This window comes from Eptesicus fuscus, chromosome 14, assembly GCF_027574615.1.
Source record: "Eptesicus fuscus isolate TK198812 chromosome 14, DD_ASM_mEF_20220401, whole genome shotgun sequence".
Taxonomy (NCBI): domain Eukaryota; kingdom Metazoa; phylum Chordata; class Mammalia; order Chiroptera; family Vespertilionidae; genus Eptesicus; species Eptesicus fuscus.
In genome coordinates, this window is record NC_072486.1 from 73,504,722 (window position 1) to 73,648,900 (window position 144,179).

Genomic DNA, 144,179 nt, shown 5'->3' on the forward strand with positions numbered 1-144,179 from the left:
GTTCTAAGGCATAAATTCAAAGGATTGTATTATTGTTTAACTCTCTTGCAGGTGTTAAAGTCTGCATATGAGAATCGTTTGTCACAACCTCACAACACAAGGAATATAGTTAATAATATTGTAATAAGTATGTATGGTGCCAAATGGGTATCAGACTTATCAAGGGGGTCACCTCATAATATAAATGTCTAATCCCCAAGATGTATCAGAAACTGATATAATGTAGATCCCAGTATGATTTTGCCCCAGATCCTTTACATTTTTTTTTTGTATATGCATCTTGCTGGAACAAAAAATGGATTATTTTATCTATACATAATGTGTGGGGAATATAATCAATATCAAGTGTCTATTTCTTTCAATGGAGAGCTACTAAAGCACTAATTATATGCTGTGAGTTAACTTTGTAGTAGGGTACAATGGTGATTAAACTGAAAAAGTTTCTGCCCTCTTATGATATGAAATGAGATATTTTTCACATAAAATATTAAAGCCCAACTATTTTTCTTCTTTTTGATATGTGTGTTGGATTAAGGATCCAACCAACTTCGTATCATCATATGGTGCCAATTTTTAGGCGATACTGCAACAACCCTGGGATATGTTGGATATAGGGTGCTAGTTTGCTGAGGTTTCCCCCACGCATTTCATTACATAATTGGTAAGATCTAATTTGGTGTCCCTTTCAGTGAAGTAAACAGTGCTGCCCAGTGGAAGTAAATTTGGAAAAGTGAAACCTCTTCACAGCTGCTGGCCTCTCCCAGAGGAGTATTTTGCATCTCACATAGGTTGCAAGTGGAACCACAGATTATGCCTCTGAGCCTGAGAGCAGGCAGCTGTCAGATGCCTGAAGTTAGTAGGTGTACACAGTGAAAATGCTCAAGGAGAGAATGGTGTTCAGTGTCTAACTGTTTACCAGAAATTAGTGGTTCACTTTATCACCTAATCTTTAACCCTTAAAAATGCTTCCTAAATAGTTGTTGCTCAAAAACAAATAAACAAACAAAACTGAGAACACACAGCCAGTTAAGAAATTAAAATATATTTTGCTGATATAGTAGCCAGAAGACAATAAGCTTACATCCTGATAAGATTTTATTACAAAACTAGAGGCTCAGTGCACAAAATTCATGCATGGGAGGGATTCCCTCAGTCCAGCCTGCACCTTCTCCAACCTGGGACTCCTCGGAGGTTGTCTGACTGCGGGTTTAGGCCCTGCGGGATTGGGCCTAAAGTGGCAGTTGGACATCCCTCTCACAACCTCTCACCAGCCTGCCTGCCTGATCACCCCTAACCACCTCTGCCTGCCTGCTTGATGCCCCTAACTGCTCTCCCCTGCTGGCCTGATCACCCCTAACTCCTCTTCCTGCCAGCCTGATTGCCCCTAACTGCTCTGCCTCAGCCCCTGCCAGAGTGGCTTTGTCTGGAAGACGTCTGGTCTATTTAGTCTAATTAGCATATTACCCTTTTATTAGTGTAGGTAAGTGAAAGTGTGTTAGTCACATCTATTCTTGGTGACTATGAAAGGAAAAAATATTCCAAGTATTTTCAATTTTATGTTCAGAGCATGTAATCAGTATCTTATTTTGAATATAAAGAGGTATTCCAATAGTATTAAGTAAGAGCAAAGCTTACTCTCAGTAAATAGATTTTTGCGAATACCTTAAAATATCAGTTAGAAGGGTGTAACACATTGTTAACCTGTGTGGTAGGCCATACGAATGCTCTGGCCATGATGAAGAATGTGTGTAGGAAAATTTTAGAATATTTAATGAATTCCACTACTGTCTTCTTTGGGATAAGTCACTTCTTTGTTTAATGTTCACAGGCCCAAGTTCACAACTCCTGTATAAAAGTTTACATGGTTCACATTGGATGACAGATTCTAATTCTGCTATACATTTTAGAGACTGTAGATTACCTTTTTGTTTTTTTGAGAAAAGCACTAAGCATTATATGTCAACTGAGTGTCCCCACAATGGGGTTCTAGTGGCTTTTCTGTAGTTCACATTTACAGGAGGGCCCCTTATAGCACCCAGCATTGCTATTCCCTCCCAAACAATCCATTTCATTAGTCAAAAACTCAATAGTAATTGGTTTATTAAATAATCTCCAAGTAGATTGAATATGTGTAAAAAGTTGGACTAGGATTTGTCAGTGTATGAGAGAAACCCTTGGTGACCTCCCATCACATTTCATAGCAGCATCTGAAATGGTGACACTCCATTAAATACTACTAAGATGTGGGTTTTCACGTGGGGTTCCTTTCCTGGTTACTATTTGCAGGTAAGACTTACTTTTAATACTTTTCTTTGAGAACAAGAAATGGTTCATTTTTAACATATTTTGATAAATGTAAACAGATATCTCAAATTTGATCATTGCTAGCTTAGCAAGTTTTGTTAAACAAGAGCTCCTTATTTTTACTTAAACCCTTATGTGCTCTAACTCAGTTTTAACAATTTATGTTTCAGCCCACCATTTTCTCATAAGAATTTGATGAGGGATTTTTTAAATGACTTTTTTTTTTCATTTATAAGTTTATTCCTCTTTGTATAACCTTCACTCACACCACATGTAGTTTTTCAAAAGTTTTCATTCTCTGTTTGTGGAGTATGAGAATTCTATTATTAATGAATTATTGGTGGATATTTTTCCTGAATTGTCTTGAGAGAATAATGTTCTCATACTCAGAAAAAGTCCTTTAGAATACGTTATTCTTATAAAAATCATTACATCCACATATGTTCATAAGATACTCTATGAAATTTAGTAGTCCCATCACATGTAAGCTTCAGATATTGTTGCTTTAATGCATTCCCTCACTACTTTGATAAAAGCTTTAAGATGTTGCTGCTAGTTCTTTGATCATTTCCTCTGATGTTACAGTACCTTTCTTTTTTTCCTCTAAAAATCTGTTTTGCATAAACATGAGAAGTCAAGCAGTTTGAGTTAATGAATAAAAAAATTCAAGTTTTAGTAACAAAAATACCTATATATGTGATCAATTCTCTCACATATTATAGTCCTCTCTCTTAATGTATAGAAAGTTTATTTATTTTAGATTTCTGCAAAATATGAATCATTAGCTTTAAAAGAAGGCAAAACGTGCTATTCAAGTTTATAACTTTGAGGTTTATACAGCTTTTTCTCCATTAAATTAATGAGATTTATTAATGTAATGGGGAGGGAGAAGAGTTATATTGACCTAGATATTGATTTATTCTTATTCATTTTCTCCATCATTACTGCCTGACTTCTGAATAAGTCTTACATTTTCTTGAATTCAGCAATGGGTATTTTTATACACTGAGTGGCCAGATTATTATGACCACCTGATGTTTGTAGGCAAATTAGCTGTACACTGCATCGTATGGGATATGGAAGCTGAAGGCCTGTTTGAACACCTTTGCTGTCTGTAGTTACCAAGATAAAACGTCTCCAATTCACACAGGAACACAAGGATTGGACAGTCGAGCATTGGAAAAAAAGTCATGTGGTCCGATGAATCATGTTTCCAGTTGCATCATGCAGATGGCAGAGTGAGAATTTTGCGGAAACATGCATGAGTACAACCCTTCAAGCTGGTGGGAGCAGTGTTATGGTTTGGGGCATTTTTCCTGGCATGATTTGGGCCCTTTAATTTGTGTGGAACAATGTCTGAATAGCACAACATACCTAAGTATCTTTGCTGATCAAGTTCATAATATCATATTGATGGCGTATGCCAATGGAGATGGCTTCTTCCGACAAGACAATGCTCCATGCCACGGTGCTCGTATTGTGCAGGAGTGGTTTCAAGAACATGAGGGAGACTTTACCTTGCTTAGGTGGCCCCCACAATCACCAGATCTCAATCCAATCAAGCATTTGTGGGACGAAGTTAAAAAAGCCATCAGGCAGCTGGTTCCACAACCATCAAATCTCACAGAACTGGACAGTGCTATTCATCAGGCATGGTGTCAGATTCCTCACATCACCTTTCAACATCTCGTGGAGTCAATGCCAAGAAGAATCACTGCAGTATTTAAGGCAAAAGGTGGTCCAACGAAGTACTGATGGGGTGGTCATAATAATCTGGCCACTCAGTGTATATCATTTCTAGCTTCCAACTCATCTTGTGTCAATTACATTTAATAAAAAGTCATTGTGGATTACCTATGATGTCCATACGTATGTTTAACATTCCTCTAGGGGTGAACTATTAGCAAATTTTTAGCAAATTAATAATGAACTTAAGTTCTGCTTTCAACTAGACCATATTGTTAATAATACAATATCATGTATATGAAATTAGCTGAAAGTAGACCTTAAGTGTCCTCACCCCCAAAAAAACTTAACTATGTGAGGTGATGTAAGTGTTAATTATCTTTATTGGGGTAATCATTTCACAATATACATGTCTATTGAATCATAATACACATGCCCTAAATTACTTGAATCTAGAGCTGATATGTGAATAGAGTTGTGTTTGTATTTGATCATAGCTGGATTTCTCTAGCATTTAATTGGATATATTTTCAATTTTTTCTTTTTTTGTCTTTGTCCTTTTTCATTAATTGATAGCACAACAAAATAAGCCATTATTGTATGGGACATGTAATACATACAAGTATTATATTGAACTAGAGGCCCGGTGCATGAAAATTCATGCAGTGGAGTGGGGGTCCCTCAGCCCAGCCTGCCCCCTCTCACAGTTTGGGAGCCCTCAGGGGCAGGAGGTGACCTGGCGATCAGGGGAGGGCGACACCCCATCACACCTCTGCTGCTGCCACTGCCAGCAGCTCAAGCCTCGGCCGGCCCTGGTTACCTGAGCCTTGAGTGGCCCTGGGAGGCTGGGCAGCTGCCATCCTAGGCTTGCCTGCACCTCAGGCATTGGCTGGGCAGCTGACATCTGAGGCTTGCCTGGGCCTCGGGCTGGTCCTGGTTACCTGAGCCTTGGGTGGGGCTGAGGGGACTGGACGCTGCCATCTTGTGGCTATGGGTGCCACCATCTTGTGGCTATGAGCGCCGCCATCTTTGTGAGGGTGTGGTGGTCAATTTGCATATTCCCTCTTTATTAGATGGGATAATAAGGAACTTACACCTACTATAATTAGTATGTTAGTCTAGATACACCAAGTTAATACCTTCTGGGAAATATTTCAGTTAACGGATTAAACAGACCATGACAAGAGACAGATATTCTGGGGAATTTAATATTAATATTTCCTTGAAGGAAACCTCTATCTACTAGGAACCTATTACATTTTAAATGTCCTAAGCCATGGCAATGTATATAATTTATATTGCTATTTGAACTCTACCAAAATAAAACTGTATAATCCATTGTTAATTCTCTACCATTTGGCATACAAATAACAATTCTCACAAATGCAAAGGTCATTCATGGAGTATGGTAAATCTTGTTTAAATAAGATCAGCTTAGTCCTAATGGCAAAGGTGCAGGTTGGAAGGAGGTTTGAAAAGAGCAGGAAAGTTATCACTGGCCATGACATTAGTGGCTAGACATTGTAAATGTCTAGACATTGCAACTGCATGTTTATGCTTTCCAGATTCAATGTTGCTGACCCAGGCACTCATAGCTGACCATCACAACTCTGTGTAATTATAAGAATGAATCACATTGGCTACTTTCTAAGATACTATTAAAAAAAGACTATTGGTGCCAAAGCATTAATTTTCTTGAGATTTGTTGACTCCTTTATTGAAATCCTATAAGCCTTCTGTATTCCTTTGTTTAATTCCCACACCATAAAGCACTTACTGACCAAAGTGAATTTAGACACCACCGCATTTCCTGTCAACAAGAGTATGAGTTATCCTTAAAAGAACACTTATAGCTTGCTTTATTCTACTCTTACATGAGAAACAAGAAAATCTTACCCCCTCTCTTCTCCTTCTTCTACTTCTTACCTTACTTTGTCAGAATGTAATTTTAGCAGTTAAAAATAATAAACATTATAAATTAAAATAAGAAGTGTGCATTGAGGATCCTTTTGTATACATGGGCACTATTTAAACTTCTAAAAGAGTAAAAAAAAACCCTAAAAAGGAAAATATTTGTACATATTTCTTTATTCTGTATCTCTGATCTTATTACTCATTCCTGTTTTCTTCCTGAAAAAAATCATTGTATTGTTTTAATTCTTACAGTTTTCTCAGGAAAACTTTGTTTGCTTGTAACAAAATTTGAATTTGTAAAATTTCACTCTCATATTTTTATGCTCCTCTGAAAAATGCTCCCTTTGCAGATAAATTCTGGTAGGTATGTTCAGTAAAGTACAAAAATCATAATACTGATAATCATGTATACTCTTAAATAGAGCTTTTCTTCTAATTTAGCTTTTCTTCTCCCCAAATCATGATAATCAAAATTATCACCTTTGACTATCTGTTTATTTTTTCCCTCTCCTATTCCTGTGCCCATGCACCATTCTTATTTGTATTTGTAATGAAATAGTTGAATAAAGCTCATAGCTTCTTATTGGATGGACTGATTTGTTTCTTAGGTGACATTATAGAAGAACTGATCTTTCTAAAGAGTGATTTCCTTGAAAAGGTTGATTATTAAAAACTATTAGGAGAGTGTTATAGTCATTGGTCTTAATAATAAATATCCGAGTTCTCTCTTCTTTCAATACATGGTAGAATTGCAGGTTAATTTCCTTTGAAGAAGGCATGGCCATTGACAGCTTTGGCGAATGAATGATGAATGGAACTTATGAGTATCACTTCCTGAAAAAGCTTTACGAACCTGTATGCCATTCTCCTTATCCTGTTTCCCTGCCTCAGTGGTGTGGAGATGGAGCCTCCAGATCCTGGGTCCCCCACTAATCAATACTGGACATGTAGAGTATGAAATAACATTTTGTTTTTAATTCCTTGGGGCTTTTGGGAGTTGTTTGTTACAACAGCATATCCTATCCTCCCCTGTCTGACAGAGAGCAATTGTACAATTTTGGCAGACTATAGACGTCTTGTCATTTTTCTAATCTCCAGGGAGCTGAAGTGTCAGTCATGGGAGATGCCATCTCATTTGGAGTATCCTAACATTGCAAAGGAAGAAGCTTTATACTTTTATATATGTTATGGATAATACATCATCTCGTTTGAGTATAGCAGTGCTCAGATTAAATGGCAGTCTCCATTGAATGTTTTTGATTTATCTAATTTATATATAATAATCCCTTCCCAATTTTAGCTATATTTTTTCTTCTTTACCTTAAAGATTCATTACCTTCAAAATGAAAATGCTTTTGGGAGGGAGAATATTTTATGTCTCATCAATCATTTATACCTTAGTGAATAAAGTGTATAATGAATTAATTATAGAGTTTTCTAAAAATAGTTTTAGATAGTGGTAAAGTGGGAGATGATACGGCATCATGGCACCTGCCTGACAAAAGGGAACAGGACATAGATATTGCATACTAAAGACATATTTCACCTACTCTATAAATTTCAAAAGGGCTGGCTCTTTGTTTAATACCCCAGTGTATGCCAAGATTAAATATAAGCTCTAGTGAAATCTTAAAGCCCTTGGCATCATGGAATAATTAAATTATATTAATGTCTTTAAGGTTTCTAGAGACTCCTTGTTCTTCAAAACTGAGTTGGGGACAAACTTAGGAAAATCACTTGATTCTCTGGATTGAATTTACCCGTTTCTTTTGGAACAATGATAAGTGTTGACATAGATGGATTAATGAGTTGATATTTCTTAAGTTCATTGAGGTAGATACTGAGCATTTTGGAAGTAAAAAAGCACGAATATTGTGGTTATATATATATACTAGGGGTCTGGTGCACGAAATTCGTGCACTGGGGGTGGTGGGTCCCTCAGCCCAACCTGCCCCCTCTCACATACTTGGAGCCCTCAGGGGATGTCCTACTGATGGCTTAGGCCCGCTCCCCATGGGAAGTGGGCCTAAGCCATAGTCTGGCCTCCCTTTGTGGGAGGCAACCGGGCTGGTCAGGGGAAGGCACCAGCCCCATCACCCTGCTGCTGTAGCTATTTCTAGTCACCACAGCCACCAAGGTGTTTTCATCAACACGACTCCAGTCCCTTCATCAAGAAAAAATGACAACTTTCTTTAGGCATTTTCAAGATGTGTCTTTCATAGGATATGCATTTCTTTCTTTCTTTCTTTCTTTCTTTCTTTCTTTCTTTCTTTCTTTCTTTCTTTCTTTCTTTCTTTCTTTTTTTTATCCTCACCTAAGGATATGTTTCCATTGACTTTTAGAGAATGTGGAAGAGAAAGGGAAAGACAGAGAGAAACATCAAAGTGAGAGGAACACTTTGATTGGTTGCCTCCTGCATGAGCCCTGATCTGGGCCCTGGCCAGGAGGAGCCTGCAACCTCGGTACATGCCCTTGATCAGAATCAACCCAGACCCTGCTGTGGGCAGGCCAAGGCTCTATCCACTGAGTCAAACCGGCTAGGGTAGGATATGACATTTCTTAGCCCTCCAGCAGCGGACCTTCATTTTTTTCTCCAGAAGTGTGGTGGAAAAACCTTAGATCACCTTTTTGGATTCTTATTACCCAAGTTACTAAGAATATTACCAGTGGCATACAGGAAGCTTAGCCAATGGGCAGTCAGAAAAGATGTTTCCTCTATAGCTCACACCAATCACCGGCTGTGCCCTGCCCAGGGCTAAAGCCTTTGGCCAAAGCTTTAGGCCTGGGAAGGGGACCTCCAGCTCCCTGTGATTGTAGACACCACCCATTGGGCAGGGGACTCCAGCTCCCTGCAATCCACCACAGGAGCAGAACCCCTCTCAGGATCGGACCCCCAGTTGCCTGTGATGCATCGCAGGCTCCCCACTGGTGCCCAAGGCCTGAAAAGCCTCTGGCAGAGGCTTTCCCGGCCTTGGGCCCGGCTGCACCCAAGCCTCCTGGTGACGTATGGCAGGAGCCGACCCCTGGTTGCCTGCGATCAGTTGCAGGCTCCCCGCTGGTGCCCAAGGCTGGAAAAGCCTCCGGCGGAGGCTTTTCCGGCCTTGGGCTCAGCCGGACCCCAGCAGGCCTGCCACGGATCGCAGGAGCTGACCCCCGGTTGCCTGTGATCCATGGTTTCCTGGTGGGTGTGGCTGGTGGGCGTGGCTGGTGGGTGTAGCGAAGGTATGGTCAATTTGCATATTACTCTATTATTAGGTAGGATAGTGATGTGCACATTTTGCACATCACTATACGCATGATGCTTGGTGTGCTTCTTGTTAAGGACATAACTTCAATAGAATAAAATTTAAGTGCAGTTTTAAAATATATTTTTAAAATTTGCAAATACTATACTTACTAGTGTGATAGTAAAATAGTAAAAATATAGATGTTTAAAAATATTAGTATTTTAGTGAAATGAACTATAAGTTAGATGTATGTAGTTCTTTCTTAAAAAAGTTATTTTAATTGATTTTTTAGAGAGAGGGGAAGGGAGAGGGAGAAAGAGAAACATCAACATGAGAGCAAAACATCACTTGCTGCCTCCTGAACGCCCCCACTACAGGGGGGTTCAGCCTGCAATGTGTCATTACTCAGAATCAAACCAGCAAACTGTCAGTGCACAAGAAGATGCCCAAAGAACTAACTGATCCACACCAGTCAGAGCTAGATGTGTAGAGTTCTTAAATGATACTGGAATTCAAGATCAGATTTGACATATAGTGTTTTTCTTAAACTACTATTTAGACAGACTCTGGAGTTAGGGAAAAACAGGGAACATTCATTTTCTAACTTCTGCACTTCCCCAAACTGGTAATGAAATCAGACTTTTGAATAATCAATATCAATTATTTGCCAAGTGACTTCTCTCTGAAAGTATAATTCATACTCATGAGTGACATAAATTATATGCTCACATCGGATTTTATTTGATTATTTCCTAGGGTAATATTGATCTTGGACTTCCTGTCCAAACTTCCTGGAAGAGATATATATTTTCCTTTGGTTTACTTGATTCCTTTTTTAAAAGATAAGCTGGGGCCCTAGCCAGTTTGGTTCAGTGGATAGAGCGTCAGACTGGGGACTGATGGGTTCTGGGTTCGATTCTGATTAAGGGCACATGCCTGGGTTGTGGGCTTGATCCTCAGTGTGGAATGTGCAGGAGACAGCCAATCAATGATTCTCTCTCACCATTGATGTTTCCATTTCTCTCTCCCTCTCTGAAATCAATAAAAATATTTAAAAATTAAAAAAAAAATAAAAGATCAGCTAGGTTTTTGTCAGTGTTACAGGGGTGGGGAATGCCCAGCCTGAGGGCCATATAAGGCCTGAAAAATCATTTGGTCTGCCCCTGCCAAGGCATTAGGGATGAGTTAATTAAATATTTGACCAAAGATAGCAGGCTATTTTTAAGTTGATAATTTTGTATGACCCTCGAATGATACTATAAATATCTAAATGGCCTTTAGCAGAAAAAAGTTTCCTCACTCCTGGTAACATATTGGAAGTTTTTCATAAACTAATGATTGTCTTTAACTTGACTACTTGTTGGTAAGATTAAAGGCATACTTACGGGTATATAGATTCTCAACATCCCAGATATATATATAAAATCAACTGCCATTCAAAGGATTTTTTAAAATAACCCTTTAAAAAATTATTTTTATTGTCACAATTATTCCAGATGTCCCTGATTTTCCTCCTGTTTGCCCCCCTCTACCTGGCTCACCACTCATTGATTACAATGGTGTTGTAGTATAGTTTGATAACTGGTATTTTGATTCCTTCAAGTTTGTTCTTCTTTCTCAAGATTGCTATGGCTATTTGGCATCTTTATTGGTTCCATATACATTTTTTGGAATATATGTTCTAGATCTGAGAAATATGCCATTGTTATTTTAATAGGGATTGTGTTGAATCTATAGATTGCTTTGGGTAGCCTGGACATTTTAATGATGTTAATTCTTCTAATCCATGAACACAGTATATTCTTCCACTTGTTTGTATCTTCTATCTCTTTATTAAATATCCTATAGTTTTCCAAGTACAGGTCTTTTACCTCCTTGGTTAAGTTTATTCCTAGGTATCTTCTTCTTATTATTATTTTGCAATGGTAAATGGGAGTGGGGTTTTTTTTTTTTTGGTTTTTTTTTGTTTTTTTTTTTAGTTTCTCTTTCTGAGAGTTCATTATTGGTGTATAAAAATGCCATCAATTTCTGAATGTTAACTTGTATCCTGCTACTTTGCCAAATTCATTTATTAAATCTAGTAGTTTTTTTTTGTGAAGTCTTTAAGGTTTTCTATGTACAATATCATGTCATATGTGAATAATGAGAATTTTATTTCCTCATTTCCATTTTGGATGCCTTTCATTTTTTCTTCTTGTCTGATTGCTGTGGCTAGGACTTCTAGTACAATATTGAATAAGAATGGTGAAAGCAGACAACCCTGTTTTGTTCCTGTTCTTAAGGGAAATGCTTTTAGTTTTTGCCCATTGAGTATGATGTTGACTATAGGTTTGTCATATATGCCCTTAATTATGTTGAGTTATGTTCCCTGTATTCTCACTTTGTTGAGAGTGTTTTTCAAAAGTAGGTGCTGGATTTTGTAGAAGGTGTTGCTTGTTCTGCAACAACTGATATGATCATGTGATTTTTATCCTTTTTTAATGAGATGTATCACATTTATTGATTTGTGACTAGTGTACCAGCCTTGCATTCCCAGAATCAATTCCACTTGGCCATGGTGTGTGATAGTTTTAATGTATTGCTGTATTCAATTTGGTAATATTATGTTGAGGACTTTAGCATCTATGTTCATTAGGGATATTGACCTGTAATTTTCCTTGTTTGTGGTATCTTTATCTGGTTTTGGAATTAGGGTAATGCTGGCCTCATAAAAAGAGCTTAGAATTTTTTGGAAATATTTGAGGAGGATAGATGTTATTTCTTTGAATGTTAGCCAAAACTCTCCAGTGAAGCCATAAGGACTAGGAATTTTGTTTGCTGGGAGTTTTTTTGATTACTGCTTCAATTTATTAGTTGTTATCAGCCTATTCAGGTTTCCTGATTCCTCCTAACTGAGTTTTAGAAGACTGTGTGTTTCCAAGCATTTGTCCATTTTACCCAGGTTGTCCAGTTTGTTGACATATAGTTATTTATTGTATTTTCTTCACACCCTTTGTAATTCTGTGGTGCCAGTTGTTATATCGCTCCTCTGGTCTATCTCTTCCTTAAACTCCTCAAGGAGTCTTTTAAATATATTTAGATGTTCCTATATTGGCTGCATATAGGTTTACCAAGGTTATATCCTCTTCTTGGAATGATCCATTTAGTATTATGTAGTGACCTTTTTTGTCTCTTTTATGGCCTTTTTTTAAAGTCCATTTTGTCTGATATAAGTATTGCTATCTCACTTTTTTTTTCATTTCAATTTGCTTGGAAAAAATTTTTACATATCTTCATTGTCATCCTGTGTGTCTTTTGTTATTTATTTGGATTCTCTCTCTTTGTTTCTTGGTGAGTCTGGCTAGTGGTTCATCAATCTTGTTTTCATTGATCTTTTGTGTTTGTGTGCATGTGTTTTTTTTTCTCTATGTCATTTATTTTTGCTCTTATCTTTATTATTTCCTTCCTTCTAAATCATCTGGGATTTTCTGTTGTTTTCTTTCTAATTCTTTAGTTGTAGGTTAGATGGTTTATTTTAGCTTCTTTTGCAGTGTCCCATAGATTTGGGGTTGTTGTGTGTTCATTTTCATTTGTTTCCAGGATGTTTTTATATTTCTTCCTTGATCTCATTGGTAACCAATTCATTGTTTGTTAAACACTACTTAGCTTCCATGTGTTTGAATGTTTGTTTTTTATTTTAGTTGATTTCTCATTTCATGCCCTTGTGATCTGAGAAAATGCTTGATATAATTTCAATCATTTTGAACTTATAAAATTTGTTTTTTTGTCCTAACATGTGGTCTATGTTTGAGAATGTTTCATGTGCACTTCAGAAGTATGTATATTTGGAAGCTTTGGAATGAAATGTTTTGTAAATATTAATTAAATCCATCTGATCTAGTGTGTTGTTTAAAATCACTTTTTAAAATTTTATATATATATATATAATGATTTCAGAGAGGAAGAGAGGGAAAGAGAGGGAGCTAAACATCAATGATGAAAGAAACTCATTGATTGGCCACCTCCTGCATGTCCCACACTGGGGATCAAGCTACAATCCGGACATATGCCTTGACCAGGTATTGAACCTTGATCTCCTGGTTCATAGGTCGACACTCAACCACTGAGCCACGCCAGTCAGGCTAAGGTTACTTTTTCCTTGTTGAGTTTTTGTCTGGAACGATATATTTAGTGATGTCAGTGGGGTGTTAAAGTCCTTAACTATGACTGTATCACTGTCTATCTCTTCCTTAAACTCCCTCAGGAGTCTTTTAAATATATTTAGGTGTTCCTATATTGGCTGCATATAGGTTTACCAAGGTTATAACTTCTTCTTGGAATGATCCATTTAGTATTATGTAGTGACCTTTGTTTGTCTCTTTTATGGCCTTTGTTTTAAAGTCTATTTTGTCTGATATCCTCTTTTTCATTTCCATTTGCTTGGAAAATTTTTTTTACATATCTTCACTTTCATCCTGTGTGTCTTTTGTTCTGAGGTGGGTCTCTTGTAGACAGCTTACATGTGGGTCATATTTTCTTATCCATTCAGCTACCCTATGTCATTTCATTGGAATATTTAATCCATTTACATTTAAGGTCATTATTGATAGGCACTTATTTATTGCCATTTTAATTCTTTTTTAAAATTTATCTTTATTGTTGGAAGTATTTCCAATATCCTCACACCCTCTCCCCCCTGTCCTCCATCATTTATACCCTCCGCTCTGCTCCAACCCGTTCCCCAGGCCTTCTGTACACTACTGTCTGTCCATGGGCTATGTATATATGCATATAAGTTCATTGGTTAATCTCTTCCCACCCCATCCTCCTTCCCTCTGAAATACATCAGTGTGTTGCATGCTTCAATGTCTCTGGATCTTTTTGTTTGTCAGTTTATTTTATTCATTAGAAATCACACCTAAGTGAGCTCATGTGATACTTCTTTTCCTGACTTATTTCACTTAGCAGCTTAGCATAATACTCTCCAGGTCCCTCCATGCTGTCTTAAAGGATGAGATCTTTCTTTTTTTACAGTTGCATAGTATTCCATTGTGCAAATATATCCCTGTTTTTAAATCCATTCACCTACTGATGGGCACATGGCTGTTTCCAGATCTTAGCTATTGTAAATAATCCTGCTATGAAGATAGGAGTGCATATGTTATTTCTGATTGGTGTTTTTAGCTTCTTAGGTTATATTCTTAGAAGTGGGTTCACTGGGTCAAATAGCAGTTTCATTTTTAATTTTTTGAGGAAACTCCACATGCCATTTTCATTCTCTAAGCCTATGTTCCTCTTTCTCTATTTTTTTCTTACAACAGTCGCTTAAGCATATCTTGCAATACTTGTTTAGTGGTAATAAACTTATTTAGTCTCTTTTGTCTGGGAAGTTCCTTATTTCACCTTCAATTTTGAATGATAACCTTGATGGATAGAATAGTCTTGGTTTCAGATATTTGCTTTTCATTACTTTGAATACTTCATGCCATTCCCATCTTATCTGCAGTGTTTCTGTTAAGAAATCTGCTGACAGCCTTATGGAAGCACTCTTGTATTAACTGCCTGTATCTCTCTTGTATTAACTGCCTGGTTCTCTCTTTGTCTTTAATGTTTGCCATTTAATTATGATGTGTCTCTTTGTGTTCAACTTGATTAGGACTCTCTGTGCTTCCTGAACTTGTGCGACTTTTTTCCTTCATCAAGTTAGGGAAATTTTCTTTCACTATTTCCTCAAACAGGTTCTTTATCTCTTACTCAACTTATTTTTCCTGGGGTACCCAAATGTGGATGTTGTTCTGTTTTTTGTTGTCCCATAGTTCCCTTAAACTCTTCTCATACTTTTTAAGAGTATTTTTTTTCTTTTTGCTGCTCTAATTTAGTGTTTTTATTTTCTACCATATCTCCCAAATTTCTGATACAATCTGCTTCATCAAGCCTGCTTTTAATTCCTTCTAGTGTACTCTTGATGTCAGATATATTAGTATTAATTTCTCACTAGTTCTTATTCATGGTTTCTATGTCATTTTTCATGATGTAGTTCCCACTATGTTTATTGTAGTTATCACTAAGTTCCTTGAGCATCCTTATTACCATTACTCTGAACTCTATGTCTGATAAGTTGCTTACCTCCATTCCATTTAGGTCTTTTTCTGAAGATTCCTTCTTTTCTTTCACTTGGAGTTTTGTTTTTTTCTTTGTCTCCCAATTTTAGTGTCTCTTTGTGTTTGTCTCCATGTATTAGATATACCTATTATGTCTCCTATTCTTTGTGGGGTGGCCTTTTTGAGTAATGTCTTGTGGGACCCAGTGATGTGGTTTCATTAAACTCCTGTGCTGGATGCTCTGGGAGGGACCCTTTGTGGGTCATTTGGGTTTTCCTCTTGTAATTGGGTCTGGATTGTTGTTTTCCCATTCTTGGGTGGGATCTTTTCTCAGGCTGGCTAACTATGAGTCTCAATACTGACCACATTGTCGGTATTGTACAGGTCCTGACAGGACAAAACAAACCAGAAAACAAGTGGAAACATAGAAAAGAACCAGACAACAATAGCAAAATAACCACAAAATAAAAGAGAATTGGGAAAGGGAAAAGAGAACAAGAATAATAAGTGAAAAAGAAATAAAAATTAATAATAATCATATACTAAAAATAAAAAGAATACTAGAAGAGAAAAGGGGTAGAAAAATTATTAAAAGAAAGAAGGGAGAGAAACAAATAAGAATAAAGAGTATTAAAAGGAAAACCATTAAAAAAGAATAGAAGAGCCCTAACCGGTTTGGCTTAGTGGGTAGAACATTGGCCTGTGGACTGAAGGGTCCCAGGTTCGATTCTGGTCAAGGGCATGTACCTTGGTTGGGGGCACATCCCCAGTAGTGGGTATGCAGGAGGTAGCTGATCGAAGTTTCTCTCTCATCAATGTTTCTAACTCTCTATCCCTCTCCCTTCCTCTCTGTAAAAAAATCAACTATATATATATATATATATATATATATATATATATATATATATGAATAGAAAAAAGAGAAAAAAATTATGAAAAGGTAAAAAGAAAAGAAGAAAGATAAAGTAAAAGAAAGAAAAGAAAAAATAAGTAGAATAAAAAAAAGAAAGAGGCAAATAAGAAATATGAAACAAGAAAGAAAAGAGAAAAATAACAATAATAATAATAGCAAAGCAAAAAAAAAAAAATAATAATGAAACAACAGAAAACCAACCAAGTGAAGTTTGTCTGGACAGATTTCAGTGCCTGCTTGGATTTCCCATTGTATCCTGCTCTTGTGTTGTCTGAGGCTGTTTGGTGTGCTGGTTTCAGAACTCCCTGGAGATACATTTTTGCTAGCCAATGTCAGAAGTTGCCCACATTTGGCTCTTAGCACCCTGTTCAAAGCTGCAAGTGACCCACGGCTTGTGGCTGCTTCCGCTGGGCTTGGCTGCCTATGAGAGGGGCCAAGCTGAGCTCCTAGGCTGGTTTTTTAGCATCAGGGAGAAATGGCTGCTAAAATTTCAGGGGGGATGGCTCAGACAGGTATCCTGGCTGCCACCCTCTCTGTGGCTCTCCTAACTCCTTCCACCTCCGTCTCTCCTCTGGCATCTTCAGTAGGCACTGCTCTCCCTCTACAGAAACCTACCGTGAGTGTCTAGAAAGGAAAATCCTATGTGCCAGCCCTTTAAAAAAGTGGATTTATCTCCAAGAGCTCAGTTTCCTGGCTGATAGAAGCCCGGTGGCTGGTTGCTGTGTGGGTGGCTGATCCCAGTTCTGGGTATCCGGACTTGGGAGCCCTTCCTGGAGTCCAGGCCTCTCTCCTCTCTGGGGGAATCCTCCCCACCTTTGGCCCTCCGCTCCTGGGAGCAGCGACAGCGCCTTTTGCTTACCCACCCTTCCTACTAGTCTCCAGGTGGTTTCTGCCTTCCCTTGTTTAAAAGTCTCCTCCTCAGCTTGTCTTCATCTAGTATTTCAGGGTGAATATGCCCCAATTTAGTTTTAATTCCAGTTAGATTTTGGGAGGAAGTGGGAGAAAGGTCCACCTACTCAGCTGCCATCTTCTAATCCTCAACGGTAACCATTTATCTTTGGGACTTCTATGAAAGCAATCCTAATAACAATAAATGTATTCCTTTTCCTTTTTGAAGGGCTAATATTCCATCTTCTCATCTGTTTTCTACCTACTTGCAGAATTACTTTTAAAGTTAATTTCCAGTGTGTTAGCTGCCACTTGGCAAACAGCCATTTTTTCCTATATGAACTGTTAACATTTTTTACTTAAACATTATTTAACATAGACAGCATCTATTATTGATTACCTTATTGCTCCCAAATATGTTTGACTTTAAAAAAGAAACAATCCCTACTTTCTAGTCGTTGTTTATTTCAATATCTTATTTTCCCCCAAAATCAGATGTAAGAAAATAATCCTTTTATTCCTTACATTATTATTTTTTGGTTATTTTATATATTACCCATTAGATTACTATTTTTTCTGTCTTTAATTTAAACCATAGGTAATTTATCTTCCCAAATTCTATTAGATTTTAATCTCTTTCAGGGTAATGAGATAACTGTTTGTCTTTGTCTTCTAGTGCCTGATACATGGTAGAAATTCAATAGAAGTTTATTAATAAATGAATGAATGAGTGAATGAATAAATAAATATGGTATCAGTTTTGATGGAGAGGTTAATATGAAGAATATTAAGCCTTATTATTTAATATATACTGTCTACTGTGTGACAGGCTCAATTCTAAGTACTTGGAGCAGATGCCAGTCATGCTCTGTACTTCCATTTCCCCTTACCATTTCAGTGAATGCGAGCCTGTCTTCCAACAGCCTGCAAGAGAAGTTTTGTCAGAGGGTTACCCTCAGCATGGCAGAATCCACTCGGCTCATGTGTAACGTGGGCAGGATGGGTGATTTTTTTAAAGAACACAAAGGCAAGAGAAATTTGAACATAACCTTTTACATGAAACTTCAGTAATTAACATGAAAGTTTTGCTTCACATATATTGTTTTTAAACATAAGTCAAATAAGCAGTTGGTATAATTGTTACCAAGTGAAGGCAGATTTTCACAGCACAAATTATAGTTTGGGAACAAAGTTGTATCTTTTGATTTTTTTAAGTTCATGCAGATAACTACCATATAGAATGAGACCTCTTTAGAAGATTCATTTGTGAAGGCAGTGAGTAAATAGTGTTCATGTCCCTTAAAAAATACTGCATTATGAAAAATAATATAAGTCAGACATCTTATAAGCTAAATTATATACCTTACATCTATATGAGAAGATAAAATATTCTTGGATAAGATAAATATTTTCCTGGAGTCCCATTGAAAGGAAAATTATATGTAAGGAAAACGTGATTATATGAAATATAGGAAATTTGATGGCCTTGAGTAATATCTCAAAATCTAGTAATATTCTAAAGAAAACTGCAATTCTTTTTTAAAAAAATATATTTTTATTGATTTCAGAGAGAAAGGGAGAGGAAGAAAGAGATAGAAACATCAATGATGAAAGAGAATCATCGATTAGCTGCCTCCTGCATGCCCCCCACTGGGGATCGAGCCCGAAACCCGGGCATGTGCCCTTGACTAGAATCGAACCTGGGACCTTTCAGTCCACAGGCTCTCTCCACTGAGCCAAACCAGCTAGGGCAAGAAAACTGTAATTCTTAAAATTGAAAATAGGTGTGGGTCAGTTTGTTAAAAAAATGTTAAATGTGAGGCTTCACAATAAATGTGGAATCTTAAGTCCATTTTTATAACAATCACATAATGCTTGTGTATATTCTGGACAGAAATGTTACTTATGGGGCAATAATGGAATAAACAAGAGCTTTTACTGTGGCCGCAGCACTGCGCTGGGGTAGTTTTGTTGGAGTGCTGTTTCTCAATTTGGTAGCATACTCTAGATAAAGAAAGGAACTTCCCATACTTGAAACTGCTGTGTCATTTCTTCTTCCTTAACTGAAATCCCAACCAAGGTTCAGGAAATGCCCTAATGAGCCACTTCTCTTTTCTCTTTCCTCTACTAACTGGATTTCAACCACTCCGAATTATTCATGATCAGATCTTTTACGATGATTGTCTCTTTGGCATGGTGCTTATGTTATGGGAAGAGGGGTCATACTTTGGTGCTGTTTGTAGAAGTGATAACAGTGATAGCATCCAATCATTACTGGTAGGTAACGAAACTGGCAAGTTAATCTTCTGTACTTTAAACCAACGCTGAAAAGGAGTCTAATCAATATCTATTTTACTTTGATATGTGTGGCTTGTTTATAATTGTGGTTTCGTTTAGCATGATCACTAGGCATCAGGATATTAGAGTAGTCAACTGTGGTTTGCTGTAATTTGGGTAAAATATATCTGAAACTCAATGTCGTATGTTAACCAAGATGGAGAAATCACTGTTTTAGTTCATGATAACCAAAGCAATTTCTCCTTCCAGTTTGATAATCTCAGTTAGTTACTAAGTTGGAACAAAGTTGGAACATAATTTAACATTTTATGGCATCTTATATATTATTTTATATGTAAAGGCTAATTTCTGTTTATATTATAACAATATGTGTTTCATTGGCTTTTAAGTGTAGGAAAATATTACTGCTCATAGCAGAAATAACACCAGATAGTACTTTAGCATATGTTATTTTCCTGGAGTTAAATGTTCTTTTGGGTTTATAATGAACATTTGGATCCAGAAAGTTTGTGTAGGAGATGTCAAGAATTCCAAAGCAATAATTGTTTACAGTAATAGTTTTAATTATAATAATGAAAGTTGGAGTAGAGACTTGAAAGTTATATATATGAATATATACACATACCTATCTGTGCATGTATTTTATATATATTTGTTTATATGAATAATAATTTCATACTTTTAATATTGTCTTAGAATGTTTTTTGGAAATAGACATTTTGAGAAAAATAAACCTGAGGTAATCTTTAATTAATTTCAGGTAACATAATAGTAAGTTACTTACTAGAAACTTTATTTAAACTTTAAGAGACTAAAATAAACTTCACAATTCTTCCCTGCTCAGAGACTGTATCAACAAAGCAAAGTGAAACAGAATATGGAGTTCATTATCAAGATTATTCAGTCAATCCTGCTCCACTTCTATTTTAGATGAATCTGAACATAGTTTTATACTTTTGAATAGCTTTTGAATTAGTACTGAATCTTTTATTATTTTTGTGGAAGCTATCCTAACGAAGTCAAACTTTGTGATATCAATTTTCAGAATTACAAAATATTTTTTTATCTATAAAGCAAATGAAATATATATAAGTTTCATGTTTTCTATTTCTTTGGTTTTAGTTATTATTATAATCATTGTTAATTTTTAGTTCCATTTCAAAGAAGTATGTATGAGTAAATTTTGTTGAACTGAAACTTGGATCTGATGTCAAAAATGAAATAAACTGAAAAATGTTTCTTAAAAGCCAGCTTAATTTTAATGATTGTGGCACAAGGGTTTGTTCTAACTTCTAGAAAAACAAAATAATTATGAGGGCTTTAAATATGATGCACATTTCTCATATAAGTAAAATTTTTTGAAATTATGGTAATTAACACAGTGGACATAGAAAATAAATTTGAAAACAGTGGTTTGAAGAGTTAGACAAAGGAAATAAGGCAAGAAAAAACTGAAAAAAATTCTTATCCAGTAATTCCAAACAAACTAGTGAAATATGTTTCAAAGGGAATAATGACGGCTATTGATAAAATAATGAATATATGATACATGTGGAAATGCAATCATTCAATTCTTTATAAGTCAACTTACAAATAAAATTATATGAAATCAGCTAGACATGCCAGATTCTTTATGGAGATAAGCTTAATTAATTTTATAGTAAGAAGAAAAATAGATTGAGCAATGGAGTGATAACAGATCCAAAAAGTTAATATTTACAAATAGCAGATGGCAAATTTTTTTTACTATTTGACAAAACAAAACAAATGTATAATGCAAAATATAGTTTCTGTGCAGGTTTTAATTGATTATATTTATTAAGATTAGAAAGAAGAATCTGTGAGGCATAGAATGGATGTATGAGCAAACCTGGAAGAATCACACCTGTCCTAAAAAACATAACCTATGAGAGAAGACGTTAACAGTAGTCTTGTGGAAAAAATGAATAATAAGAAACTAATGTACAGAAGTATTTCTTATTTTATAGAGTTGTGAATTACCAGCCAGTTACAGAATCTGTGGGCTGGGGTGGAGGTGTTTGGCAATATATCAACATCTGGCAAATATTACTTTGCCTATGAGACTAGAGGATGACAGATAATTTAGTGATTCTGTTAAATTTTATTTTTGGAGCATAGAAAGCCTAGGTAACTGCATCAACAAAAATAGAATAGTATGAGAATGTACTATAGGTAGTTTACATTTAACATTAGGAAAATTGGAGGAATCATTATTATTATTTTATTTTAGGTATTTTTTAATTTATATTTTTATTTTATTTTTAATTTTTATTTTTTCCATTTTTAAGGTATTACATGTGTACATATCTTCCCATTGCCCCCCCACCACCACCACACTCCCATACATATCCTCACCCCACAGTGTCTTGAGTCCATTGGTTATACTTATATGCATGCATACAAATCCTTCGGTTGATCTCTTATCTCCCCCACCTCTCCCTAACCTTCCCCCTATAATTTGACAGTCTGTTTGATGCTTTACTGCCTCTGTATCTAACTTTTTGTTCATCTGTTTATAATGTTCTTTATTATCCACAAATGAGTGAGATCATGTGGTATTTTTCTTTCATTGACTGGCTTATTTCACTTAGCATAACGTTCTCCAGTTCCATCCAGGTTGTTGCAAATGGTAAGAATTCCTTCTTTTTTAATGGCAGCATAGTATTCCATTGTGTAGATGTACCATAGTTTTCTGATCCAGTCATCTGCTGATGGGCACCTAGGCTGTTTCCAAATCTTAGCTATTGTAAATTGTGCTGCTATGAACATAGGGGTACATATATCCTTTCTGATTGGTATTTCTAGTTTCTTAGGATATATTCCTAGGAGTGGGATTACTGGGTCAAATGGGACTTCCATTTTTAATTTTTTGAGGAAACTCCATACTGTTCTCCACAGAGGCTGTACCAGTCTGCATTCCCACCAGCAGTGCACGAGGCTTCCCTTTTCTCTGCATCCTCGCCAACACTTGCCATTTGTTGATTTGTTGATGATAGCCATTCTGACAGGTGTGAGATGGTACCACATTGTAATTTTGATTTGCATCTCTCGGATAATTAGTGACTTTGAGCATGTTTTCATATGTCTCTTGGCCTTCCTTCTGTCTTTTTTTGAAAAGATTCTATTTAGGTCTGTTGCCCATTTTTTTATTGGATCATTTATCTTCCTTTTATTAAGTTGTATAAGCTGCCTATAGATGTTGGAGATTAAACCTTTATCAGTGATAACATTTGCAAATATGTTCTCCCATACAGTGGGCTTCCTTGTTGTTTTGTTGATGGTTTCTTTTGCTGTGAAAAAGCTTTTTATTTTGATGTAGTCCCATGTGTTTATTTTCTCTTTAGCTTCCATTGCTCTAGGAGCAGTATCAGTGAAGAAGTTCTTTCAGCATATGTCTGAGATTTTGCTGCCTGTGGATTCCTCTAGTATTTTTACGGTTTCCCGTCTTATGTTTAAGTCCTGTATCCATTTTGAGTTTATTTTTGTGTATGGTTTAAGTTGGTTGTCTAGTTTCATTTTTTTGCATGTATCTGTCCAATTTTCCCAACACCATTTATTGAAGAGACTGTCGTGACTCCATTGTATGTTCATGCCTCCTTTGTCAAATATTAATTGAGATAGTGGTTTGGGTCGATATCTGGATTCTCTATTCTATTCCATTGGTCTATATGTCTGTTCTTGTGCCAGTACCAGGCTGTTTTGAGAACAGTGGCTTTGTAATACAGCTTGAAATCTGGTATTGAGATCCCACCTATTTTGTTCTTCTTTCTCAGGATTGCTGTGGCTATTCGGGGTCGTTTTTTATTCCAGATGAATTTTTGGAGAGTTCTTTCTAGGTCTGTGAAATACGCTGTTGGTATTTTAATGGGGAGTGCATTGAATCTATAGATTGCTTTGGGTAGTATGGACATTTTAATGATGTTGATTCTACCAATCCATGAACATGGTATGTTCTTCCATCTGTTTATGCCTTCCTCTATCTCTTTTTTCAGTGTCCTGTAGTTTTCTGCGTATAGGTCTTTTACCTCCTTAGTTAAGTTTATTCCTAGGTATCTTAATTTTTTTGGTGCGATGGTAAATGTGATTGCTTTTTTAGTCTCTCTTTCTGTAAGTTCACTATTGGTGTATAGAAATGCCATAGATTTCTTGGCATTAATTTTGTATCCTGCTACATTGCCGAATTCATTTATTAAGTCTATTAGTTTTTTGATGGAGTCTTTTGGTTTTTTTATGTACAATATCATGTCATCTGCAAATAAGGACAGCTTTACTTCTTCTTTTCCAATTTGGATGCCTCTTATTTCTTATTCTTGTCTAATTGCAATGGCTAATACTTCCAGTACTATGTTGAACAGGAGTGGTGAGAGTGGGCATCCCTGTCTTGCTCCTGTTCTTAGGGGAAATGGTTTTAGTTTTTGCCTATTGAGTATGATGTTAGCTGTGGTTTTATCATATATAGCTTTTATTATATTGAGGTATGATCCTTCTATTTCCACCTTGTTGAGAGTTTTTATCAAGAAAGGGCGTTGGATTTTGTCAAATGCTTTTTCTGCATCAATTGATATGACTATGTGATTTTTATCTCTCAATTTGTTTATTTGATGTATCACGTTTATTGATTTGTGGATATTATACCATCCTTGCATCCCTGAGATAAATCCTACTTGGTCATGGTGTATGATCTTTCTGATGTGCTGCTGGATCCGATTTGCTAGAATTTTGTTGAGGATTTTGGCATCTATGTTCATGAGGGATATTGGCCTGTAATTCTCTTTCATTGTGTTGTCTTTATCTGGTTTTGGTATTAGGGTGATGCTGGCTTCATAGAAGGAGCTTGGAAGTGTTCTTTCCTCTTGAATTTTTTGGAATAGTCTGAGGAGGATAGGTTTTAGTTCTTCCTTGAATGTTTGGTAAAACTCCCCTGTGAAGCCGTCTGGCTCCTGGGCTTTTGTTTGCTGGAGGCTTTTTGATGACTGCTTCAATTTCTTCCATAGTTATTGGCCTATTGAGATGTTTAGATTCTTCCTGATTGAGTTTTGGGAGGTTATATTTTTCTAGGAATATGTCCATTTCCTCCAGGTTGTCCAGTTTGTTGGAATAGAGTTGTTTGTAGTATTTTTTAATAATCCTTTGTATTTCGGCGGGGTCTGTTGTTATTTCACCTCTTTCATTTCTGATTTTGTTTATTTGGGTCCTCTCTCTTTGCTTCTTGGTGAGCCTGGCTAGAGGTTCATCAATCTTGTTTATCCTTTCAAAGAACCAGCTCTTGGTTTTGTTGATCTTTTGTATTGTTTCTTTGGTCTCTATGTCGTTTATCTCTGCTCTGAAGTTTATTATTTCCTTCCTTCTGCTTACACAGGGCTTTTTTTGTTGCTTTCTTTCTAACTCTTTGAGTTGTAGGGTTAGGTAATTTATTACCATTGTTTCTTGTTTTTTTGCAGTAGGCTTGTAAAGCTATGAACTTCCCTCTCAAGACTGCTTTCGCTGTGTCCCATAGATTTTGGATTGTTGTATTTTCATTGTCATTTGTTGCCATGATGTTTTTTATTTCTTCCTTTATCTCTCTGGTGACCCAGTAATTGTTTAATAGCATGCTGTTTAGTCTCCATGTGTTTGATTTTTTTGGATTGTTTTTATTATAGTTGATTTCCAGTTTTATGCCACTGTGATCTGAAAAGATGCTTGATATGATTTCTATCTTCTTGAATTTGAAGAGACTTTGCCTATGTCCCAACAACATATGGTCTATCTTTGAAAATGACCCATGTGCACTTGAGAAGAGTGTATATTCTGTGGTATTTGGGTGAAATGTTCTCAAGATGTCAATTAATCCCATCTGGTCTAGTTAGTCATTTAGGATTGATGTTTCTTTGCTGATTTTTTGTTTAGAGGATTTGTTCAATGGTGATAGTGGGGTATTAAAGTCTCCTACTATGATTGTATTGCTGTCAATCTCTCCCTTGATATCTTCCAGGAGTATTTTTATGTATTTGGGTGCTCCTGTATTGGGTGTGTATATGTTTTCCAGAGTTATTTCTTCTTGTTGGATTGCTCCCTTTAGTATTATGAAGTGGCCTTCATTATCTCTTGTTACGTCCTTCACTTTGAGATCTAATTTGTCACATATAAGTATTGCTACCCCAGCTTTTTTTTCATTTCCATTCTCCTGGAAAACCTTTTTCCATCCCTTCACTCTCAGTCTGTATGCATCTTTTTTTCTGAGGTGGGTTTCCTGTAGACAACAGATATATGGGTTTTGTTTTCTTATCCAATCTGTTACCCTATGTCTTTTGATTGGGGCATTTAATCCATTTACATTTATAGTTATTAGTGATAGGTACTTATTTGTCGCCATTTTTATTCTTTACCCCTGTGTTCCTTATTTGCTTCCTATTTCTTTTTTTTACAGCAGACCCTTTAGCATTTCTTGCATTGTTGGTTTGGTGGTAATAAATTCCCTTAGTCCTTTTTTGTCTGTGAAGCGCCTGATTTCACCTTCAATTTTGATTGATAGCCTTGCTGGGTACAGTATTCTTGGATTTAGATCCTTCCTTTGCATGACTTTGTATATTTCATTCCATTCTCTTCTGGCCTGATGAGTTTCTGTTGAGAAATCAGTTGCTAGTCTGATGGGGGTTCCTTTGTAGGTAACTTTCTGTCTCTCTCTGGCCGCTTTTAAGATTCTTACTTTTTCGTTGGTGTTTGCCAATTTAATTATAATGTGCCTTGACATCGATCTTTTGGGGTTCATTTTGCTTGGGATTCTGTGAGTTTCTTGGATTTGTGTGGGTTTTTTCTATCCTATATCAGGGAAGTTTTCTGTCATTATTTCTTCAAAAAGATTTTCTATTCCTTGCTCAGGTTCCTCTCCTTCTGGAAGCCCTATTATATGGATGTTGTTTTGTTCAATGTTGTCCTGAAGTTCCCTTAGGCTCTCCTCCTGCTTTTTAATATTTTTTTTTCTAGAAGCTGTTCTACTTTGGTATTTTTCCCCACCTTGTCTTCTAGCTCACTGATGCAGTCTTCTGCTTCTTCTAATCTACTCTCGATGCTTTCTATTGAGTTCTTTACAGCAGCGATGTCATTTTTCATTTCTTCTTGGTTCTTCTTCATTTCCTCTTGGTTCTTACTCATATTGTCGAATTTGTCTTCCATTCTTTTCAGCCACCTTATGACCATTTCTCTGAATTCTTTCTCTGACAGGTTGCTTGCCTCTATTTTGTTTACTTCCTTTTCTGGTGATGCCTGCTTTTCTTTCATATGCAGGCTGTTTCTTTGTCTCCCCATGGTCTCTCTTCTCCAGGTGTCTGGTTATGTAGTTCTCTCTCTCCTGCGTTGATTAAAAGGCACAAAATACAATACAACCAGGTACAAGGCAAAGGCACTGAACAGGAAGGTATTCACGATATTAATAACCCCAAATAAAGGTGACCACCAGAGAAAGGCAAATTAGGAGATAGGAGAGAAAGAAAAAGAGAGAAAAAAGAAAAAGAAAAAAGAAAGAGTGCCAAAATGAAATTGGGAAAAGGAAAAAAAAAGTAAGAGAGAAAAGAAAGAGAATAAGAAAGAAAAGGGGAACAAACTTTATATATGGGGAGAAAACTCTAATAGAACAGCTGCAAATCCCAACAAATGCCAGCAACAAGTACCTGGATATTAATACAAACTACAAACAACAACTAATATCAAGCAAGACAAGGGAAAACAGAATAAAAAAACAAACAAAATCAAAGCAAACAAGAAAACAAAACAAAACAAAAAAAGAATAAGCAAAACAATCTAAAAAAAAGCATAAAAATCGATATAATCAACATTCAAGCAAACAACAACAAAAGGACAGAGAGAAAAACAATTGTTTGGATAGTGAAGACAAAGAAGAGAGAGGTGTGTATGGACTTGGAGCAGGGGATTGGAAATTAGATATACAAGTAGGGTGAAATTTTAACAGGAGGTATAGAAAAAGAATAGGGAAAATCTAAAGCAGGAAAAGGGTAAGAGAAACAGAACAACAAAAGGGGAAAAGTTAGGAAAAGAGTGATGGAATAAAGGTAAAGTTGAGATAGAGTAAAAGATGCAAATGGAAAGATGAAAATAGAATGTAGAACACTAATCCCAAAGTAAAATAAAGAGAAAATAAAATGACACTTTTTAAAAAATATATATTTTATTGATTTTTTACAGAGAGGAAGAGAGAGGGATAGAGAGCCAGAAACATCGATGAGAGAGAAACATCGATCAGCTGCCTCTTGCACACCCCCTACTGGGGATGTGCCCGCAACCAAGGTACATGCCTTGACCGGAATGGAACCCGGGACCCTTGAGTCCGCAGGCCGATGCTCTATCCACTGAGCCAAACCGGTTTCGGCTAAAATGACATTTTTTTTTTTTTAAAAAAGGTAAAATAGTAGTAGTAATAATACTGATTGAAAATAAAAATGTAATAATTAAAAAGGTAAAATCAAGTGAGGGAAAAAATAAAAAAAAAGTTTCTTAAGTAAAAGATGAAAAAAATCAAAATAAAAAAATAAAAAAATAAAATAAAATGTGCAGTAGTGAAGATCATTCACTTCCTCTATTGTTCTGTTTGGCACGCCTGTTTCCCAGTCAGGACAGTATTGCAGTTCCCTGCATTCCACTGCTCCTCAGTGTTGTAAGCCAGTCCTGATTTTTAAGCAGGCATTGTGTCTTAATTTCTTGTATTCCTTTATTTGTGATTACACAAGAGTCAATTTGTGATTCAGCCCCTGGGTGGCAGTGTTTCTGTATTGACCTCCAGGTCTGTAGGGCCTCTCTAGCCTGCGCTTAGATCCTGCTTTCCCTGTGGCACTCAATACCAGTTTGTGGGAGTGGGCTGCCCCAGAGCTGGTTCTCCGATGGTCACTCCCCGCTCTGATCCCCAGGTTCTAGAAAAACAACTTTCCCCTGCAGTCTCCTAGGGTGTCCCCAACTGGGTGATCCTATGTATTAGTCTTAGTAATCAGAAACAAGGATTTGAAGAGGAAAAAACGCAAGTGTGCGAACTCCGGGGCTGCGCACAGGATGCAGTCCCTTTATCCCCCTTGGGTCTAAGCAGCGGGCACACTTTTAAAATTTTTAGGCTGTCCTTTTGTGTCAGTTCAAAATGGGTTGCTTTTTAGAGATCCCTTCTGTTAGCAGCTCTGAGAACCCCCTTCCACATTCATGGATCACGCCAGCCCCAACAGCCATGGATTTTTCTAGGCGCAGACTTCGCCCGGTCTTCCAGCTCCCGCAATATGCGTGTTTCTCTGTCCTGCTGGGACCAGAGACTTCACCTTATCCCAGGCGAAATCTGACCTTTCTGTGGTGGAGTGTAGAGCTCCTCTGAATCCACATGTTTGTGCCAATTGGGGACCGGTGTTAGGGGTTCGCAGCTGTTCGGTAGGTGCCACAGTTGTAGATTTTCAGGCTTCTGATAACATCCACTTTCCACTTCAAGATGGCGTGGTCTCCACGTCCGAGCTGGTGGCTCTGGGAGGGAACCCAGCAGCAGTGGGGGCTGCCCATTCAGGGGAGCCCCGTCCAGCAGTCCCCCACCTTCTCCTGGAGAATAGCTGTCCCTTAACTTGCCAACAAACACTCCCCATGCGACCCTCAGCTGTTCTTTCTATCTGCTCCGGGACAAGGCTCGGGACACATCTGTCTATTCCGCCACCATTTTTTTCTCCTCCAGAATCAGTATTATTGAAAAGTGAAATAGTAAGATAGGTTGTGGAATTTCCTCAGGTAAACTGTTTTAACCTTTTGCACTCAGATGTCGAGTGTGACTCGACAAGGTTAGCATCGGTAGCAGCTCGTATGTCGAATTGCATTGAATGTATCAATAATTTGAAATATAAAAAAAATCCAAATAAATAAGTTTGTATGAAAAGAAACTCCAGTTTTTTATTCTACTGCCGCACTTTGTAAAATCTAGGGTATTTAAAAAATTAAATCCCGAGTAGAATAAAGGAATCGAGAAAAAAGCAAGCGAGTGCAAAGGGTTAAGAATAGATTGGTCAAGGAGAGAAAGCCCTTCTTTCTGATTTTGTAATTGCTCTCAGGATACAGAGAGAGGTTGGGGCTAATGATTGTCACTTTTCTTTTTTCTCTCTTCAGTTTTGAAAGAATAGGTGAGAATTCAAAATAGAATTTAAAATTCTTATACAACAATTTCAAATAAAAGAAGCAGAGTTATTTAGTAAGGATTCCCATGCCTCCTTCATATTCATACCATGTGAGAATATTTCAAATCATCCCTTGCCTTTCCTGAAACACTCCTCATCAGCCTGCATACTAGAACAGAGTGTGATTCACTCTCTAGCTTCTTCCACTGGCCAGAGAATCCTTTCATTCTTCCCTTCGTTCCTTTCTTTATTTCTTATTGTGTGAACATGTTTCCAAATACAGAAGTTCATATGCATATGAATAAATTAAGTTCTGAAAAATATTCAACTTCCTTAGATATATTTCCATCCAGATAAAAATTTGAGCCAGAACTTTCTATTTGTTTAATCATATATATTTTGATGTATCCTTTTCTCCCTTTTGCCAAAACTCATTCTCTCAAACATCTTTTCCCACTCCCCCCAAATTTAGATCAGTACCGGCTACATTGAAAATCTGGCAGGTAATGATCTCATCAAGTATCTTCAGGGAATTTTTCAGCAGCTAAGATGTTTACACTCTTTGCTTCTTTTGATCCTGTTCAAATTCAAATGGATTTGAACCACTGAACAATCTGAGGTCTGTAACAGTTTTGTAAGCAGCAATTTTTTTAACATCAGACTTTAAATTCTGGTAAACTTAGGTTTCTTAATTAATTGTAGTCTAAGAGGCATCTAATCCTTTAGTTATACTCTCGAATGTTCCTCTCCAGTCAATCACTTTTTCTTTTCTGTAGCTTATTATTATCCTTCACATGTGCAAGGCACTTTTCACATAATGGATACTTTTATCATTCCATCAGTACTATACCTACTATTATATGTTCTTCCCATAATCATATCAACCTTCTCTACTTTTTCTCTGCTCTCAAATTTTAAAACATCTATAGTTTGTATTGCAAATAAAAAACATTTTTATTAGCTTTCTGAATGCTTATTGTGGACATGTAAGTGTAGAAACAAGTCAGGGGCGGAGTCTGCCCAAATGAAATGACTGCTATCATCCTCAGGAGAATGTAGAAAATGTGTGATTTTGTCTTGATCAATCACTTAGTTACGTTCTAACCAAACAACTGCATTTCACCAATTAATCATAATGGAAAGTGCCATAAAAAGTATATATGAATTTGCTATTAGTCTGGGGTTTTGCAACCATCAAAAATATGATGGTTGAAGTAGATACTGAAAAATAACCAGCTATTTTCTAGGCAAGAAAAGGGTAAGAGAAAGACATCAAACCAAAAACTAGCATGGAGTTGTAAAAAGCATGGCACATTCAGTGGTCTTTGATTAGAGCTTGGGATCTTCACAAGGGGAGTAGCTTGATCTGACTGTGTTTGAGTGGGATATCTCTGTCCATTTGGAACACATACTAGAGTCCTTAGTTTTAGATTTTGTTTATAGAGTGTATCTGCTGTAAGAGAGCAAGGACAAACATGTGTCTTTGCAAAGTGGTTGTACCCCTGGCAAAAACAGAAGACAAGTATTTGGCTAAAAATATGATAGAACCTATTTCATAAGAAAATAAAAGGTGATGGACTATGTCATTTTTCACTCTAGAAATAAGTACTTAAACTGAACATGAATGACTCCCAAAGCAGTGGAATAAGCAAATATTTGCAAGTGATTTAGTCATTTCTTTGTGGTTGCTTGGCTTAGTCCTGCTAGAACACACTGTGAAATAGGAAGTCAGTTCAGCATTTTTAGCTTGCTAATTTGCCATGTGATTTTGAGTAAGTCTCTCTTTCTCTCATGTTTTTTTTTTTTGTGTGTGTGTGTGTTAGTTGAATATTTTCAGTTAAATTAATATCTAGCATCTAGTGTGGTGGGCGAAGGACTGGGATCTGGACTGACTGTGAAGAAAGAGTCTAGTAGTGTTAAAGTTTAGGTCTGCTGTGCCTGAAGAGCGGTTCTGAATTTATTCCTGGGATACCAAACTTATATTGAATATGGGAGCTCTAAGATTGGCAATACAGATCAGAGCCTAAAGGTAGGAACTCTCTCCTTCTTCCTATGGGATCCAGGATCTCACATTTCAGATAGATTTTCAGAGCATGAAGGATAACCATAAACTACTACTTAATATATCTGGCCTTTCTTCCCTTAATACCTTCTCCTGAAAACAACCTCAAAGGATTTTACCTTAGGACAGAGCTCTCAGAGCAAAATATAGAATGAATTTGGGAAGTAACCTTTAATTTTTTTTCTTTATAGGTCCCCTTTGCTTTTCCATATTTTCTAAAAATTTATTGCCACTTAATTTGTTTCAACATGACACACTGGTTATACTGAGTAGTATCTAAATTCACTTATACTCAGTCCTTTTGGACACACTCAGTGAAATGCATGACAAAACTTGATGTCATTTTCTAAATCCAAAACAAACAGCAACAACAAAATAGCAAGCAAAGATATTTCAAAATACACTAGTAGGAGATAATTTACAAAATAAATGTATACACTAAAATAATAAGTCCTCTACTGGGGATAAATGGGAGTCAGTAAATGCTAACTTGCTTGAGTAGCAGTCATCTTAGAAGAGTTTTAATCAGTATCAATATCAGCTATATTACCGGAAATCTTTTCTCTTTTCTCCACCAGTTGATAATATTGAACATTGATTGGGCTCTAGTCAGGTACTAAAAGGCTTTACATGTATCACTTCTTTTGAGCCTGACAATACCCTTGAGGCAAAAGCTGTTATCTTTATTGTTCAGAGAGGTGAGGTTTCAGAAGAATAGTTAACTTTCCCAGTGAGGAAGTGATGGAGCAGAGACTTGGATCCAGGTCTGTGTGGTGCTTAAACACAGGTAAATTATACAATCATTTTTCCTCCCACTTTTAAATTTAAACTTTATCTTTGTTGTTCTTTTTCATTCATTTTGAACAAGAGCCTATCTTTATACCACCGAAGGAAAACAGTTCAAGAGAGAAGGGTTAGGGAAAATCAGAAAGCGCTGCGATGCTAAAAATGGTTCCTAGGCTTATGTATGGATAATGAGGTCTTTGACTGTGTTACATTTGCAAAAATAGCAGTTGCAGAGGTAACAAGGGACCAGAATAGATGGCTCCAATTCATAAAAGAAAGGGGCAAAGTGAAGACACTCATTAATGTTGAAGCAGTAGAAGGATAACTAGTGACAAATATCAAGTAGATTTGCCTCAGTTTGGTCAGAGAAAGGTCATTGATTATTTTTGGTTAAACTGGTTCACAGAGGCCAGGTCTCCACTAAAAAAGGGAATTAATTGCTTCCATTTCCCACTAATTGCCTCAACATTTCCCTTTGCTTTGTCATTGGAGATTTGGTCAGACAGGCAAAAAGTCAAAAGTCAGAGTTTGATGGAATCTACATAAAAAGGGAATCTGAGGAGACCAAATTATGGCATTTGGTGTAATAATGATAATGATAGTTAGCATTTTTTCCTGGGAGTGCTGTAGATTTTTAGAGACCTTTTCAATCTTTAATCAGACCGTAGGGCACATTTAAGAGAGTTCACTGTTTTTATTTCCATCTAGAGGATAAGGCATCACAGAGAGATGAACTAACCTAGGGCAAGTCTCCTGAGATGTTAATCCTATAAATTGGAGTATACTCTCCTATGTTGAGTTTTAGCTGGAAGCTTGGGCTCTTCCCCGTTATCATTCATTCAAGCCCCTTCAGAGTTTTTAGGCTTTATATACATTATTGTCAGATTACAACCTCTATCAATGACAGAAAAATCAGCCAAGAAATAGTGTGAAAGGTTTTGATGTTACCACAGTTGCTTAGTTTGAAGGCTATTAATTGATGCTACAGCCATCTTCAATTAACAAGACATTTGCCCGGCTTGTGTGGTTCAGTGGTTGAGTGTCAGTCTAGGAACAGAGAGGTCACGGTTCAATTCAGGGTCAGGGCACATGCCAGGGTTGTGGGTTCGATCCACAGTGGGGGACATGCAGGAGGCAGCAGATACCTGGTGTTTCTCTTGTGTTGATGTTTCTATCTCTCTATCCCTCTCTTTCCCCCTTCTCTTCTCAAATCAATAAAAACAGTTAAAAAATTAACAAGACATTCTACTTTGTGTTTGCTGAATTAACCAGTCTTTGAAATCCTGTCCAGCTCCACCAACACCCTTTGAGATTTGTGAGTTTTATATTTCAGACATTTTGCTTTATTTCTTTGGAACTCAAAGTGGCAATATAGATAGTGGAAAGAGCATGGGCTCTGAATATGATAGATCCGTGTTCAATCATTTTGGCTTCTCTGATTTATTTGTAACACCTTCAAAGATCCGATAGACAAGTTCTCTTTAGGAAGTCACAAGTCTGTACTATCAACTACTCTTCTTTCCTTGAAGAACCAGAAATATATTATTAATGTATTACATTATAGGCTCTTAGAAACATGGTAAATTAGAATGAACATGGGTTTTAAAGTAGGACGATAATGTTTCAAAACAAGCTCTGTCATAACCAGTTGTTTAATCCCAGATCGTTCATATAATGTGATTGAAACTCAGCATCTTCATAGAAACCTGCTATACCTTGTTGGGCTACTAGTATATGGTTATTAAATGTGACAGTGAAAGTAGAACACCTAGCTCAATATCTGCATAGATGGGGACCTAGAAACTAGCCACATGCTTCTTAGTGTTATTATAAATAATAGAGATATTAAATGAGGACACTATTAATTGAAGCAAGACCAAACAAACATAAGATGCTGGTCTAAAAGAAGTTTAGTTCTTTATTAAAATACTTTATTTGAACAAGATGCTCTCACAGTTATGGTGAACTTGAGCTGGACTGTCTTATCTGTGGTCAGATGCCTCCTACAGCAAGTCCCCCTTACCCTACCTTATTAAAAGTGCTGTGCTCACATGAAGTCATTTAGTAATCAGTCCTAGGAATTGAGTGGTATTATTGCACTCATTGTACAGGTAAGGGTATTTACATCCTGAGAGGGAAATATTTGACCCATAGGCACATAGTAGATTGTCAGTGAGAAGCACAAGTTTAAAGCCATGTGGGCTAATTCCCAAACTTGCAGTTTCAATTGGTGCTCTAACAATGTCTTTTGAAACATCAAATTGCAATTCAAGATTGTCATTTGTGCAAGCTGAGACATTAAATCGCCCTCACCCTCATTTTTAAATCAAGTAAGGGGATTCTTAAAGCTTATATTTCTTCTGACAAAACAGGCTATTCACACTAAGAATAGAAAAGCATTATCAACAGTGACATCTATGTCACTAAACTCTACTTTAGGTTCTTTCTAAGAGCTTTAATTTAACCTTAAAAAGTATAACTAGCCGATTCGCTTGTCAGGACACATGTCTCAGTCCTCTAACTGAGAAATGCTAGGAACTGGGCATATGGGTCCTTCCTGCTCCCATGGTGCTTTTCTCTAGCCTGCCCCTCCCCGTCGCCTCCCTCTGTATCTCTCAGGCAGGTCCAGGGAACCTTTTCTGCCCAGTGTTGAAGCTGAGGACCAACTCTGAAGAGAGCCCTAATTATCAAATGATTTGCTCACAACTTTTTGGACTTGTTTCTTTTAAACAATGCCATTTAATAAAACTCCTTTCAAATATATAAACAGAGCATACCTACTAAAACAGGAAGAGCTAAGATTGGTTTGACTGTTTTGATTAACTCGACTGCTCAAGTCAGTCAAAAAGTTATCACCAGTTAAGCAAACCATTTTGACAGATTCTTGGCCCACTGTGACTGCTTGTGTGACTGGCTTGCCTGTCAGGTGTAAGTGGTCAGATTGACTGGAGACAACCTATCTGGAAAATTTATCTTCGGCGGACGTGGGTGTCTGTACACCAGAATCTACTTTAAATAACTTTATTTGAAATCTGTACCTATTTTTCTGGGACCAGTGAGAGAAGTTTGAAAGTGACACATTGCAGCATTTGTCTTTCTAGAGTGAGATGTCTTTCCACTTGCTAGGGCTGGCAATATATTTATAGGCCAAAAAATAATCACACATTTCCCTATGCACAGATAGAGTTCAATTACATTGAAACTCTACCCTAACTTGGGCAAACACTAATAAGGCATCATATTCTCTTCCTCTTCTGAAGGTTTGATGATAGACATATGACAGCAAATGACTTCTCAGAGATCAGGTTACCAATCCAGTCATGAATGACTTGTAAGAAAAAGTTGACCTTGCCACTAATCATAGTTTTTCTTAGAAGAAAAATTTGAGAGAAGGAAAACACCACAACAAAAACAGCAAACAAAACCTTTGAGAGGCAAGAGAATCTGATTGCCATTATTATTTGTGCTGCTTTTAAAAATCAAGCCCGTGTATATATGCATGCTTAATGTTCCCCTAGGAAATTTACTTTGAAATAAGCTTCCACGTTTGGGCAAGACAAAAACACCACTATAAAGATGAGGAGAATGATGTATTTATACATTTATGGGGAGAATATAATAGGCTTGTTATCTGCTGTAAGCTCATTGTTATTAAGGTCTGGCCTAAGTGGTTGAGTATCCTAGTTCATTTACATTGATAATTTGAAATATCCTGCTATTGTTTGAAAGACTTTCATGTGCTGCTTTCCAACACTCCTAAAATTTTAACTTTTTCCATGAAAATGTCTTGCACATATGTAGGACTTAGATGCTACTTTGTGTACTTTTATTAAATAAGTTCAATGGTAAGATTAGATGGAAGTTGGGGCCAGAGTATCGGTAATGAATAGCAGGATGGCACTGTTCTCAAAATAGCTTGCTTAATAGTCATAGTTTCTTTTGTGTTAGAATCACTTGATGCATCATTCTTTTTTTTAAAAAAAAATTATTAATAGTGGGAAAGAAAGCTTACTTTAGCCTTGCTTTCAAACTTTTTGCTTTTTAGTTTCTTTATGATTGTTTTAAGCAATAAGCCCTTTGACCTGAGTAAAAGTAAGCAGCAAATTACATGTCATAGTTTGAAGAATGCTAAAGAGAGTTCATCAGGGTATATACATTTAAAATTTCATATGTTCACTACATTTTAGAATCATTATTAGTAATGTTTCAATGATCATCTTGATGCTTCAGATGTTTTACACCTCAAGGATCATTTCCTTTGGCTATGGAAATGTACAAATTTACCTCTCTGGCAACAACTCATGCCTGTTGAATTGTCCCCTGTTCAGCACTGGGTATTATCATAAGGGATCAAATATGAGATCATAAAAGGGATCAATGCATGAGAAAATGCTGTGTACATTATAAAATGTTGTATAAATACATTTTACTATAAGTCTTATTCAGTTTATTGATTATTGCCTTTGGGTTCCATGCCAATTGTTTGTCTTCCTTATAATTTTGTGGCTGCATATTTAAAAATTCAGTTTCAATGACAGAGAAGACACACAAACTGTGACATGGATGGTGAAAATAATGAAAATGGTGGAAGTGTTTAAAAATCAAACAATGTATGCCATGCATCACTGTCTTTAAGTCTTATGAAAACATCATATTTCCAGTTAAGAAAATTGCTACCATTTTTGTCATTGTAAAATATTCTACAAGCAGTAAGGAAGGGGATTAAAACCATGTTTGGCTCTAACTGGTTTGGCTCAGTGGATAGAGCGTCGGCCTGCAGACTCGACTCAAGGGTCCCAGGTTCGATTCCAGTCAAGGGCATGTACCTCGGTTGCAGGCACATACCCAGTAGGGAGTGTGCAGGAGGCAGCTGATGGATGTTTCTCTCTCATCGATGTTTCTAACTCTCTATCCCTTTCCCTTCCTCTCTGTAAAAAGTCAATAAAATATATTTAAAAAAAAACATGTTTGAAGCTGCAATTTTGGAGATAATTTGCTATTGAGAAGCAGGGGAAGCCTGGTTAATAGACAAGTACATGTTACCAATAAACCTTTTATGGCAGAATTTTTGCCACCACCAAGAAAGTGGCCAGTATTAACAAGCATAGATATTTATGAGGATTTTGAATGGTTTCCTAAGGAAGAAGGTATGTGAGCAATTGAAAGGAAGAATAAAAATGTTATAAAAGTCAATGGGGATAGGTTGTGAAGCACCTTGTTTCCCAGGGACAGGAGCCTTCCGAGGATCCAATGTTCTGGGACCACAGCTCTCAGTCTTCCAGTTCTCTTGCTCTCTCACTATTTATACTTTCCCTTTGGTATGACTGAGTCTTTTAATCCATTGACTATTCAATTTTCTCACCTTTTGGTCTTTGTACCAGTTCACATCCAGCCTTTGCCCCACTCATTCCAGTAAGGTCTCACAAGTAGAGTCACTTCTTGCCCCATTGTTTTCTGTCATACTTGATAATCCTTTTCAGCGCAGCCTCTTAACTCAGCCTCCAGACTGCTGTCAAAAAAAACTAATGCCAGTGTTCTTGATCCAGCATCTAGAAGGGTTCAGGAATCTGGAGAAGTGCTGTGTGTAAATTATTAAAGAGTCCAAAGATGAAACAATTTTGGAAGGCATTTGGGGGGCCAGAGAAGACTTAGCTAAAGGAACTACGTTCTCCTTGTCTCAGGACCCCTTGCTTTTTATTAACACAAATTGTACTAAGCCAAGGTAGATAGATATACACTTCAAAGGCCAGGGTTTGGTACACAGAATCCATTGTCAGATTGGTGAATTGCCTACAGCTGTTCAGGTGTTTGGCCAGTAGGAGGCAATAACATATAGATTAAGATGCCCTTAGCTGACTGGCAGCAAGCAATCATTTTATGTATCCTTTTCAGATTTGGGGAAATGCCCTCAGCCATTTCCAGATGATTCAGCCCTGCTGACATGCTGGAATTGACTTCTGGCAAAAACAGTCCAGGACAACATGCAGATTGAGGACTTTACAACTTTGTGATCTTCCGTTTTAGTGGGACCTTCCTCTTATCTTCTATTCCATTTAGTAGGTTTTATACTCTTTCTCTCATCCAACTTTATATCTCATCACCTCTGTCCACACCCTCAGCAGATGAATTTGCCTATAAATTTACTGAGAAAATCTAATTTAGAAAGAAAATATTTTCAACTCCCTTCTCAGAAATCTAAAAATATCTTTATTAAAACACATTTTTTCTTTCTTTTCCTGTTTCATAGAAAGAAGATGCTTTTATCAAAACTAGATCCTCTGCTTTAGATCCCACTCAACACCTGTTTTTCAGTTACCTACTTAATCAGTCATTCTTTCTTGCTTGTATCTACTACCTCTCCTTAATTAAATGTTACCCTGTACATGTAAACATGAAGTCTCTACACACAAACACACACACAATAACAACAACAACAACAACAAAACTACTCCCATTTATTAACCCAAGAGCTATCTAAAATAACTAAAGTCCCCCAAGACTTCTCATTTTATGGTCAAGTATTCCAAAATTTTAAAAGCTGATTAAGAGTATAAACTCTGGAATTAGACTTCCTAGGTTCAAATCTTGGCACTACTAGCTGTGTGTCCTTTGACATATTACTTACCTTCTTTTTGCTTCAGTGTTTTCATCATTGAAATTAGAATGAGAATAGTTCTTCCTCCATAGGATTGTTGAGACATTAAAATGCTTAGAATAGTTCTTGGCATAAAGTAAGCATCCAATGTGTTGTAATCATCATTGTTTCTGGTTTTGTTCTCATTCACTCATTTGTTTATTTCAAAAATATTTATTTAGAACCTACCATATACTAGGTGCTGTGAACAATACAGGATGTCTAATTATAAGAGAAAGAGATGAATTCTTTGTCCTAAACAAGCTTAGAATGTAGTCTGTAACATAGGTAAGAAATTATGACATATGAATAATTAGAAAAATGTGAGCACCACAAAGGATTTAGAAATGGAAAATATTAGGGAATGATCCATTTAAACAAAGTAGTCAGGAGACATTATAATCAAGTCTTGAGAGATTAGAAGTTAGTCTTTCAAAGAACCTCTCTCTCTCTCTCTCTCTCTCTCTCTTTCTCTCTCTCTTTCTCTCTCTTTCTGTGTGTGTGTGTGTGTGTGTGTGTGTGTGTGTGTGTGTGTCTTCCTCTCCCTCTAATGTCTATAAAGCTGAACCTACAAAGAAAGAAAATTGAGGCTTTATGTTCTGTTAGTCAGTAAATTGTGTTTTCAGCTGTGGGAATAGATGATACCATCCGCAGTGAAAAGAAGAGGAGAAGGTGCCTAGTGAGGAGTCTTGTGGCACCTCCAACTCGCTTCTCAAGTCTCTTTATTCCAGGGTCCATCCTCACAGGCCATCTGAACAGAAATGCAGATTTGGGAGTCAGGCATGTAGGAGGTGTTTGAAATCATGAGAACAGATGCTTCCTCTGAGAGAGTGTGGAGAGAGAAGAAAACGCACAGTGCGGAGCCCTGAGGTCTCCTTATTTACAATTCCCAATGCCCCTCTGTCCCTGCATGCTGACTTCCATTCTCACCGAGCCTCTGAGATCCTTCTCCCTAGGAACACGGGTGACCCAATTATTTCCCAGTCTGTCAGCAATAGCTCCTGCTCTTTCTCTTCCCCCCATCCCTGTAGCATTGGACTTTTTAACCACTTCTTTCTTACTTATTTTGTCTTTGTCATGTCACCCTGTACTAATTTAAAAAAATTTTTTTTGAGATTCCTTTAGTCTTTCCTGTGTATTGCATGCTGGTGTTCCTCTTTACTTGCTATTTTATCTTTGTAATTTTAATCCTTCATCCTGTGTAGCTTTATCTAAAACCCTGATTCAACGACTTCTTCAAAGCTGGCAACCAAATCTGTATTTCTAAATCTACACATTTAACTGTTTACCAGATCTCCCTCTTGGGAGACACTCAGATTTGGTTGCCAGCTTTGAAGCACTGGCATAAGATGCACTTTCATACTTAAGCATCTTATGTGACTCTTTCTTCCTCTTCACTATATGTATAAATGAATCAAAAGTCATATATATATATATATATATATATATATATATATATATATATATACATATCTATATATATATATATATATATATATATATATATATATATATATATAATTCCTCTATATTAGGGGTAATACTTGACCTATCTTTTTAATATTAAATATTATTGACTTAACTTGGACCCTTTATTCTTCTCTCCTGAAATGTTACTGAAAACTCCTGAATATACTTTTTGTGCCCAGTCTGGTTTTTCCATAATTCAGTCTCCATATTGTTACCTGAGAGATATTTCTGAAATACTAGTTGATCATGTTACCATCCTGCTAAAGGCATTTTATGGTACATAAGGGCTATAAGCTTAGAGTGATATTTATTCTTCTTTATGAGCTGACTTCTGTCTAGTTTTCCATTTTCATCTGTCACCTACACTTTTTTGAGATTATACTAAAAGAAAGAAAGAATGAATGAATGGAAGAAAGAAAGAAAGAAAGAAAGAAAGAAAGAAAGAAAGGAAGGAAGGAAGGAAGGAAGGAAGGGAGAGGGTCAAAGAGAAAGAAAAGAACAAAGGAAAGTAGAAAGGAAGGAAGAACATTTTCCTTTATAACTTCTTTTCCTGGAATATTTTAATAGCATTGAGAAGTTAAAGGTGTTAAATTTAGAGAACTGACCTCTATTAGGATTTTCTTCCAACTATTTTAGGGAAATCTCATACTTGCCACCATTTCCATGCAGGGTGTTTCTTAAAAGCCATCAACAAAATTCCTAGTGCTACAAGAATGAGAAAATAGAATTTGGAATTAAATTAAAAAGGAGTACATACATATTAGTTCTTTATTGCTGCTGCAATAAAATTCCATAACCTTAGACTTAAAATGGCACACGTTACCTTATTTAGAGGGCAGATCTCTGCAATCGTTTTCACAGAGCTAAAGTCAAAGTAGCACCAGGGCTTAGTTTCTTTCTGGAGGCTCTGGGAGAGAACCTGTTTCCTTGCCTTTTCCAGCTTCTAGAGGCTGCCCACGTTCCTTAGCTCCCCGTTTATCACTGTGGCATCTGTGTCCAGAGCCACATTTCCTCCTGTTCAATTCTGACCCTCTTGTCTCCCTCTAATAAGGGCCCTCCCTTGAGATTACATCCAGATAATACAAAATAATCTCTCCATCCAAAACTCCTCAATTTAATCACACCCACAGAGTCCCTTTTATAATGTAAGCTTACATAGCCACAGGTTGGAGTATTAATATGCAGACATCTTTATTGTTGAGGAAGTCATTATTTTAACTACCACAGAATAATCGTAAATAATTGATAAAAGTTTAACAGACTAAAATATTTTATAATACATTTTTGTTTTCTCCTTTTAGTTTTCAATAAAAAAGTCATCTTATTTTAATTGGATTGTCTGCTAAAATTATATGGAAAATAGAATCCTGGATTTTCTCCTCGGAAGTAACAGTAAAATACTTTCCACATATTCCAAAGCTACACTATTACCTACCATGTTGATTTTTTTTATTTCTCAAAAGTAATTGACACAAGAGAAAGCTCTTACTAATAATATTTTGTTATTCCAATTCTTGCCACCTTTTTATAGGCATTTGTTCATTTCTTAAATGTATCCCTGAGAGCACGAAGTTAAAAAATACTAAATATAATAGACATGATATTTATATAGAACAAGCCAAGCTGAAAATAATACTTTCTCCCTTCACCTCCTTCCCCATCCCTCCTTTCTCTTTTGTGAAAAGGAGTTAGAGATTCTTAGGAAAGAAACACAAAGGCAACAGCAGTGGTATAAGGAAACTAAAATTTCCCCTGGGGAAAAGGGCTAGGACTCTTCAGAACAGTGCACATTTAATACATACATCTAGAGACTAAAGTGGAACAAAGCACCTTAAAAAAAGGCTAACCTAGAGTTAATATTTTCTGATAGTAGATTTTGATTGTAGCGTTGTCCCATACTATATGGAGATCTCAGATCTTGCAGCATCTGATGGTTACCAAACAGATGAAATAAAACACAAAATAAAACCAAAAAAATCATAAGTGAATCAAGTAAAACTATATTAAGAGTGGGGAGGCAATGCCAAAGGTTTTCCCACCAGAGAGTAGAGGTTGTTGGTTCACATTTGTATTTGAATATACAACACTTTTTTTTTTTAATAGTGGGGGATGGAGTTAAGTTTTATTTTTCTTGTGAGCTATAATAAATAACTTGAAGTTGAACCTATTTGTAATCAAAAGTCAAGAAGTTGAGTTCACTTTTTGCCCGGATAATTGTGAGGAACTCAGATAATCTGAACTTCAGTTCTTCATTCATAAAATGAAGATAAAAGTCTTTACTCAAATCATTGGAATGTTTGATTCAACCTGTGATTGTGGCTACTATTATTTTGCATTATGAGCTTTCAAATAGTCCACGAGGTCCTGAAATCAGTCTTCTTGATGAATTCATGTTTCACGGAAATGTACTTTCTATAATGACAAAAAATTAAAACAGAAGTATGTTTTTTATTATAAAAGAACATTGTTCTTCAGTGACAAGGGTAAGGTAAAACTACAACAATGATATAACTGAAGGCCTTTCCTACAAGAATGCACAATGTACAATCACTTGAAGAATTTGATTAATGGAGATAATGTAATAACAGCTACATTTAGAACATAGAGAGGCAAAAACCATCATATTTACTAGTTAAGTAAAACAAAGACAATATAAATTTTACATTTTCCTCTTTAGAAATGAAAGTAATATCTACAAAAATTGATTGATAGACATGTACTTATGTAACAAAGCCATTTTCTTCAGTTTGTCAATCAAAATGAATAATTTCAACGTCTCATTTTCTGCTAGATCATTTTAATATTTAACTACCTAAAATACCCCCAATCATATTCTTTAGAAAATGGTTAGACTGGAATTCTGCAGTTCTAATAATGACATTTTATTATGATAAAAATGACTTCATTAATTGATGATCATATATCAACTCATAAAGTAGATAAAATATTTTAAAAGTTTTCAAGTCTAAGATAGTATAAAGCCATTTGAAGTATTTAGAAAATTTTTGAGAAATAAACATTTATAATCCTTTTATTTTTACAAAATTATATATGGATTTCATTATAAACTTAACCACATTAATTGCCCACTTTCTTTCTTTTATAAGGTCTGTATATGTTGATAATCTATTGATATTTTGACAAATCTAACACTTAAGATATAATTAAATATAATGTATTAGTAACAGAATGATACAAGAGATGGCAAGAATTATAGGGAGGTTTGATTTTTATCCCACTTGTCCTTATGAATGGCTTTAGTTCTATTTTAGAACATGTGAGTTTAAAAAAAATGCAGTTGATGACTTTCCAAGATATTTGATTTATGACCTTTTAAAAAATTCTGTCTTGTTTCTCCTTTATTCTCTGCATCCTTGAAAGAACATTCACAACTTCATAATGAAAATAATATCAAAATGTTACTATACCAAGGATGAAAAATATAATACATTCAAGCATTTCATGAGAGCTATGTTTTAAGTTGAAAGTAACTGTAAAGTATAAAGCATCATTTAAATACAATTGTTGATTTCTGAAGCAAAATGTATTTTGATTTATAAAAGTAGTCATTGATATTAATGCTTCAGCATTATTTCAGTCAGCTAAACATCTTCATGAAAAGAAATTTAAGAAATTTTACTGAATCTAGCTTAAGTAATTAACTTGTGCTTTCCATACTTATAGGAAACAATTGAGTTGTGTAAGAAACTTCTAAAAAAAACATATAAACAATAATATTATCTTATTTAAATGTAGCCAGTAGCACCAAATACAAATATGACTAATAATACAAAATATAATGTTATACCTGGATAATTTATTCTTAAATAATGGAACAATACATTTTTAATTCATAGAATTGGTTTATTGAATTGGAAAGGACATATCTTTTTCTTTTTTTTTTTTAATCCTCACCCGAGGATAGGTTTTCATTGATTTTCAGAGAGAGTGAAAGAGAGAGGGAAAAACAGAGAGAAATATCGATGTGAGAGAAACATATCGATTGGTTGCCTCCTGTACATGCCCTGACCAGGGCCTGAGCCAGAGAGAAACCTGCAACCAAGGTACATGCCCTTGACTGGATCAAACCCAGGACCCTTCAGTCCGCAGGCTGATGCTCTATTCACTGAGCAAAACCGGCTAGGGCTGGAAAGGACATATCTCCATCTCATTAGTTCTTTATATAGTATCAAGAGATTTTATTTGAAAAATATTATGTATTAAAAATTCAAATTGAATTTGAAAATTGAATTTGAATACATAATATTTTTGGAAAATAACAAGCAATTATGTATTGCACTATTTTAAAATCTAATTGTGATGACCCACTTGAGTTTTTTATTTATGATATTATAAGGTTAAATGAGAAAAATATATGCAAAGCATATAGCATAGTCCTTTCTACATACAGTAAACCTTCAATTTTTTGAACCTTGATTTAACAGACTTTGAATTTAACGGACAAAATTTCTGGCCCATATGTCATATGTGAAAATTAACACCCTGTTAATTTTAATATGCAAGATTTGTTTATAATGAAATTAACTAGTTACTTTTTGTTATTTATTCACTGCTATTTTTAGCAAATTTTAGTAAATAGTCCCTATGTTGGAAAAAAACATTGTAGTAATTCCCCTGACATAAATATTAATATCAACAACGATAGTCTACATACTCTGTATATTTAAATCCAAAAGTGACCACTGGTAAACAACGTTTAGCAAATGAGTAGTACATGATCACACCACATAACCTGTGGTAACTGGTTCTGTTGTCCAGAGGTGTGACTTTCTGCAGCAGTTTTTTCTTTAATTTATCTCTATTGTTGAAAGTATTACAGACGTCCCCTACCCCCTCCCCCCATTGGTCCCCTCCACCTGGCACCCGTCCCCCCTAGGCCTACCATGTTATTCTCTGTGTCCTTGGGTTATGCATATATGCATATACATTCTTTGGTTCATCTCTTCCCACCTCCCTCCCCCTTCCCTCTGAGATTCCTCTGCAGCAGTTTTAACCCACCCTCCGATGTTCCCACCTGTACTAAGCCATGCTCCAGTCCTGCGCATTTATTTACTGGAGGTGACTGGTAAATGCACACAATTACTGGGCTTTTCAGTATAAGTTTAGAATTACAGTAATGCATATAGAAAACTGTTCTGTGAAATTAAACTTTTCATACATACTTAATTTTTTTTAGACAGTGCAATGTATTATTTAGTAGACTATTCTTTTTTTTTTAAATTTACCTTTATTGCTGAAAGTATTACAGATGTCCCCCTTTTTCACCCCATTGACTCCTTCTAGTATTCACTTGAAAATGTAACACACACAAACATCAAATAAGCATTTTGCAAAATGTGTGAAACTAATCAATGGAACCTAGCGCAGTGGTCGGCAAACCGTGGCTCATGAGCTGCGGTTTGCCGCTCTGTTGACTAATGAGTTTGCCAACCACTGACCTAGGGGAAAATAGAGTTTAGAATCACAAGAGATTTTCCTAAATGTAATTAGAACTTGGGAGTCTCCCCTGTTTTGTTCCAGGCCTCTCCTCTTATAATTTTGTATATCCTCTAATGATCATCTCATCAGTTATCACCTAAGTATAGATGCTACATGAATTGTATACACAGCCCACACCTTACTTCTGATTTTCAGACCCAGCTGCCCCCTTCACATACCTTCTTGACCACCTTCAAAACATCACAAACTCAATGTATTCAAAATCAAACTTAAGATTCTCTCCCCAAGACCCAGTCTCCTCTCTCTCTGGGCAAAACTATCCATTCAGCTACTTAAGCCAGAAAACTCAGGTGTCATTTCTTAATCAATTTCTAACATCCATGGAATCCAGCTACTTGTTTCCACAGTACCACTTTACCCTGATCACATGGACCTAGGACAAGCAGCTCTTTCCTGGACTTTATCATTTTATACCTCTAAAATTCACCCAACCAAACTACTGTTTCCTTCCTTATGATAAAGAAAAATAAGATACTTTTCTGTACTTAAAGAATTTTATAGATTTGTCCTACTGGCTTACCCACTTCACAGCACATCATAATCTCTCTGATCTAGTCCATTATTTCCTCTCAGTGCATTGTTCTTATCTTGCTTCCTCCCACCAGGGCTTTTGCACATGCTGCTCCACTTCCCTGGAATGCTTTTTCTATACTCTCCCTCTAGTTGCTTCCTGTCATTTTCCAGATTCAGCCCTATCATTCCTTCCTCAGGACACGTACCCCTAACTTCTGTCTAATCTTTTTCTACATGCTCATACTTCCTATCATGTATAGCACTTGAACATTTACAGTCATTTGAGTGATTGATTAAAAATCTGTCTCTTTCACCTCTCCATGAGCTATGTGAGGAGAGAGACTTTGCTCACCATGCTTGACTTTACTCACCATAATTACCAACCCAAGTGGCTAGCATATATAGACATGCATATATTTGTTAAGCAAATGAATTAGTAAAATTAGTAGCAGAAACTGATTTTTTTCAGAGATAACTATCATTTGAATGATTTGTCCCCATTTTTATCTAGGTCTTTCTGCTTGATTTTGTGAGAACTTTTGATGTCATCAGGTTTATTACATTGTGTTATAATTATACTAGAGGCCCGGTACATGAAAATTCATGTACTGGAGGGGGTGGTCCCTCAGCCTGGCCTGTCCCCTTTCTCAGTCCGGGAACCCTCAGGGGTGGAAGCCAACCCGGCGATCAGGGGAAGGTGATGCCCATCACACCTCTGCTGCTGCCACTGCGGGCCGTGCAAGCCTTGGCCAGCCCTGGTTACCTGAGCCTCTGGAAGCCCTGGGCGGCTAGGCAGCCGCCATCCAAGGCTTGCCTGCACTTCGGGCTGGCCCTGGGGGGCTAGGGGGCTGAGGGGACTGGGGGACTCTGGAGGCAGGACACCTGCTGCCCCAGCGGAGCTGAGGGGACTGGGTATCGCCATTTTGTGGCTGTGGGCGCCACCATCTTTGAGGTCAGGGAAGTCAATTAGCATATTCCCTCCTTATTAGCTGTGGGCGCCGCCATCTTTGTGATAGTGTGAGGGTCAATTAGCATATTCCCTCTTTATTAGATAGGATGTTTAATTATCCACATCTCCTAATAGACCATGAACTCTTTGAAGACTGGATTATGTCAAATTCGTTCATAATTTTATTCCAAAAGTTTAAACAGTAACATAAAACCTAATGTATGGTAGGCACTCAAAAATATTGATAGAATTAATGAATGCTAAATCTGTGAACACAATGTCAAATATATTTTAAAGCATTGTGGCTTAATATTTTTGCATGTTTCATATTAACTTATTCTAGCTATTGATGATGTTGCCAGTTGACATTAGTGTGTGCATGGCTCTTGTATTATTTTGAAGCCAACATGAGCTGATCAGTCTCAATGTGATTCTTGATTGATGTCTATGGTTCAAAAACTCCAAATATACATACTCTTCCAAAACAGATTAGACTAAATAAACCACGGCTATTGCTGCCTTATCTAATTCTTTTAAAGGTATAAAATGGTAATTTTACTGAGATACTAACATAAACAAAACAAATCAATACAGTAGATAGAATTGGATTAATTGTAAGAGATTTACAAGGGAAGCTTAGACTTTATAGTGCAAATATGAGTGCTTGTGAAGTGCAAGCATTTTAACTGCTAGAACACTATTGAATTAGGAAAACTCTGATTAATAACATTCATGCCTCCTAAAGCCTTTTAAGTGTGTATCACCCCTCAGAGACACACTATTGGAATTATCCACATTCAAAGGATTGGGACTGAAGGAATATATTACAATCATATTTTATGTTAGTATCTTTCAAATAGCTTTGGATTATATAATACTCCACTGAAATATGCTGACATTTATTCAGAAGCTAAGTAAAACTTTTGATGAACTGAGCCTTACTTTGTTCAGTTGTTATATCTCAATCAGACAAGCTCGACTATATAATTTTAGTTTTAGTCAAGATGAGATTTATGGGTATATAAATATCCAAAGACTACTGTGAAGAAAGCGAGGGTTGAAGAAATGAGTTATTAATCTTTACTACAGAACCTTAACAAATGTCATATAGCTTTTATAAGTAGATACCTAGGAGGTAGTAGATTCATAAGCCCCCCGAAATAGATTTCCTCTTATAAACCTCTGATACTTGGAACATAATTAATAGTTACCTATTACTCACTTGTGAACTCAAAGCTTTAGCTTCATTTATTAAATTCAAGCTTTAGTACAAAATTAACAAAATTAAATACTGTCATAGTGAATGGGAATGTCTACCTTGCTTTTTGATGTGTGTGTGTGTGTGTGTGTGTTTATTCACTATCACCTGGTAATATATTTACAAGAAATGTATTTCTGACTGAATATATTTCTTTCTGTCCTTGCAGATAGTTATACATGCTTACTAGGTAGGTGCCCATGTTTGCTTGATTAATTTGTTTGACTAGTCATATTAATGGTGATAAAGAGTCTTGTTACTGAGCTAATTTCTTATATGATGTTTGCCATTACTTTTTAGTATTGAGTTTCAAAAGACTAGTACCCAGAAGGTGTTTCATCTCTTCCCAGACTCTGTGACCTCCGTTTAGATAAGTGGTCTCCAGGTGGATGGTGACACATGGGTCACAGACCTGCTTCTGGAGAGGAATGACTTTCCCAGAGGACTGGCTCTAACAAAGAGCAAACTCTCATTAATTGTTTGCTGAGTGACTATTGAAAGAATTAGCTGAGGGAGGGCTTTTACCATACCTTATGCTTTCTTTATCAAAAGATAACATTTAAAAATTATATTTATTGTTAAAAGTATTACACATGTCTCCCCATTTCCCCCCATTGGCCCCCTCCATCCCGCACCCACCCCTCCCAAGCCTTCACCACACTATTGTCTGTGTCCATGGGCTATGCACAAATGCATATAAGTTCCCCAGTTAATCTCTCCCCACCCACCTCCTACCCCTGCCTTCCCTCTGAGATTCATCAGTCTGTTCCATGCTTCTATGTTTCTGGATCTATTTTGTTCATCAGTTTATTCTGTTCATTAGATTTTTCGTATGAGTGAGATTATGTGATACTTTTATTTCTCTATTTGGCTTACTTTGCTTATTTTAAAAGGTAGCATTTTTAAAGAAGCTGAAATATATACTTGCATGAATATAAATACATAGCAATATTTAAGGAGCTATAATACAACTAATAAACATGACATGTACACCTTATACACAGGGTTTGTGAAGTCCTCTAAAGGTTTTTTGTTTTGTTTTTTTAGTATGACTATTTATTTCTAAAATTTCCTTGTACAATATACTCTCCCGATTTCTATCCACTGGATGGATTCTGAAACCCATATAAGAATTAGGCCAAAAGACAATAGTGTAGAACATTGAAAAACAAATTGGGGAGATGAATTCATGTATCTAAGAGCATAAGGTGAAAACCACTGTGTGAAGATGAGAATGACTCCACATGGGGACTTTGAGAGTCTTTCCAGTTAGCACTGCGTGGCTGGCTCACATTCCTTCTCAGCTCTCCCACCCAGTAGGACATTTCAAATTCAAATGCAAATTGGGCCACCTAAGATTTTCTTCATATTAATTAATTTATAACTAAATATTCGCTAATTTATAGAGTTGAAAACTTCCAAGATTGATCTTAACTTTGAAGAAAAAAAAGACATCAGGTATTTGATACTCTGAATCATCTTCTGTTGTTTAAACTGCTAATGTCAGAGAATGAGATCCGACTTTTCTCTATGGTATTAGGCCGTTTCTGCAAGAATTTCCTTCAAATCTCTCCAAATAGCAAAATTCCTGTATCTAGTGTAGTTCAAAAAACAAGACTAGAAAAAGGGAGAAAATAAAGATCATAGATACAAACATTTTGTTTTTGTGATTGTGATTTCCCCAATGATTAGGTTTTCTACAACCGTGACAATGCATTTTTTTTCTTCCTGACCAACTCCTTTCCTTTAGCTCATTGCACTTGCAGGGGTTTGTGTGATTTAATCGTTTTTTAGATTTATTTTTATTGTTGACACTATTACAACAGATGTCCCCCATTTTCCTTTCCTTTGACCTTCTCTTCCCAGCCTGCCCCCCCCCTCCCTCTCGTCATCACCACACTATTGTCTGTGTCTATGGGTTTATATATGTTCTTTGGCTGATCTCTTCACCATTTCCATCCAGTCCCGGACTCCTGCCTCCCCTCTGACAGCTGTTAGTCTGTTTCCATGTATCCATGCCTCTGTTTCTATATTGTTCATCATTTTATTTTGTTCGTTAAATTCCATATATAAGTGAGATCATATGGTATTTGTCTTTCCCTGACTGTCTTCTTTCACTTAGCAAAATAATCTCCAGGTCCATCCAGGATATTGCAAAAGGTAAGAGTTCCTTCTTTTTTATGGCTGAATAGCATTCCATTGTGTAAATGTGCCACAGTCTTTTTATCTATTCATCTACGGATGGGCTTTGGGGCTGTTTCCTGATCTTAAATATTGTAAATAACGCTGCTATGAACACTGGGATGCATATATTCATTCTGAGTGGTGTTTTGGATTCTTAAGATAAATACCTAAAAGTGGGATCACTGGGTCAAAAGGCAGTTCCATTTTTAATTTGTTGAGGAAACTCTGTACTGTTTTCCACAGTGGCTGCACCAATCCTCATTTCCACCAACAGTGCACTAGGGTTCCCTTTTTGCCACATCTTTGCTAGCACTTGTTGTTTGTCGATTTATTGATGATAGCTATTCTGGAAGGTATGAAATGATATATCATTATGGTTTTAATTTGCATTTCTCTGATGATTAGTGACATTGAACATTTTTTCATATGTCTATTGGCCATCTGTATGTCCTCTTTGGAGAAATATCTATGCATGTCCTTTGCCCATTTTTTAAAATCCTCACTTGAGGAGATGTTTCCATCGATTTCAGAGAGAGAGGAAGGGAGAAAGAGATAGAGAGATAGAGAGAGACAGTGACACACAGAGAGAATCATAGAGTTGAGAGAGAAACAACAATCAGTTGCCTCACGTATGCCCCCCAACCAGGGATCAAATCTGCAACCTAAGCATGTGCTCTGACAAGGAATCAAACCCACAACATTTTGGTGCATGGGACGATGCCCCAACCGACTGAGCCACCCAGCCATGACACCTTTGCCCATTTTTAAAAATTGGATTGTTTGTCTTTCTGGTGTTGAGTTGTATAAGTTCTTTATATATACAGAGTGTCTCAAAAAATGTATACACATTTTAACAGCTGATAGCTCAAATTTGAAAATGAAAAGTATTTTAACAAACACTGCCTTTATAATTATTCAAAGTATGTATATACATTTTTTGGGGAAACCTTATAGTTTAGGAGTTAACTCCCTATCAGATATATCATTGAAAATACGTTCTCCCATAGAGTGGCTTCCCTTTTCATTTTGTAGATGGTTTCTTTGGCTGTGCAGAAGCTTTTTAGTTTGGCGTAGTCCCAGTTTTTAAATTGTTTTGTTTTGTTTCTCTTTCCCTAGGAGATATATCAACAAAAACATTGCTATGAGAGATGTCTGAGATTTTCCTGCCTATGTTTTCTTCTAGGATTTTATGGTTCTGTGACGTACATATAAATCTTTTGTACATTTTGAGTTTATTCTTGTGCATGGTGTAAGTTGGTGGTCTACTTTCATTTTTTTTGCATGTACCTGTTCAGTTTTCCAAACACCTTTATTGAAGAGACTGTCTTTCCTCCATTGTGTCCTCTTGTCTCATTTGTCAACGTTAATTGACCAGGAAGGCTGAGTTTATTTCTGGGTTCTCTGTTTTGTTCCATTGATCTATACTTAATTTTAAAAAAATACTTCAGATTACTCATTAGGCACATTGTTTGGGTTCTCTTATTAGTGGGTCTAAGCATTTTTATAGCTCATTAATACATATATTTCTTTTTAAATAAATTTATTGGGGTAACATTGGTTAATAAGATTATATACATTTCAGGTGTATGGTATTGTAATACATCATCTGTATATTGCATTGTGAGCTGAGAAATGTAATCCCCTTCCATCACCATATATTGACCCCTTTTACTGTCTTCAACCTCCCCCACCCCCTTCACCTCTGGTAACCACAATACCTATATTTGTGATTTTTTAAAAAAAGACCTACATCTCTCTATTAGAATATGGGAATTTGACTACATTTGAAACAGATTTCTTTAAAAAAATTTTAAGGCAAGTTTTATATTTTTATAACTTCAAATAATGGAACTTAAAAAAGCCACATACCACACAATTCTATCTGAAGCCTAGTTTGAGACAATTGATGGGGTAATGATCTAACCAGGTGATCCTTTGGGTTTGTGTATCCAAATATGGAGTCTGCAGGATAATTGGCTTTGAAAACACTACTCTGCCTTTGTAAGTGCTATCAAAGTTTCAGTCAGATCAGTACCAAATTATATATTTTGGCTTTTTACTTAAGGTGTTTTATATTATTCTGTGGGCCTTTGATCAAAAATAAATATAGTGGATGTTATAGTGCATGGCCTAGATTTCCCCCTGCATGACTGTTTTGCCTCTGATTAAATCACATGGAACTGACATTTTGTAGAAAACAGTGGTCAAATATCTGCAATATCACAAGTTGTACCTAATATATATATATATATATATGTATATATATATATATATACATATATATATACATATATATATATATATATATATATTACATGTCTATAATTATAAATATATATATACTTTGTGTCCTTTTTTCTTGGCTGCCAGGATGCTCATGAGTAAATTTTATATTCAATTACAATATTAATCTTCAGCCTACATTTTCTGGTGCAACTACCTCTCACCACATTCACAACTCCTTTTTGTTCACAATCTTTCAGCAAACAGGGAGACTATAAATAAAAAAATATTTTAAGTGAAATAAAACAGATTTCTATACATAGAGGAAACCTTGGACTTAAACTGACCATTATTATATTTAGTTTCCAGTAGCAGAGTGATAATATTGAGACATAATGCATAGTTCTGGAGGTATGATTTACTTATTGCTTTCAATAGCAAAATTCCCCTATATCTAGATGGTCTTAATCTCTTTCACAGGTTAATGAATCAAATCACAATATATAGCTGCTTCAGCTTGCTAGGTTAAGACTGTTATTCTGATAATGGTTTATCTGTTTCTGTTGTGGATTCCCAGAGCTCTCTAATGTCAGTAAAGTTAATCATTCAATCTACTTTGTTGATCCATTCATTCAATAATTCATTGGATACATGCAGTTTACATATTTTAAAAAGCCTACTGTGTGGCCCTAGCTGGTTTGGCTCAGTGGATAGAGAGTCAGCCTGTGGACTGAGTGGTCCCAGGTTTGATTATGGTCAAGGGCACATGCTTGGGTTGTGGGCTCAGTCCCCAGTAGGGGGTGTGCAGAAAGCAGCTGATCAATGATTTCTCTCATCATTGATGTTTCTATCTCTTTCTCTCCCTTCCTCTCTAAAATCAATAAAAATATAAAAAAGAAAAAAAAGCCTATTGTGTGCCATTATCTGGGTTATGTGTAGGAAATGTGACAATATAGCAGCCAGCAAGGTAAACAGAGTGCTAGCGCTGGAGATCATATGTTTTTCTTTCCTGTCTAGACTGCAAGGTCTTTGAAGGCAGACACTGCAACTATCTCCTTTCTGCCTTCAGTGTACCATTCCGTACACACATTCTGGGCACTGAAAACATATTTCTTAAAATTAAAAAAAAAATTTTTATTGATTTGAAAGAGAGAGAGAGATTTTTTGTTTCACTTATTTATATATTCATTGGTTGATTCTTGTATGTGCCCTGTCTGGAGAATGAACCTGCAAACTTAGTGTATTGGGATAACACTCCAACCAACTGAGCTACTGGGCTAGGGCAGAAAACATATCTATATATATAAAAAGCCAGCGACCGGAATGCCATAATGATCAGAACAACCGGTTGCTATGACATCCACTGTGCCCAGTGAACCAGCCCGATCAGGGGGGGCGTTGGCCAGCCAACCTCCTGTGGCCCCTCCCCCCAGAAGGCCCTGCCCTGATTGGACTCTCCCACCCCAATCCAGGGTGGGGCGGCTGGCCAACCCCCCATGGCCCTTCCTCTAAGCAGGCCCCACCCCTGATGGGCCCCTACCACCCCAATGAACTGCAGCCCTTCCCTCCTGGCCAGCCCCACCCCTGATCCCCCCTCCACCCCAATAAGGGACAGGGCTGGCCAGCCAACTGCCTATGGCCCCTCCCCCTGGCCAGCCACACCCCCGATGGTCCCCCACCACCCCGATTGGCCGGCGGCCCCTCCCCCCAGCCAGCTCCACTCCCGATCAGCCCCCCACACACCAATAGGGGATGAGGCTGGCTGGCCAACCTCCCATGGCCCCTCCCCCAGCTGCTGACCCCCGATCAGCCCCCCCACCCTATTCTGGAGTGGGGCCAGCCAGCCCACCACCCCCAGCCCCTCCCCACATTGGCCCTACCCCCAATCGGCCCCCCATCCCAATCAGGGGTGGGGCCCACCTGCCAATTGCCCACAGCCCCTCCCCCCAGCCAGCCTGGCCCTGATCAGGCCCCAATTGGGGCAGGCCGGCTGGCCAACCTCCTGCTGTCTCCTCCTCCCAACAAGCCCGGCCCCAATCTGCCCTGATTGGGACTGGGCCGGGCTGGCCAGACCCCACCTGTGCATGAATTCATGCACTGGGCCTCTAGTTTTTTACATAAGTGAATAAATGAACAATGGCAACCTATAGTTTCATTCACTTCATCCAAACAAATACTGGTACCTTCAGTAAAACAGCTCTAATACATAGTTTCATAGTTGTATCTTTAGATCCCAGGCAATGTAAAATTATTTTTAAATTGGCTCATATGATTTAACTGATGTTTTATACTTAGTTGTATCATTGTTGTGATATCAGTCCATGATTAGAAAATATAGAGATTTTTCTGGGCAGTAGCTTAATTACATTCCATTGATTCTTTTTCTGCTCTACTGAGCTTTTAGACTCTTCTGCTTCATTTATAGGTGTTACATAGATTGGGTCCAAGTTAGTCTTCACTTTTGCCTGCTAAACATTTGGAATTCCTTAAATAACCAATAATTCAGGCAGAATTAGAGTTGGTTCCATTTTATATTTTATTTTCTCTTTGTATAGAATGGTCTAAAGAGGAGATGGTAGTCTTGCTTTGAGAAAGGAAGCATTTCTATGAGTTCCTTTTCACAACTAACTTTGTGACTTCCAATATCTTCTATTGTTTCATTTTTATATTTTGCATTTGCGATTTCCTTCTTTTTCTTCTTATGCAAGACCATCTCCTTCCAACACCTGATTTATAACTGTTTTATTTTTTAATTAGTTTTTTAAAACCACTTCTTTGTGTGGCATTTTAAATTTGTTGTATACATTACTGAGCCAATAAGTGTAATGTTTAAGAAGGCAGGGTCTGTATTCTGGCTTCATCCCTTACTTGAGGAGTGATAACACTTAGTCACTTAATCACTAAGTCTTGGTGGCTTCATCTACATGCTGCAATGGAGATATTAATGATACCTATCTCCTAAGGTTCTACCAAGGATTATATGAATGTGGATAAATTGCTTAGCACAGTGACTGGTAACTATTGCATATTATTGTCATTATTATCATTATTGCTTTTGCTGTAGTTGATATTAATAGTGTCTTAGATGGAAAACTCCTAGGGCCCTGGGATCACCTCTATGACTTCTCTTGTACTCCTGATGTAACACAAATGCAAGTACTCTAATGAAGCTTTCCTAGTCAGTGGATGAGAAGTGAAAAATGAATTAGTTAATGTTATAAGTTCTGATTCAACATACTTTTTGTTAGAAAAGATATTTTCCATTTGTAGATATACAATGTACTCTAGCATTCAGTTACATTGTGTAAGAGATTCAGATTTGTGAATATGAAAATAGTATTTATAATGTATATTTCATAAATGCATATAGATGAAGAAGAATAAACATAAAACTGTAGGATAATCTAAATAGTTACCCTAAAAAATTACCCATGGCATTTTAACGCAATGTTATTTTACCAGTACAAATTTAAAGTTCATAGTAATATAATTAGTAACATGTAAAATCTTCATTACCAATCTTAATCTTTTGTTATATGACTGAAAATTATTTTATGGCAGTACAATTAAAATAATGATAAAAATGTCAGCATAACAAAATTAAACTAAAGTAACTACTACAATATGGTACCTCAAACCAGCTAATTTAAATGCAAAATGCTTCATAAATGCTATTTATCTGAGTTAATGCATATTAAGGGCTTTAAGGAGTAGTTTGTGTAACTGAAATAAACAAAAAATAAGCACTGTATAGCCATCTTTATTATTGTTTAACATGAGGGAAATATTAATTAGGTCTATAATAGGCCACTTGAGGAAAATGTATTCACATCACAGCTTAGTTAATATAAAGGGGGCTGGCAGGCTATCAGAGGCTTTTAAGAGGAAAGCTTGAAATGCTTAAAGTTGTCCTCACACAAATAATGGAATGTTGTTAACTATGACAACTAGACTGAAGATGCTCAGAATATTAAGTCTGTGATTTGAAAAAGGAGTTTCAAAATATTAGAACATTTTTTCTGTCATTCATAATGACTCTACCAAAGTTTTGTTTTTATAAAGTGGGAATATGGAAGGGTTTAAAAATAAGAGTATTAAAAAATTAAAATATGCCTGGTATAGAAACTGGAAAATATAGAAAAGTGAAAATAATTACCTAGATTTTCACCACCCATAAAATACCACACTTAATAATTAGTATATATATTTCTTGTTTCTGCTCCTTCCTGGGTAATTTAAAAAATTAAATAAAAGATAGTTATTATATCATACTAGTGGCCCAGTGCATGAGATTCGTGCACTCGGTGGGGGAGGGGTCCCTCAGTCTGGCCTGTGCCCTTTCACAGTTCAGGAGACCTCAGGGGATGTCCGTCTGACAGCTTAGCACTGCCGCAGAGGTGGGAGAGGCTCTCACCACTGCCGCTACACTCGCCAGCCGTGAGCCTGGGTTCTGGTTGAGCATTGCTCCCCCTGTGGGAGCGCAATGACCACCAGGAGGCAGCTCCTACATTGAGCATCTGCCCCCTGGTGGTCAGTGTGTGTATAGCAACTGGTCTTTCAGCCGTTTGGTCAATTTGCATATTAGCCTTTTATTACATAGGATAGAATATTTACAGTATATTTGTAATGTAAAGGAATCTAATGAAATACAAAATCACTAATAACAATGAATCAACTGCACTTTCCTTGTATTATTTCAACCTTTCTTTTTGAGACCCTCAAAAAGTATTTCTAGTTATATATTGATTCCATTTTGTTTTATTTGCAGGTAATTTTGAGGGTTATTCTTAAAAACATGGTTAGCATTTAAAAAATTTTAGTAAACTTTGAACCATAAATTTGAGAGAAGCTAGATGTTATAGTGTGTTTATTGCCATCTATAATAATAAAAGCATAATATGCAAATTGACTGAATGGCCGAACAGCGGAACAACCATCTGGATGACCTTCTAGATGACCTTCAAGATGAAGCTGGTGCTGCAAGGGTCTACTCTTGCACGAATTTTGTGCATCGGGCCCTTAGCAATTCAATTTTTGAGAATGGAACTTTGAAATGCCAGATGATGCTACACATAGCAATTGTTTGTTTTATATTTTGTAGGTCCCCACACACCTGGAAAGTCCTGCCAGACATCAAGTAGAACCCTCCATGACCCTTGACCACCAGATCCTCAATCAGACTATTAAACGGTCCCACTCTTCAACGCAAAGCAGTGTGCTTGTGGTACAGCATGGACACCCATCCCCGGAGAGTGACTCTGGCATCACTGGAAATCCACTCACCATGTTGCTAACTCTTGGGAAAGAAGATGACAATGTGGAATGCCATGTATGTCTAATGTCTGCTCATGAAAATATATAATGAGGTGTTTTTCTTTAAGGTATTCAAAAAAATTGAAGTTGACATTTTGATAGTAAAAATTCCAAATACAAATTCACTTAACAAAAGAAGTGTCTTAATTAATTAATTTGTAATAATTAGTTATGCACATTAATTATGCATAATAAAATATAACAACTTATGTCAATACTCATTTCAGATATGCATTAATATAGTAACTCAAAATAATCTCTAACTAATATATGTTAAGAATATTTAGCTTTTTTGGGGGGGCATGGAAAGATCTTTGTTATAAAGTGTAAAAAATGAAAATATTTTCTTTTTCAATAAAACAGATTTCCCTCAGCTGAGAATCAAACACAGTCCTTCCCAAGTAGAGTATTCAATAACCACTGAAAGAATTATGGGTCCATTGAACATACTGGAACCTAGACTCTTACCACTTTACTGACAATAAGCCAAAATTTATTCTGGAGTTATTTGGCTTTTATTAATATAAACAACCTATACTTAGACTTTGTATAATAACCATTTAAAATGTATTTTTTCTTAAGTTTCAGATATACAGCATAGTGATTAGACAATTATATAAGTTAAATTGTTCCCCCTCCCCTCGATATTTTCAGTACCCACCTGGCACCATACATACATAGTTATTATTGACTATATTACCTATGCTGTGACTATTTTGTGACTATCCATTTGCACTTTTTGATCCCCTTAACGTTTTCACCCAATACCCCACCCCACCTCCTCTATGGCTACCATCAGTTTGTTCTCCATATCTATGAGTCTGTCTCTGTTGTGTTTGTATATTTGTTTTGTCCTGTGAAATAATATGATATTTGCATTGGTCTGCCTAACTTATTTCACTTAGCATAATACCCTCTAGGTCCATCCATTCTGTGGTAAATGGTAAGATTTCATTCTCTTATTAGTAGTCCAGTAATAATCTATTATATATATGTACTACTACTCCTATAGCCAATCTCTACTGATGAGCACTTAGGTTGCTTCCATATCTTGGTTATCTACACTAATAAAAGAGAAACATGCAAATTGACCATCACTTTGTGACTCCCACTAGCCAATCAGGAGTGAGTATGCAAATTAACCCAACAAAGATGACAGTGGCCCCGCCCCCCAGCTGCTCCAGGCCTCTGGGCAGCATTCATGTAGGCACGGAGCAGCCAGGCAGGGCGGGATGCCTGCTATGATGGGGAGGGCAGGGGGCAGAGGGAGCTACAGGAGCGGCGCTCAGGCTGGAGCAGTGACTGAAGGTAGCGGCCAGAGCAAAGGCCTGGGTCCTGGATGCCAGAGGAAAACCAGTGCAGGCAGCCAGGGGAAGGAAGGCCTATTGCAAGAATCTTCGTGCAATGGGCCTCTAGTTATAAATAATTATGTTATGGGCATAGAGGTGCATATGTCCTTCCTTCCTTCTTCCCTCCCTTCCTTCCTTCCTTCCTTCCTTCCTTCCTTTCTCCCTTCCTTCCTTTATCTCTCTCTCTCCCTCTCTCCCTCTCTCTCTCTCTCCCTTTCTTTCTTTCTTTCTTTCTTTCTTTCTTTCTTTCTTTCTTTCTTTCTTTCTTCTTTCTCTTTCTTTCGTAGTAAATGATGCATCTGTAATTTAAAACCAGAATTTTCTAACAGATAGATATTATACATATACTAGAGGCCTGGTGCATGAAATTCATACACTTGGGGGGGGGGTCCCTCAGCCTGGCCTGCACCCTCTCACAGTCTGGGGGCCCTCAAGGGATGTCCAACTGATGATTCGATGGCTTAGGCCCACTCCCTACAGTCGGACATCCTTAGCGCTGCCACAGAGTTGGGAGAAGCTCCCGCCCCCACTGCTGCACTCACTAGCTATGAGCTCAGCTTCTGCATGAGTGGTGCTCCCCTGTGGGAGCGCACGGACCACCAGGGGGAAGATCCTGCATTAAGTGTCTGCCCTCTGGTGGTCAGTGCACATCATAGTGACCAGCCATTCCGCTATTGGGCCAAAACTGGCTCTCTGACATCCCCCAAGGCGTCCTGGATTGTGAGAGGGTGCAGGCAAGGCCGAAAGACGCCACTGGTGCATGATCTGAGCCAGGGAGGGACATGGGAGTTTGGCCAGCCAGGGAGGAACCATGGGAGGGCTCCAGAGCGTGTCTGGCCCATCTTGCTCAGTCCTGATTGGCCAGACCCCAGCAGCAAGCTAACCTACCAGTTGGAGCATCTGCCCCTGGTGATCAGTGCAAGTCATACTGACTGGTTGACTGTCTGCCCCCTGGTGGACAATGCACATCATAATAGCAAGCTGTTGAGCAGTCCTAGCATATCATTAGCATATTACGCTTTGATTGGTTGAACGGACAACTGGATGACCATACACTTAGCATATTAGGCTTTTATTATATAAGATGAGATAATATATACAGATATATAGGCAATATATCTATATCTGTTTGCTTATTCTCTTTTAAATTTAAATTGTTTATTGTTTAAAGTATTACATGAGTCACCTTTTTCCCCCATTGACCCCTCCCTGGCTCCTCCCATCCCCCAGCACATGCCCTCACCTCCCTAGTGTCTGTGTCTATTGGTTATGCTCATATGCTTGCATACAAGTCCTTTGGGTGATCTCCTACCCGCCCCCACCCCCCCATCCCCTGTCTTCCCTAATAGGTTGGACAGTGTTTGATGCTTCTATGTCTTTGGTTCTATTTTTGTTCACCAGTTTATGTTGTTCATTATATGTTCTATCAAATTAGTGTTTTGATTCCTTCAGATAAATTCCCAGGAGTGGAATTGCTGGGTCATAAGGCAGCTCCATTTTTAATTTTTAAGGTAACTCCATATTGCTTTCCACAGTGGCTGCACCAATGTATTCTCACCAACGGTGCATGAGGGTTCCCTTTTGTCATATCATTGCCAGCACTGGCCGTTTGATGGTTTATTAATGATAGATATTCTGACAGGTGTGAGGAGATATTTCATTCTGGTTTTAATGTTCATTTCTATGATGATTAGTGATGTTAAGCATTTTTTCAGATCTCTATTGGCCATATGTATGTCCTTTTTGGAGAAGTGTATATTCGGATTATCTGCTCATTTTTAATTGGATTGTTATTTTGGTGTTGAGTTGTATGAGTTCTTTATAAATTTTGGATATTAACCCCTTATTGGATGTATCATTGACAAATATCTTCCCACATTCAGTAGATTGTATTTTTGTTTTGTTGATAGTTTTCTTTGCTGAGGAAAATCTTTTTAGTTTGTTGTAGTCCCATTTGTTTCTATTTTCTTTTGTTTCCTTTGCCAGAGGGGATGTATCAGAAAAACTATTACTAAGAGAAATGTCAGAGATTTTACTGTATGTTTTCTTCTAGGAGTTTTGTGGTTTTGAGTCTGACATTTATCTTTAATCTATTTTGAGATTTTCCTTGTATATGATATAATAAGGTGATCTAGTTTCATTTCTTATATGTACCTGTACAATTTATCAAAAATCATTTATCAAATAGGCTGTCTTTATCCAATATTTTTTTCTTGCCTCCTTTGTCAAATATTAATTAAGCATATGGTTATAGGTTTATTTCTGGGCTCTCTATTCTGTTCCATTGATCTATATGTCTGCTTTTATGCCAGTACCATTCTGATTTGATTTCTAGCCTTGTAGTATAATTTGATATAAGGTAGCATGATACCTTTAACTTTGCTCTTCTTTCTCAACTTTGTTGTGACTGTTGGAGGTCTTTTAAGGTTTCATATAAATCTTTGGGTTATTTGTTCTAGTTCAGTGAAATACACCATTGGTATTTTTATAGGAATTGTGTTGAACCTAAAGATTGTTTTAGGTAATATAGACATTTAAATGATGTTAATTTGTTCTAAGTATAAAAACAATATATGCTTCCATTTTTTTTTGTATCTTCTTTGATTTCTTACTTCAAATCTTATCATTTTCTGAGAACAGGTCTTTTACCTCCTTTGTTAAATCTATTTCTATGTATTTGATTATTTTTTTTGATATGATAGTAAATGGAATTTTTTTTTTTTTAGTTTTCCTTGCTGATAGTTCTTTTTTTTGTAGACAAAAAAATGTGATCTGTTTCTGAATATTTCTTTATATCCTGCTACATTTATGAATTAATTGATCAGTTCTATTGGTTTTTTGATAGAATCTTTAGGGTTCTCTATATATAGTATCATGTCATCTGTAAATAATGGCAGTTTTACATCTTCTTTTCTAAATAGATGCATTTTTTCCCTTTCTTCTTTTCTGATTGCTGTGACTAGGATTTCTAGTACTATCTATATATATAAAAGCCAAGCGACCAGAACGACCAGAATGACCAGAATGACTGGATCGACTGAAATGACCCGTCGCTATGACATGCACTGCGGCAGGCCAACTGGCCCAATTGGGGGCAGGGCCAGCTGGCCAACCTCCCATGGCCCCTCAACCTGGCCCTGATTGCCTCAGTCAGGGAAGGCCAACTGGACCCCACCCATGCACTAATTCATGCACCGGGCCTCTAGTGTTGAATAATAGTGATGAAAGTGAACAATCTCTGTCTAGTTTCCACTCTTAAGGGAGACACTTGTAGTTTTTCCCCATTAAGTATAATGTTATCTGTGGGTTTGTCAGATATTGATTTTATTATGTTGCATGATGATCCCTCTATTCCCACTTTCCTGATACTTTTTATCATAAATGGGTGCTCAATTTTGTCAAATTTTCTACAGCTATTGATATGATCATATGATTTTTATCCTTCATTTTTGTAGGTAGAGGAAGGGAGAGGGATAGAGACATAGAAACATCAATGATAGAGAAACATCATCAATTGGCTGCTTCCTGCATGCCCCTCCTGGGGATTGAGCCTGCAACCCAGGCATGTGTCCTGACCAGGAAGCTAACCAGCTACCAACCTCTTTGTTCATGGGTCAATCCTCAACCACTGAGACACACCAGTCAGACTCTTTCTTCTTCCATTTAACATTTTTTGTAAAACTGGTCTGATGGTAATCAATTCCTTTAGCTTTTTCTTGTCTGCAAACTTCATTATTTCTCCTTCAATTTTAAAGGATTGTCAGTAACAATCTTGATTATAGGTCCTTACTTTTCTTCACTGAATATTTCATGTTAAACCCTTCCAGCCTGAAATGATTCTGTTGAGAAATCAGTTTACAGTTTAATGGGAGCTCTTTTGTAGGTAAGTAACTGTTCTATTTCAGCTTTTAGGATTTTCTTTTTGTCTTAGACTTCTGCCATTTTAATTATGACCTGTTTTGGTGTGTGCCTCTTTGAGTTCATCTTGTTTAGGACTGTCTTTGTTTCATGGACTTATGTGTCTTTTTTCTTCACCAGGTTTGGAAATCCATTGTTCTCAATCCCTTGCTCTCTTGCTTTTCCTTTTGATACTCCTATGATGCAAATGTTGTTATTCTTTATGGTGTCCCAGAGATCCCTTAAAATATCCTTATTTAAAAAAAAACTTTATTCTTTTTGCTGCTCTGATTGGGTGTTTTCTGTTGCCTTGTCTTACAAATTACTGATTCAATTTTCTGCTTCAACTCATCTGCTGTTGATTCTTTCAAGTGTATTATTTATTTTAAATGTTGTATTCTTCATTTTCTGACTGGTTCTTTTTTATTGTTTCTGTGTCCCTTTTTATGCTTACTGTCTCTTTAAATTTTCACTGAGCTCATCCATTCTTCCCTCAAGTCCCTTGAAAATCCTTATAATAATTTTTTTGAACTCTGTATCTCATAGAGTGCCTGCCTTATTTCATTTAGTTCATTTTCTGGCAATTTCTCCTGTTATTTCATTTGGGACATGCTTATTTGTCTCCCCATTTTGGTTGTCTCTATGTATTTGTTTGTGTATTAGGTAGATCTGCAATGTTTCCCAGTCTTGGTATGGTGGCCTTATATTGTAGGTATCCTGTGGGGTTCATTTGCACAGTCTCCCTGGTCACCTGAGCTATGTACTTCAGAAATGTTTTTTGTGGGGGTTATGTGAGCCTGCTTGTGGTAGTTGTGTCTTGATTTTTGTTGGCCTATTTGTGGATTGCATTGACTCTTGGCTCACTGAAAGTGAAGATTGACCTGGATTACAAGCTGCTTTGCAATGGCTGATCAAGCTGCTTTGCAATGGCTGATCTTACAAGCTGCTTTGCAATGGCTGATCTCTCAAAATAAAATTAGCCCCAGCAGTGTCTGGTGCATGCTGAGATTTTTCCCTTGGGATGTGTCTCTTATGAAGCTAATTGTGTCATGCTCTGATGTGGTCTGAAGCCAACCACAAGGTGGATGTGTTGGTTCTGGAGCCTCTTAGGAGGGAATCTAGTGGAGGTCCGTGTCAGACACTGTCTGTAACTGGCCCTGGGCTACCTGTTAGGAGCTCCAAAGTAATCCACAAATTTTGGCTACCTCTGATAGGCCTGGGTGCACATGGGAGGGTCCAGGATTCAGAACATGGATGACTTACATTAGCACTGAGTCCAGGCCAGGTCAGCAAAAGGCCCAAGGCACCCTGAAATCCACCTCTGTTTGCCAGACACCTGTTAAGCTCAGTCCTGAAAGAGTTTCTTGTGTTATGTAAGTTCTATGAGGTAGTTTCTATGAGTCACTAGGTAGGGGCCAGTGGTATTTACCAGATTCAAACTTCATGCTAGTGCTGGGTCTAAGGCCATTCAGCAGTTGTCCCAGGGTACACCAGGGCCATCCACCACCTGCCAGAGACCCAAGGATCTTTGTGGTGAGGCTGAGTCTTAGGGAGTCATCAGGGTGGGCCAGCAGTATTCATCAGGCTAAAAACCACCAAGATTTGTCCATGTGGAGGAAGGGCTCTACATAGGAATGGTGGCACCCATTAGGTGGGCAAGAGAAAAAAGGCCCTCAACCCAGAGCCACACAATTCAGTTTCTGACAGTCCTAGAATTTGCCCAGTCCTCCTCAAGAGTCCTCCATGAACGTCTTTATTCTAGGCCCAAAATGGCTACTGCATGCAGACTCCTACACAGGGTGCAAGCTTGGAAGAGAGGAGCCACAGGGAGTCAGAAGGGTGAAGCCAAGTCAGTTTCCAGTCTGATGCCATATGATGCTCAACCCAGTAAAGATGGCATCACTGTGTGGTGTAGAAGAGGGCGTCAGCCTAGGACTTTGGCTGCTGTTCCATTAGCCTTTTCCATAAAGCCACACTACCCAGTCCCTCCCTGCGTGACTCCAGTTTGCTTTGATCTGCTTTCCCTCCATGATGTTCAGGGTGAGTGGTCATAGGTGAGATTTTGTGGGCTGGCCCTCTAAGAGGGCGCCTGATTTTCTAGCAGCATCCTGTCATTCCCTGGCAAACAAATCCTTGCTGATTTTCACAGCCAGATGTTACATGGGCTTCTCTTCCTCTCTGGCTCTTCTGGCTGGGGATCATGATTGGAGAATTCTTGTTTCTTGGGGTGCACCTTAGCAGGTGAACTATTCCTTCAGATTCCTAATGGCCCTATGTGGATGTCAGGCTGGCTCTTTTCAGTGTCCACCCTTCCAATGAGTCTTGATGTTGCTTCTTCTGTAAATTCTTGGTTATAAGACAAAGGTTCAGCTAGTCTTTAGTTGGTTATTCAGGTTGATTGTTCCATAATTTAATTGTTCCATAATTTTGGTTTGGTCCTGGGAGAAGGTGAGTGTAACTTTCACCTACACTGCTGCCATCTTGGAACCTCCCTCAAGATATTTAGCTTTAATTTTAAAGGTTTTTATCTAAATTAATTTACATTGTTTATAAATAGTTATATTATCTTTACACATTGAAATAAAACAGGCAGAATTTTGAATAGAAGTACATATGTGCTCTAGAAATATTCATTAGAATAAACTAATAACCTTCTTGCACTTTGGAATTATATATGGAATTTTTTTACTATTATCTATTTATTCATTTCTACTTTTAAAACATACTTGCCTACTGTTTAATATGAGGCACTAAGGATGCAAAATGAATGAGAGTATCTAGCTTCATGGCATTTATACTTATTGTGACTTAATTGTAAGTGAGCCTTCAAAGAATGTCAAAGAATGAATTGAACTGGGAAACAACTAGAACTGGGGAAAAGACTTTTTAAAAAAATATCTCAGTATAGAAAAACTATATTAAAAACTGAGCTTTCTATTCTTTCTTTTTTTTTAATTTTTCTTTTCCCATTTGATTTGTTAGAGGGAGCCATGGTCCATGATCTCCCAGGTTTAATTTCCCAATATACATTCTTGATGGATATTACTGATTTCAAGTCACTGCTTTTTAGATATTAAGTCTATAGCCTCCAGGTATAAAAAAGTAATGCTTAATATCTTATTATTTGAATTCCAAATGATAAAGATTTTTATTGTGTGTACAAGTTTTATGTTAATCTGGGAGAGGTAAAAAAATAAGAATCTGGTATATTGTTTAATGAAATATAAAACAACCACAAAACAGGATTCATTGAAATCCAAAACTGAATATAAATCTCTACATGTATATTTACTTAAACTTTTCAATAGTTGGTCTATAAGGAATCCCCCCTCCCAAATGTAGAACTAGATTCTCTAGTCACTCTATGAAGATCATAAAAATGTATGTAGAATGAAAATCATCTGTACAGTAAATATTAGAACTAACCCAGTACAATTTATCTTACAACCACCTTCTTCCAAAGTTCATTTCCTTGTGTGAGAGTTATTTCTAAAGGAAAAAAGACAAATCCCAAAGGATATGCATATGCCAGCCAATTCTGGGCAGAACCCAGACATGATCTTACTATATTTCTTAGGAAATATGTGTTCTGAAAAATAAGTATGAATAATTAACATATATCAGCCTTCTCAGTTTTTCTTAGTAAATGTTTTTATTGTTAGGCACACAAGTTGCTTTTTAAAAAGTAATAAGTTCATACTTTATAAGAGAAATTAATGTGATCTTTGTGGGTTTTTAGGTGATATCGGCCAAAAGGAATTGCATGGCTTAGAAGGGTTGAAACTCTAGAGTAGCCTCAGGGAAATGATCACATTGACTACAGACAATTTTTTTTAGTCATTACACTTCCAAATATGTATATAGGAGTCTCTTCCATTATTGATGTTCTTTTAATCATAATTTAAATCAATGTTATAGTTTTAATCAGTGTGTGTGTTCTCTTTGAATTTGACTTGTGTACACATTTTCACATACTGCCAAGAGGTATCCTATGTTTTGCAATATTCCAATATTCTTTTATTGGTGCTAGGAGTCCATGTAACAATGCAGAACATGTGCATTCTTAAGAGTCATACACCCTGAGGTTATAGCTACCACTTCCTAGCTATGTGGTCTCAGTTCTTAACCTTTCTCATCCACATTTCTACACCTTGAAGAATTGTTTTGATGCTTATACTTTTTGTTGTTGTTATTAATTCTCACCCGAGAATATTTTTCCATTGATTTTTAGAGAAAGTGGAAGGGAGGGGGAGAGACAGAAAGAGAGAAACATCGGTGTGTTGAGGATCGAGCCTGCAACTAAGGTACGTGTCCTAGACCAGAATTGAACTCAGGACCCCTCATTTCACAGACTGATGCTTTATCCACTGAGATAAACTGACTAGGGCTGATACTTACATTTTTAAAGTTCCTAACACAAGGGCAGTGTGGTGGCTCAGAAGATGGTGGGTGTTGCCATCTTTTGGTGTTTCTTTCTCCTAAGCTGTCCTCCTGTTACATTAAGGAACATTTCGTTAATTCAAAGAAGACCCCAGAAATCATAGCTACCACAGGATAAGTCCATGAGAGGATCCTTAGATTCAGGATTTGGGGGTTGGAACTAGGAGTAGCTTGGTGACTAAAGGCCTCTGAGACAATGAAATACAAAAATAAAAAGCGGCATTTTATAATATGGGTCTTTCCAGGATAAAAATCCAAATTTGTACTCATGGTACATAGAACCCTTCTACACTTACTCCTTGTCTCCTGACCTACACTTAACGATAGTGCTCTGTGTTTTAGCCCTTTGGTTTCAGCCATATGATTCTCACAGCAGCCATGTTTTCTCTTTACCAACTACCCATTCATTCTCCATGTGTCTGCATAATTTCAACTCACTCTTGAAATTATGTAAATTCATTTGAAAATTCATTTCAGGTTTCTTCTCTAAGGTGCTTTCCCTGGTGGTTCTCTGTATGGAATTGGATGCCTATTCTCTGGGTTTTTATAGTAACACATGTTGTCATATGCATAAAAATTGAACTTATCATAGAATTTTCACAGTACAAACTACACTTTAATTATTCATTGTCTTGTTTTTCTTATCTTCTGTAACTTTTAGAAGCTCCAAGTTGAGGGAAAGATGAAAATAAAAAGTAAGCACATAATTAAAATATGTAGAAAGAGCAATGGTATGTGTAGATAAGAACAGAGATATGCTGTTCTTATCAGATGAATACCAATAATAAGACTTAGAGTAAAATGGCTAGTGGGATACTGAGCTAGATGAGATAGCATAAACCAAGAATAGAGATGGGAAACAGCATGGGGTGAGTAGAAATTGAGAAGCAGATTATGCAGATGGTGGTAAAAAGAGAGGCCAGAGAAGTAGGCAATAGACAAATCACAGAAAGGCTGGTATCCTCTGTTAGACAATATCACATCCTTTAAGGGTTTAAATGTGGGGGCTATACTGACATAATCAGGTTTGGCTTTAATATTACTCTGTCAGCTATGTAGGAGAAGAAGCCTGAGTTGAGAAGTTATTTCTGTAGTGCAGTGAGAGATGATGAGGCCCTCTATTTGAACATGTTAGGATGAAGTAGCTGTGAGACCACCATGTGGAGATGCTGGTGACAGCTAAATATCCAAGTTTGCCTTGAGGAGAAATAATACAGACTGAAGCAAGAGATTTGAGAGTTATCAGCATGCAGGTAGTACTTGAAAACTTAAATGAGAGAGTTCCTGGAGAGCACGAATCTACTGAGAAGAGTGGTGAACAGGGATAGGATTGAGGATACCACCAACATTTAAGGGTGCTCAAAGGAGAGGGGCCATCAACATAATGTAAAAAGATAAGCAGTGTGGTGTCACTGGAGCTAAAGAAAGAGTTAGTTTATAGAAGAAAGGAACGATCCACACACTCAAATGTTGCACTTGAGTCTAGTAAAATAAGGACTGAAAAATATCTATTGAATTTGGAAGTCAAAAAGTCAAAGAAAATAGTAACCAAAAGAATTTCTTTAGGATAGTAGGCAAAAATCATTCCACCTTGAATTCAGAGTTTATAGCAGGGGGAAAAATTGAACTCCATGGATATTTGGGATGGTTGTGCAGAAAGATAATAGGACAAAAGCATAGAGAGTAATAAAATGAAAATTGTGCATTTGATCTGCCAGAGGGTCAAGATTGGATATAAAAGGAAGGTTTTATTTGATGAGTGAGATAATGGAATTCAGATTTTAGAAATGGAGTAATTTAGAGGATGACATGACCCAAGGCATGGTATAGAGAATAGGTGAAGGGTTAAATTCAGATTTATAATCTTGATAGTGGTGAGTTACAATATTCATCGATAATTGTTGCTTTATTTTTACATAGAATTCTGATGGTTGTTACTGTAGGTATTTTTAGGTACTTATGCCTTTCTGATTGCTTGGTGTTATTTTTTCTTTAAAATCTTACCTTACATCTTATACGGCTTAATACTAAAGTTGCTACTGTGTCTTTCCTTCTGGTCATATTTGTGGCACAAGTTTTCACTTTGCTTTAAGCTTTCTCTATTGTTTTATTTTAAATGTATCTCTTATAAATATACTATTGCAATACCTTTCTAAAACCAAATTTGAGAGATTCTTGGTTAGTTTGTTAACTTATTTACATTTTTGTAATTAGTGTACTATTAGGATATAATAGTTATCTTTTTCATATATTTTTTTAATTACTATACATTCTGTTTCCTTATTTGCCATCTTTGTTTTCCCTATCCATCATTGGACACATTAAGTTTCTCTCTCTTTCTCTCTCTCTCTCGTTACTCCTAACTTTTAAAGTCACATGGTTATATGTTTTATTTTTAATATCTATATCATTGTTTAACAATATCTGTGTCACACCTTTAAGTAAAAATGTATCTGAGTATGGTCATATGATCTCATCTCCTTCTTGTTCATATATATATATATAATAAAAGCCCAGCAACTGAATGGCGGAATGACCAGAATGACCACAGGAGCTGCCCCCTGGTGGTCAGTGCGCTCCCTCAGTGGGAGAGCTGCTCTGCTGACCAGGATGAGCACCACTCAGAAGGCAGGTCCACAGCTGCTTGGCTGACCAGGATGAGTGGCGCTCCCACAGCAGGCTAATCCCTGCAGGCCACGCCCCCCCCACCAGTGCATGAATCCATGCACCGGGCCTTTCGTGTGTGTGTGTGTGTGTGTGTGTGTGTGTGTGTGTGTGTAGACATTTATACCACAAAATTTTCACTGCTATTTACTCATTCTTTTTTATATTTTGTATTGATTTTATAGTTGTAGTTATCATCTGACTAACTTACCTCCTGAAAGACTGAAGAGTGTTTTTAAAAGTATTTTTTTTCTTTAAAGCTTCTGAGTTTCTATGCCTAAGAAAACTTTATCTCACCCATATACTTACAGGATATATTCTTCTTTGTAAATGTTTAGGTTCAAAGTCACCTATCTTCAATACTTCAAAAATTATCCATATTGTATTCTAGCACCCTGTGATATTGAAAAGCTTGTTCTTAGTCTTTTGTAGACCTTTATTTTTAAATCATTTGCATCTTATAAATGATTTACTTTGTCCTTGAACCTCAGACTTTCTACAACTATTATCTCCATTTTGATTTTAGTGTAAATAACATGTTATTTTTTGTATTTTATTACCTTCATCTATCACATTTAGGGTGCTTTTTTTGCAGATTTGTAATTATGCTTTTGTCTGATCTGTTAATCCTGTTTCATCTGATGCAAAACGTTGTATTTGTTGGTTTTAAAAAAATATCAACTAAATTCCAAGATGTTTAACTATGAAGAGTCTTGGAAGCTGTAAAGCAATGTTTTGAACTGGATTTTATATCTTTAAATCAATTTAGGATAATAGAAGAACCAACTTCTTCAATAAATTAGGGGAAAAGGTAGTTATGTTGGTGGATGACAGAAATAAGAAATAGAGGTGTTAAAGGCAAAAACAGAGCCTCCAAGGAGGATGGAACTGTCACGTGTAGGAAAGAAAGGATTCTCTTTGAAAAGAGAGAAACCTTAGCATGGTTATAGGCAGGAGGGAAAAACATAGAAATGCAAGAGACTGCGTTATTTATGGTGTAAGCATACAGGAAACATAAAGGGATGAATGACTTATTTGTAACTGTTACTGAAACTACCAGAGTACCCCAAAGAAAAATATTTATTTTAGATCTTCTTCACATTTTTTTGAACACATTTACTGTCCAGTTAATGGCAGAAAGTGAATGAAGGAAATATCATGACAAACAAAATAGAAGCAGAGGCATGGATACATAGAAAAAAACTGACATGTCAGAGCGGAGGGGGTGTGGGAGACTGGATAAAGAAGATGAAGGGACAGCCCCAAACATATATACATAACACATAGACACAGACAACAGTGTGGTGATAGCCAGAGGGAAAGGAGGTGGGGGCTCTGTGGAGGTGGGGACTTTGCTTGGGGCGATGGGCACGCGATGCACTGTGCAGGTGATGTTTTATTGAGTTTTACTTGGAACCTGCATGGTTTTGTGAACCAATGTCACCTCGGCAAATTCAATGTCACACCAATAAAGTCAACTAAAAAATAATAAATTAAAAATATTCTCCCCTAGGAAAAGAAGAAATACCACAAAATTAAAATTTGAATTTAATGACACTAAATAATATACTGTAAAACTTTCAGAGACTGGACTAACCAAAGAAACAAAACATGCATATTTATTATCCTAGATCCTCTTAATGCACATAGAATAACATCTAATGTTCAGACAATGATCTAGAGCTACACTCTTGTATATGGTACCCACTAGCCGTGTGTGGCTCTTTAATTTTAAATTAATTCAACGCAATCTTTAAAAATTGAATAAAATTAAAAATTCAGATGCTCAGTTGCACTAGCCACATTTCAAAATTTAGTAGCCATATGTGGTTAGTTGCTGCTGTATTGACAGCACAAATTTAGGATATTCCCATTATTGCAGAAATTTTTGTAGGACAGCACTGATCTAGAGGATTTTACAATGTAAGTTTCTTGCCTATTTTTCAACTTTGTCTGAAACCTCTCTTGCCCTTGCTCACTCCATTTCCTTCCCATTGGTCCTCTCACTCTCCAACACTCTGAGCATGCTCCTAACTTAGGGTCTTGGTCTCTTTTGATTTCTCTCCAAAGTCTACCCTTCCCCATGTCATTCATGCCTCTGTCCAAATATCAGTAAATTCTTCTCGGACCATTTTCTAAAACGACACTTTTCCCCATCAGGCTATATTGACTTCCTGCTTTAATTTCTTCAGGCTGCTGTTATGAGCTGTTTATTGTGCGTTTCCTTAATAGAGCTTGAGCTCCAGGAGAGCACAGCCTTTGTGCTGTGTGTTTCTAGACTTCCAGTATTTACAACAAAGGTCTTGAAATAAATATTGCTCAATAAATATTTGCTAAATTAAAATATGAATAATGTCCTGATTTTTTGGCATATGACCTTTGGGGGCATCATAGTAGATGCCTCTGAACATTGAATTCTCTAAAGTTTGTAGAAATTTTGCTTAGAAGATATCATTAACAGAATCATAAAATATTTTTATATGTATCCCAGAATTTACACGTGGTTTTTCTGCACATCATGGGAAATTCAGAGTATTACAAGTTATATGAATTCAGCATTCTCTCTCTGTGTTTACACATATTTTTAAAAATTTCACTAAAGTGATATAATGAGAAATAAGAGAGTTAGCAAAGCTAAAGAGAAGTGAAGGGGGCTGGCAAGCCTGGTATTTTTAAAATATAAGTTTTGTAAATCTCCAGCTAAAGTACAGAAGGAAAGCAAAGCTATTTTTTAAAGGAGTTGAGAAAGGAAGAAGAAAGCTTATTTAAATCAGGACTATAGAGCCAGATTTCCAGGATTTCAATCCTGCCTCTGTCATTCACCAGCTACATATTCTGGAAAAAAATTATTAAACTTTATTTTCTCTCTATTTGTCATCTTTACAATGGACATAATGATAATATCCACTTCACAGGGTTGTTGTGAAGATTAAATGAGCTGATATACACAAAGCACTTAGAACAGTGCCCAACATACCTCCTGTACTATATTAATGTTTGTTATCATTGCTATTTCAGGTGTCTATGATTATTATTTTGTTGTTATTATTATATTATTATTGCTTATTATGGAAAGTTGAATACATTTCCATGTAGTTTGTATTCATATTTGACCACTGATATTTTAATATTCAACTGTAAGATGCAATAGAAATATTTTAGATGAAAAATTAAAGTTTGTAGGAAGTCATCTTTTTATGTTAAGGATATAGGCTGTGGCTTGAGTTACTTTATGATAAACACTGTATTTATGTAGATACTGATTTCCAAGGGACCAGCCCTCGGTGATTTGCCCAGCCATCACCTGCCACTTGATGGAAGCAAATGCAAAAAAAAAAAAAAGAAAAAAAAAGGCAACATGGACCAGAGAGTGTCAGGATGACATCATTTTAAGCTGTAAAATAGTCAGGATTTTAATATACATATAACTTTAAATATTAAAACATTTAATGATGACTAAAATATTTTTTTCTGCAAATTCGGAATGAAGCTCAACTTTTATCATTCTACACAGTCTTCTAAATGTATTATATTTTGCTAGATGGAGGACATTATTGAGGATATAATCAGTATGGAATCAAGTTTTAAAGAGGAAGGAACAGACTCTCCTCTGCTAATGAAAAGAATAGTGTTTCTAGACCTGAGGAGGTCAATGAGATTGAAATAAATAAAAGCTTCTAATTATAAAAAATTAAATTACTTGGTAAATTTATTTTTTCTTCTAAACTTTTGAAACAGACACAAGATAACAGATGAATATTGGGAAATATTGTTGCAGAAAAAAGATTATTTGATATTATTGAGGAAGATAGGTATCAGGGCTTGCACTATCCTATTTATCTAATTTCTAGAAACACCCATTTACTTCATATTTAATCTTCTATAGCATTTCCTGAGTGATTTAATCTCCAGATTTTCTGTTTGAAGCACAGAACATAATCAGACACCCTCATAAGTTCATGACTGAATTTTGCTTAATTTACTGTGACTAATAGCTATTAGATTCAGAGGCTCTACATCTTGTAGAATAAAGAAAAAATATAGTAATGACAAAAAATACTTCTGAGAGAATAACTAGAAGTTAAAGATGAACTGAAAAAAGAGAGAATGTGTCTTAAAGCATGTAGACAGATATCTGTGTTGGAATCAGCACACATTCCTGGAATAATAGGCAATGAAGGGTTGGTACATTAACTCCCATTTTATTGCTGTTGCCTTCTCATTGTTTATTTATTAATCACTAAAAATGTTATCTGTAAAGAGTGTGTAAACTCTTTTCACACCTGTTGAAGAGTTATGCTTGGTTTGTTTGTTTATGGTATTAGACTTTATAGAAAACATGATAAAATACAAAAAAAATGTAGTGAATTGTTACTTTAAGCATTTCACTTAAAGATAGTGAATTCTGACTGCATTGCATAGTGTGGATACTGTTCATCAGTAATCAATGGGCTGGGCTATATTAATGATGGTTGTCTTAAGTTTAAGGCCTTAAAAATTGGGGAAATCCCCCCCCCTCTTTTTCTTTGTTAATTTCCACTTTATAACACATTACAAGTACTAGTTTTAACTGACAAAGATCAAATGAGGTTTTTTTGTCTGGCAGCCATTTATTGCCCAGATGGTAAATTGAGGAAAAACATAAACAGAGGGAGAAAAAAAAAAACAAAATGGAAGAATTAGAAGAAATGCTCCTTATCTGTCCCTGAAGAATTTTTTATCTATGGATTTTACATTATGTAAGATTTTTTCTTTATTTTGTAAGCTAATTGTGTCAGGATATTCTGATTATCATAACTAGATGCATTCTAATGGATACATTTGGTTAGGTTTGGCAACAGAAGAGAAGGGGAGCTTCTTTTTTCCCTTAGTTCCAGCTAAATTCCTGGGATAATTCTTATTGGAGCAACTTTTGTCACATATCTATACCTAACCCAACTTCTCTAGGTCTTGGGCCAGCCCTAGAGCTATGGATTGAGCAGTTCCCCACAACAAATTACCTAGATTGAGTGAGAACCAGGAGAACAGGAGTTGTTAACAAAATAAATGTGAATGAATTCTAGTGAGGTTAAACAACAGTTGTCCATTATGGTAAGCTTAAAAAGCGAGGGTACTTACTACTAATAATTATTATTAACTAGAGGCCCGGTGCACAGATTTATGCACTGGTGGGGTCTCTCAGCCTGGCCTGCACCCTCTTGCAATTTAGGACCCCTTGGGGGATTTTGGACTGCCAGTTTTGACCTGTGGGGATCAGGCCCAAACCAGCAGTCCGACATCCCCCGAGGGATGGGCCGAAAACAGCAGTCCAACATCCCCTGAGGGATATAGTAATGCACCAAGCGGCAGGCGGCTGGGGAGGAGCCCAGGTCAGGCACCGCACTGCTCCCGCTCATCCCGGCCCTGCTGTGCCTGCTGCTGCTGCAGCTTGGTAGCGCACTGCTGAGGAGGCAGGAGAGCCTGTGCTGCCGCAGCTACACTCACCAGCCATTAGCACAGTGTCTGGCGCCCATTAGTCAGCTGAGCAGTGTTCCCACTGTGTGCGCAATAACCACCAGGGGGCAGCTTCTGCAATGAGCGTCTGCCCCCTGGTGGTCAGTGCATGTCATAGCTATCTGTCGACCAGTCATTAGGTCGTTCAGTCACTTAGGCTTTTATATATATAGATTTTTCACCTACTTTTGACTGGCAGTTTTATAAGTATATTTTTCTCTATTCCTCATACAAATAGGCAACATCTCTAAACTGTGTGGGGCAGTCTACTGTGTGCTCTTCGATGCTGTATGGCTCCTTTGCTGTGAGGTCTCACTAGAAAAAACTGGGATGTCAGTTAGCTAACGTTTATCCCAGACCACTGCACATAGGCTTAACTAAGACTCATGGTGTAACTTCTGTTCGTGGGAAACTTGGAAGCTGCGGACTTGTAGCTTGGGTTACTTGTGGAAGTTCTTCAAATTCATCTAGGTTGAATGAAATAGTTCAAGATTGTCACAGATCTTTTTAGCCCACGTATTTCTGATCAAGAAATGAATTGAGTAGATTCATGAATTGACTGAATGGACTCAGAATAATTAAACAGAAGTTACATCTCAATTTTTATTTGATCAATAAATTTAACCACCTATAAATTAATTCTTACTGCAACAACTATGCAAACAGGATTGGAAAGGGTCAAAGAGCAAGAAACATTTAAGCAAATTAATTGTGCTTTCCTCAACAACTTACCCTTCCAGTTTTCCAATCTCCTTAGTGTGAATGGTGCTTTTCTCTTCCCTATTTGGTAGTCATCTTCTCACATGATGATATCCTAGAGCTCATTATAACCAATTTCTCTATCCCATAACATTTTTATTTTACACTTTTTGGCCATTACATCCTATTTTTTCCTATTGTTCTTACTTCACCAATTGTTGAAGCTGTGGAGACTCCATATTAATTGATTGACTCTATCACTGTTTTCAATAGCTATTACTTCCAACTCACAACATTTTAAAACTTTCTTCTTTAACCTGCCTAGAGTCTTTGGTCAAGCACCATAACCAATACTCTTGCAAATGCTCTTAACATGTTATCAGCTTCTTTCATTGTTATTCTCCTGACAAAACCCCAACCCTAGTTTAGCCTATTTCTCATCTTATTCCACATCTTCATCTACACAGCAGATGGATAAAATTTTACCACAATGCTTGTGGTAATCACCTCAAATACATCATCAAAGTTTCTCTGGGGCTCTCACTACTTCCAGATAATGCTATCACCATTCCCTGGCAAAACTTCCCATTAATTAAGACAACATTTTAATATCTCCTCTCTCTTCTCAAATCTCCATGATTCCTTGTCCATGCTTATTTTTTCAGCTAATTTCTCTTTCACAACATATTTCAGAAAGAAAATATATGCAATCAGATTAGAATGTACTCATTAGCTTTTATCACTAGTCCTTCTAAACCATTTGTATATGTTTTCATTTTCTTCTGCCACCCCTTCTATAAAAACAGAATAATTGTCCTAGCTCATACTCTAAAACCAGCCCTACTACTTGTGTCCTAGACCCACTCATTCTTACCTTCTTAAGCAGTTTCCTTCTCTAAACAACAACTCCTTCTCATGTCATTAGTCTATTCTGATCTAATGGGTTATAAATAATAGGATCACACTAGTTTTTAATAAGACTCTTTAAAAATAAAAACAGATGAATCAACTCTCTTTGGATACATTTTCTCTCTGGTTACCACATCATTTCATGATTCCCCTTATCCAAAAAAACTTACTGCTTCCATTTTTCACCCTGCCTCCATTTCTTCACTATTCATTCTCTACTCTTGGATAGAGCTGTTGTCCTCACACTTCTAAAAGGAATTTTAAAACCAACCAATGTAAAAAAAACAAAACAAACCAAAACAAAACAAACACAACAACCAAAAAACCATAAATGCAGAAGCCAACAATAAATTCTCCATTCTCAGCTGACTTGGTTGTCGGTGGCATTTGCCATGGTTGACCACTATCTCCCTCTCCAAGTACTACCAGGGATTCTGTGGCACCATATTTCCTGGGTTTACACCACCTTGCTGGTTTTTTCTCCTCTAAGATTTGTCTAATTGCTAAAGTGTCCCCAACTCAAACTAACAGACCCTCTTTTCTCATGTATCTATACATCCTATAGGTAATATCAACCCATTCCAGCCTAGATTTCTCCCTTAGATGCTAGACTGATATATTCTACTGTTTACTTGACATCCTTAGTCTTTCTAAGTACATCAAATTTAATATGACTGAAAAGAAGCTTTTTGTCTCCCCCAATCTGCTTTTAGCTAATTTTGAAACCCCCAAGTAATTTCCCCTCTCTTCTCTCTTACTCCCACACTTACACATCTATCAATATGCCCTTCTAAACATCCAAAACTGCCTGAATTGCACGGCTTCTTATCAGCTCCTCTACTAAAACATTTTCCAGGCTACCATCATGTCTAACTCGAACTTCAGAAACAGACCCCAACCTAACTTCCCTGCTACTTCTTGTCCCTTATAACTCTTCTTTACACAGTAATCAGAATGATCCTCACAAAGCAAAGATTAGATCCTGGTTCTCTTTGTGTAACATTCTGTTAACTTCCTGAAATCTTCAGAATATAATACAGACACTGTACTAGAGTCAGCATTTTCCTTTAACCTTGGGTTCTGGCCTTGACAGTCTTCTTTCTGCTCCTTGAACACAGCAGCATATTATCATCTCAGGATCACTGAACGTCCTTTACGTGGCTTGGAATACTCTTGTTCTAGATCTTTGATTGGAAGCCTTCTTTTGTTTCAGACATTTAGTCAGTATCACCTTGTCAGAGAATCCTTCCACAATCACCCTTGCTAAAAAACACCATCCCACCACTCCCTAAATCAATATCTCATTTTCATTCCCTCTTACATTTATGATTTGAGTAATAAAAATTATCCTATTTATTATTTTACTAGAGGCCCAATGCATGAAATTTGTGCAAGAGTAGGCCTTCCTTCCCCTGGCTTCCAGCACCGGCTTCCCTCTGGAACCCGGGACCCGGGCTTCCCTCACAGCCCCGGCTTCGTCCGGAAGGTCGTCTGGTCTAATTAGCCCATTACACTTTTATTATTATAGATGTACTTATCCTTAGAGAATAAACTCTTTGAAAATAGTGTTTTTGTCTGTCTTGTTCACTGCTGTTTCTGGAGCCTAGGACAGTGACCTGTTCATTATTTCATTTTCAGTAGCCTGCACAATGCTTAGCACATCATAGGTACTAAGAAAATACATATTAAATACATACTATAAAATTCATACAGGGTATTGAAAACATTTTTCCTATTATCCAGTACTATTTAGAATTTTTTTAATGGAAAACAAGCAGTAGCGGTAAGTATAACAACAATAACAATAGCTGCTATGCCTTGGGAACTTATGTGACAAAGACAGGGCAAAAGCTTATTGTGAAAAATTGCATTTAATCAACACAGCAAACATATGTAATAGAGACTATTATTACCTCTTACCAGTTTACAAAGGAGGAAAGAGGTTTAGAAAAGTTCAGCAAGTCACTCAAGTCCATACCGATAGCGAACCACAGGGAAGGGGTTTGAATCCAGTCCTGTAGGATTCCAAACGCAGCAAACCTACCCAATCAGCTGTGCCTGCAGGTTCAGAGGAAGTGTGGAATCTTGGTATTTGAAGGGACATTCGCCGGACCGGATCCTCTGCCACCCTCTGGCGGAATGAATGCTTGTTTAGCCTCTGAGTTTGGATATGCTTCCCTATAATTCCCACCCATGGGTCTAGTTTCACCCCTTCCTTTCAAGTGACATGGTTGTGCATAGTAATTTCTTTTATCGTATATAGGTATTTTTCAGTCAGGTGTCTGTAAATGCTGGTGGCATTTGGCAATCTCAGTAAACTGTCATAGTTCAAGATGATTCCAGAGGGGAGGACTGAGTAAATATTAACAAGCCCCTGTGCTTGGTTGGAGCTTGAAAGGACTGCGTAACATCAACAAGCAAGCTTTTCTCTGTCACAGTCTAGACCAGATTAGTCTTAAAGTCCGAGGAAGAGCCAAAGTTCACCTTAGTGCAGACATCTCTGCACTGCGCTCCTGGTTACTGTTCGTAAGTTTAAGGAGAAGAAAATGATGAAGGAGAAAGAGAAAACCGTTGCTATTGTGAAGGTTATAGACACTTCCAAGTTAAAACTGGTGAGCAAGTACATTTTGGCATTCTTTCAATGTTTGGAGATGAAATTACCTGAAGTACTGAACTTAAACTTTATAAACTAATAGTCAGTGAAATAGGAATGTTTAAATCGAGCTTTGTAATATAGAATCCACTGTATTAACAAGCTTGCTTACTGACAAGATAGTTTTTAGTGTTCAGAATGCAGTAAGCTTTTTTTTAGTAAAAAAAATGTGTTAAAAATAAAAGAATGTTTTCTCGTGACTGTTATCAAAAAGTGGAGTTCCACTAATTATTTATTGTAGTGTTTACATTTTATTCCTTTAGAACTACATAAATTACATGCATATAAAGTGTGTGATACAAAAGTATTTACAAGTCACCATTCTCTGTTTTGTATTTTATCTTTTCTATTTGAGTTATAAGCCAAACAAGTACAAGGGATCTCCCACTCCTGCTCCACACGTTATTTTCATTTACTCAGAATAGAACAATAATAATAACAACACAGTGGGACTTTACAATGTTTGTCACTCAGACTTCATAGCTCTACTTTAGCAAATAAAGTTAGCGGGAGATCAATTGTGTGTCTTAAAACTGAAAAAAAACACACATAGTTGAACACATTTAAATGAATAAATACCTGAAAGAACAGGAAATAATATTTAAATGCCAGCTTTCCCAGTATGCACACATTGTGTGTATAAGCTCCTCTACAGTGCTCCCTCTTTACGCCTGAAGTTTACCTTTTTTTTTTGTTCTATAGTTATTTTGTCTAATAGTCTCATGCTCACTTTGACCATTTTAGGTTCACAATGAATATCTTCATAGAAAGGCAAAATAGAGAATCCAAAGAAATAAAAATTTTCTGTTTCCCATAAAGCTCACACTAAATATATAATATAGACATAGATATATAGATATCATGCATACACATACATATATAAGGGTTCAGGATTTTTACTTCTTTTTTTCCTATTTATATTGAAAAAATATTTGGACACTCTATATACATACTTTAAGATATAGGGAAAGATATGTATATATAAGAAAATAATTTTCCTCATATATGCATATCTTTCCTTATATGTTAAAGTGTGTATACATTTTCTTATACCTTTCCTTATAATGAAATTATCTGGGAGATAGTTACATCACACACATTCACGAACATAGAATATGCATGATACATATGTATATATTATATCTGTATGCATATGTACAAACATATACCTCAAAAAATTATCTGGGTTTCAGATAAATACTCAATTTTCAGGAATATGGTGAGTATAGACTATGATGCCCTCTCTCTTGCTGAGTGACATACATGAACAGGGGTAGGACAATATATAAATTAAAATTTTAAATCATGGCTAGGTTAATTAGTCTCATAAGGTTTTAGTGAAGAAAAATAAACCAGACTGTCATGAGGAAGTGTGTTAGAAATGATTGGTACCTTAAACTGAGGTTTAAAACACAGGTTGGCTTTTGATACTTAATGAGGACTTTTGTGGTATAGAAATAGCAATTGGAAAGAATAAAACTGAGAAAATATGGCCCAGTGGATCCCAACTTTTCTGAGCATTCAAAACAGTTCTTGCCATTAAAAGTGTTATGGCAAGGACCCTTTCTATAATAGGGTCGGTAGTAAAGAATCCAGCCTTTGTGTCAGACAGACCTAGGTTTAAATCCCAATTCCCCTATTTATTATTATTTTTAAAATTTATCTTTATTGTTGAAAGTATTGCAGATGTCCCCTTTGTTTTTTCCCCCATTGAACCTCTCCACCCCACTCCCGCTCCTCCCAGGCCTTCACGACTCTATTTATGCATATAAATTCCCTGGATAATCACTCCCCCACCCCCCTCATACAGCCTTCCCTCTGAAATGCGTCAGTCAACTCCATGCTTCTGTCTCTGGATATTTTTTGTTCATCAGTTTATTTTGTTCATTAGATTCCACATATGAGCGAGATCATGTGATACTTATCTTTCTCTGGTTTATTTTGCTTAGCATAATGCTCTCCAGGTTCATCCAAGCTTTTGCAAATGATACGAGTTCTTTCTTTTTTGCTGCCATGTAGTATTTCATTGTGTGAATGCACCACAGCTCTTTTAGAAGTCCAATGGGCTATCCATTGCGCGACAGAGCCCACTACCATAGCTCTTTTAATCCACTCAACTACTGATGGGCAGTTAGGCTATTTCCGAATTGTAGCCATTGTAAATTGCATTGCTATAAACATAGGGCGCATATATTTTTTCTGTTTGGTGTTTCAGGATTCTTAGGCTATATTACTAGCAGTGGAATCACTGGACCAAATGGGAGTTCCATTTTTAAATTTTTTTAGGAAACTCTATACTGTTTTTCACACTGGCTGCCAACTTCCACCAAGCCCCCTATTTATATAACTGTATGGCCTTGAGATAATTACTTAGTTTTTTGTAGAGTTTTAATTATTTTATATTTAAAATAGTAATTATGATACCTCATAGAGCTGTTATAAAGATTACTAGAGATGTTATTAGTTATTATTATAAAGCATGCTTAGCTTAATAGCTGGCAAAATAAATACTCAACTATCTATGACAAAGTATATATGTTATGATAATGTTTATATTTAAAAATATTCTATGTATGAATTCATAGATTCCTTGTGGCAATACTGTTTCCCTCACCCTCTCCCTCCCACTGGAGTCTTGAAATCTTTTGTTGGAAGCCATGACTTAGGGTATGTGTATGTGGTGATGAGAAATCTTAAAAAAAAACTTGACAATAATGTTAAATAATGTTGACTAGATAATGTAGGGCCAACAAGATTTTGAAAGCTAGATAAAAGAGTTTGATATATGAGTTAAAAGGGAGATATTTTATACTTTATATTTTGAGCTTGAATAAATCAGAGGAAGTTGCATATTTTGAACAGAAGTTGGTCTTAGAGGAGCAGTTGGGAATTGAGAGGAATGGAGGGATACTAGATAAAGGGACATAATTTATGCTTACGGCCCTGCGGATCATGAGGTACAAGAACAGAGAAAATAATTTAAACTGATAAATTATTCTATATAATAAAAGCCCAACAACCTGCGGAATGACCAGAACAACTGGTCAACCAGTCGCTATAACATGCACTGACCACCAGGGGGCAGACGCCCAATGCAGGAGCTGCCCCCTGGTGGTCAGTGAGCTCCCACAGTGGGTGCTCCGCTGACCAGGATGAGTAACGCTCCCACAGCCAGCCGATCCCCGGTGGCCACACTCCCCACCAGTGCACAATGCATGCACTGGGCCTCTAGTTTAAAAATAAAAAATCACACAAAAGTGGGTCATAGATCAAATATAGTGTATAGAAAGGAAAGAGAGAAAAACAGTCAGGAAAACATGTGGAATTTTAGGTCAAATTACTTATGTTATCCTTCAGTATGTGTGGCCCAATAAGAGTAAATGGATATATGAACATTTTCATAGTTTACTTAGATGTTTCTACAATAATTTTGAAACTAAATTTTATTTTTTCACATGTAAGCATTGATTTTAAACATAGGCAAAGCTAAAGTTTTCTAGGATTATGGAAAATTATCTTCTCAAAAACTAAGAGTTTTATAAAAAATGGGGTTGAATTCTATCAGATACTTATTTTCTGAATCTACTGAGATGATCACAGATTTAATTTTGTCTTTGAACATCCTAAAATGTATTTATGGGAAACACAACTTGATCATAGAAAGTTATCCTGTTAAATTTTCTTGGATTCATATAGCTAATAAAATTTTGCTTAAGATTTATAGTCATAAGTGAAAAGGGCCTATAATTTTTCTTTTCATAATGTCTTTGTATGATTTAAGTCTCATTGAATTGGGACATATTCCCTCTTGTCTCTGTTGTCTGAAAATGTTTATACAAAATTGGGATATTTTTTTCTTGAAAATGTAACACTTTTGCCCATAAAACCATCATGTCCAGATTTTTTATGTACAATATGTTCAAAGTTTATTTTGATAGTTTTAATAATCAAAAGACTATTCAAGCTATTAATTTGTTCTTCAGTCAGTTCTACTAAATAATACTTTCTAAAATTTATCTTTATTGTTGAAAGTAGTGCAAATGTCTTTTTTTTTTCCCCCACTGACCCCCTCCATCCTGTACCCACCCCTCTCAGGCCTTCACTACACTATTGTCTGTGTCCATAGGCTACGCATATATGCATATAAGTTATTTTTCAAGAAAAATATGCACTGTGTCTAAGCATTCACAAGCATTGGCAAATTATTGTGGGTAATATCTCTTATTACCTTTTAAATTATGGTAAAAATGTACATAAAATTTGCCATTATATACAGTTTAAAGTGTATAAATCAGTGGCATTAAGTAAGTTGAAAATGCTGTGCAACCATCAACACTACTTTCAGAGTCTTTTCATCATCCCCAAACAGAAACTGCATCCATTTAACAATAGCCACCCATTTACCCCTGCCCTTCAGCCCCTAGTAATTGCTACTTCCTGTCTGTATGATTTTGCCTAATTTGGTACCTCTTATAAGTGGAATCATATAATATTTGCTTTTTTTTCTGTCTGGTCTATTTTACTTAGAATAATGTTTAAAGATTCATCCATGTAGTAATGTGATCAGGATTTTATTTCTTGTTAAGGCTTTATAATATTCCATTATGATATATCCACATTTCATTTATCCATTCATCTATTAATGGGCATTTAGGTTATTTCTATCCTTTGTCTACTATGAACAGTGTTAGTATAAACATTGGTGTGTAAGTATCTATTTAGGTCTCTGCTTTTAATTTTTTTGGTATACTGGTATTCATAGAGGTGGAATTGCAGTAATTCTAGGTTGAACTTTTTGAGGAAAACATCATACTGTTTTCCACAATGGCTATGCCATTTCACTCACCCAGTGGCAATGCACCAGGATCCTAATTTCTCCACATTGTCACCACTTGTTATTTTCCTTTCATTTGATAAGTCATCTTAATGAGTGTGAAGTATCTCATTATTTTTAAGATGACATTTAAATTTTTTATTGTTGACACTATTGGAGATGTCCCCTATTATCATCACTACCTTTGCCCTCCTCTACACAGTCCCCACCCCTGTCCCTGGGCCCTCACCATACTATTGTCTGTGTCCATGGGCTACGCATATATGTTCTTGTGCAGCTAATTTCTTCCCTTTCCTTTATCCATTCCCCCACCACCTTCCCCTATGACATTTGCCAGTCTATTCCTATGGTTCTAGTTTGTTAGTCAGTTCATATTCTTCATTAGATTCCACATATTAGTAAGAACATATGGTATTTGTTTTTCTATGACTGGTTTATTTCATTTAGCATAATAATCTCCAGATCCATCTATACTTATGCAAAAGGTAAGAGCTCCTTCTTTTTTTATAGCTATGTAGTATTCCATTGTGTAAATATACCACAGCATTTTTATTCACTTATTTACTGATGGGCACTTGGGCTGTTTCCAGATCTTGGCTGTTGTAAATAAGTTTGCTATGAACATAGGAGTGCATACATTTTTTCTGATTGGTGTTTGAGGATCCATAAGATATATATTTAGAAGTGGGATTGCTGGGTTAAAAGGCAGTTCCATTTTTAATTTTTTGAGGAAACTCCATACTGTTTTCCACAGTGGCTGCACCAGTCTGCATTTCCACCAACAGAACACTAGGGTCCCAGTTTCTCCACTTCCCTGCCAGCTCTTGTTTGTTGATTTATTGATAGTTGCCATTCTGAACAGTTGTGAGGTGATACCTCCTTGTAGTTTTAATTTGCATCTCTCTGATGATTAATGACCTTGAGCATTTTTCCATATGTGTATTGGCCATCTGTATGTCCACTTGGAGAATGTCTATTCAGGTTCTTTGCCCATTTTTATATTTGATTATCTGTCTTCCTTTTGTTGAGTTTTAGAAGTTCTTTATATATTTTGGAGATTAACCCTTTATCAGATGAATCATTGGTGAATATGTTCTCTCATATACTGGGTTCTCTTTTGTTTTTGTTGATGATTTAATTTGCTGTGTGAAGCTTTTTAGTTTGATGTAGTCTCCTTCATTTACTTTTTTTCCTGTGTTTTCCTTGTCCTCAGAGACTTATTGTAGCAAAAATATTACTACAAGAGATGTCTGAGATTTTACTGCCTATTGTTCTTCTAATATGGTTATGGTTTCATGACTTACATTTAAGTCTTTCACCCATTTTAAGTTTATTCTTCTTTATGATATAAGTTGGTGATCCAGTTTCATTTTTTTTTTTGCATTTACCTGTCCAATTTATCAACATCATTTATTGAAGAGACTGTCTTGACTCCATTGTATGATCTTGCCTCCTTTGTCAAATACTAATCTCTAATAATAAGAGTGTAATATGCTAATTAGACCAGACATCCTTCCGGACAACCTTCCAGACGATGGGGCTGAGAGGGAAGCCTGGGTCCCAGGTGCCTGCCGGCAGCCGGAGGGAAACCAGTGCTGGCAGCTGGGGGAAGGAAGGCCTACTCTTGCACGAATTTTGTGCATTGGGCCTCTAGTTGACTTATAATGGCCATGGGTTGATTTCTGGGCTCTCTATTTTGTTCCTTTGGTCTGTATGCCTCTTCTTGTCCCAGAACCAAGCTGTTTTGATTACAGTTGCTTTGTATCATAATACCTCCAACTTTGTTCTTCTTTCTCAAGATCACTGATACTATTCAGCGTCTTTTTGGTTACACATAAGTTTTTGAAATATTTGTTCTAGATCTGTGAACTATGCCATTGGTATTTTAATCGGAATTGCATTGAATCTATAGATTGCTTTGAGTAGTATGGACATTTTAATGATGTTAATTCTTCCAATCCATGTACATGGTATATGCTTCCACTTGTTTGCATCTTCCTCAGTTTCTTCCTTCAGTGTCCTATAGTTTTCTGAGTACAGGTCTTTTACCCATTGGTTAAGTTTATTCCTAGGTATGTTATTTATTTGTTGTTATTGCAATGGAAATGGAATAGTTATTCAGCTGGCATGGCTCAGGGGTTGAGCATCGACGTATGCCAGGAGGTCACGGTTTGATTCCCAGTCAGGGCACATGCCCGGGTTGTGGGCTTGATCTCCAGTGTGGGGCATGCTGGAGTCAGCCGGTCAATGATTCTTTCTCATTATTGATGTTAATATATCTCTCTCCCTCTCCCTTATTCTCTGAAATCAATAATAAAAACATATTTAAAAATTTTTAAAAAAGAAATGGGATTGTTTTCTTATTATTTTTTCCTGTGAGTTTATTATTGGTGTATAAAAATGCCACCCTTTCTGGATATTAATTTTGTATTCTGCTACTTTGCTGAATTCATTTATTAGATCTAGTAGTTTTTGGTGGAGTATTATGGTTTTCAGTATCATGCCAACTGCCAAAAATGACAGTTTTACTCCCTCCTTTCTCATTTGGATGACTTTTATGTTTTCTTCTTGTCCGATCATTGTGGCCAGAAATTCCAACACTTTGCTGAATGAGAGTGTTGAAAGTAGACATTTCTGTCTTGTTCCTGATTTTAAGGGAAACAATTTTAGCTTTTGCCCATTAAGTATGATATTGACTATAGGTTTTTGATACATGAGAAGATGCTAGGTATGCTTTCAATATGTAAATATCAATTGAATCTATCTGATCCAGTGTGTTGTTTAAGCTCACTATTCTTGATTTTTTGTCTGGAAGATTTATTCAGTTTTTATATTGGAATGTTAAAGTCCCCAATTATGACACTATTGCTGCCAATCTCTCCCTTGAAGTTCACCAAGAGTTTCTTTTTTAAAAATATTTAGGTGTTCCTATATTTGATGCATATATGTTTTCAAGGTTTATTTCCTCATATTGCATAGATCCCTTTAGTATTATGTAGTGACCTTTTTTCTATTTTATGGTCTTTGTTTTGAATTCTATTTTGTTAGATGTAAGTATTGCTATACCAGGATTTTTGTTTGTTTATTTCCATTTGCATGAAATATTTTTTTCTATCCCTTCACTTTCAGTCTGGGTGAAGATTTTTCTTCTGAGGTGGGTCTCTTGTAGACAGCATATATATAGTCATGTTTTCTTACCTATTCAGCTACCCTATATCTTTTGATTGGAGCATTTCTTCCATTTACATTTAAGGTTATTATTTACAAGAGGCCCAGTGCACGAAATTCATGCACTCCTGGGGGGTTGTCCCACAGCCCAGATTGTGAGAGAGTGCAGGCCAGGCCGAAGGACCCCACCAGTGCATGATCAGGGCCGGGGAGGGACTTGGGAGGTTGGCCAGCTGGGGAGGGATCACAGGAGGGCTCCAGGATGTGCCTGGCCCATCTTGCTCAGTCCCCATTGGCCAGACCCCAGCAGCAAGCTAACCTATCAGTAGGAGCGTCTTCCCTCTGGTGGTCAGTACATGTCATAGACACTGGTGGACAGGTCTACTATCTGCCCCCTGGTGGTCAGTGCACATCATAACAAGCGGTTAAACGGCCTTAGCATATCATTAGCATATTATGCTTTGATTGGTTGACCGACTGGATGACCGGACACTTAGCATATTAGGATTTTACTATATAGGATAGGTACTTAAAAGTCAATTCATACTCACTATTATTTAAAATTAAAATATGTGTTATAAATTATTTTCAAATAGCAAATTTAAAATACACACCTAAATATACCAATGTCCACAGAAGTTTTAATTGATCATTTCTTTCTTTTTTCTCTAAAGTTATCTGGAAATATTTTGGATGTGTATAGTGGTGAGCAGGGAATTTCATCAGTTAATATGGGCCTTACAAATGCTTCCTGTTCCAGGAGTTTATCAATGAAAAAAGAAATTACAGGTAATGTTGTTTTTATAGTTTTATCCTTTTGTAGTCAACTATATAAGAAAGGTATAACATATATTACTAAACTAAATAAAAATTTAAAAGTATTAACAAATTTGTCAGTTAAAATGGGGGACATTTAGAGAGTATAACTTACAGTTCAATAAATGTAAATATAAAGGTCTTTACGTAATATAGGCTCATTTTGATATTAAATAGATGCAATTTGTTAACATGGTTGAAAAATAATAGATTAATAGATTGGGGAAAATTAGTACTTTTGTATGTAGACTTTGATATAAAATAAGCAGTTAGATTTTTTTATTTTAGCTTGTTTTATGAATTTCACAATAGACTCACATTTAACTTTCTCAAGTGGATAAAAACAACTCTATTTTAAATAACGTTTTTCAAAATTGTTACAGTTCAAAGGCATTATAGGGCCATTGTCATGTTCCTTCAATATAGAGATGAGAAAACCAATGGTTAGAAGAGTTATTTTCCTAAAATCATTCAGCTGAGTAGAGGAAGAAATGGATCAAATAAGGGTTCCTTGACTTATATGTCCAGTATTAGTTCCTCCATATGTGGAATCTAATGAACAAAATAGATCCAGAAACATAGAAGCATGGAACAGACTGTCGAATCTCAGAGGAAAGCGGGGGAGGGTGGATGGGAAGAGATCAACCAAAGAACTTGTATGCTTATATGCATAACCCATGGACACAGTCAATTGGGTGCTGAAGGCCTGAGGCAGGGGCGGGCTAGAAGAGGTCAGTGGGGGAAAAAAGGGGACACATGTAATACTTTCAACAATAAAGATTAAAAAAAGAATAAAATAAAATTCAGTTGACATTTCTGTAATACATTTTATTTTTTAGTTTGGAGCCCAAACATTGTTCTTTAATAATTTTTACATAGTTAATATTAACATTTTTAGTAAATATAATATGTCCATTCTGGTAGCCTAATCAATAACTCACAAATATCTATGCATTCAAATAACTTAAGCTAAATTAATGACTATAGTTTGAAATGAACACATTTAAATAAATGTATTACTTAGTTTAAAAACTAGAATAATTCAAGGAACACTGTATTAATTATCTATTGCTATATAACAAATTATCCCCAAACATAATAGTTTGAAATAATAAACACTTATGATCTCAGACAATCTCTGTGGGGACAGAAATCCAGGGATGGCTTAGGAAATTGGTTCTAACTGAGTGTTTCTCATAAGGCCATAGTCAAGATGTTTGCTGGAGACAGATGTTTGACACTAGAATGGCTGGTGGATGTGTTCCCAGGGTGGTTTGCTCACAGGTCTTGAAAATTAGTGCTGCTTGTTGGCAAGTGATCTTGATCTTTTACAATGTGGAGTTCCATAGGGCTGCTCAAATGTCATCATGACATGACAAGTGGTCATCCAAGACACAGCAAATTGGTAGCTGAAAATGTCTTTTATGACCTAGTCTTGGTAGCCACATGTCATTTTCACACTATTCTATTGGTTTCACTGGTCATCCCTATTAACACGAGAGGGAATTACCAAGTCTGCAAATATCATGAATGAGAATCATTGTGGGCTATGTTGGAGGTTTTCACAAACGCTCACAACCACATAGCATATAAAGCGTCATTTATTGCAAGTGTGGAATTGTTTGATAGTAATATATAAAAAATGTACTTAGTTCCACAACTTAGATTGTAGAAATCATAATTATTTATGAAAATGTATGTTGTAGAAATTTAGGTTGGAAAAATGTCAAATAGTCTTAAAGTTCTGGAAATAATAATGATTGAGCAGTTTAATATTTGCTGTGCATTATACCTCTTTTAATCATCTCAATATTATACCAGTTTTGAAGATGAAGAGCCTGAGACACGGAGAATTTAGATAATAGATCACATGGCTACTAAACAGAGGGCCAGAACACAAATTCAGGTTTTACTACTCAAAGTCTAATGAGTTTGCCATTGCCTCCTACTAAGAGTACTGTGCTTAATTTTTTAAATATCTGCATACAAATATACCATTTGAAGCAAGTAATATTATATTTTTACCTACTATTCCTGAATTATGTTGATTAAAGGGCTATGAAGTAGAACTAAGAATTGTTTTAACTATCTTCCTTTTGATCAGAAACTGATACTCGAGCTTTGGCAAAAGAGAGACAAAAAAAGGACAACCACAACCTCAGTGAGTATATTTTCCTTTTTTTATAAAAAATTAAGTAATTCAAGAGGAAATGCATGGAGACAAAATGTGTAAAGTCATTCATTGTCACTCCATAAGTATTTTGAAGTTATATGACAAAAATTAATAGTATATGCTCATACTTGAGCTATTTGGGGAAATTTAAATGATGTGGACTCTCAGAAAAGCTATACTCTTTACAAAGTGAAACATCTCAAATTCTCTCCTTGTCACTCTAGCTCAAGAAGTCTGCGTGTGAAGGAGATGAGTACATTTAGTTACATTTGAACTCTGTTGTGACTCAAAGGTTTAAAAATTTAAAAGTGACTTTAGAAAGCGTACACCATTTAAATAACAAGAAACATAACTCCAGGTTCTTATCTTCCTGTCAATCTTCTCTTTCCTTCCTAATGATAGGTTATTTGAAAGATATTACTTACGTTGGATTGCTGAATTCCACCTGTCCAAAAAAAATGTCTCGGATGCCTTCCTAGGGGTCCAGTTTAGCTCTGGTAACAGGTCCCATGAGATGAAGAAATACAAGCAAATGAAGCAGCGTAGCCGCAATGCTGAGCTAGACAGCGTTTGGTCATGTTTCAAGTGCTTAACTGTCTCACCTGAGCTTGACCAATTGAGTGTGAAGTCTTTTTGTTCTGGGACCCCAATCACAAAATGAGAAAAGAATAAAATAATAAATCCTCTAAAACAAACCAGGAATTTCCTCACATGTGATTAGCTGGAATGGATTCTGCACAAACCTGCCTCTGTTTGTTCCTATGTACCTGCCTATGTCACAGAGTACTCAGTTTGCTGACTATGTGACTGAGGAATGGACTGGCAGGAGGTTATAACAGTCCTTAGGATAGGTGTGGTGAGGGGAGTTATCTGATTCTGATAGCTCCTAGTGGCAGAGCAGATACACTTTGGTCCAGATTATGAGACAGGTAGAACGTGAGTAAGGAGAGCTAATTATTGATACAAATAATTAATACATTAAGGAACCATGGGCTTCTGTCTTAGTTTTAGCCTGCTAATTATTACTCTCCTTGCTTTTTTCTTCACTCTTATGTCTACAGCTTAAATAACTGGCCATTTAATATAAAGTATGATAGGTGCCTGGTATGTCCATTATTGAAGTATTTTCTAATCTGGTTTTCCTTACTGATTAATCTTGCTTTATGGAGATATCAGAGTTAAAACATCAATTCACAATTTAAATACAATAAATCTAGGACAACTCCTAAAATTTGTGAAGTTTGTGTCAGGAAGACAGAAGTCCCACCTACCAGATGCCTTAGTATTTAAAAGCTAGAAATGCTAAAAAAAACAACAACAAAATCTTTTCCATCCGTCCTGAGGATTAGAAAGCCAGGTGTGAATTTAAAATTCTCAGATCCTCAGAGTTCTGAGTGGGAATGTTAGGGCAGGGAGATGTCAGCCCATCTCACCTGTGTCTTCACCCCATATTCCATTCTGATGTCACCAATGGCCTCAGGCACAAGTGTGAACACCTCATCCAATACACTGAAGCTCCATGCAAATCTCTGCAAACAACTGTCCCTTGTCCACATCTTGGGCCTAGGGGTGAGCACACTGATGCCATAGTGGCCCCTCGGGAAGAGGGCCCACGGCATTTGCAAAGTCCTCAGTGGTGTAGTTTAGAAGGGGTTCACTTGGCTCTGTGGCTGCCTTGCTCAGTGGAGGGGTGTGATGAGAAAAGGTAAAAGTGGTTCCTCTTAAGTGGGGAGTCCCAGATAAAGGCCCCTTTGGCCTGGAATCCTCGATCTAAGGACAGGAATGACCAAACATATCAAAAACATTGTGAAGAGTGAAACCAGACATGGCATGAAATAACCTAGAAGTTTTTTAAAACTTGACTCTTAAAAGTAGCTACTACTGATATGAAAACATTGAGAAATCAAAGATCTCATTATAATTAGCCATTAAACATGTATCAAGCACAGTCTAAATTGAGTAGAAACCATTGATATTCTACATACAGTGCATTTAAATAATAGATTTTGGAGAAATATTATAGAACTAACCTCTCCCCCCCTTATTCTGAGATAAAATTGGGAACATCCTTCATAGCTGTTATTCATTTCATGTTTAAAATTCTTTTTTATAATATAGGAGTGAGCATGTGTGAATATAGAATTATTAATAAATTCTCACTGTGAAATATATATGTATTTCTACCAGTTTCAACTTTGTTTATTTTCTTTTCAGTTTTATGTTTTTAATGTCGTGTCATTGTTTTTTGAATCACATGTACAGGAAAATAATATTGATAAAGAGGGAAAATAAACTCTCTGCAGAATCAGTTATATTCTAATTTCAGAGGAATTTTAATGTATTTTTTTTCTGAAGGTCAAATCCATTCATGGTAAATTGCTTTGTAGTCTAGGTTCACCAAAACAATTGATCGTATTTCATGACTTTCCTTGTTTCTGGTAGCAGATCTTAATTTTCAAACATGTATTGTTTTAAGTATTTTCCAATATTTTTAATATATGATTTTCTTTTTCTTCATGATATTTTTCTGTTTTCAATTCCCTGTACCAGATGATAAGACTATTCTATACTCTATTACTGCTCTTAGAGGAGGTCAACATAGGAAACTACATATTTGTCTATCTGACATTCATTGAACATTTATTAGATGCACTAAATTTCCATTAGTAAAGAATTCATAGACATTCAAACAGAGAAAACAGTCTTTGAATAAGAACCCATATCAGTAGTTTTCAAAGTGTGGGCCCTAGACAAACAGCATAACCCAGAAGCTTGTTATGAATGCCAATTCAGGGGCCCCAACCGTGACCTACTAAAATCAGAATCCTACATGTGGGGTACAAATCTATTTTAACAATACTTCCAGGTATGTCTGATACACATCAAAGTTTGAAAATCACTATATATTATTGAGAAAATTTAAATTAGAAAAATATATTAACAGTTTAATCAACATATATTTATTTAGCTCCTCCTATATGCCAAGCACTCTGGGGTTATAAAAATGAGAAAGAAATTGTCTCTGCCCTCAAAGAGATCATAGTCGAGTTGGGCACACACAGCTACTATGTGCCAAACTTTGTGTTAGGCCGGGAAGTATATAAGAAGAGTTAAGTATGGCACAGACATCAAAATATTATAATGCTTTGGACTGACAAATGCATATGTGTGAAATAATTATATATATATATTATATTTTTTTTTTCAGTATGAGTAAATATTATAGCATTTCAAGGAATGAAAAACATGTTTTGGGGAGGACATATTTTTAAAGCACTGTGTATAATAGAAATATAATTCCAATATTGTTATTTTCACTTTCAGAATAAAATATATTTAAATTTTTATTTTATTTCTGAGAAATATTCTTTTAACTAAATGGTTTTTAAAAATTATTAAGAAAGTTTACAACTATTCAAAAGTGAATTGTATTTTAATGAGAACAATAAATAATTTTGTTTTAATAGTTGAAAGAAGAAGACGGTATAATATTAATTACAGAATCAAGGAACTTGGCACTCTTATTCCAAAGACTAATGACCCGTGAGTTCAACAATCATTTCTATAATAATGTTATGGTTTTACTACCCCCCAAAATGGGTGGGAAGGGAGAGGGTAGAGGAGGACTAATGACTAGGAAATTAAGCAGCTTATGGTAAAGATTAGGCTACTTCTGGTCTCATTTTAAAATATCTATTCAAGGCCAATTGTCATTAAGCATCAAGGTTGTTACTAACAGTTGTCCTTTTGAGCTATAAAAAATAAGTAAATTAGTCTCCTCAGATTATGTGTGACACCAATATTGACAAATTTAATGGTAACATCAGGTGCTGTCCATGATACTGACTGCTATCTATACTCAATTTAGAGTTATAACAACTTTTCCAATGTAAGACTTATGTGTACATGAAAATTGCATTGTTGGATTTTCAGAGGTTCCAAGTTTCTAGAGACATGCAAGAAAAAAAATAGAATCCTAATATCTAAAAACCTAGGGTCTGTAACGACCGACCGAAGGCTCAACCAAACACCAGAAGTCAGTCCTGCAGTCAGTGCTGGGTTGCCGTGATGACCCAGCACTGATTGCTGCCACTGTGGGCATGGCAACCCAGCACTGACTGCTGAGGAGGCTGCAGATCAGGCCCAGAGAGAGGCCTGGAGAGAGAGGCAGGGTCTGATCCGCAGCCTCCATGGAAGCTGTTGATCAGCCATTGCCTCTCTCTTTCTCTCCAGGCCTCCATAGGGGTTGCAGATCAGCCCTGCCTCTCTGATCAGGTCCGGAGATAGGCCTGGAGAGGCTGACTGGCATAGAAACTGACCAATCAGAACCTAATCTGGGTGAACTGCAAAGGCAGAATCTAAGGTGGGGGCTGAGGAGGGGTTTTAAGGGCAACAGCTGTTTGGTGTAAGGTGTAAGAAAGCAGTTCAATTTTTTAATGACCGGTTTGGCAGTATAATGCATATGGCTGGCTATCAGTCCATATATAGAGATTATGTATTTTTGTCTGCCAAGAGTATCTCCTCCTGCTGAAAAAGGCTCCCTGCCCCCATTTAAGCAATCCTATCCTATATAATCTATCTATACTACTAAAAGGGTAATATGCCAAGTAGACCAGGTCGACTGGCCATCTTCCAGATGTCCGACTTCCTTCTGGACAAAGCCATGGTGGTGGGGGCCGAGGAAGAGGCCATCAGGGGTGAGATCAGGCCAGCAGGGGAGGGCAGTTGGGGGTGAGATCAGAGCGGCAGGGGAGGGCCATCAGAGGAGGGCAGTTAAGGGTGATCAGGCAGGCAGTGGCAGTTAGGGTGATCAGGCAGGCAGGGGAGGGCTGTTGGGGGTGATCAGGCAGGCAGAGGCAGTTGGGGGCGAGACCAGGCTGGCAGGGGAGAGCTGTTGGGGGTGAGATCAGGTCTGCAGGGGAGGACAGTTAGGGGCGATCAGGCAGGCGGGCAGGCAGGTGAGCAGTTAGGAGTTAGCGGTCTCAGATTGTGATAGGGATGTCTGATTGCCGGTTTAGGCCCGATCCCACAGGGATCTCATCTCCCAAGGGGTCCCCCATTGGAGAGGGTGCAGGCTGGGCTGAGGGAACCCCCCCCACACACACTCTGCACAAATTTCATGCACCGGGCCACTAGTTATATTATAAAAAACATGTTGACTGATGCCAACCACTAATTGATTATCCTATGAAATTTTTAGTCAAGTTTTTGTATTGTACAAAGTCAGTTAAAAAGATGTTTGAGATTTTAAATTTCAACAAATAGTTGATTAAAGTATCAATTTAGAATGGTGAATGTTTTTCCCAAAACATAAAAACATTATCTGTAGCTTTAATAATGACTTGAAAAATGTTTCATTCAAACTGAGAACTGGCCTCTCCAAATGCTGGCAATTACCTATAATTCAGGAACAATGATGCTTGATAAAGTGATATTTGTAAAATTTGGAAATACTTTTTCCCTATATCCAAATGTTCCAATTCATTCAGACAATTCAATAATTTGTGACAAAAGGAATGCAATATTTATGCTCATGGGCATCTGGAATACTATAGCAGAAAGAGCACTGGAGATGGAGACTCTGAAGAGTTCAGTCTTAGTCTTAGGCCCTACTAATAACTCTTCAAGAGTCTAAGCACCCAGCTCTTCCTGTTAGTAGGAAGATTAAACATTTTCCTGATAGAATTTTTTAACACTTAAAATATAAGTGCACATCTGTTTACCAATCATTTTATGTAAATCCAAGGCCTTTTTATTTGAATATGTGTTTTAATTTTTTATTTCCTTCAGAAACTGTACTAAAATGCATAGTATAATTTATTTTTATTTATTATTTTAAAAATATTTTTATTGATTTCAGAGAAGAAGGGAGGGAGACATAGAAACATCAATGATGAGAGAGAATCATTGATCTGGTTGGTGCCTCCTGCATGCCCCCCACTGGGGATCAAGCCTGCAACCCAGGCATGTGCCCTTGACCAGAATCAAACCTGGGACCCTTCAGTTGGCAGGCCATGCTCTATGCACTGAGCCAAACTGGCTAGGGCCATAGTATATTTTAACTTATTTAAAATAAAACAAAAACTTAGAAAACACAAGCATAGATGGATTTTAAAAATGTTTATACCCTAATAATTAGTGACATTGAGCATTTTTTCATATGTCTCTTGGCCATTTGTATGTCCTCTTTAGAAAAGTGTCTATTAAGGTCCTCTGCTCATTTTTAAAAATTGGTTTGTTTGTCTTCCTTTTGTTGAGTTATATGAGTACTTTATATATTTGGAAATTAACCCCTTATCAGAGGATTAACAAAAAAATAGTTTTTTTAAAAAAACTTTAAAACTTGGAATCATGAAATCAATCAAATGAGACAGATCCAGCATTTTTAAACAAAGAAGGAAGAATGGCATTGAAACTATCAAAAGTATTACATATTGCACCTAAGGAGGATAGTAATAACTCGTGAAACATATCATAATTTTATGCACTGTATCAATTTAGAAAACATATTTCTTACGGCAGATGCATTGGAAAAAGCAGGAAAGCCACAGATTTGTAGAACGATTAATGAATTGAATGAAGAGAGTTGGGGCTCATCTTCTAAAAACCACGTGCTCTTGGGCAAATAGCAGGAACTGTAAAGTACTTGAACTCTGAGGACCCTTTCAGCTCATGATTAGAAAAAACGTATGGGTTGGCTTAAGAAATCAAGGCTAAAAATCTAAAGACATTTTCAAATCTGTGAAGTTGCCATTTCTATGTGTCAAATACATTCATAAATTTTTATTTCTGTGTTAGGTCAAAATATTAAGGTCAGAAATAGAAATAATGCAGTGAACAGCTGTAGTTAAGATATATAGGTTGAAAAAATTAAATAAAAAAACAACGAGGGGATGACAAGCTTCTGACCATTGGTAAAAAATAAACCCAAATGAAACTAACAAACACAAAAAGTGAAGAGCTTCTACAGATGTGTGATTGTGGACTACTTTATATGTGCTTTTTATGAATCATATTTACAAAAAAGTTATATTAGACAGCAATCCTGAGAAAGAAGAACCAAGTTGGAGGAATCACAATACCAGATATCAAGCTATATTAGCAAGCTACAATTCTTAAAACTGCCTGGTACTGGCACAACAGACATATAGACCAATGGAACAGAACAAAGAACCCAGAAATCGACCCAAGCCATTATGCTCAATTAATATTTGACAAAGGAGGCAAGAGCATACAATGGAGTCAAGACAGTCTCTTCAATAAATGGTGCTGGGAAATTTGGTCAGATACATGCAAAAAAATGAAACTAGATCACCAACTTACACCATACACAAAACAAACTCAAAATGGCTAAAGAACTTAAATGTAAGATGGGAAACCATAAAAATCCTACAAGACTCCATAGGCAGCGAAATAGCAGACATATGTCATAGCAATATTTTTACAGACACAGAGAAAATAAACAAATGGGACTACATCAAAATAAAATGCTTCTGCACAGCAAAAGAAACCATCAACAAAACAATAAGAAAGCCCACTGCATGGGAGAACATATTTGCCAATGCTATTTCAGATAAGGGTTTAATCTCCAAAATTTACAGGGAACTCATACAACTTAACAAAAGGAAGATAAATGATCCAATCAGAAAATGGGCAAAGGACCTAAGTAGACACTTTTCAAAAGAGGACATACAGAAGGCTGAAAGACATATGAAAACATGCTCAAAGTCACTAATCATCCCAGAGATGCAAATGAAAACAACAATGAGGTACCATCTTATACTTGTCAGAATGGCTATCATCAACAAATCAACAAACGACAAGTGCTGGCGAGGATGCAGAGAAAAAGGAACCCTCGTGCACTGCTGGTGGGAATGCAGATTGGTGCAGCCACTGTGGAAGACAGTATGGAGTTTTCTCAAAAAGTTAAAAATGGAATTCCCATTTGACCCAGTAATCCCACTTCTAGGTCTACATCTCAAGAAACCAGAAACACCAATTAGAAAGTATATATGCTCCCCTATGTTCATAGCAGCACAATTTACAATAGCTAAGATTTGGAAACAGCCTAAGTGCCCATCAGCAGATGAGTGGGTTAGAAAACTATGGTACATCTACACAATGGAATACTACACCACTTTAAAAAAGAAGGAACTTTTACCATTTGCAACGGCATGGATGGAACTGGAGAACATTATGCTAAGCGAAATAAGCCAGTTGGAGAAAGATAAATATCACATGATCTCACTCATACTTGGAATATAATGATCAACATAATTTGATGAACAAAAATAGATGCAGAGACAAATGTCAGGGGAGGTGGGGGTTAGCGAGCAACCAAAGGACTTGTATGCATGCATATTAGCATAACCAATGGACACAGACACTAGGGCAGTGGGGGCTTGCCTGGGAATGGTTGAGGGGGTCAATTGGGAGAAAAAGAGACATATGTAAAACTTAAGATAATAAAAAAAAGAAAAACTTCAGATGCAAAAAATAGTCATATTAGTAAAAATAGAAAATATTATCAAAACATAAATTATTCTATTGATACCATAAAATTTTTCTTTTTTCTACCTTTTAATTTGAAAAACTGATTATAGTGTGTTTTTTTACTAAATTGTTTTCTTTTTCTCTATAGTCATAACATTCTCCTACTTTTATATATTAACTAGAGTCCAGGTGCACAGATTCATGCACTGGTGGGGTCCCTTGCACTTGGGGGATGTCGGACTGCCAGTTTTGTCCTGATCCCTGCAGGTCAGGCCGAGGGACCCCACTGTTGCACAAATCCATGCACAAAGCCTCTAGTATGCATATAAGATCTTTGGTTAACCTCTTCCTGCCCTCGCCTCTCCCCCTTCCCTCTGAGATTCATCAGTCTGTTCCATGTTTCCATGCTTGTGTGTTGAATGTCTGCCCCCTGGTGGTCAGTGTGCATTATAGCTACCGGTCGAATGGTCAAATGGTCAAAAGGTCGCTTAGGCTTTTATATACATAGATGGTAATTGAGGTAGTACATGAAACCTAATAAGTCTTTTTAAATGTTCATCTAAGCAAAAAAAATCAAATCTGTCATGCTGATCATTTTTTTTAATGTTTTAATGTTTTGAAGTGGATATGCAAATGACAACAGATTGTGCATTTTCAATAGTTCTGCCTGGCCATACTTCTGCTTCAATGTATGCACTTCTGTTACCTGCTTTTAATGCATTCAAGTTCCTCAAAAGTTTTAAGTTCTTCAAAGAAAATTATTTTGTAGAAAATGAAAAATTAGTATCAACATTCATTCCTTAGGCACACCTTTACATGTGTTGGTGCTACTGTCATCCTATCTAATAATAGACAAATATGCAAATTGACCGCACCTTCACTACACCAAGTCACGCCCACCAGCCAAGCCACGCCCACCAACCAATCAGTACGAATATGCAAATTACCCCAACAAAGATGACGGCTAATTTGCATATCAAGACAGCATAGAAAGAAGCCAAGAGCTGCAGAAGGGAGCAAAGCTGCAGAGAAGCAAGCAAGCCGGGGGGAGGAGAAGGGAGGAGCGGAGGCGGGGCCGGGGGAGAAGGGAGGAGTGGAGGCGGGGCCGGGGGAGAAGGGAGGAGCGGAGGCGGGGCCGGGGGAGAAGGGAGGAGTGGAGGCGGGGCCAGAGGAGAAGGAAGGAGAGTGGGCGGGCTGGCGGAGAAGTTAGAAAAGCAGGGGTGCTGGCAGAGAAGGCGGGGCGGGGGACAAGGGAGGAGAGCAGGCAGGGCGGGGTAGAGTGCAGCAGGAAACCCTATAGCAGGATTTTTCCTGCAACGGGAACGCTAGTATAAGATGTTTTTCATGCCTGGCTTCTTGAAGTTGTCTTGTGAGAGAGGTACACATCTCCTTAATAACTTTGGAAAACTTAAAATATATTAAGAAGAAACCTCATGTTTAAAATGGCTTTAAAATAGAGTAAACTTTTTAGAATTGAGTACAAATTACATCATGTAGAAATTTAAGGAAGACCCATTGAGTGGTCTCTACCACCATTTGGAAAATTTATTTTAGATCTGAATAAACTGTGCTTTCAACTTCAAAGTTAGCTAGGTTATCTTTTTCATCTTAGTTCCTCTGTCCAAGTTTGTTCTTCCCATGAGAATAAATGAAAGAAAATTAGGGCCACAAGGCTCCCTACTGCTTACAGTTTTAATTCACTACACTTTTCAGATACAAATACTTCCTTGGTTTAATGACAAAAGTACCTGCTTTTTCCCTGCCTTCGTACCACCAGGTAAGTCACTTGTGAGAGAAATGAGACCAACAGCTATCAAAGCCCTAGAGAACTGACAAAGCATTTTTAAACTTGAGATAGACACTGAGTAGTTTGCGCATTTCAGTAGAAGAAGGCTCCTCCAGTCCCTAGGAAACATGTGCACCTGGTGGGTAGAAAAATACAGCTCCCTTTAATTTGTTGAAATTAATGGAAATGTCACCTAACATGAACTTCCAATGATTCATATACAAGCCAGATTTTTTCTTAAAGTCTATTTCCCCACTTCTGATCACTTAGTAAATATATATTGAGCTCAAGGTATTTTACTAAGGTCAGGTAAACTAAAAATATATGCAGTGTAATAACTTTTAAAAATTTCCCTACATGCTTACTTTATGCTGTATTTAAAACACCTCATGACTCTAAATTGAAAATTCATCAAGGTTTCCCAAAAGCTCGGGTCGATTTTTAGCACTCAGTTTGGCCTCATTCTCCTGAAATATTATTAACTCTCAGATAATAAATTTACTGATGTGCGTTTTCAGATATTAAAATCAGTAGCTTGTTCTGTGATTTCAGATTTATCATCCTCCTATTTCATAAATACATTTAAATAGATTTTGTTCTATGCTATAGCCTGAAAGTTATCTGATAATGTTTAATGTATTTACTTGTATGAAACTTATTTAAAAATAAGTATCCAGCTTTTAAAAAAGCATCGATACTTTTGTGCAGAAAAAATTGCTTAATAATTCTAGAAAGTTTTGCTGTATTGCATAAAACGATGTTGCCAAAATCTGATTTGTTTCACAATCACTCAGGATCACCATTCAGGAGGGACCTTTTCCTTTTTTTTTCTGAGAGGCATAAAGGCAACCTTATTAGAAAGTAGGTACATTTGAAACGATCTTTAAAAATTTAGGCTTAAGTCCTCAATAATGTACATTTCCTAGTTCATTAATGCAGAAATACCACACATAGATTTTAATCTCGGAGTTAATAATAAAAGCAATTTTCACTAAAAATATAAAAACTGTAATGGTAGAATCATGATATTGCATTTAGCTCTCCCACAAAAAGTCACTTTATTACTTTCCTTTGACACTTATTTTCATTCTGGGATTAATTTTACTATATAAGGGCTCCTTAACTATTCTATTAAAATTTCTATTCAGAAGCAATAATATCTAAGAGTGAATAATAGTCATGTAAATCATTATTTCACATTAATGTAAAAGATTTTTAAGTTCTTATGAATTCTGCTGACACGCACAATTGTGAAAAGGTTATCTCTGTTCTACAGTGATATGCGCTGGAACAAAGGAACCATTCTAAAAGCATCAGTGGAGTACATCAAGTGGCTACAAAAAGAACAACAGAGAGCGCGGGAATTAGAGCACAGACAGAAGAAATTGGAGCAGGCTAACCGGCGGCTTCTACTCAGGATTCAGGTTGTTATAAGAATGTTGCCATGAACCACGCAGCTTAACTATGACTGACTTGTCATCGTTTTTATTCATTGGTCTCATTTATTTTTTCTTATTAATAATTATTTTTTCCTCTGGAGGGTAACTATTGTCTTTTAGAAGTTCATGCATTGGGTTGTTTCAGTTAGGTTTTGATTAGAAATCTAGGGTTGAGAAGACTTTAAGAAAATAGAATGAATGACAACTAATTGCAAAATGCAGAAAATAGAATGAATTTTATAAATGCAAATGATATTATTTCAGCCAAATAATAATAATGAACTAGAACATTTGCTTCTCTACATAATACTGGACATTCTATTCTTCCTTCCCCCTTTTACTTCTTTAGTAACACTGCTATGGATTCTATTGCTGCAAGCCATAGTGTGCAGGTTTTCTATTGTCACTCCTCCTCTGTTCATGTGACACAAAATATTAAAGTATGGGTTTTTATAACTTTCAAGTTATGTTTTTTTTTTAATGAGTATGCTTATAGCCAGGTAAACCACTTACTTTGTTTCCATGAAACTGTAATATAGTGAGAAATTAATCTGGAAAAATAAATGGAATCCCTAGAGGATTTTGCTCAGTGGTTAGAGCATCAGCCCACGAACTGAAGGGTCATGGGTTTGATTCTGGTCAAGGCCACATACCTTGGTTGCAGGCTCGATCCCCAGCCTGGTCAGGGTGTGTGTGAGAGACAACCAATTGATGTCTCTCACATCTATATTTCTCTGTCTCTGTCTCTGTCTCTCCCCCTCCCCCTCCACTCTCTCTAAAAATCAATGGAAAAATATCCTCGGGTGATGACTAACAAAATAAAAAAAGGAAGCTTTTCTACTCACTTTAAATGTAGTCTGAGTCACTAAGGGACCATAGTGTATTCCCTTATAGAACAAGAGGAGGGCAATTTTTAAAAAATCTGCGTATTTTTGAGGGTTATTTTTTTTAGTCAATAGAAATATAGCAGATTCTATTATTTGCAAAAAAATGTTTATAATTTATATTTCTCTTAATTTTGAATACTTATTAATATTTTGGTTCTATTATTTATTCTGTAAAGTCCACTTTCTTTTTTAAAAATATATATTTTTATTGATTTAAGAGAGGAAGGGAGATAGAGAGCGATAGAATGAGGGGGAATCATTGACTGGCTGGCTCCTGCATGTTCCCACTGGGACCAAGCCTCCCATTCGGGCATGTGCCCTTGATCCGAATCAAACCTGGGACCCTTCAGTTTGTGGGCGGATGTTCTATCCACTGAGCCAAACCAGCTAAGGCTTGAGTTAAGTCCCCTTTCAAAGTCATTATTTAATCATTCTTGTTTGAAATTGCAGGAACTAGAAATACAGGCTCGTGCTCACGGTCTTCCATCCCTGGCTTCCCTCGGCACAGCTGATATGGGTGCTCATGTCAACAAACAGACGCATCTTGAGCAGAATTCAGTAGACTATCGCCAACAGTCGACTCAGTTGCAGGGAATAAGCCCTGAGCTCTGTGACCAAGCTCTGTCCTTCTCCGATCCTTTGTCACACTTCTCAGATTTGTCATTCAGTGCTGCTTCAAACGAGGAACAACGATTGGATGACATGCTCCTGGACACATTATCTCCTTTTGGGACAGACCCTCTACTGTCTGCCACTTCCCCTGAAGTTCCCAAAGAGAGCAGTAGGAGGAGCAGTGTCAGCTCAGATGATGGTGATGAGTTATAAAAAAATAAACACAATCAGTTAATCAACCAGGAAACAGTTCCATGCTGATGATACGCAATTATGTCCGTTGCTTCATATCTTGCTTTGGCTCCATTTTCCTGAAAGGACTACATTGTTCATGACAAACGGATGGAGTAAATAACAGCATGATGAACTTACAGGGAGAAATATGGTGCTGAAGAATTATTGAGGGCTAAACAAGATTTTTTTTCCTTGGACAGAGTCCAAATGAACTTAACTTTTATTTTCTGGAAATAGCTCTCTACTCGATGTACTAACAGACTGCAAAGAGTAAACCTCAGAAATACACAAACATTTTCTTAGTTACTCACTAATATCTCCTTCCTTTTTAACTCTTAAAACAGTTTTCAACAATCGTGATCAATAGATATGGTAGTTTATTGCCTTTCTCCACTCTCTGGTTAAAAGACAGATTATCTATCAGTCATAATTGAAAAGTGAATCTACAATAAACATTAGAACTTTCTACAATAAAATACAAATACTTATTTAAAAATGGTTTCTAAAAGTATGCTACTTCCTTTAGTCTGTTTATCTGCACAAATTCTAAAAGTATCTCTGAGTATTTATGGAGACACTCCCTGTTCAGAAAAAGGAACACATTGAATACCTTCCTTAAGAATATAGGTTGGAATTTTTGTCCCTTCACACAGACATACCCCAACATACATGTACACAATGCAGGTAGTATGTGCTTTTCCCTTCACTTTTCTGCTTTTCTATTTTGCACACAAAAAATCACATTCCAATTTTTTTTTCATCAAGAAGAGATGTTGGATAATCTATTCAGCAAATGAACTTTAAAAGAAGTCCTGCTACTGTGACAATTTGTCAGGTATTTACAATTTATCACTATGTCCAGTATGGAATGTAAAATAATTAGTTGCTGATACAGTTTTGCTTCAAATTAACAAAATATTGAAAATTGGATTGCCAAGTAACAAAATAATTTGTAAAACAGAAACTCTTATACATTCAGTTCTGAGCTAAAGTTCTATTCTCATAGAACTTAGAGTACCTTATGATTTTTGCTAGCTTTGTTATTATTTGTTAAGAATATTTATATTTATGATGTTTTAATCAAATTTTTCTCTCTTGAGTTTGTTTTAGGAATGGGAACTGACTTACCAAATACATTGTTCTGTGCTGCATCTCTGTGAGTGCTCATCTGATCAATGAGTATTTATTGAGCAATACTCAAAAGTCCCGTGAAAATGTACAACACATAAGAAGATGATATGGTCTTACCCCTCATGGAGTTGAAGACAACATGAGAAACAACAAAAAAAGATAAACAAAATATAGAATTAAAGCCCACATGGAGCAGCATAGGGTAAAGATTACAAAGGGTCAGAAAAATGAAAACGAATGAAGTTTGGAGAATCACAAAAGTCTATGGGAAGAACAGAATTCAACTTCTTTTAAAAGTATAAATTGAGTGAAAGGAAGGGAAGGTAAAGCAATGATATTAACCAAATGATAAAAATGAAAGTAAGTGGAAGTATCCTAATAGGATATTATTAGAAATGGAACATTTATCTGGCCACCCTAAAAGATGCTTGTTGGGGAGTTCTGAAGAGTATTATTATCAACAGGTTGTGAAAGCCATTGAAAACTAGGATGAAATGACATAGTAGAAATCTAATATTTTATTAGGAGGGAGAAGTCTAAAAATTAAAATGCTTTGGCATATTACTAACATGATTGAGATGTAATCTTTCATGCATATTAACTTGGTGATAAATGTTTCAAAGAGTATTTTAAGTATTACTCACATGGAAAATATACATCATCACAAAATTTGAGACTAATGATGATGAAAGAGGGAAAGTATTACATCCTTATGGTATAATAATTATCTCAGGCTTAGTTTATAACATTAGCTTGGAGATTGGATAATTAATTTTCACTAACATGGAAAAAATAATTCTTAATTTATAGGAATAGTCATTAAGCCAGATAGATAAATTCACCTATAATATACCATGTGAAAGAGCAATAAGATATACTTCCTCAAGAATATTTAGAAGATTATATACTTTTAACTTTATGACAAAATTAGGTGATAATTTAACACTGAAAATTACAGAGAAGCAAAATGTTTTTGGGTCCATGGAAAACATATCATATATAGATAGAGGCTAATTTCTGTTCTCATATTACCCATTATTATCTTTTCTTCATAGTCTGAAAAGACTTGCATGGATGATGTCATTTCTCCATCATCATGTTTCCACTCAAAATACTACTACCTAGCCCTGAAATCCATTTCTTATATTTTAGCTAATTGTAATAACTTGACACCAGATGGTAGAGTCTGGACAAAAGAGATCTGGAAAGAGAATCAATATTTGTTGCTACTTGCAGATTATAATAGCTATTAGGAGATTGTAAAATGGCTAATGATTTCTTAAAGATTAAGTAAGAGTGGTTTTGTGTCACAAGTTATAGACCTTCTCTCCAGAAAAATACAGAATTATATAGACTGGTAAAGTAAAAAACATGCATGCACAAAGTAGTTTTAGCCTGGCCAGTGTTGTTCAATGGTTCAATGTCCACCTATGAGCCAGGAGGTAACAGCTTGATTACATGTCAGGGCACATGCCTGGGTTGCAGGCTCAAGCCCTGGGAGATTTTGGGGGGAGAGGGCATGCAGGAGGCAGCCGATCAATGATTCTCTATCATCATTGATGTTTCTATCTCTCTTTCTCTCTCTCTGAAATCAATAAAAAAAACATATTTTTTAAAAAGAGAGATTTTAAGGACCTTCTACATATCTCCATGGATCCCAGGTCTGTTACTTTAATATATAGCATGTAGCTATGTATCCATCAAGAGCTGAGTACACAGTTATTGTTACATATAATAATGGAGGAGGAGCCCTAGTTATCTGAATGTCATTATCCCATCACCAATAATGATGAGGTTGCACAGGGAAGTGAAAGTGTACCAAACACTAGACAATCTACTAAGGGAGGTGCTCACTTACTAAAGAGTCACCTTTCAAACACCCTGTTATGTATGCATGACTCCTGCTATATACTTATGTTAAATATTTATGGGTCAGTTTCTCTGACTACTGGATGTTGCAAACATCTGACAATAACATTTGAAATGGGTAAAAAGTAAAAATTATGAAAATCCTAAAGTAAAATTATTTTAGTAGATAAGAATCATGAATAAACCTTGGGAAAATTGTCTAGAATATTTTTGCAGAAATTAGACTTATCTTTTTTTTTTTTATTTCTTTATTGATTAAGGTGTCACATATTTGTCCTCATCCCCCCATTCCCATCCCACCCCTCTCCCCACGCATGCCCCAATCCCCTGTTGAACTTAACCGTTGGATAGGCTTATATGCATGCATACAGGTCCTTTGGTTGAACTCTCCCCCTCCCCCCACCCTCCCCCTACCCTCCCGTATCCTCCCTCTGAGGCCCGATAGTCCGATCGATGCCTCCTTGCTTCTGGTTCTGTTCTTGTTCCTCAGTCTATGTTGTTCATCATTTCCTCTAGATGAACGAGATCAAATGTCACTAGATATATACTAATAAGAACTGAATGTGAGACGAGCAATAATATTTATGCTGACAGGCAAATGAATCAATCTGTAGCGAGCTTCCCCCTGGACCAACAGTTCTTTTGAGACCCAATTTCGATGTCCAGTAGTTCCTTATGTGTACATGTCAGCACTGACCCCTCAGCTCTGGATGGTGGACAAATGGTGGTAATGGAGGTCTGACTCCCTCTGGTTTGGTCTCGGCCGATCCCAGGGGCACGGCGTCACCTGGACTAAGGGGCACGTGGCCTCACCCATATCCAAGGGGCGCGTGGTCTCACCCGGGCCTGGGACCCAGCCTCACCCGGATGGATCCAGGGGCGCACGGCCTCACCCGGACCCAGGATCTGGCTTCACCCGTACCCAAGGACACTTGGCCTCTCCCAGACCCAGGGGCACGTGGCCTCACCCGGGCTTAGTTGCACAAGGCCTCACCTGGATCCAGGGACACATGGTCTCTCCCGGACCCAGGGACGCTTGGCCTCTCCCAGACCCAGGGCCACTTGGGCTCACCCGGGCCTAGGTGCACGAGGCCTCATCCGGATCCAGGGACGCATGGTCTCACCCGGACCCAGGGACGCTTGGCCTCTCCCAGACCCAGGGGCACGTGGCCTCACCCGGGCCTAGGTTCACGAGGCCTCACACGGATCCAGGGACACATGGTCACACCCAGACCCAGGAACGTTTGGCCACTCCCAGACCCAGGGCCACTTGGGCTCACCCGGGCCTAGGTGCACGAGGCCTCATCCGGATCCAGGGACACATGGTTTCACCCGGACCCAGGGACGCTTGGCCTCTCCCAGACCCAGGGCCACTTGGGCTCACCCGGGCCTAGGTGCACGAGGCCTCATCCGGATCCAGGGACGCATGGTCTCACCCGGACCCAGGGACGCTTGGCCTCTCCCAGACCCAGGGGCACGTGGCCTCACCCGGGCCTAGGTGCACGAGGCCTCACCCGGATCCAGGGACACATGGTCTCACCCGCACCCAGGGACGCTTGGCCTCTCCCAGACCCAGGGCCACTTGGGCTCACCCGGGCCTAGGTACGCGCAGCCTCACCCGGATCCAGGGACACATGGTCTCGCCTGGACCCAGGGGTGTGTGGGCTCTCCCAGACCCAGGGGCGCTTGGCCTCGCCCGGGCATGGGGTCCAGCGTCATCCGGGTCCAGGGGCACTTGGCCTCACCCGGACCCGGAGTCCGGCCTCACCTGGACCCAGGGGCATGTGGCCTCACCTAGACCCAGGGACGTGAGGCCTCACTTATACCCAGAGGCGTGTGACCACACCCGAGTCCAGAGGCGCGCAACCCCGCCCGCACCCGGGTCTCAGCGGGGCCCCGTCTTCCCGATCCCAATTCCTGCCGGTCAATCCCCCCTCAGCAATTCCCCTGGCCATCCTTCCAGAGCTCCAGTATGGCTGCTGCAGAACTCGTCGGGCGGCGGCTCGGCGAAGTTCCGGTGCACCCGGTGCATGGCGGTGGGCCAGTCTGGCGTTGCTGCGTCGGCCCTTGGGTCTGCATAGGTGGCCGGTCGCCGAGCATGCGCACCTGGCCGCTTCCGGGGCGTTGAGATTCTTGACGGACTCAGAGGTCAGCAAGCGCGGAGTCTCCCACCCCATGTCTCATAGGGGCTCGTCTGTCCGTGCTTGGCTGCCAGTGGAGCCGTCCCCTCAGCCGGAGACCGCCGGGGGAACTGCGCCGAGCACGTTCCAGGCCGCTGTTGTATCGCCTGAGCCATAGAACTTTTGTGTCGCCTGAGCTGTAGTTCTTAAAGTGTGGTCTTTGGGTCACCGGCATCAGCATCATCCCACATACCCCTCTTTTATTCTAGTTGTAGAGCATCTACTCAGCCAGCCCTATGGTGGTCTTGGATGGTGTCTGCTCTGCTCTCTTGTCGTAGTCTCAAAGTTGTTGTGGTAGGGAACAATCAGGCTTCCGCCCTATGCCTCCATCTTGGTCCTCCTTTGTATAGTTAAGTCTTGATTGTTGTTGGTGTCACTGGGGGGGCTCTCTTTGTCTATAAAGGAAGAGTTGCTGTGCAGGAGACACGTTTATGGGCCGGGTCTTGGTGCAGCAAAGCTTTGGCGCTCACTGAATATTCCCGTTGAATGTGTCCCTTATGCACGTGGTTGAAATCTGGTGTCATCTCCCACAGACCACTAGATGCCCTCGTTTCTGGGTCTCCAATGGGGTGTAGATCAGCTACTGCCTTAGGCACTCAGCAAGGATTACAGCAAAAACTGTAGTTTCTTCCTCCTGTCTGAGTGGCCCTGGAGCAGTCCGACTAGAACAGCAGATCATCTGGTCCGCTGCCAGAGGGCAGGCCACCCACATGCATAAGCCGTTGCTTGGGGCGCAGGTGTGCCTGCAAGACTTGCGGGGCAGGTCTTCAAAACATGCGGGGCGGGTCCCAGGGCGGGGCGGGGTCTCAGGGCGCCAACAGGCCATGGTGCGGCGAGCCTCGATGGCTGTGAGTCTGGTCCTTCTGCCTTCCATGTATCTAAGTCCCCTCGTTCCACACTCCAGCGCAGCAAACACTGATTGCTGGGCGCACCTCTGCAAGAGTCCCGCCTCTCCCCGCAGGCATCTGGGTCTCCCGGGGTTCGCCAGAAGATGGGTTTCAGGGTGATGGAGAGCTAATCTCCCTTAGGTTTGGAACAAAAGCCCCTTTCCCCCGCCACCAGCCAGACCCACGCACCTCCACACCTCATCCCCTCCGATTTCGCTGGGTGCGAGGCAACAGAACAGCCTTTAACCTCCGCCGCCATCTTTTTCAAACTTCTCAATTTGTACTTCTTAATCCCTTCATTTCAGTCAACTCTACTGAAGTCTAGCGCCGCCGGGAGGTGCAGGGAAAGGGCGCCCGGGCCTCCGTCCGGTGCGCGGTGCGCGCGTCCCGCGGAACCAGGCGCGCGAGGGCTGCGCGGCTGGGACGGGCGCTGGGCGGCCGCCGAGCTCCAGGCACCGCCATCACCGTGTTCCGGACGTCGCCGCCGCGGCGTCCCCCCAATTTATACTTTTTAATCCCTTGAATTCAGTCAACTCTACTGAAGTCTAGCGCCGCCGGGAGGTGCACGGAGAGGGCGCCCGGGCCTCCGTCCGGTGTGCGGGGCGCGCGGCTCGCGGGACCAGGCGCGCGGGGGCTGCGCGGCGGGGACGGGTGCTGGGAGGCCGCCAGGCTCCGGGCGCCGCCGCTGCGGCGGCGTCCCCAGCGTCCCGGGCCGGGCGGCCTGCGGGGGCGGCGGAGTTGCGAAAGTGAGTGAGTTTCCCAGGGTTTCGCCCGGAATGGGGTTCAGTGCAATCGGAGCCGGTGCTCAGCGCACTCCGGAGCCTTTATCTCCTTCCTGCCAGTGAACTCCGGCCAGGTCATCAGCCGCCCCCTCCTCTCCGGTTCCATCCTCCCCGCAGGCGCATGTGCTCGTGTCTCCGCCCGTTTCTCCATACCTCAGGCTTTTACGGCTTCCCCGACTGTCCCCGTGGCCTTCTCCTTCCCCCCAGCTGTGGGCATTTCAGTCCGCCAGCTCTCCTGTGGTTCTGGACGATGTCCGTTCTGACCTCTAGTTGTATTTTTGAAATTGTTGTGCCCGGCTGCAGGTTAGGTGTTTAACCTATGTCGCCATCTTGGTTTCCTCCTAGACTTATCTTAACATTGAAAGAGTAATATTGTTCATCAAACAATTTTATCACAAAAAGCATTAGCTATCACTGGATTATTAATACACAATCAAGACTGTTCATTCAAAGAATTAATGCATATGTACGATATCATATCATCTGTGAATAATGACAGTTTTACTTCCTCCTTGGCAGTTTGCATACCTTATATTTTTTCTTCTTGTCTGATCATTGAGGCTAGTACTTCTAGTGCTATATTGAATAATAGTGGTGAGAGTGGCGGACATCCCTGAATTGTTCTTGTTCTTAGGAAAAATGGTTTTAGTTTTTGCCCATTGAGTATGATGTTGGCTGTTGGTTTGTCACATATGTCCTGTATTATGTTGAGGTATGCTCCCTCTATTCCCACTTTGCTGAGAGTTTTTATCAAGAAAAGAGTGTTGGATTTTGTTGAATACTTTTTCTGTGTCAATTGATATGATCATGTGATTTTTGCCTTCCAATTTGTTTATGTGATGTATCACATTTATTGATTTGTGAATGTGGGGGTGGAGGGAAGAGATTGACTGGGAAACTTATATCCATATGTGCACAGCCCATGGACAGAGACAATGGTGTGGCAAAGGCTTGGGAGGGGCAGGTTCAGGTAGGAGGGGGGTTAATGAAGAAAAGAAACCCAAAATGAACAATAAGGATAAATTTAAAAAATAATTATGCATAATTGTAGTGAAAGTTAAAACTTTGTGAAAATAAGATTAATTAATTTTTTGTATTATTTTTAATTGTCTTTGAATGATAATGTCCTATCCAATCTAGTTCTCTATTTATTCTAAAATATTGGCTACCTTTTCATAGATTTAAGCAAATCAACCTTCCCAACTCCCAATGATATTAACAAGGGCCTCTTATGAATTGATATAGACATTCATAATTTCTATTCAGTTCTTTCCTCTCAAACTTTTTCTATAGCCAAAGAATATATTAAAAGACCACATTTCCTCAGTTTACAGATATGATATCAGTGATTATAACTTTTTTATGTGGGTATAAAACCTCTAAATAATAAATAGTGAGATGAGCTGAGGATATTGATAGACTTCCTCCTCCTTTTTAAACTCATTTTCCACTCAGATAACTGTAAATAAGATATTTAATAGCTCCTGCTTTAAAAAATTAGACACAATGAGTTTCTTCATTTGGTATACTCACTTACCTTTATGTGGGGGAGAAGTTAGACTTCACAATGAAATAAAGAACGTATTCTTCCTCTGTTTTGATAGATTTGAGTCATATTGGCATTTTCTTATACTTCAAGGTATTATGAAAATACTTTTTACTGTTCTGATATTGTGGAATTTTACCATTTAAATAAATTAATGGTATAACTAAATGTTTCAATGTTTTTACAATATCTCTAGGCTGATATTTACTGACTTATAATATCTAAGATGTAGATGAAAACGGGAATCCATTAGTCATTTTGCTGTGTTATTAGCACTACATCAACTATCTGTGTTTCATGAAGTCATCTGAAGGATTGAGTTTTGCCTCCGTATTGATAATGGCACAGCCTGTATATGCTACACGAAATTACGTTATTTGCCCCTCCAGTGCCCTGCACGTTGACAAGTATAAGATGTCAATCTGAGTTAGTGCAAGTTACACATACATAGATTTTATTATATTTACTTAATAAATACTAAACACATTCAGAGTGTTGCTGACCTAATTTGTCATATGACCTTCCTGTAATCATTATTCATTACATACACTCATATTTTATCATTTGTATGATTTCAATTTTAAACAAAGAAATTACTTAAAATTATAAAAATAGTCTAAATTTATTCTGTTCTACTTTTTTTTCCCCCTGAGGTTCATAAGAATTTGAGTGTATAAGAGATTATTGGAAAATAGTTATTTTGGTTTTAAAAAAATCTCCCACTGGATTCAACCTATTTAATGATGAAAAACTACCTGCTGCTTTATAAATAAAAGGGAACTTTTTATCTTGTAAAAAGATTTGTGCATGCATTTCTATATATCCAAATGATTTCTATTATGTTTTTTTATTGATGAAATCCTCAGTAAAATGTATTTTTTCTGCATTTATCCAGCCAGCTTCAAGAATATATTTAAAGACTTTTGTTTTTGCAATGGTACCTCTCCCATTCTTGCACTACCATTTTATTTTTAAAATTTTGTGTTTTCAACTTTTCTTTTTCCAGAGAAATAAATTTTGTTTGTTATTTAAAGCTGGTGGTTATATACAACAAACAAAATAGAAACTATGCAAAGGAGAGTGAAGACTTTGTTGAAAGAATTATATAATTGGAAAGTTAATATTATCCTTTAATACATTACTTCTAAAGTTTAAAAGCTAAGTAAATTCAAAGATCTTATCTAATCACATTGCAGTGTTTATAGTGTATGAGGCTTAAATTAATTCATCTATTTAATCTTAATAATAACAAGGCAGTTTAAAATCTTCTACCTTAATACCATATTATACATAAGAAAAACTGAAGTAATAGTCTTATGATTTTAATCTAACATTGGTTAGATGAAGATAACTAACATTGTTAGTGTACTAGGACTATAGAATTTGTAATTATTGCTATTTTTCCTTTTTAATAACACATTAACTGGTTTTACTTTCTGAGAAAATGAAGAACACTGGTGTAATCTAATACATACATGAATCATTATACATATACTTTTAAAAATGTACCAACATTTTCTTTTCTTATATTAAATGAGAGCATAGAACTATCAAACGTTTAACATATTTTTTTATTCTCCCTTTGTAGATAGACAGTACTAGGAATGTTGGTTAATTATCTGAAAGGATACTTAACAGCCATGAGACTTCACAATTGACAACTGCTCACTAAAGAGCCCATGCTGAAAATGATGATCCAATACTTCCCTACTCATGAAACAATTGTTACATTAGTTAATATAGTATCTTGCTATCTGCTTCTCCATGCTGTTATGGTTTTGATTTATGAAAAAAAAATATTTGTTAAAATGTTGCAAAGCTTCTAACAGCTATGACAGTAGCAGTAAAAACATTAATAAACTCCACAAAATCTTTTAATATACTAGGTGGTCCCCAGATAATCTAGGATAAATAGCATGCTGTATTTTAATATGTAAAACACTTTAAGTTGCTAATTGGTATTGACTAGACATATCCCTTGATAATAAAATTAATAAGAATTTCAGTTAAATGTTAAGACAATAGTATGTAATATGATGTTTATGATTTTTTCTACATACTTTTGTCAAAATTAATAAAACAGCACAGCTTTGAGTTGACTATAAAAGATGATATTTTATGTGAAATGTAGGTTGATTTTTTTAAAGTTATGCATGTTTTTCTTAAGGCATTGTTAGTGGCAAAAATACTAATTAATAAAGGAACTTTTCTGTGGAAAGGAATAACCAATGTAATACAGGTAAAAATAAGTCAGGGTGCTTTTTTACATTCTATAGACCGAAACGTTGGACGGCTGAAAAAAATTATACTTAATTGTTTATCGTATGTGTATGTACATGCACAGTGTATTTGCAGATAGACGTGTGTGTCCTTATCAGAACTTATAAAATGTTTTCTTATCTCTTGATATTAGAAAGGACTCTACATGTAAGACTATGTTATTCTTTGCTTGAGTCTATACCTAGGCAATATTTGGAGCTATCTTCAAATCAATTCAATTAGAAACCTACTTACACACACACACACACACACACACACACACACACACACACACACGCACACACCTTACATTGAGTTTAGTTAAAAAACATAGAAAAGATGAAAATTCTAACAGGTTTTAATATTTTGTTAAAGTAAGTGACTTATACAGCTATAAAATATTTAGATATAACAAAAGCATTGATTTTATTGACCATCAGAAGAAATATTAAAACCAATCTGAAATGTTATTTTTGTTATCACCTGAAGAGTTCTAGCTATGGGGTGGTTAAGTAGGTAAATATAATACAACCTAGTGCTTAAGTATTGGATAGCCATCAGGTTAAATAAATGTCTGTTTCATTAACTGGTGCCATCAGGAAAGAATATAACTATCTAGATGGTGGTGATTTTGATAGAATAGACCACATTATGGTTAAGTGTATAATTAATGTAATAAGAAAAAGGTGCCCACAGGCTATTGTTCCTAGCCTGGTTTAAAATTTACATATTGCTTCTCCTATGTCAAAACATCTGGTGCCTGCAAATGCTAACATTTTGCTAAAATGTTTCAGAAGTCTGGAGAAGTGGATTGGAAACACTGCATGTAAATCATACAAGCATTATCATACAATAAGAGCTATGTTCCAGAAATTAAATTGCTGCAGGCAATAATATAGTCAAGATTATATTTATTTGCTTACACAAATGAAAGGTGATGTTTTGGATATCTGTGGAGAAAAATAATGTTTGAGCTATATGATTATCTCTTCCAAAATACTTATTTTGTATAATTACATAGAACAAGTAGGTTCCAAAGTCTTTCAAAACTTTACAATCATCTGTGTGAGAAGAAGTATGCAGTTGTATAAAACTCATTCTGATATTTCTAAGGAAAGGAAGAAGTAGATAATTGAGACTTTATTCATTATGGAATTAAATTTCTATTTATTCACTGGTAAATATGAAAAGTAGGTTAGGAATACAGATGAATTACATTTTCTACACAGGTCCCCAACTCAATAAAGATAGTCTTCACAACATCCTAGTCTGGCCTTCTGTTTTTTAATTTAACAAGGCCACTTCAATATTTTTCTTACTATCCAAGTCAACAGTTAATATGATCATGATCCTTGCTGACTACAGCAGCTAGCTGCTTCTTAAAATCTTTGCATTGCTCTTTTTTTATAGCCATGCATCACATTACCTTCCTCATTAGATGGATGGGAAACCAAAATTATGCCTTAGCCTTTCCTATATTCCACATAACTTAGCACAGTGTCTTACTTAGAGTGTTATTTCCTTAATAAATTATTAAATGATGGTTAATTATAGGTAAGGGAAGTGTGAATTGTCAAATTCTTTAAATAATGAAATGATGCTCACTCAAAGCTGTGAACATTCATTGACATGAATTTCTTCCAATCTTTTTTTGTCATTTCAGTGAGATAAGTATTTGTGTCTCCTTTCAGCTTACCTAAATGAAAATAATATCAAATGTAGCAACAATGGGTATAGATAAATCTTTTACTCTAGCCCTAGCTGGTTTGGCTTAGTGGATAGAGTGTCAGCCTGCAGACTGAAGGGTCCCAGGTTCAATTCCAGCCAAGGGCACATGCCTGGGTTGTTGTCTCGATCCCCAGTAGGAGGCATGCAAGAGGCAGGCGATCAATGATTCTCTCTCATCATTGATGTTTCTATCTCTCTATCCCTCTCCCTTCCTCTCTGAAATCAAAAAAGAAATACATTTTTTTTAGAAAATCTTTTACTCTAGAATTCATCCATTAATTCATTCACTGTTTCCACAAAGGACAGTGGTTGTTGCTGAGGGGAATATGAAAGGTGATCTTGTAATGAAGTGTAGGAAATGCTATGCTGGCAGAATCTGGGTGGTACGGAAGCACAAAGCAGCTAATCTGGACCGGTCTCAGAGAACCTGAGTCCTAGGGCACAGTTGGAGCTAACCTGGAAAGAGATGGGGAGGTGAGAGAGAGAGAATGGAGAGTGTTATTTAAGCAGAGGCAGCCAGTCAGATTACTATTACTGATTCAGAAGGCCCATACTACTTCTAGTAGATAGAATATAACTCTTTGAGGTTAAAAAAAATGAATTTATTTGGAGTAGTTAGCCATAAAACACAAAATTTAGGTTATTCAGGCCCTTAGTCACAGGAACGTTGTGTCATTCCTCTTACGCCCAGAGTAAGAAAGCATATATTTCAGTGTGCATATGTGTGTATGTGTGTGCTTATATGCATGCATACATGTGTGCTGCACAGGCAGGGGTGAGGGGGAGAAGGAATTAGTATACTGATATGATGAACAAAGGTACTGTTCTCAAGTAGCTTTGCCATTACTCACTTCTTTCCAAACAGGGGGTTAGGTTTTTGTTTATTCTTGTAAGTATTAAGCATGTAGTGAAACCTTATGCTTAGAGCTAGTACCCTGTTCACATATCTATGAATGCACAACAGTACTCAATAACACCTTGCCTCTTTTTATTTTACACATATTATTTAAGAAACCTAATGTGTGAAGGAAACTGTACAAGTAGAAAAGTATACTATATACTTCACTGGAAAAACTCAATATAATAAAGGTTTTAATTCTCCCTAAATTAACATAAGTTTTATAAATACTAACAGGTTTTTGTAAATCAGACAAGTTGATATTAAACTGTATAAGGAAACATCTGAAAGAGAAGAGCAATTAGGGAAGGCAAGGGCTGCCAGATTAAAATATATCTTAAAGTCCCACTAATTAACATTGTGGTATGGGACATGAATAAACAGCCAGTCCAAATGACAGAAGTAAGCCTGAATGCACATTGCAATTAAAAATACAGGGGTCATTGTAAAAAAATAGAGAAGATACTGTTCTATAGATGGTTTTGGGATTGTACAAAATGCCCATCTATATGAGAATTGTGGTACATTCATAAAATGGATTACTATGTCTCTGTGATGATAAATGAAGGAGGAAAAAACAACTCTGTGTTCTGATAAGGAAAGTTCTCCATGATTTTTTAATTAAGTAATAATATATGAATATATGGTATTGAGTTGCATGTATGGGATGGTCTCTTTGGGGTGATAACGAAAGACAGAAATATGTACTTATATTTGCCATATATGCAAAATAAACTGTTGACAGATATATAAGAACCTAATAACTATTTTAAGGAGAAAGCAGACATGAGAATATTTTCACTAAATATCTTTTTATTTCTTTTGAAAAAATGGAAGCATATAAATATGTTATTTACTCAAAGAAAACTTTTAAGTGAATGGTATGTTTATACAACAGTCCCTCATATTCATAGTTTCAGTTTTTGCAGTTCCAGTTACCTATGGTCAACCATAGTTCAAAAATATTAAATGGAAAATTTCAGAAATGAACAATTCAGAAGTTTTAAGTTGCACACTGTTCTGAGTAGTGTGATGAGTCTCACACGGGCTGGCTCCATCTCACCCGCACGTGCATTAGCTCTTTGTCCAGTGTCTCTATGCTGCTGATGCTCCCTATACCCTACCCATTAGTCACGTATTGCCCTCTTGGTTATCATATTGATTGTTGCAGTATTGAACTGCTTGTGTTCAAGTAACTCTTATTTTACCTAATAATGGCTTCAAAGTGCAAGAGTGTTGATGCTGGTAATTCAGATATGCCAGAGGAAAGCCATAAAGTGCTTCCTTTAAGTGAAAGGTGAAAGTTATTAATTTAATAAGGCATTTTATCATCTCACAACATCACAAGAAGAAGGGTAATAGGATATAATATTTGTTTTAATATATTTTTATTAATTTCTGAGAGGAAGGGAGAGAGATAGAAACATCAATGATGAGAGAGAATCATTGATTGGCTGCCTCCTGCATGCCTCCTACTGGGGATTGAACTTGCAACCCTGGTGTGTGCCCTGGCTGGCAATCCAACTGTGCCCTCCTGGTTTATAGGTTGACACTCAATCACTGAGCCACACAGGCTGGGCTATTTAATATTTTGACAGAGACCACACTAACATAACTTTTATTACAGCATATTGTTATAATTGTTCTATTTTATTATTAGGTATTCTGTGACTATCTGTAAATTATACTTTGTCATAGTTATATATGTATGTACAGGAAAATATATGGTTCAGTACTATCTGCAGTTTCAGGCATCCACTGAGAGTCTTGGAACGTATCCCACACACATAAGGGGGAACTACAGTATTAATGGTTTATTGCTCCAGTTGCCTTTTTCCATTCTCTTCATTCACCCACAGTACTTTCTGTAATCTTGGCTTTCCAGTCCTTCCCACTAGTGACAATTCTACCTCTTTTGTTTGAAGACAGGAAAGGCAGATGAAGCAATATAGAAGTGAAGCTTTTTCACTTATTTTTACTGAGGATACTTAGAAATAAGTAGATCTTCGCCTTGATGTAACCATTAGCTTAAAGAGCTTAGGGTGGGTAAAATAATGGCCCCCAAAGAGTGTACTTAGCACCTGCTGCCTAGGATAATTCTTGACTCAGCTACATGTATGTATTGAATGTCTTTGTCTGCTAAATACCTTGCAGATAGATATGACTCAAGAGTATTAGAAAGCATTTCTAATGCTTTAGACATATTTCTACAAATATGCCTAAAGGATACTCTAAAACATTTGAATGTTGGCAGAGCATTTAGGGCCTTCTTCAACAATATGGAAATAGCACGGACCATTTTCATTCCGGCCCTTTCCCCATGGTGTGCCGCGCCAGCACAGCCAAGGGTTCGGCAAGCCTGAGCAGGGGCGACGAAGGATGGAGAAATGATAGACAAAGAGAAAAAGCTGGGTCTAGGTGGATCTTCTGTGCCTGGCTGAGGCCACAGAACAGATCCTAACTGCAAAGCTGAGGCTTTATTTATAATCAGGGACAAACAAGGTAATATACAATGTTGTTGTAAGTTTCACTTGTTTTGGCAGCACTTGCTGCCCCTCCCACAGCCCACTAGCTACCCAGGAAAGATCTAGGGAGCAGTTACAAGATCAAGCTTAACCTTTTGCACTCGGATGTCGAGTGTGACTCGACACGGTTAGCATTAGAATAAAGGAATCGAGAAAAAAGCAAGCAAGTGCAAAGGGTTAATTATGCTTAGAGGACTGTGCCCTCCAAGCTGGGACTCGTTTGCGACTTTGCCAGCAGGTCAGTCCGAGGCTTAACCCTATAACCGCTTCCTACACCATGGGAAGCAGTTGTGTCCATTTGGTAGAACTGATTCCATACTGAGTTTCAAGTGTGGGTTCTGGCAGTAGGGATTAGCTCAGGTAACCCAGACAAACAATTGTTTTGTGGCTTTGCTTGGCAACATAGTTGGATCAAGGGCGGTAATGTTCAAGAAGCTCAGAACTCTTAATAGTTTTGGAAAGTGATTTGTTTGCTATCTTTCCATGTTTGTGAATAGGGCAGCATATGGGACCAGTTAATGCTGGCAGCCATCTCATCATCTGGCAGGAACGTCAGCCTGAGGACAAAGTTGACATATGTGGGGAGGAAGGAGCTTTGAGAATTCCAGAGGAACACGTCCGGATTGCTAACTGAATCCCACCCCAATCCTGGCCTACCACATGTCTTCTTAAGTTCTGTGTATTTTTTTTAAAAAAGGTCTCCTTTAATGTTTCAACCAGTTTGGGTGGGAATTTCTGTTACTGGCAGGTGCAAGCATACTAACCGATACACCAGGACTGAGGGGACTAATCTTCTGACAGACTTGGCCACATGTGTGGGATCTGGTCACCTGCGGAGCCGCAGACAATGACTCCCAGGTATTGGTGTTTAAAATGGGGAGCAGAAGGGCAAGAGATTCTCCATCGGAGCTCTTTGCAGGCCTCACCGATTCATTCATGTGCGGCAATACCTACGTTCCTTCCGCTTGAGATCTGTGCATGAGGACACTTAGGTGTCAGACAACTCTTCTTTCTTTTCAAACAAAGCAGAACTTGGTCACACTTTTTTGTGTCCTCATTAATGTGAGTAGATTATTTCTCCTTTTGGTAAAAAGTAACTCGATTTATATCACTTAGAAAGTGTTCACTTGATATTCACAGAAATGCTAGTAATCTCCAGGTCTATCCATGTTGTTGCAAAAGGCAAGAGTTCCTTCTTTTGTGTTGAGTAAATGTACCACAGCTTTTTTTATATCCGCTCATCTACTGATGGGCACGTGGGCTGTTTCCAGATCTTAGCTATTGTTAATAACACAGCTATGAACATATGGGTCCATATATTCTTTCTGATCGGTGTTTTGGGTTTCTTAGGATATATTCCCATATGTGGGATCACTGGGTCAAAAGGCAGCTCCATTTTTAGTATTTTGAGGAAACTCCTTATTGCATTTCTTTGTCTTGCCTAATTGGCTCTTATGTTAGAACTCACAGTGGGAACTGAACAAAGTTGTGAAAGTATGTTGTTCGGCTATCTTACATGTTCTTAATATTTAAGTAGTAAAGGTTTAGTATTTCACCATTGAATATGTTTGCTAGACATGTTTTATAGATACTCTTTTGCAGGTTGTGTAAGTTTTAGTTACCTATTGCTGCATAAAAAAAATTACACCGAAACTTAATGGTTTAAGCAACAACATTTATTATCCCAGTTTCTGTGGGTCAGAAATCCAGGCATGACTTAGCAGTATCTTTGGACCCTGGATAACTACAGAGGCTGCATTCATCTCAAGGTTCAACTGGGAAAGAGCCACTTTCTAGCTCACTCATGTGGACATTTGTTCTGAAATGTAGTTGAAATACTTAGAAACAGTTTGATCCTTTTGAGTCTTACTTTATGTTTTTTGGGAGTCTGGAGCAGTGCACATTCTAGGGCAAAATATTCCTTAGTACTTTACACAAATCCTGCAATGAATGAGTTTTTTTCCAATCTATTTTAGAAGACAAGTTAAAATTTGGACCCAGTTAAAGTGGAGAGTCCTTGGTAGACATCTCATGCATTAAGTTGAGAAAGTCTATGCATTAGGAGTAAGTGTAATGTCCCACACTACTGTGGATCTGCCTTTGGAATAACAGCAATGCTGAATCATACTCACTTTAATAAAGCCTAAAAACAAATCTTGACAGCTGCAATTCACCCTTTAATAATTTAATATTTTAACAAAATAAAAATTTCATTTCTCTAGAGGAAAATAAAATAATACAGAGTTTCTTCTACTATATTTTAACAATGCTTGGAATATAATCCAATGTTACTAGACAAGTGAAGTAGCACAAAAAAGTTACTGATAAATGAGAGATTTTTAAAAAGTCAACAGTAGCCAACCCAGAGAAAACGCAGATATTTGATTTAGCAGAAAATAACTTCAAAATATAACTTTTCAATTATTTTTTACAACTGCATAAAATACATATTTTGAATGTAGAAGCTAGTTAAGAACCTTTGTTTCTTTTTCTTTTCCTGTGGTAACAACTCTATGTTCTCATATGTAAATGAATAACTGTGTAATATTGGGGTGAGCCTCAGAAAATAAAAAAAGGATAAACATAATTTATAAAGTTAAATAATGTGTTATCCTTAAATTGTAATTTTAAATATAAATGAAATACAATTTTATGTCTATCACATTAAGAAAGAAGAAAGCAGAAATTATGAGTCATTATTTTATTAGATTGGAGGGTTTAAATTCTATATATTCAAGCAACATGGCCTTATATCAGACATTTTAAAATCCTTAACATATTTGACACTGATTTCACCTTTAGAAGTATATCTTAAGAAACCAAGTTCAAGTACAACAAAGATCCTATCTAATAAAAGAGTAATATGCAAATTAACCATCACTCCACTACAGCCACAAGCCACACCCACCAGCCAATCAGGAGCGATTATACAAATTAGCCCAACCAAGATGGCTGCAGCTATGGAGAGAGCAGGAGGGAGGCATGGGTTTCCCGGGCGATGGAGGAAGCCAAGCTTTCTGCCTGCCCTTGCCAGCCTAGGCCTCCACTCAAAGCTACAAAGTTTCAATGATAGAAGATAAATAAATTCCAACAGAAATGGCAGCAGCCACGGAGCTGGAGAGAGCAGGCTAGGGTTGCCCCTGGCGACAGAGGAAGCCAAGCTTTCCACCTGCCCTGGCCACTCCAGGCTACAAAGTTTCAATTATAAAAGGTAAATAAACCCCAACAGAAATGGATGCTGCCATGGAGCAAGCAGAAGGCTTGGCTCGGCTCCAGGCTACAAAGTTTCAATTGTAGAAGATAAATAAACCCCAGATACCAGGGCCTCCACTTGGGTCTCTGGGGGGAATGGCCCGCCTGCAAACCACCACAGGCCCCTCGCCCAGGCCGCCCCACACTCCAAGGGAACCCCCACCCTCATCCGGGACACCTTTCAGGGCAAACCAGCTGCCCCCCACCCATGCACCAGGCCTCTATCCTATCTAATAAGAGTAATATGCAGATTGACCATCACTCCAACACACAAGATCAAGAAAGCTCCCCCCATGTGGTCAAAGATCCTGCCCCCATGTGGACACAAGATGGCCACCACAAGATGGCCAGCAGGGGAGGGCTGTTGGGAGGGACAAGGCCTGCAAGGGATGGCAGTTGGGGGCGATCAAGCCTGCAGGGGAGGGCAGTTAGGGGTGACCAGGCCAGCAGAGGAGGGAAGTTGGAAGCAAACAGGCTGGCAGGGGAGCAGTTAGACATCAATCAGGCTGGCAGGGGAGTGGTTAGGGGGTGATCAGCCTGGCAGGCAGAAGCAGTTAGGGGCAATCAGGAAGGCAGGCAGGTGAGCAGTTGGGAGCCAGCAGTCCTGGATTGTGAGAGGGATGTCCGACTGCCCTAAATGGGGTCCCAGATTGGAGAGGGTGCAGGCTGGACTGAGGGACACCCCCCACCCCCCCGTGCACGAATTTTGTGCACCGGGCCTCTAGTTTATGTATAAATATGTTTATTCTAACCTTATTAATAAGAACATAATGTGTGTAAAACATACAATTTCTATAAAATTAATTAATTATTTCTATTATAATATATAGTCATTGAAAATATTTGTATTTTATTTTATTAAAATAAAAATATATTTGCATATGTATATAATTTATACACATACTTGTGCATATATATAGTCAATATAACTTACTATATACATATATTCATATATGTATATAATCATATATATCATGGGCACAGTACATTCTCAAATTTTTAAATAAAATTATATAACAAAACTAGAAAAATATATAACAAAATTAATATTGCTTATTTGTGGCATATTTTCTTATACACATGTTTCTGTATTTCCAAACATTCCCATAGTGCTAGAATACCATATATTCCTCTCATACACTCAGAATTTCTTACTTTCCCATCCTTGTGCCTTAATTAAGCTCCTCCAAAATGGTCATCTTTCCTATCTCTGTAAGCTGATTAATCTTCATGGATCGGTTCAAATTCATCTTCTCCAAGATGTGTTCTGCAGAATCTGTAGCTAGAAGTTTATAAACTATCATACACCTTATCTCTACCTTCTTTACGGCCTTATCACTTTCCATCTTAGATTATAACTACATACATATATATCCTATATATTAAAAGCCTAATATGCAAATCAACTGAATGGTGGAACTACTGGTGGAACGACCGGTCGCTATGATGCGCACTGAACACCAGGGGGAAGATGCTCAATGCAGGAGATGCATAGCCTGCAGGCCCCAGGCCAGCCAAGGCGAGTGCCAGTGGGAGCCCCCAATCACCCCGCCAGTTGCCCCACAGAGGGAGGTGACCAGTGGCAGTGGCGGGTGGAGGGGCCAGTGAGTGAGTGCACCAGGCTGGCCAAGGCAGGTGCCAGTAGGGGCCCACATCACCCCACTGGTTGCCCCACAGATGGGCTCTGATCATCGGCCAGGCCTAGGGACCCTACCCATGCACGAATTTTGTGCATCGGGCCTCTAGTCTCTATATATAAAAGCCTAAGTGACCATTACCTACTGGTTGACCAGTCGCTATGACGCACACGGACCACCAGGGGACAGATGCTTAATGCAGGAGTTGCCCCCTGGTGGTCATTGTGCTCCCACAGTGGGAGCGCCACTCAACCTTTAGCTGGGCTCATGGCTGGCAAGCGCAGCTGTGGTGGCAGGAACCTCTCCCACCTTGGAAGCAGTGCTAACGAGTGGTGGTGGTGGAAGCTACAGGCGCAGCGGGGACAAGGTAAGCGGGAGCAGCACAGCACCCGGCCCTGGCTCGGGGCTCCTCCCCAGCTGCCTGCCACTTAGTGCACTGCTACATCCCTCATACTCCATAAGCCTGCAGCTACAATCTCTGGAGAATGGTTGAAGTGCAGATACTTGGAGTAACCAGGATGAGCCTGATATGGCCACCGGGTTCCTGGAACTCTGTCTTGGGAATTAAGATCAAATCTCATCCCTTACCGATTGCCCCGGAGCTACAGAGGAAGGCAGCAATATAACAGTGGCCACAAGGTGGCAACTGACAATCAGGGTAAAAGTCAAAGAGAGATGGATCTGAAGGGTGGGGGAGTGTGCAACAGAGCATCCTTGACTCCCAAGATCCCCAACTTTGTATTGTTCACCTTGGAGTATCTCTTATCTGGCTCCAACCAGTGGAAAGCATCCAGCATGGCCCAAGGCATTCACCAGGGACCTCCCGGCTGGCAAGACGCAACCCTGACTGCAGAATATTTTTCAAGAATCTGCAGGGAGGAGGACAGACTCCCCATGAGACTTCCCAGCAGCTTATGGGGATGTGGAAATTTCCCAGGCATATGGGGGAAGGCTCCCAATTTCCTTTTAATGTGCATGAATCCATGCACCGGGCCACTAGTAATTTCCAGGAAGTCACTTGAAAATAATCTATATATAGGAATCACTGTTTGCACATAAATATAAATAGTTTATTCGGCATTAATTATTATTCTTATCCTTAAGAAATAATATTAGAATAAATGTATTTCTGTGGAAATGGAAATATGGCAGCCAGAAGCCTAAATTAATAAGACAGGTGATAATCAAGATAAATAATTCTGGAATTCTCTGTGTGATTTTTGGGAAATTAGGAGTAAGCTACGGGTAGATAGCCATTGTTATTTAATGCCTAGGAGAGGAAGATAGCAGACGCTCCTGGTTTAACCTCTTTTAGAATATTACTTGGAATTGACTTCATTTATGAAAATGAATTAAAAAAACAAACACGGAACATGCTTACAATATTATGAAATTATTTGTGATAGCCCAATATATGATATTTTACTTTCTTCCCTACTCATTTAATTTCATTTTATTTAAAATAGAACATAAATTTACCTCTTTGAGCTATTGCCCAAATCTGTTTCTGTATTTGAGTGTTTGTGTATTCTGATTTTGCAACCAAAGTCTCTCCCTATCCATGACCCACTAACCATTTCTCTCACTCCCATCCTAACTGCTCTCAATTTAAACAGTACTGTAATTCACAAAAGTAAAAGTAAGCATTCTAGAACCACAGAGCAATTTCACTGGGAGAAAGATACAGATGTCTGACACATAGACCCTCTGGTCAATGAGCTAGCAGTCAGATTCACCTGTAAGCCACTCTCATGTTCAGTTGTACAATGGATAGCTCAATCTTGGACACTGATGAGTTTACAAGAAGAGTGTCATATTTGGGCAGCTTCATGCCTATTATGGTAGAAGGGTTGTTGGAATCAGTCTCAGGATAACACATTTGCTATGAATTAAAATACTTGTTATACATGTAAGACACAAATAGATTGTCCTAAACATATATTTTACTTTTGTTGTGGTAATCTCTCCTTATATTAAAAAAAAAATAGTGGCATGGGGATGTAATGCATAGCATAGCTCTAAGCGAGTAAATATTACAAGTTTTCATCAGAAGAAAAAATTGTCACCAGGCAAGCGCCCCACTCCCAGCACAGACTGAGTATACTATGCTGCCAGCTCACACAGAGCCATAGCTCAGTGTGTGCTATGCACCTGGCAGAGACAGAGCCTTGGGCCGGTGGGTACTCTGCCACCAGTACAGAGAGAGCCTTCAGCTGGTGTGTATGTCGCCCAAGCACAGACAGAACTGTCACCTGGCACATACCCTACCCTCAGCTCAGATCAAAGCTGCTGGTGTGACCTGGTGTGTCCAACCACAGGTCATAAGACCACTCTGCAAGTGCACTGCCAGAGGGACCTTGGGCACCATCCTGACTTAGGGGCTGGAGCCGCACAGTGAATTGCATGCCAGAGGGCTCAGAGCCCTCACAGAGAGTCACACACCAAACAAACTGTGCACCCACTCACCACCAACACCGAGGAATGGGTAATTGAGGGACCAGAACCATGGGAGAAGGGGGTACAACTCAGAGCAGAGACAATAAAGGTGTGACACTCAAGGCAGATATAGCACCTGGAGCTAGTGAGTCCAGGACCATTGGACTGGGAGTGGCTTCAGCCCCTTGGACCTCAGGCAAGGAGCCTAGGGCTAGAAAGAGACAGAAAAATTGGGGAGACAAAGAAGTAACCCCCAAAGGAAAGAAAAGGAGGAATCACCAGAAAGGAACTAAATAAAATGGAGGGATGCAATATTTCAGAAAAAGAATTCAGAGTAAGGGTCCTATAGTTCATAAACTGGATGTATGAGAAAATCAACAACTTATGTAAGAATCAAGAGGAAATAAAATATATATATATAGCTACAATAAAAAACACAATGAAGGGTTTCAACAGTAGACTAGAAGAATCAGAGGACCGAATTAGTGAGTTAGAGGATAGGGCAGTAAAACACATCCAAACTGAACAACAACTGGGGGGAAAAATTAGAAAATAGGAGGAGAGCCTAAGAGAGCTTTGGGACAATGTGAAACGAAGTAACATATGTGTAATAGGGGTGCCAGAAGGACAAGAAGAGAAGCAAGGATTAGAAAACATATTTCAAGAAATAATGACAGAAAACTTCCCTGATTTGGGAAGAAAAAAAGTCACACAAGCACAGAGTCACAAACAAGATGAACCCCAAAAAGACCCCCACCAAGACACTTTGTAATTACAATGGCAAACATTAATGACAAAGAGAGAATCTTAAAGGCTACAAGAGAGAGACAGGATATCCCTCTAGATTATAAAATTATTTCTCAACATAAACACATTAGGCCAGAGGCAATGGAATTAAGTATAAAAAGTGATGCAAAGCAAGGGTCTAAATCCAAGAATACTTATTCAGCAAGGCTATCATTCAAAATTGAAGGGGAAATCAGGAGCTTTGCAGACAAAAAAAGCTAAGGGAGTTTATCACTACCAAGCCAGCAATACAAGAAATGCTAAAGGGACTACTGTAAAAAGAAGAAATAGAAAGGGAAGAAGGAACAGAGGCATAAACAATAAAAATGGCTACAAACAAGTACCTATCAATAATAACCTTAAATGTAACTGGATTAAATGCACCAATCAAAAGATACAGAGTGGCTAAATGGACAAGAAATCATGAATATTCTGAGAACTGTGGAGGAAACTGAAGCAGTCATCAAAAAACTTCCAGCAAACAAAAGCCCTGGGCCAGAGGGCTTCACAGGGAAGTTTTACCAACATTCAAAGAACTAAAAATATCCTCCTCAGACTACTCCAAAAAATTCAAGAGGAAGGAAGTCTTCCAAACTCTTTCTATGAAGCAAGCATTACTTTAATCCCAAAACCAAACAAAGACACTACAAAGAAAGAGAATTATAGGCCAATATCTCTGAGGAACATAGATTCTAAAATCCTCAACAAAATTCTAGCAAATAGGATCTAGCATTACATTAGAAATATCATACACCATGGCCAAGTAGGATTTATTCTGGGGATGCAAGGATGGTACAATATCCACAAATCAATAAACATGATACATCACATAAACAAACTGGGAGATAAAAATCACATAATCATATCAATTGATGTAGAAAAAGTATTTGACAAAATCCAACACCCTTTCTTGATAAAAACTCTCAGCAAGGTGGGAACAGAAGTATCATATCTCAACATAATAAAAGCCTTATATGACAAACCTACATCCAACATCTTACTCAATGGGCAAAAAACTGGAATCATTTCCCCTAAGAACAGAAACAAGACAGGGATGCCCACTCTCACCACTTCTGTTCAACATAGTACTGGAAGTGCTAGCCATAGCCATAAGACAAGAAGAAACAAAAGCATCCAAATTGGAAAAGAAGTAAAACTGTCCTTATTCGCAGATGACATGATATTGTACATTGAAACCCTAAAGACTCCATAAAAAACTACTAGATTTAATAAATGAATTCAGCAATGTAGCAGGATACAAAATTAACAACCAGAAATCTATGGCCTTTTTATACACCAATAATGAGCTCACAGAAAGAGAAGCAAAAACACTCCCATTTACCATTGCACCAAAAAAAATTAAGATACCTAGGAATAAACTTAACTAAGGAGGTAAAAGACCTGGACTCAAAAATCTACAGGACATTTTTTAAAAATATATTTTATTGATTTTTTACAGAGAGGAAGAGAGAGGGATAGAGACTTAGAAACATCGATGAGAGAAACATCGATCAGCTGCCTCTTGCACACCCCCTACTGGGGATGTGCCCGCAACCAAGGTACATGCCCTTGACCGGAATCGAACCTGGGACCCTTGAGTCCGCAGGCCGACGCTCTATCCACTGAGCCAAATCGGTTTCGGCACTACAGGACATTGAAAAAAGAGACAGAGGAAGACATAAGCAAATAGAAGAATGTAACGTGTTCATGCATTGGTAGAATCAACATCATTAAAATATCCATACTACCCAAAGCAATCTATATATTCAATGCAATCCCCATTAAAATACCTATGGCATATTTAACAGACCTAGCACAAAACTCTCCAAAAATTCATATGGAATAAAAAAAGACACAGAATAGCTGCAGCAATCTTGAGAAAGAAGAACAAAGTTGGAGGGATCACAATATCAGATATCAAGCAATATTACAAAGCCACTGTTTTCAAAACTGCCTGGTACTGGCACAAGAACAGACATATAGACCAATGGAACAGAGCTGAGAACTCAGATATCGACCCAAGCCATTATCCTCAATTAATATTTGACAAAGGAAGCAAGAGTATACAGTGGAGTCAAGACAGTCTCTTCAATAAATGGTGTTGAGAAAATTGAACAGATACATGCAAAAAAAGTGAAAGTACAACACCAGCTTACACCATACACAAAAATAAACTCAAAGTGGATAAAGGACTTAAACATAAGATGGGAAACCATAAAAATCTTAGAAGAATCCATAGGGAGCAAAATATCAGACATATGTTGTAGTAATATCTTTACCGATACAGCTCCTAGGGCAATGGAAACTAAGGCGAAAACAAACAAATATGACTACATCAAAATAAAAAGTTTCTGCACAGCAAAAGAAACCATCAACACAACAACAAGAAAGCCCACTGCATGGGAGAACATATTTGCCAATGTTATATCCGATAAGGGCCTAATCTTCAAAATGTATAAGGAACTCATATATCTTAACAAAAGGAAAATAAACAATCCTATCAAAACATGGGCAAAGGACTTAAATAGAGACTTTTTGAAAGTGGACATACAGAAGGCCACCAGACATATGAAAACATGCTCAAAGTCACTAATCATCTGAGAGATGCAAATCAAAACGACAATGAGGTACCATCTCACACTTGTCAGAATGGCTATCATCAACAAATCAACAAACGGCAAGTGCTGGCTAGGATGTGGAGAAAAAGGAACCCTGGTGCAGTGCTGGTGGGAATGCAGACTGGTGCAGCCACTGTGGAAAACAGTATGGAGTTTCTTCAAAAAATTAAAAATGGAATTTTCATTTGACCCAGTAATCCCACTTCTAGGAATATATCCCAAGAAATCAGAAACACCAATCAGAAAGGACATATGCACCCCTGTGTTCTTAGCAGCACAATTTACAATAGCCAAGATTTGGAAACAACCTAAGTGCTCATTAGCAGATGAGTGTATTAGAAAACTGTGGTACATCTACACAATGGAATACTATCCTATCTAATAATAGGGTAATATGCAAATTAACCATACCTCCGCGACAAAAATGGCGGCCCCCATAGCCACAAGATGGCGGCGACCAGTACACTCAGCCCCGCCGGAGTCCCCCAGTCACAGGGAGGGCTGCCGCTGAGAGCCGGGCAGCCTGGGTGTCCGGCTGGGAGGTGCCGGGGACCCCACACCACCATCTCCTCCCAGAGGCAGCACGGGATGTCCAGCTGGGAGGCTTCCGCAACCCCACGCCGCCATCTCATCCCAGAGGCAGTCCAAGGTGTCTGGATGGGAGGCGTCTGCGACCCCACCCCACCATCCCCTCCCAGAGGCAGCCCGGGTGTCTGGCTGGGAGGCGTCTGCGACCCCACCCCACCATCCCCTCCCAGAGGCAGCACAGGGTGTCCGGCTGGGAGGTGCCCACGACCCCATGCCACCATCCCCTCCCAGAGGCAGCATGGGGTGTCTGGATAGGTGGCGCCCAGGACCCCACACTGCCATCCCCTCCCAGTGGCAGCCTGGGGTGTCTGGCTGGGAGGCACCCGTGCCCCCAGGGAGCGATTCAAGTACTGATGATTCTACCAAAGGAAAAGATTAGAGAAAGAGAGGACAGAAAAGGAATACAAGGAGAAAAGTAAGAAAGGACAAAAGATGAAACATCAAGAAAAAGAAAGAGAAGAAAAAAAGGAAGAAACAACCACAGGATATCACCTTTCCAAGTCTCATGAAATTCCTGTTTAAAGAGTTTATTTTATGACTCTTTTAGTTTGGGTTTACATTTTTACTGTTTTGTCAAGACCACAGCAGGTACACTGTCCAATATGTGTTTTTTTTTTAATACATTTTATTGATTTTTTACAGAGAGGAAGGGAAAAGGATAGAGGCTAGAAACATCTATGAGAGAGAAACATCGATCAGCTGCCTCCTGCAGTATGTGCCCCCAACCAAGGTACATGCCCTTGACCGGAATCAAACCCGGGACCCTTGAGTCTGCAGGCCAACACTCCATCCACTGAGCCAAACCAGTTAGAGCTGTCCAATATGTTAAAGAAAAAACCCTATCTAATAAAGAGGGAATATACAGGGGAGGGCATTTGGGGGTGACCGGGCTGTCAGGGGAGAACAGTTGGAGATGATCTGGCTGGCAGGGGAGCAGTTAGGCGTCAATCAGGCTGGCAGGGGAGTGGTTAGGGGGTGATCAGGCTGGCAGGCAGAAGTGGTTAGGGGCAATCAGGCAGGCAGGCAAGCAGTTGGGAGCCAGCAGTCCCAGATTGTAAAAGGGATGTCTGACTGCCTCTTTAGTTCCGATCTCTGTCGGGCCTAAAGAGGCAGTCAGACATCCCCCGAGGGGTCCCAGATTGGAGACGGTGCAGGTTGGGCTGAGGGGCACCCTCCCCCAGTGCACGAATTTCGTGCACGGGGCCTCTAGTGCTGCTATAAAAAAGAAGGACACCTACCATTTGCAATAGAATGGATGGAACTGGAGAACATTATGCTAAGCGAAATAAGCCAGTCAGAGAAAGAAAAATATTACATGATCTCATTCATTTTTGGAAATAATGAACAACATAAACTGATGAACAAAAATAGATCCAGAGACACAGAAGCATTGAACAGACTGTCAATCCTCAGAGGGTAGGCAGGGGTGGGTGGGGGTGGGGGGTAACATATCAACCAAAGGACTTGCATGCATGCATAGAAGCATAACTAATGGACACAGATAGTATACAACTGAGGGCATTTGCTGGGGGTTTGGGGTGCACAATGGGGAAAAAAAGAGACATATGTAATACTTTAAACGATAAGGAATTTTGAAAGATAAATAAAAATTAAAAATAAATAAATAAGAAAAAAATAATGAAGAAAAAATGTTTATAACTCTGTATGATGAGAATTTTAAATAGACCCATTGTGATGATTATTTTGCAATACATTCAAATATTGAATCATTATGTTGTATAGCCAATACTAATATAGTATTACTAGAGGCCTGGGGCAGAAAAAACGTGCACTGGAGGCGGGGGACCTCAGCCTGGCCTGTGACCTCTCGCAGTCTGGGACCCCTCACTCCTTACCACCCATCTGCTTGCTGTTCCTTAGTGCTGTTGTGGAGGTGGTAGAGGCTCCCACCACCGCCACTGCGCTCGCCAGCTGTGAGCCCGGCTTCTGGCTGAGAGGCACTCCCCCTGTGGGAGCACACTCACCATCAGGAGGCAGGTCCTGCATTGAGCATCTGGCCCCTGGTGGTCAGTGGGCATCATAGTGACCGGTTGTTCTGGCTGTTCTGCTGTAATGGTCACTTGGGCTTTTATTATATAGACTAGAGGCCTGATGCATGAAAGTCGTGCAAGAGTAGGCCTTCGCAGCCATGGCGGCTGCCTCAATCCCTTCCTCGCAGCCACAGTGGCTGCCTTGATCCTTCCCTCTCAGCCAAGGTGGCTGCCTCAATCTTTCCCTCTTGGCCATGGCGGCTGTCTCGATCCCTTGCAGTTGTGGTGGTTGCTTTGATCCCACAGCTGCAGCCCCAGCTTTGTCTGGAAGGTTGTCCGGAAGGACATCTGGACAGCCATTCGGTCGATTTGCATATTATGCTTTTATTATTATAGATATATCAATTATACCTCAATAAAAATAATGATGTCAATTATTATTAAAGTTTGATAAGTGATTTTACAGTTTACTTATACATGAAAGTAAAACATTGGACAACTTCAGTAGCTATTTTAATTGAACCAGATACTGACAAAAGAAACAACAGTTCCAAAGGTGTGACTAGCCCCAAGAAGAGCAAACCAAGACTTAATTGCAATTTCAGCTTCTAACAGGAGTATGGCCTTAGATCAATCAGTCTGGTAATTCCTGACCAACAGTGATGTAATCTTCTTTTCCTTAAAGAGAGGTGCCCTTGCCTGAAATAATCCTTTCTTTTCTTCTGCTAATAAGTTTCTTTCCCCACCCAGTTTCTCCCCATAAAATCTTTCTGCTTTGTACAATTTATTGGATGAGATGCTCCCCAATTCATGAATTGTTCAATAAAGCCAATTAGATCTTGACATTTTCTTGGTTGAAGTTTTTACATTATCAGACTTGGTGGCAGTGGTGGGACCAAAGGAGACTTCCAGAAGCTTTGAGGACAAAAAAATGTAGGTGCGGCAGTCACCGGCCCTTTGAGTTCTCTTTCTTGCTGTTTCCAAGGGAAACTGGTATGTTCCTTCTAGTTCTGAACTCCACTTTGTTCTGAGCAACCAATCTAATTGGCTTTTAATTCCAGGATTTAGCAAGCAGATGGTTCCACATGGAACACAAATCCTTAGTTCTTGGCTCATTCTTCAGTTTCCCAATTGTTTGGAATTCTTCCCAGATTTCATGTTGGGAACTTCTTGTAATAGCTGTAGTTCACCATGTATTTGGACTCAGTCTGCAGTCCCCATCCGTTTGGGTTTTCTAGTCCAGTTCTATTTTTTTAAATGGCAGAACATAGTCTTTTTAAAAAATCATTTTTATTTTCCAATTACAGTTGATATACAATACTAGTTTCAGGTGTATACCCCAATGATTAGATATTATATAACTTTCTAACTGATCATCCCAATAAATTTCATACCCATCTGATACCATACATAGTTATTAGAATATTATTGATTATATTCCCTATGCTGTAATTTATATCCTCATAACAACCAATTTGTACTTCTTAATCCCTTCACCTTTTCCACCAATTTCCCCCAACCCCCCTCCTATCTGGCAGCTATCAGTGTTCTCTATATCTATGAGTCTGTTACTGTCTGTTTGTACTTTTATTATGGTTTTTAGATTCAATTGTTGATAGATATGTATTTGTTGCCATTTTATTGTTCATAATATTGACCTCCTCCCCCTCCTCCTTCTCCTCCTTCTCCTTCTCCTTCTTCTTCTTCCTCTTCTTCTTCTCCTTCTTCTTCCTCTTCTTCTTCTCCTCCTCCTCTTCCTCCTCTTCCTTCTCTTCCTCTCCTCCTCCTCCTCCACCTCCTCCTTCTGACCCTTGAACATTTCATGTGTTACTGGTTTGGTGGTGATGAACTCCTTTTCTTTGTCTGGGAAGCTCTTTATATGTCCTTTGATTCTAAATAATAGCTTTACTGGGTAGAGTAATCTTGGTTGTAGGTCTTTACTTTTCATCACTTTGAATATTTCTTGCCAATCTCTTCTGACCTGCAAAGTTTCTTTTGAGAACTCAGTTCATGGTATTATGGGAGCTCCCTTGTAGGTAACTGACTGCTTTTCTCTTGCTGCTTTTCAGATTCATCCTTTGTCTTTAATCTTTTGCATTTTAGTTATAATATGTTCTGGGGTGGGCCTCTTTTGGGTTCTTCTTATTTAGGACTCTCTGCACTTCCTGGACTTGCATATCTATTTCCTTCACCAGATTAAGGGAGTTTTCTGTCATTATTTTTTCAAATAGTTTTTTCAATTTCTTACTCTCTCTCTTCTTCTGGCACCCTTATGATATGAATGTTGGTATGCTTGAAATTGTCCCAAAGACTCCTTGCACTATGCTCATTTAAATTTTTTTTTCTTATTGCTGTTCTGATTAGGTGTTTTTTGCTGTCTTATCATTCAAATTGCTGATTTTATTCTTGGATTTATCTACTCTACTGTTGATTCCCTGTAAAGTATTCTTCATTTCAATTGGTATATCCTTCATTTCTGACTCATTCTATTTTTATGATTTCTATGTCTTTTTCCATGCTGTTGAAATTCTTACTAAGTTCCTTGAGCATCTTTATCACAATTGTTTTGAACTCTGTGTCTGGTAATATGCTTGCCTCTATTTCCTTTAGTTATTTTTCTGGAGATTTCTCCTGCTTTTCATTTGGGACCTATTTCTTTGTCTGCATGTTTTGGCTTTCCTGTTTCTTTCTATGTATTAGTTAGAGCAGCTATGTCTCTCGGACTAGGTAGAGTGGCCTTTTGTAGTTGGTGTCCTATAGGGCCCAGTGGTGCAGTCTCCATTTTTACCCAAGCTGAGCATTCCAGGTGTGCTCCAGTGTGGGCTGTGTGAATTGACCCCTTCTAGTTGAGCCTTGATTGCCATTGGTTTTACTGGGAGGGATTGAGTCCCAGGCCAATTGGCTGCAATGACTTGTTGTGTCTATAGCAAAGGAGCTGCTGTGCAGGAGTTGACCCTGTGAGTAGGACTTGTTTTAGTGGGCATTTGGTGCTCATCAAGTCTTTGAATATGTCACTGATGTTGGTTGTATGGTTGTAATCTGGCATTCTCTGAAGCTGTCCACCAGATGCACTGGCACTGAGGCCTCCCAGGAGATGCAACATCAGTCACCATCTGTGCCCTACCTGGGGCCACCTAGCATGAGCTACATAGTGATCTACAGATGGCTACTACTTGGATGTACTGAACTAGGATGTAACCAGGAGAGGATGTACCCAAGCTGCAAACCATGGCAGGCTGAAACTAGTGATAGGCTGAGGGTCTCTAAATAGGTGGTAAGGGTATGTAGAGGCCACATTATGCTTATTTGGAAGATTTTAGGCAAGTCCAAAGCTCTAGGCAAGAGAGGCAAATTGTATTGAAAAGCCACTGGAAACAGCTTGGATGAGCCCACAATTTGGGTGATGCATGGTCTCAGGGAATCACCAGGGCAGAGAAAACAGTGTGAGCCAGGTGTTGGAGATTCAGATATAGCCACCACCTGTGGGCTTTGTGTGTGTGTGTGTGTGTGTGTGTGTGTGTGTGTGTGTGTGTGGAGGGGGTTTCTAGAAAAGGAATAATTTCCTTTGCCAACACTTCTGTCTGGCCGAAAGCTGTCACACCCAGCTCTTATTCAGATGCCAGACAATTCAGTTTCTCCCCATATGTTCCTGGTTCCTTTCAAGCTGCTGCCCCAGCACTGAAGCTCTGAAGGTGTGAGTCTGAGTAAGTCTGTGTGTGGGCCCTTTAAGAGGAACTGCTTGGAATTCCAGCAGCCCTCCTTCTCACTCAGCCACAATATCTGCTGGGTTTTACAGCAAGACGCTATGGGGATTTCTCTTCCTGGCATTGGAAACCTGGGCTTGGAGGCCTGCTGTGAGGCAGGAACCCCTCTCTCCTACCCACAGCCAAGATACCTTCCGAATTTTAAAATAGAACATGTGGGCATGGGACTAGCCCATTTTTCGTCTTTGTTCCTCCTACCAGTCTCAGTGTGGCTTCTTCTTTATACCCCTAGTTGTAGGACTTCCATTCAGGTGGTTCTGAATGATGGTTGTTCTGTAGTTTAGTTGTAATTTTGATGTAGTCACAGCAGGTTTCAGGTACTGCATTTACCTATGCCACCATCTTGACCAGAAGTCTGGTTCTGATATTTTAGTTTCTCTATGAAAAAATTAAAATAGCAGATGGAAGAACTGTTGGTCATCAATCCAGGCCACCTGGTTTAGTCACACATACACATACACTAGAATAATTTACTCATAATAACAGAAGGATGCAGCTAAACAGTCTAGAAGACTAGAATCAATCCCTCTTCATCATAAAAAATGTGCCCAGAATTGTTGAAGAACTGACATTATCATTTTATTTTCCCAGAAGAGAAACTTGTAACAAAGATTATTTCAGAGCCTCTGGATGCCTATATACCTACAAAAACCAGTCAGTTTATCAGCAAAATAAGTCCATTATAGTTACAATTTTATTGTAGGCAGCACTACCAGATTGAATGATCTTTTACACTTCTTAGTTCATACTGTCACAGTCATTGTGGTGTTAGATCTCTTTGATTGTGTGATAATTAACCTTATCAAGTTTTCTGGTAGCCCAGATGCAGATAGACTTTTTTGCTTCTAGCAATTGGGTTAAGTATGACCTGTCAGAAAATTTTAATTATTATGGTCTACTCTCAGAGCACACAAATGCTTTCTCAAGAATGACAGATATTCTACAACTCTGGATTTCTTTTTTTATCCATAACACTTCTTTAGTTAACAGAAGCCTGAAAATACCAAGAAAAAAAACAAACAAAAAAACATTTCCATATGTGTTTTTTTTTGTAATACTTTATCCCCAATTACAAATAATAATACCTGCAGGTGGTACAGAATTCTAATTATATAATCCAGTCTTAGTGTTTTACTGCCATTCATAAACTGCTTCAGCAGAACTACTTGTGATTTACAGCATCAATAGAACCCTTTAAATTACATCCTATATTATGTTGTAGGGCATGTATTGCCCTATGGTCTTGCATGCAATGTCAGAGACAGAGGGACCAAGAAATGGAGAATTGTGATTTCACTGTAAATCAAAAGCTAAGTGTTGTTTATGAGCCCTGGGGTTTTAGCACATGATATTATTTCACTTTTTTTTTTTTTCTTACAGAAGCTAACCTGATGTGGGACAAAATTAAATTAAACACACACTTGTTTAAAATATAATTAGCATAAATAAATAAAGGAAGATACTAAAGATTTAATTTGTTTTCCTGAAATTACTCTTTTATTTTAAAAATTGCCTGGATCTTTTACTATAAGAATTGAAAGATGTTGAAAGATATATATACCTATTCCAAACTATGTATAATACATTGTGAACACTCTATAAACATTTGTTGAATTTTTCATTAGGTTTAAAAATAAAAGTTCCAAACCAAACTAATCTATTAAATTTTATTTAACAAATAAAATTAAACAATGAAAGTTTCCCTTGAGAAGTGATCTACAATCACTGACGAATTTGTTTTATTTTTTAAAACACCTCATGTTCAAATAATATTTAATGATTTATTTTCACTCAGTATGACAACTGTTCTTTATGAAAGCATTTTAGGGTAGCTTGACCTTGATTTTTTACATAATAAAGATGTCTTTTGACCTCAGATTTCCCCACAAAGTCTAAGCCTATTAATAATCCATAGTAGTAAGAGATAAGAGAAGTAATAATTTGTGATTCAAATGAAAGCATTTCATTCAAACAGAATCAGATTTACTTACCTGGAGGTAAAATAGTATGAGACAGACAAAGTCAGGGTGAAAAGTCAGAAAAAAACAAAACAAATACTTTTGGTATTGTAACAATTACTCACCCCTAGCTCACACATAAGAAGGTATGCTTGCTTCCTGGTGGACATGATATTAAATCTTCCATTTGTGGTTTTTATGTCTCCAAATCCTGTTCACACCATAAGCAGCAACATTATGAAATATCCATCAATAATAATATGTATACTGATGAAAAAAAGCCATTTAAAATATAGGTGCTCAAGCCTAATTGGGTTTACTTCATTGCTAAAGAGGTTGGTTAAGAAATTAAATAGAGTTATTTCTATATTCTGTGTCTAATGGGGTGTATGAGTTATTTCTACATTCTATGTGCCTAATATTTACCTGCAGGCGTACATTAAATAAATCTGAAATAGCTATGGCTATTTAAAATGGACAGAATTGAACCTATGCAGAGAGTAGTTGATCTTAAACTGACACAAACCAGCCAGTCCCTTAATGTTACTCTAAGGAATTTTAAAGTGACTCCGTTAAAGCTGAGGTTATTTGCCTTGGGGATGCCTAATGGAAGGGTTATTATAACACTGTCCACAAGCAGGGGCCTTAAGAGAGTCAGGCCATAGCACTCCATTGACAGCTAATACATTGGGCCATTGTCATGTTACAGGGACTCCCAGGCTAAAGGTCATATCTCACCCTTAATATTTAAATATAGACACTTGACAAAAGCAGAAAACACTTTATTGCCAATGATGGCTGCTGCTCAATTCATAAGAACCTTTACAAAGTCATGCTAATTCTCAGCCTTCTTAGAATGCATGGTAACCTTTCATAAATCCATCTTTTTTTCAGATGTCCTTGGAACTGCCAGTTATAAAACTACAAATGATTTATAATGCAAAATGGAACTGATACACTGGAAGATTAGGGCTCGATGTACTAAAATGACTAAGATTATAGCTAACAAAAGGCATAAAAGGCATAGATAAATCACTATTGAAGTAGCTCAAGATTATTTTAAAAATCCTTAGTAAACGCTGAAAACAATAAGGAAAACTTATGTTTATAATATTGGAAGAGCAATTTAGTTCATGAAGATAATGGAACAGAATTCCTGTGTGGGTCAGCTGGAAACAGATAGCAAGCCAGTGATGCTTTGATTCTTTCCAGGCATTAGAATTTTTTCTGTCTTTTTTTTTTTTTTTACATATAAACTTATGGACTGGATTTTTTAAATCTTTAAGGAATACTCAATGAGTTGAACTTAATTATATATTATTTTATCCTTAACTATTAAAAACAAATCAACTAAAAGCCTTTTTCTATTAACATATCAAAAAGGAATCACAAATTAAAACCTAATGATGATGAGGGAGAGGAAGGGGAGGAAGATGAAGGAGATTATCACTAATGGAACACTGATGGATTCTAACCTTCTTTTTTAATTTTCTCAAATCCCTGGGAACAATTTGCAATCTTTTTTTTTCCCCTCTGGTACTCAGTCACCCTATTTTCTCTCCTTTCTATCATGGTTCTCATCTTATTTTCAGGGGAAATATAGTAGGAAAATAATCTCTGCCCCTTTCTGTTTCAAATTCATTTTTATCTCGTCCTGTCTCAACACAAACTTCATGGAATGAACACCAAAGTGCTCTGTGGAACAAAAGAAAAACCTTCTGTTCCCTTAGCTCTGCTGGGAGCTAGGGAATTCTATGTTTTTCCTCCTTTCTGTCTATTGGGCTTAGAGATTGTGTCTCTATGTGAATATGGGCTGTTACCATTTACCAACATGTATCTGTTTACTTTCTCTTGTTTAAAAAAAGAAAAAATAACTAATAAAGGGGGGTATAGAAGGTAAACAAAGGGTGGGTTGAGAAGTTTGGGTGGATTAAATGGGCATTTTGAAAACATGACCTCCCCTTTGGCATGTTTAATTGTGATGTTTAATGAATATCCTTGCAGTTTAAGACAATGCTTTGAAAATGAAATTATTTCTAATGATGACCTGAACCCTGGCACTCAATGGGAGAATCAGCAGAATCTATAGGATCATGTTCAGAATTGACATTCTCTATTGTAATTTTTTTAAACATATTTTATTGATTTTTTACAGAGAGGAAGGGAGAGGGATAGAGTGTTAGAAACATCGATGAGAGAGAAACATCGATCAGCTGCCTCCTGCACACCCCCCACTGGGTATGTGCCAGCAACCAAGGTACATGCCCTTGACCGGAATCGAACCCGGGACCCTTCAGTCCACAGGCCGACGCTCTATCCACTGAGCCAACTGGTCAGGGCATCTATTGTAATTTTGTTCCTGTTTATTTTTAAACTTTCTTGCTTTAATGGAAAGAAAATACAATACTCGGTTTTAAATGTTAAAATGTTAAAATTTGTTTTATTACAATAAAACAAAATGTGTGCGTGCGCGCGCGCACACACACACACACACACAAATAAAGGCAAATAAAAAACATTCCCTACATAATCTTTAACTGTTGATATGACTTGTATTCACAGGATAAGTTGGAGCTATATATCTAAGCAATATGTACCAATGGATGTTTTCAACTGCCTGTTTTCAGATAAAATGAAAGTCAGGAAGTAATTTGAGGCAAAACTAGTACACTGTAAGCTAAGCTTTTGAATAGTACTTCAATAAATAAATTAAATACTACTTTTTGTGCAATTTTGAATAACCTACATGATAAACCACTTACCCCCTTATACTTTCAAATATCAAATAGAAGGCCTGCCTCTGAGACCATCGGGACAGTAGTAGGACCTGGGAGATCCAACATGACCTTCTTCTGGAGAAGCTTACAACAGATCCATTTTCAATGCTTTGGTTCGGTTTGTGTCCTAGTCCTCTTTTCTCCATACATCCTCTACTAGAATTAATTCCTCCCATTTTATTTACACTTTTCTTCTCAATGACTGTTCAGTAAAAATGAGATCAAGCCCATGGCTGTGATTCTGCTAAATGTGTGTGTGTGGGAGGGGTTGGAGGACAAAGGGGAGAGAGACCAATTTAAAATCAATTGAAACCTTCAATTTCAGTCCTTTATTTACATTCTGAGATTTTGAAAGGGAGCCATAAGCCTTTCAATATTACTAACCTAGAACTAGAATTATAGTAAACACTTTTTTGTAGAGGAGGTAATACATATTTGAAACAGTAAATAATACATTTTTGAAGAATCTCAAAGTTTTTCTATGAATAGTTGCATTTGTTAGATCAAATTTACTCAAAGTAGAAAGTTCATTTCAGAAAATTTCTGGATACCATGATGGCTGCTGCTCAATTCATAAGAACCTTTACAACAAGCATGTCAAACTCGCTGCCCCGGGCCATATGTGGCCCACAACGAATATTTTTGTGGCCCAGCCAATATAACGGTATGTAAGAAACATTTTAATAAAAATTTTGTGACTTGATTTTTACAATATCCTGTTATACATAATTATTAATAACAAACTACAACGTTTGCTAATGACTGATTACTATAATTGTATTGCATTCATTTCCCTTACACACTTTACACGCAGGCGCACCATTTCTCTCCACTAATACTAGCAGGGAATATTTTAGCAAGCGATTGCCACATCATTTGTCTTGTGCTGACTTGTTTGGTGTGCACAATAGGAAATATTTCGTTTTCGGAGAACAAGAAAAATAGGTTTATTTGTGTTACGCTTACTAATTTGTTCAGTTATTTATTCAGCGTCTGGTAAGTTAATGTTCAAGAAAAAAATATTGATTTTTATTAAAATGTTCTATTATTTTATGTTAACGATTACTTATTTCCGTCCTTTGTACTCAGCATTTCTCTATCGAAATAAACCTATGTTTCTATGACAATTTAAGCTTTTGTTTTTTTGCGGCCCATGTAAACTTAAACCTTGTTTATTTGGTCCGTGTAACCTTTGAGCATGCTTTACAAAGTCTAAATTTTGTTAGTTATAAAAATACTTGACAAACGCATGAAATAATATTTTATTTTCTTGCTTATTTTTTCATGTGCCATAAAATATGTTATCATCTTTATAGTATCTGAGAGTGATGTCATATGGAGAATATTAAAACAGATGGTGTTTTCAGTATGTGGGTAAAAAAAATCTCAGAGCTTACTAGCAGCCCTAAAACCAAATGCCAAAAAATCAAAACACTATATTAAGACTAAGTAGCCTGTTACAGGTAGGCTAGGCCCCTCTGCAGGCCAAGGCATATTTTACCTGTCACATGGTTGCCTTATTCTCATTTCTCACTCAGTCCATCTTATGAAATGATTAGGTGGTTGGGTGTAAAAAGCAATGTAGTCTGCGGTTAAGCTACTGAGCCAAGAAAAAATGTCTTTTTCCAGATATTTTTAGCACCAGCCTACGTTT

The 144,179-nt window shown here is 37.7% G+C and overlaps 1 protein-coding gene across 1 annotated transcript; it reads left to right on the top strand.

Moving 5' to 3' along the window:
* Positions 1–19,114: 19,114 nt before the first annotated feature.
* On the top strand, positions 19,115–106,453 carry TFEC (transcription factor EC). The gene is made up of 8 exons (XM_054726141.1): positions 19,115–19,289; positions 58,156–58,383; positions 89,148–89,262; positions 91,394–91,450; positions 94,930–95,005; positions 103,018–103,165; positions 104,518–105,748; positions 106,024–106,453. Exons 1-7 carry the CDS (start codon positions 19,206–19,208, stop codon positions 104,890–104,892), a joined length of 1,083 nt encoding a protein of 360 aa, XP_054582116.1. The 5' UTR covers positions 19,115–19,205; the 3' UTR covers positions 104,893–105,748; positions 106,024–106,453.
* The last annotated feature ends 37,726 nt before the right edge of the window (positions 106,454–144,179 follow it).

What these genes read in the sequence shown, in the direction of transcription:
- TFEC (XM_054726141.1), top strand. Translation starts at nt 19,206, where the DNA reads ATGGTGCTTATGTTATGGGAAGAGGGGTCATACTTTGGTGCTGTTTGT. An exon ending in ATAGCATCCAATCATTACTG is followed by an intron (nt 19,290 to 58,155) that starts GTAGGTAACGAA and finishes TATATTTTGTAG; the next exon opens with GTCCCCACACACCTGGAAAG. An exon ending in AAAGGACAACCACAACCTCA is followed by an intron (nt 91,451 to 94,929) that starts GTGAGTATATTT and finishes TTGTTTTAATAG; the next exon opens with TTGAAAGAAGAAGACGGTAT.